The sequence below is a fragment of the Phragmites australis genome, chromosome 20 (assembly GCF_958298935.1).
Source record: "Phragmites australis chromosome 20, lpPhrAust1.1, whole genome shotgun sequence".
Lineage (NCBI taxonomy): Eukaryota > Viridiplantae > Streptophyta > Magnoliopsida > Poales > Poaceae > Phragmites > Phragmites australis.
In genome coordinates, this window is record NC_084940.1 from 22,544,399 (window position 1) to 22,688,577 (window position 144,179).

Below are 144,179 nucleotides of genomic sequence, written 5' to 3' on the forward strand. Positions count from 1 at the left end.
TAGAATTTTAATTAAAATTCTACATAGGCTTTTTTGAGTGAATCTAATTCAAATAAGTTACACATGAATTATGAAACACGTACAAAAATTTTTAAAATTTTTGAAGCAACATAAGATTACTGTTTTGAAGCAACAAAAATTCTAGAATTTTTTAGATGGTGAGTACTGTTCATAGCGGACAAAACTCGGTCCTCTATGGGGTGAGGTGCGACCGATTTTAAGTATCAGCTGGTTCAAGATATTGAAAGAATATACTTGAAGTCTGTATAACCTAGTCCTGAACGAATTCTGAATAATCCCATACAGACTCACGGTGTACATCTAATCAAACACAACATTATATCACGCACCCTCCGTTCTTTCTTAAAAAATCTACTAGTATTACTTTTTATATGACAAAACCTTAACAGATTCATGTATATAAATAAATACGCCGAAGTTCCTAAAGTTTTCGAGAAATTCGTCGGGGAGAAACGCAGTCCCAAGGACACGTTTCTTAGTCTGCCATCATCATATGCTCACACTTAGGATTTGAGTCTAGCTAAGTTGACTAAAAATATAGATATTCATCTAGACCATTTATATTTAAGTCTTTTTTAATATAAATTTAAATCTTTATTTCTTCTTATTTATAATTTTTTTAAGTCGATCATGTTTTTAAATCGGATACTGACACTCACGACTACATAAAGCAGCATCAACAAGACAGGACGTTGACGCTTTGACCTCCAAAGCCAAACAAACATTTTCTTTGTCTTGCACAACCAAATCTTTGATTTGGTGGTTAGTGAATGTGATCGTATCCCTTAGCTATTAGGGATTAGCTCTTTATGTGTTTTATCAAGATAGATTTTTTTTAATACTAAATGATGTATTTGTCAATAACAAGATGTATATAATAATTTTTATTAATTTTTAAATTTTGAATGTCGATTTTCGGCAGGTGTAATATAAGTACATATGTTGTTGTGAGTGAGTGGAGTTTTTTTTTTAAGCATTTGCTTTGTCTTGAGTTTCTTTCCCCGTCTACCTCATCATCAACACCACCAAACTACTGGAGTACTACTACTATAATAATAATAATAATTAACAGCCGTCAGCAGATCACTTGCTCTCACGCTGATCACTTTGGGAAAGAAAAAGAGGTCAGGGAACGTTTGTTCGGTGGCCGCTGTTAATGGCGGCGCCGCTGCTCCCCTCCCTGCTGCTCTCGCTGCACATCGCGGTGCTACTGCTGCTGCTGCTGCTGATCCCCTGCTCCTGCCAGGTACCTATCTCTTTCCCTCTGATTTGGCCCGCTTTTGATCCGATTCTTGCTATGGCTTCAGTTCTTGAGTGCATCAATCTGTAGCTCGACCAAGTTGTTGTAGGGTTCGATCTGATCTTTATAGCCCCAATTCTTGCTTAAATTAGTTGGTCTGGGTATCTTGCTCTTACTAAATTCACGGGTCTTGCGACCAGAATTCATTTCACTGCTGGGTGTCAGCGAATGATTGATTCGGATGGTTCTTGTTTGCAGGTCGGGGATTCGTGTTCCTCCGCCCGCGACTGCGGTACGGGCCTGTACTGCGGGAACTGCGCGGCCACCGGCAGGACCCGGCCCTCCTGCATCAGGGACCTCGCCATCCAGCCCACCTCCATTGTACTTCTTTTCATTCCCCTCTTGCTTTTCCTTCTCTGTGGCTTCTCTTGTTCTTGATCCAAGGGGGTTTTCGCTCTTTCAGGTGAAGGGGCTGCCCTTTAATAGATACTCATGGCTCGTGACCCACAATTCCTTCTCCATTCTCGGCCAGCCATCTCGCACCGGCGTCGAGAGGGTGACGTTCTACAACCAGGAGGACTCTGTCACCAACCAATTGAGGGTAGGCTATATGTAATCATGTTGGGGAGTTTTAAGGATGGTGGATGGGGGGGTTTATAAGTATGTGGGTATTTGCAGAATGGAGTGAGGGGATTGATGCTTGATATGTACGACTTCAATGATGATGTATGGCTTTGCCACTCCTTGCAAGGGCAATGCTACAACTTCACTGCTTTCGTAAGTTCTTTTCTTTGCAGATACCAGTCAAATGTCGTTTCATAATTTGGTAGGCCGTCTCACATGCAATGTAGTTACATTACTCTGTAACTCTACGTTCCGATTTTGGATGAAAGCATCTTCCTGAAGAACTCAGCTGGTGTGAATAAATGTATGTAGTGATAGTGAATATGTTCCTTCCTAAAAAAATTTCACAACTTTGCGAGATGTTACACAAGGCTCCACAAGTAAAATGTTCAACTTAACTATGATGTTAGGAACCAGCACTTGACACACTTAAAGAGGTGGAAGCTTTTCTCTCTGAGAATCCCACGGAGATTGTGACAATATTCATCGAGGATTATGTTCATTCACCAATGGGATTGAGCAAGGTCTTTACTGCTGCTGACTTGATGAAGTATTGGTACCCTATCTCGGAAATGCCAACTAATGGCAAGGACTGGCCAAGCGTCACAGATATGGTTGCAAAGAACCGCAGGTTGCTAGTTTTCACTTCTGATGCTTCAAAGGAAGCTAGCGAAGGAATAGCTTACCAATGGAGCTACTTGCTGGAGAATGAATGTAAGTATGACTTCTTGTGCTTTAGTAGCATTTATACCAAATGGCTTTCTGATATTGGTAGTAAATAGTGATAACTATGTCATATAGTGATGTGCGAAGCTAAACCACCTTATTAGATACAATGTGTACTGCTGCATCTTCCTGGTTCAGAGGTGTGATAAGGCAATAACATACTTTATTTATAAAGAACCTTGTTTAATATGGTTATTTCCACATAACAACCTGTTTGATGGGCTACGAGCTTCTTGTATAATGATTGTTTTACTCCAGAGATGAGTATGAGCTGGACATATTCCAATTTAGAACCAAAAGTAGTGGGCGCTGAGTAATTTATTGTTTACTTCTGATATCGATGTTGATAAATAACCACTATTTACTTTAGCAATGCTAGCAAAAAATGCTTGCTTTAATAATTTTTGATTTCTTTCGACCAATGTTACCGAGATATGCGTGTCCGAAACTTTTTTGTGGTGTCGAAACGTATCCGCGCGTCGACTTGTGCCTGACGCGGTGCGACATGCATCTGACGCGTTGTGGCCATGTCCAAGGCCAAGGCTACTCACAGCCCATACCAACGGCGGTAGGGGAGAGGAGGAGGAGGAGGAGGCGGCAGTGGCGACGAGGGGGCAGGGGGGGGGGGGGGGAAGAAGCCACCGAGCACGTCGTCGCGCACGTTGCCCACCCCCTTTCACCAGCCACCCGCACTATCACCGTGCTAGATCCGAGCTAACGCTGCTGCCGTCGTCCAGATCCGAGCCACCACCGCCCATTTTTGCCACCGCCTTCCCCTCCCCCACTTCGTTAGGTAGCCGCCGTCGCCTCCTAATGTGAGCATGAGTGAGACCGTGAGGTAGGGAGAGAGACAGGTGAGAGGAGAGCGGGCCAAGGGAGAGAAGGTAAAGGAAGGGGAGTTGGGTCGAGCAAGTTGGCCCACCTGGCCGACAGGCCACTGTCTCTGTTGGCCCGAGAGAGAGAGAGAGAGAGAGAGAGAGAGAGAGAGAGAGAGAGAGAGAGAGAGTTGGGCCGAGCTTCACTTTGGAATTTTCTTTTTCTCGTACAATCTTACATATTTTTTTATTATTTTAAGAAGGAAATACATTTATATTAGACGAATCCCCGAATCCTACTTTCTAGAGCTTACCAAACCGGACATCCAAAGCTGAGTCCCGGTAACACTGCTCTCAACATGACCATTTTATAGTTTTGGTTCATACATGTGGTCTAGGTATCCTAGTTTATGTTATGAATAGCACTTGTATTCATTATGGGGGTTCTAGGCCAATATATATGCATGTAACGGTTTAAATTAATTTTGAGATTTATTCGCTACTTGCTAGGACTTGAGTTGATGATGTGTATGATATGGAATCTACACATATCGATGTAGCCATTGCCCATTGATGCCTGATCACCATAGGTTTGCCTAAACCTAATGTGTTACTCATAAGATTGAACATGAATCAAGTATTATGGTCTTGTGCACAATTATTGTACAGATGGTAGGCAAAATGTAAAGACATCTGAAGTTCACACAGGGCTGTATTTGTTACATTAATTCACAAATTTGACATTTGAGTATTCTTTCTTAAGATTTTGCTTCTTGTAAAGAATGTAAGCTATGGTAACTGCTGCAGTATAGAAGGGACAAACCTGATATATGTGGTCCAATTGCATAAAACAAATGTATTCTACATTTAAAACATGCAAGAACTCTTTGTTTGGTTTCAAGAGTAAATTTTTTACCAAACAATGCCATTTTTGTTGTCAACACCACTAAGACATAGTGCAATATCCTCAGTCAATATTGTATTACTGATATATGTCCTCATTTTGCTAGTAGGAGCTAGCATTGGATCTACGATAACTGTACAAATGCATTCTTTATAAAGTTGTATGCAGTGTGTTGTTTCATGCTGAGTATCGATGTACCACAAATAGTTATGGTTATTGTTTCCTTTTCCTTGACTAGTGAGTTTAAATGAACATATGCAATTTCTTGCCAATGTTAGTATTGTAGTTTTTCGGAACTTCAACTTTACTACTAAGTACAACTAAGTACATATAGAGACAATGAGTGGATCTCCGAAAGTGCAAATGACATATTTCCTCTCTCCTGTTGTTATGGTGACTACATACTTAGGGATGAAAATGGTAGCGGTAAAATTCGGAATTCCGGAGATCGTTTTTGAAGTTTTCCGACCGGAGAAGCCGGAAATGATATTTCGAAACAACAGAAATGAAAACGATAAAACTATGCGGAAACGATAGCGAAAACGATTTAGGCCACTTCCGAGTGTTTTTGAGTTTTCCCGATTTTGACTGGCAATTTCCAGCAGTAATTATCGGATTTTTTGGCCTCCAACGGGGCTGGAGAGAGACCTCCAGTGGGGCGGCATGCAGCGGGGCCGCCAGTAAGGCGGCGGCTTCACAAGCGGTCAGCTAGCAGTAAGGTATGGCTCACATCTCAACGACCTTGGCATGCCCGCCGATTGGAGGACCTTGATCTGCTCAACACGAGAGCCGACGAGCGTCTCGTCGCCGACGAGCACATCACCTAAAAGAAAAAAAACAAGGGGGAGGGACTCAAGCTAGAACACCCCATCGATGCTCACCTCAGCGGGGATCCGTTTTGGCGAAACGACGCGTCATCTTGCTTGGTGCCAGCGAACCTTCTGACAAACACAAACGGCGATGGCTCGGCGAACACAACCGACTCAGGGCGACGGCGACGGAGCTCATGAGGGCTGGCAGCGGAGGGCCAAGAGCGCAAGGTGACGGCGACGGAGCAGCGAATGGCGAACTCGAATGGCGGACGGCGATCTTGCTTGACGACGCAATTTGGGGAGAGATAGCAGCGGCTACGGAGGGGATTTGGCCGATTCAGTTGGTGATTCGCCTTAGAGATAAGGATAAAGCTCCGTTTGATTTGGATTCGGATGGAGAGGAGATAGGGAGGTGGCGTTCAGCTCAGGAGATCGGGGTGTTTGTGTCCCGAACTCTGGCGGCTGAGAGAAGAAGGGATCCACCCCCCTTTGGGCTGGCTCAGCGCTCGGGCTAGAGGAGAGGTGGCTACGTGCGTGGACCAGCTTGGCCAGCCCGACCCAAGTGGAGGGAGCGCAGGAGAGAAGGGAGTTGGCTCAGCTCGGGCTGGTCTGGGAGGAAGAAGGGGCATAGGCTGGCTGTTGAGAGGAAAGGCGAGAGAGAAAATAAAAGAGGCTTGGCTGATCTTTTTCTTTCCTTATATGTATTATGCAAATTCGTGACAAAATGCTGTCGTACACTATTGCTGTGTTTGATAATGATAGACATAGACTGAGCAGAGGAAGCTTGCTAGCGTGCGTGTTTGATAGTTTGAGGCTGCGCTGTGTTCTATATATGTATGTGTTCTTTCAGGTTTGAATTATCAATTCCCGATCGATACCGGTATGTTTCCGTCCTGATAACACCATTCCCGGTTTTCTCGTATTATCGATGTCGTATTCGTTTCCGACATTATCGTTATCGACTTCGTTTCCGAGCGAAAATGTGAAACTGAAAGTGGTTTGGGCTCTTTCCGATCGTTTTTGAACCGTTTTCATCCCTATACATACTTGTACGGTAATAAGTTTGATTTAAATAAATTATTGGTTATACTGACTATAGGGGAAAGTGATTTTACTAATTTCAAGAATACAACTTTTGGATAAAGTCCCCAACATTTATTTCAGAACATGGTATGAAGTCAACAATTTGCAGTTCATTGGTATTTATGCACCTTTTTAAAGTGTGACACAACCAATTACAGTGAACAAGTTAGAAGACAGAACCTTGTATTAGTCTTCATATACAAATAAGATTGCTTGCCATTTGAATCTTCTGAATAGCCATATATTGGGATGAAACTAACTAATTTGAATGACCACGGTAAAACTATAAAATACCTTTGTGATTGGAGTTCTTGTTATTTCCTTAGTTTCAGTAAAGTAAGTGCACAAAGTACCAATTGTGATTTGGTTTTCTTTTACCCTCTTGTTCAGTCAACATTTGTCAAAGTTTGAACTGATAACCATGTTACACAAACAGGTGAAAATGTCTTTGTACAATCTTAATTGCACAAACTATGTCTGATGAAATTTGGTTGAAAACAGCTGCAAATTTGTTTTGACATCAGGAATATGATAGTGCCTGTATGTACTGCCAACATGAGTATCAAGGTTAGAAGGTGTATTCCAAACTAAAGGCTAGATTATTCTCAGATCAATTAGGCAATTAGAACCAAAATTAATTAATTAGCCTCAGAATACAGTTATGTCAAACTTCTTTTGATTTCTCTAGTGAACAGACTGCAATATAATGTGTGAGACTGAAGACACATATTCCATTGCATGAAGTGCCCAGATACATTTGATTTAGATTAGGAAATTATAAGCATACCTGTTACGTTCTGGTGGATTGAGGAGCAATTCAGGTAGAGAGGTAGAGGAAGGTTGGGGAAGAACCGAAGAACAGAGTTGGGGAGGATCAGGGAGGTAGATTCAGAGGTTCAGAGTTCAGGTTTCACAGATGCGGCCCTCTTCACGTAGACACGCCGACCTACTTAACCTCTCATGGTCCAGCCTGTATCCAGTGAGTACATGGCCCACTGGCTCGGTGGGTACAAGGAATTGGGCTTCTTGGCCTGCTTGCTAGTCCGGGTCAGTTCTGGAGCCTGCTTGCCTTCTTTAATTCTTGGTCCCCTTTTCCCTCCTTGAGCAGTGGAGGTTGATGCCGATGCCGCTGGCTTCGTGACTATGTTTCATAACAGCTGTTTTAACCGTTTTAGCCAGGGGCATGAATGGTCTTGAATCCATACCAGTTAATTCTCCTAGGAAGGAAGCAGTCCTCCCTTGAGAGGATCCGCACATCCCCAGCATACCAGTACTGAGCGATCACCAACACCAGTATATTAGTCGGTAATTTTTCTGTTAGATTAGTATATCAGGATATACAATATCGTCACCGGTACCTTAAGTTAAAAAATAGCTGCAGAGTAACTTTTGCATCAGCCTGGTAGTCACTTGTACATTTGCTGTTCGAACTATGAAGTAGTAATTATACCGGTAGCTATTATACAACTATCATGTATCCAAAATTGACTTGTCTTTGCTAATTTTCCACCAAGAACAAACATAAACATAAGAGCTTATCTTTTATCCAAAGTCATCTTTCATTTCTCATGATCATGGCAGCTGGAGATCCAGGGATTGTGCCCGGCTCTTGTCCAAATAGAAAGGAATCGCAGCCACTGAACTCAGGATCTGCATCTCTATTTCTGCAAAATTATTTCCCCACGATTCCTGTAGAGAATGAAGCATGTAAAGAGAATTCTGTTGGGCTGCCACAGATGGTCCAAGCTTGTTATGCCGTGGCTGGAAATAGAATCCCCAACTTCATAGCTGTGAATTTCTACATGGTAATATTTCAATCCCTCAAATACAGACAAGATATGTCTATTGCATTGAATTTCATCCCCTGAAATGCAAACAAGATATGTCTGTTTTATTGAATAGAACTTTTCTTACTACAATGTGTGCAGCGAAGCGATGGTGGTGGTGTTTTTGATGTTCAAGACAGAATCAATGGCCTCACATTATGTGGTTGCAACACCATTGCTGCTTGCCAGGTAATTAATTGTAAAGCCAAAAATTGATGTTTAATTGAATAGTTTCAACATTGGAACACGTTATGCCATTCCACTTAGCAAGTTACACTTGGTTTCCATGATCGTTAGTTTTCTTGGAAGGCTGTAGAATATTGTCTTTTGGACCATACTGCTTTTATCATCTTTGTTTTCATACCGGTGTTTGCTGAAGTCTCACTAAGAAATGTCTGCAGGCTGGGGCACCAATGAGTGCATGCAAGAACATGGGGGCACCTAATCGGACTTCTTCCTCCTCCACCTCCTCTGTAAATGGAAACGTCTATTCAGGAACTATAGAATTCAAGACACATCCCTCTGTTGCCAGCAGTACTTCCATCCGGAGTAGTTTTGTTGTTTTGCTAAGTCTGTTGTTGACTTTAAAGCTGTTTTGATCTTTCAGGCTTCAGTTTTCACTTCTCCATGGTTTTTCTTTTCTATAGAAGAAATTTAATATTGGCATTTGTTGTAAGCTTGTTTCTCTGTTCGGATGACGGTTAGTAACTTACTAGCTTTCTGATATAGATTTCAAAGTGTGAGTAGATGACAGTTGTCTCAATGTTGATAAACAATGAGTATGCAATATATGGTAGCAGTTTCACTTTGTTCTGCCCGAAGTAGTGCAAATCAAACGATGAGTTATGTTCCTGCTGGTCGGTGTCAAATTCGAATATGTGTTATCAAATTCCAATATGTGTCATCAAATTCAAATATGTGTTATATTGCAAAGTTGCATAAGGTAAAGTTTGAAATACTCGAGTCTCTCTGCTTCTGCTTGCAGTCAGGCTCGAATGCATGCCTTTTAACAGGCACCGCAGTGCCGCACTTTTATCCAGTGTGGATTTTCTTGTGCCGGAGGTGATGGCATATACAATTTCGGGGTGTGACGCATGGAATCATAGATATGATGCCATGTATTGTGAGTGTCTGTCCTGTGACAGAAAATGTAAGTACGGTGGAACATGTTTCACACTCTTTTGTGCCTCATGCGCTTGCCCTTTTCAGAATATATCAATTTGATGTCGATGTTGTTCATACCATGATACTAACTCAAGTCCCCAAGCAGCACCCGAGTCCCAACCTCCAGAGCCCGGAGATCGTGTCCTTCTTTCCCTTACCAATTTCCATGTTTGAATGAACTTTTATTGCAAGTGAACTCCACCAATTGGATATTATCTAGGGTTCTAGGCGATCCAAGCCAAGTCCAGCACCTCCAGAACCAGAGATTGACGCAGAATGGCCAGGTTTGGTAGCTTGCCAAGGGCTTCTCTGGTGGCACTAAGCTCCAATAGCCCAATACCCTTGTGCTCCTTAGCGTCAGGGGAGAAGCCAGTGTCACAGAGAGCGGGATGCATGGTTTTCTACTGTTCATGCTCTCCAAAAATTTAGGTTTAACCACTATTTTCTACTGGAATATATCTATAAAATTCAACAAAATTATTATGCTAGAGAAGTGCATTTCAAGGCAAATCTACATGTATGATTTTCATATTTTCAATCTATATATTTGAAATCTAGTGATAGTTAAAGTTTCAAATGATTGACTGAAAGCATTTGTGACCGGAGAGAGTTAAGTGATAAGCATAAATGGATTACTCAATAAACAAATTCTGCCTATGCACCTACTGAAATGGACTTGACAAGTAACGAGGACCTGGATATGATTGTCTTAGCAAAATATCACATGATGTATTGTGACACTAGAACATCAGTAAAGAGACACCAATTATTTTTGGGATTTTTTTTGTTTTACTTAGACTTTTTTATATTTTAGTTACACCGTTGCTTTTTATACAATTATGTATGCCACAAGATCTATGTACTTACGGCTTACTAGATTCAGCCTATAAACTTAAAGGAATAGGCTCTAAGACATGTGAGTGGCTTAGCAAGATATCACTTGATTGCTATTACAATTTGCTTTTGCAACAGCTGGAAAGAGACACCAAGTGTTTTTTCAATCACCATTACCTTGAAATAAAATTTATCATATAACTAATGTCATGACTAAGTCATAAGACGTCTGTAACATTTTGAATATATTTGCTCTTCTTATAATTTGATATAACAAGATAGTATATGGAGAAGATGCAACATACCTTTCTTTTTACAAAAACGGGAATTGTTGTCTCATTTGTGCCTCCTTGGACCAATTTTTATCTTCTTCCTCCAACCCGAACCTTTAGTTTTTTTCCATATTGAATCATAGAGCTCCCTTCTTCACCATATGTCTCAACAGACGCTATAGTTGGCATCATACCTCATCCCATCATTATTTTGTCTCAAATTAGTGGAGAAAACGAGCTCTAATTTTCCTTGTATACAATATCAGTTAGCTGATGATAAGCAGCCACCGAAATAGTGACGATTTTTTTCCTTACTAGTTAACAATACTATTCAAGTTTTGAAATCTTCAATTGAATTCCGAAGTACTTGATATCGTGTCCATATGAGATTTGGAAAACTTTAACCCTTGCTGTACCTTTTGAGTTTCTCTTACACTAAAAAAGCAGTTGCTCCTCTATCAAGGTCAGTAGGTTTTGAGCGAATCTTCAAAGTAAAGTAGCATTTCGAGTAATAAAAATGAAATTCAAGAGCACCGTATAATGCTAAACTTTCTTTTGAGAAGTGTTAGAGCAATAAATCCTGCAAGGAAAGAACCGCACATTTATGCTACCATGGAGCACATAAAGTGTTTGGAGGTAGGAAGAGAATCTTGTTGCATCACCACTATGAAAATGTAAAAAGATCTCACCAAAACATTAGACTAAATGAGGTAATCTCATCTACAGCCCTTGGAATCCTCAAAGAATAAATGTTGTTTCATTTACATCAAAAGTTGCCTTCGCCGACATATTCTTTCATCTAAGTAGAGAGTCATAATGTAATACCCTAGGTATTTTCAAAATAAACAAAAAGGTGTTGACCACGAGAATGCAAAAAATTGATTTTTAAATTTATTGCTGGGATGAACGATCAGAGACCACGGATACGTAATCTTGTAAAGATAATTCTGTTTTACTATTTAAACAGAATCATAACAATTCCAATAATTTTGAACCATCGGATATCAACTAATATTTTTTATTCGGATTCAATGAGATAAATCCAAGGCTCTATAGAAGACGTCGCCCCTGTCCAGAACCTGTTCGCACGTCACTTTCTTCTCATTCTGTACGGTCGTCGCATTGCACTGCTGCTAAAGATGTTTAAGTAGATCGTGTTTACTGGGTCGATCTGAGGCACAGCACTGTAGACACGATCTAGCCATGGCATGGCACGGTCTGACCGAGTTGAGCCGGTATGGGCACGGCCCGGCACGATCCGGCGCAGCACGTATATGCCTAGTTATTTTCTATTATATATATATATTTAATTGTGTAGCTATTTTTTATCTATTTTTTATATTTTTATCTATTTTCTATATATTATTTTCTATATATTTTTTAATATATATATATATATATTCATTTTATATATATATTTTTTATCTATTTTGGCCCGCCAGGCTGAAATTATACCTAAGTCGGCCCGGCACGGTACGGGCACCGACGGACCGTGCCGTGAGCCGAGAGGAGACACACGAGCCAACACGGCACGACCCATTACAGTAGATAAACTATTTGAACCGTACCGTAGCCGGGTCATACCGAGTCAGGCCCGTACCAGGCCGACCTGAATGGCCCATTTAACCATGTTTAGCTGCTGCCATCCACAGTGTCGCCGCCCGTCCCTGCCGTCGTCGGCCCGCTCGCCCCCGCGCCGCTCGCTGCTGTCGCCGTCGGCCGCCGCGTGCCTCACCTAGCCACGCCACGCCCGTCGTTCGGCTGCCTGGCCGTGCTGCTGACCGCAGCCATCCGCCCGGTCGCCGTTGTCCCTGCGCGCTCTCTCAGCCCAGCGGAGGCGACGCGATTCGCAACCCCTCCTCTGGCGCGCGGGCGCTGCCGCCGTTCTCTCGCTCTCCAGAACTCTGCCAAGAGAGAAGCCCTTCTGAAGGAGCCATATTATGATGTGTGCATTGAAATGACCAGAATGTCGTTAGAATTCAAGAGTATTCCTCTCCATGGTCTTCTTGCTTCAAACGAAGCCAGCAGCAAAGCGTGCCAGTCTTCCAGTTGGTGACGACAGATGAGAGCGTATGTATAACAGGATATGCTTTGTCCATTTGTTGGAGATGCAAGCTAGCCATGCATCAATGAATATTCGAAGCGTGTTTGCTTATTTTCATATCCTCAATGGTAATCAGCTGCAGGGAGCTCATTCTTCATTGCTGCAGGGAAGTATGTGCCCAACATGGGTACGGGAGAGAGGGGATTGACATGCTTAAACAGATGAGAAACAATGAAAGATTTACAAGATTGCAACTCAAAATGCCTGGTTGCTCTTCTCGGCTCTGTGGTTTTGCATCTCTTCAGGCTGTTTCGTCAGCAAGGTCAGAATTCCTGGCAGGAGTACATACTTGCTTACTTTCTTTTGATCAGGAATGAGTTCTCAAGGGAGTCGAAGAAACAATCAGTTTTGATTGAACCAGATGTTCACTACTGTGATATTTCAGAATTGGATGTGGATTTTTCATTTGCTACAGATTTTGACAGTTAAGAGCTGGAACTTCAGAAGCAGAAACCTGCTCTGAAGATTTAGTCGGGAGGTGAATCAAGTGGCAACAGATCAAATGATTGCTTCGCAATATCTTGGTATGCTTCTACTTCTCTGGTCTTTAAGCCAAAGAGCAGTTCTACTACCACCAAAGAAAAAAAAATCGAAGACCTAGATTTTGTTGGGTACATAAAATCTGGTGGCATGCTGTTAGGAAGAACCAGTGGCGGATGGACCATTATGGTGATGTATGGCACCTGGATGGACCATTATGTCAAGGTATGGCAGTGTCATACCTCGATTTCGGTCCAGCCCATAAGCCCACCTCATATGGATATGGCCTTGAGCAGTCAATACTGATTCAGTGAGGATTCGGCAAGGCAAGGCCACAATGCAAGCATCTTGTATGGATTCAGCAAGGCTGCCAAGGCGAGTATGGATTCCGTGACGATTCGTCTTCTTGACTGCCTTTGATCTTGCACACGGTGAGCGAATGGCTGCGCTCAGCGTGACTGGCCTCGGCAGCCTCGATGGCGACTTGACGTCGGCATTTGGCAATAGTCCCACTCTAGCGCTCACCGTCCTCCTGCAGACAGCACTGCGGCTAGCCCGCAACCCTGCACTGGCATGGCAGCACACAGCCGCCCACGAGCAGCAGCTGCTCGTTCGATGCCGGCTGCCCGCGAGCCCACCATACCTCAAATTTAATCCTCCCTCCGCCACTGGGAAGAACCATTTTTGTTCTAATAACAATGACCCTTGGAACTGCAATGGCTGCTCGGCAAGGCACCCTAGCCATGTCTGCTCATCAAATATGTCTGCAAATATGGTTGGTAGTATCATTACTTTCGGATGCATTAGCTGTTTCTGCCCAGGCGTTGATTGCAAGTTCATTTGCTAGACTTGACTATGAAAAAGTGAAGGAGGTCACGTACTATGTATTAAAGAAGATCACAAAAATCTAGATCCGAGGTGAGAAAGGAAGTGGGAATTTGTGGACATTTTAAACTTTGGAGGACAGCCTGCGGGATGGGAACTAAAGGAAGAGTGGTTGCTTAACGGTTGGCTCTGTTTGGTATGTGGTGCGTCTGATACTCAAGAGTACCTCCAAATTTCATTAAGCTTGCAAAGGGTGCCTACACACCTGGTCGAATGACAGCATCAGACTGCATGTTTGGGAAAATTGGATAAGGCACTGAGTTGTTTCGGAGGGATTTTCCTTGTGGACATTAGAAACCTTATCTCCTATGTGCTATAACACTTCAGCCCTACTATGATGACCCCATAAATGGTGAGGTGATAGGACCTCCGCTCGTGCTTAAACGAGCTCTCATCATTGTCTTCGGTAAAAAAGCAAGTAATGTAGGAGGTGTAGCTTATATTTATGTCTTACTTCTGCATAGATTGAAGTATTTGTCTTTTTCTATTTTATTCAAATTATGAACGATATTGTATTTGATGAATTAAATCTATGCTATTCTAATAATTGCGATTACATTATTGGCATCATGGATTGATAGTGGTGTTGTTCATCATGAGGATCTATAAAAAAAAACAATATACATACATATGCCGTCAACGGTATCGTGCCGTGACTCGTACCGACATATGGAGTTGCGTGAGAGGTCAGTATCATCCAACACAAAACTCTTAAATAAAGTTACATCATGGTATTCATATATTTATATAATATTTGAAGAATACATAATTTTAGAGAATTTGATGCCATGATATATGAGTGATTGTGTTGAGAGATATTATATCGTGTGAAAGAATACCATTTAAATTCTTATGTCTGGATCTATCATTGTAAGTAAATTGTTGTTTCTAAATTATTCTTTTAACTAAGCGAGATATGTTTATACTCATAGCCATTACTTACTGAGTTTATCTCACCCGTTACATCATTTACAGATACGTTTAGGTCATTTGTACGAGAATACTGGCTGGGGACTAGAAGTTTGCACATACTACAATGTTAATAATCCAGTTCACGTTGCAAGGAAACTCAGTTAGTAATATTACATTTTTACTTATTATAAGTTTTGTTTGAAAGAAGAAATTGTCATTGTTTGAGGTGAAAGGAGTTGTTTTGCGAGATAAGAGTCGTGAAGAGCTTTAGTTGTTGATTATATCATGTTTAGATGTTTATTTTTATCATACTTGTGTTGATATGATAGTTATACCTCAAATTTTAAATTTTAAAAGAGGTGTAGAAATTTTGAATTTTGGCTAAAACAAGTTTTAGTGGCAGAGTAGGTGGTATAATTGGTATCAAAGCTTAAAATTTAGGTGAACCGCATCTGGTCATACTCAGTGCTCAAAACTTTATTATACCAGTCTCTGAATCGTTGTTGTTAAACACAAGTTTTACAATATGTGATATCATAGTCATACAACAAAGTAAATAGGAAAATAAATCCACAAAGCTAATAATATATAAAGCGCTCCGCAAAGATTGAGTAATAAAATTCACATCACCAGAGGGCACAACATGATTAACATGGGGATATGTCATTCCACAGGTAACTCGGATGTGAACGTGACCAACACTTAATTCGTGAGTCTACCCATTGTCGTTCCTAAAGTCTAGATCTTTCTCTGAAATCATAAGCAAAAGTGAGTACAAACATACTCAGCAAGCTCCAATTTTTGCCCTATATCAAGGGATATAAATACATACATATAATGTTGACAAGGGTATGGCTATAAGTTCAATTTTTGTGAAAATACCAAGTTTACACATACAAGAATTTATTTTATAAGGCGGGTTTTGTGGAAAAATCATATAATCATTATCAAATGAAGGAGGGGTTCAGCTATGGTGGAAGGTTACTAGGGTTTAAGTTTTAATGTTGTCGGACACTCTGTCTATAGTAACCCACGGCTTACTGTCGAACTTATTTTCAAAAATAGGCACACCTTGCCCACTCACACTATAATGAAATGCACACAACCCATACTAGTTTTTATGATCAAACTATAGTTCGTCTGTAATCATGGACACGGCTATTCAAATGGTTTGATCTTTATAGAGTGTTACACTTTACCTACAAGCTGAGTTTGGCAACATACCACCGTCGTGGTAGTGCGACTTAACAAAGCCATTACCCACCTCAATATCCTCCCACTAGATGCATACGGGAGCTAACCAGGGATTCTTAACCTATACTAGGCCTCCAATCTCGATGGTACGAGGGTGGGATAGCTCCGTGCCCACAAGCGTTCAAGCTCCAAGCTCGATGATCGCGTCTCACCAGGGCTTGGCCTCATGATAGGGCATACATATGCGTGCGTGTTCAATAGGATGTGTGTGTTCGCACACTGAGCATCTAGGACTCTCCAATGTATTTTTAGCGTGTGGTTAAGACACGCAAGCATGTGCGTACGTGGGGCGTGATTTTAGTGTGTGAGTTGTGTGTGTCTGGTTGTACTCTAGATAAAAGAAGATGTAACTTTAGTGATGAAATGTAGTGGTGAAACATTATTTTGCCACTGTTTAACAAGTTAATTGTCACTAAATAATTATTTTCTCACTATTATGTAGTTTATTAGTGACTAAATTTTATATCACCACAAGATATACCATTAGTGATGAAATATAGTGATAAAATTTTGTGTTGCCATTGATTCCCACGTTAATTGTGACCAAACTGTTTTTCCTCGCTATTATGTAGTTTATGGGTGATAAAAATCTATATCGCCACATGATATTCATTAGCGACGAAGAGTAGTGAGGAATTTTGTTTTGACACTGATTCCCATTTTAACTGTGATGAAACTATTTTTCCTCACTATTATATAGTTTATTAGTGACAAAAAAACTGTATTGCTGCAAGATTCATTAGTGACCAAATATTGATTTGTTACTGTTTACCAAGATAATTGTGACTAAATAATTTTTCTCACTATTATGCTATTTATTAGTGACAAATTAATATTTTACCACATGATATCATATGACTGATGATAAAGTAGTGGCAAATTATTATTTCACCACATAATTTTGCCGCACCTTATTTGATTAATGGTATAAAAAAATTCTCACATTCGGCCTCTCTGCTAACAACTGATTTGATAAATAGTGTTGAAACATTTTATTTTGTCACAAGTGATATCTTTAATCAAATATACAAAATTTCCCCAAATCCATAGCTGCAGCCACAATCGAACTGGCCGAGATAGGAGCTTTGTTTGCTCTTTAGATGGTATAGAGCTCCCATTTAGATGATATTTGCAATCTAGGTGGATCCGAACAAGCTAAGATATAACGCACAAAAAACCATCTAAACCGCCATGTCACTGAACCCTACACCTAGTAAAGAGAGTGCACGGCTTCGTGGACAGCAACGACGAAAAAATGGAGTGAACACACTGTGAGTGGTGGGGGAGACAATCGGACAATGCAAGGAAATGCCCTGTATTTTTACAGGTCGGTAACGCGTATAACCATTTCTGCAACTATATATGTAATTACTGCACACAAGCTCCATATATATATATATGTATGTATATATATATATATACATATATATATATACATACATATATATATATATATACATATACATATACATATACATATATATATACATATACATATACATATATATACATATACATATACATATATACATATACATATACATATACATATATATATACATATACATATATATATATATACATATACTAGCAAAGTGTCCGTAAGTTATAATGGTTCCTAAATTTAACCCATGACATTGATTTACTTCTCACACGAAGAGATTAACCCATATGCTAAAGATAATATATTTTTATAGAGTAAAAGTGCTCTACAATGCTAAAAATATAACATTACAACAGTATCTTACTCTTGATTTGTAGTCCAAAACAAAAACAATGAAAATAACTTCTACAATAACATTCAAGAGACATCTAGATACATGAACACCACATCTTTGTATATAATATTTCTTAGTGAATGTCCGACAAGAGTTGAACCACTTATCATTACCCCATGTAGCAAGTATTATCATTGGTCATTGCAGTAGCTCATGATAGCGTGATGTAGAGTTGTCCCTACGAAAGACTCAGATCCGAGAGAAGGAAGTGGACTACAATGTAGCCCTCCATAATGATGTTTTTGTGTATACATATGATGGAAATATGGCCAAAGCCGTCCAGCGTCACAGAAGATATGAAGGATTCCGAAAAACCATTAACCCTAACAGGTAAATTACTACATGAAACAAATTAAGGATACATGAAATTAATAACGGGTCGTAATACGATCTATCACTTATGATAATAGTGACGGGTTATAGTTGTGACCCGTTAACCGTCACTAATAACTCTAGTCATAAGTGATGGTTAACGGGTCAAATTATGACTCGTCATTTATTATCAGTCATAAGTGATGGGTCATCCTAGTCAGTCATAAGTGACGGGTCAAGTCATAATCCGTCACTAATTACCAACTCATCAGTGATGGATCATCATAGAGAATTATTAGTGACGGATCAAGTTGTGACCCGTTACTAATGACCAGTTTGATAAAACAGAGCAGATGAAGGAATTTTAATTAATCAATTATTAAATGTATTAGTCAATCAATTTCTTATACGACTTACTTAATTTTTGCTTATATAGTAAATATGTAATAGCAAGATGCTATATTTTTTTTTCTATTTTTCTTTTATTTTTCTCTTATTTTTTCTCAACTCAGCAGCACTAGAATAGGAATCATTGTATATTTCTGCTCAAGTTTGATATAAGGGGTGGTAATTATAGATACAAACGCGCGTTCCAAAAACTGTGTAAAAACTTTAGGGGGTGAGAACACAATCTTCCTGACGCCGAACCTGACGAAGTTGGGGAGAAACAAATATAACTTTTTTACCAAGGTCGAGCAACGTAAAGTCAAAAAATATTAAAATCAAAATCCGTATGCAAAAGTTATACCTATTTTACTAAAGGCGCTCCGCATCACCTATGACTTAGGTAACAGATCACGGTTATGACCCGTCACCTATGACCTTCGGCAACAAAGATTAAAAAGATAAAATATTCGCTTCCTATCACAACAACATGATAGCTAAGGTGGTAAGTGGGTACGCGCGTGAGGGACGTTGCGGTTCAGTCGCGGGTTTGATTCCCACAGAACGCAAAGACTAAAAACGTTTTAAAAAATAGCGTGACTTGTGGGGCATATGTGATGTGCTCTGTGTTGGATGGCTCGGATGAAAAATATATTAACTTTTTCGTGTAAAAAACACGAAAAGATCATAAATGATGGGTCACTATTATAACGTCACTTATGTTCGGTCATAAGTGATGGGTCACTGTTACAACCCGTCACTTATGATTTTCATAAGTGACGGGTTAATTTGTAACTCATCATCAATGATGACTTATCAGTGACGCGTTTAGAGTGACGGGTGTGGAACCTGCCATTAATGATGGTTACCATCCGTCACTCGTGACCTTTTTCACGTAGTTAATTTCAGGGAATGTTGTTTGAGTATTTAGATCTCAATTCAAAGTGCTGAATTATTTTATTTCTATAGGAAGAAGCTTTGGAGCTCATTGACAAGTTTGATGAAGGTACAATAAATTGGAATGAATTTGAAAGTGATGTGAAGATGCATCACAAAAACAGACTTGGAGGTCCATATCAGAGGTTATCTGGTAGAAGTCCAAGGCAAGAGGAGTACTTTTATGCAAATCCTCTTCCGGAGAGCTTGTGCATAAGGAACACACATAATTAAGTGACATGAACTTATTCTAAAGAGGAATGGATAAGTTCAATCATCAAACACACCGAGAGCTTAACTGCTTGTAACATGGACACAGATAGAATGTCCTCCGACTCACCGATACTACACCAAACAATGCAACTCCTGGTAAACTGACATCAAAACCCCATATTGTTTTCCTAGACACAGGTAGAATTTATGTAGTTATGATTCTTACACAAGGGTATAGGAGGGGCGCTCACTTAGTGTCTGAGATGTGCATTTTCAAAGAATTATTTATTCAAGTCTAAAAATAGAAGAGGCAAAAAAAATTCGAAGAGGATATATGTATGTACCACAGAGGATAGAATTAGCTAAAAGTTTATGTTTGTACTTATAGAATTAGATAAAAGTTTATGTTTGTACTTACTCCATAGTCCAAATGTACATTCTTACCTTTTTATGATAAATTATATCAATTTTCTTACGCACGAATTTGTGCAAATAATGTGTATGCACAATAATCGTGAGCTATAGATCAAGATGAATTACATCCTTTTGTAGCCTAGTTATTACATATAGCTGCTACTGAAATAAGTGGATGTTGTTATCATTTTTTCGTGTCATAAAATATTTTGTAGCTTAGTTCAGTCCATTAAATTTCTGTTTATGTGCTTTCCCCCATTCCATATTAGAGTCTTAATGAATATAATCACTAAACACCATTCATCTTTCCAGTGTACTTTTTCAGCACAAGGCCCCTATTAAGGTTTAGAAACCATGAGCAAAATTAAAATGTAAAGTGTTGTGTTTTACAGTCAAGGTGCAACTACTTAACTTTTGTCGAGAAGTAGAGGCATTTCAATAGCAGTCAAACTTTCAATGCATTTCATGACATGCATACTGCCCCTAAAGTTCAAAATTGAAATGATTACAGAACAGATGATAAGATCATACCTGAGCAATTGGTTTATACAAGTGACATCTGTTAGCTCTTGACTGGTGGTAAAAAACATTCCCGTGTTCAGTTCTGTTAGACCATTCATGAAGTATGCTTGTATTGTATATGTTGTTCATTTCATTACAAATGATTTACCATCGCACCAAATAGAAAGCACATAGACTTGTTCCTTCAAGTTCTGGACGGTACTCTCAGTGGGAAACCCTCGCACGGCACCAATTGTCCACTATGATATGATTCCAGCAGCAGCAGCGTACCTTAGTTGCCTCTCCAATGTGTCCTGGTCCTCATACATTTTAGGTTATCTTCAGCAGAGATGCTTTATAAATTCATTCCCTATAATATTATTATAGTATCATCTAATACTATTACAGCATTCTTTATTTTTATATATTCAGCAGTTACCATATTTTCTACTTTTTATTACTCTTCTCTTCCTTTCAAACTCACAGTCATATATCATAAACAGTATTATCACATCCTACAATACCCGCAAATTTGCCGTGCCCCAGCGCTACAGTGATGCCCACCACTTCACTGTTGCACCGAAAATGGCTTCTGCTGGAGTCATTTGCAGGCACTCAGCGTCGGCATTGGCTCCTGTAGCGCTGGATGTGGCTTCAGCTGGAGCTATGAGTGCATCCTCTGTCCCAACAGCATTCCCAGAACCTGATCGGTCAGTTGTGTATGGAGTTATAAGTGCATCCTCTGTCCCAACCACACAGCCATGAAACATGGAATTTTTTTAATATTATTATATTATATGTAAATTTAAAAATAATATGAAAATTATGAAAATTGTAAAAATAATACCTATTCGCGTCTTGGTCTCGTGAGAAAGGGATTTTCGAGTCTCAGGGATGTGAAAAATTAATTTTCGCACGCTAGAAAAACGAAAACACCTGTGAAATTTCCACATGTACACATTAAGCAAGATTTCGTGACATAGTGGTATGATAAAGGGATTGTCACAGCCTGAGGGCTCGAAAAAGTGTTGTCGCGGGCTAAGTGCTCGAAAACTACTAACATGTTAGTAGTCGTGGTCTGGGGCAGCGATAATCGAACATGCGGTAAGTTTTCGCATCTTGGGGGCACGAAAACTGTTGGCCCTATCCTGACCGCGTGGCCCCTCCTCCCCTCGGTGCCACATTTGCAAGTTCGGCCAAGCCGCTCGGTTTAGGAGAGCGAGAGAAAAAAGCAAGGAATAAAAAGGAGAGGGGAAGAATAAAGGAGAGGAAAAAGGAGGAGGAAGGAGGAGGGGAGGAAGAGGAGGAGGGAAAGGAAGGAGGAGAAGGAAGATGAGGAGGACAAGAAGAAATAAGGTAAAAAACATTATATATTTTTTTAGTATTGTTTTTTGTCACAATTAGATATTTGATAGTTGTAGATATTGGTACAAATAATTAATGAGTATGGAATAAATTATAAACTTAATAATTTTTTCATAGATGTGGAATTTAATTTAAAGTATATGGTAGTTGTAGATGTAGAAATAATTAATATTAGGTTATAATTATTAGACGGATGTAATATTTATTATAGGATAAATGAGGAAATAAAATATAGATTTTGTAATGTTATCAAATGTGTACAATTGTAGATATCCAGATAAATAATAAAAAATAGGTTGTAATTGTTATACGTATGCAATATTTACTTTAGGATGTACAAGTCAGAAAATTAATTATAGATTTAATAATGGTATCATAGATGTGTTATTTAATTTGATGTATTTGTTGTATGTTATACATATTAGACAGATGTAACATATAATTTTATTTGAGACATTTGTTCTAAGTTTAATTAGGTTTTATACAGTTTTTCAATATACCGTAATGTAATTTTATAATATTTGTACGGATATAATCCTAGACGATATAATTTTTTATTTAGGCTGAGAATAATTTTATTTCATGGAAAATTATGTCATGTCACGTATATGTCTTAGAGTAAAGTAAATATTTTGTAGGTAATTTTTTCTTTGTAATATTATTTTAGATTTATGAAATTTTAGGAATCTGTTGTTATAGATCTATTGTCAAGATCGGTTTAAAGTATTGAACTCAGGAATCAATCCCAACATATAGTGACTTCATTGATGATAATCATTACAGTATCCATAGGTTAATCGAATAAACTATCTTACACAAATGACCTTTAAGGTCGAAGAACCAATTAAACTGTAGTGGAATCTAAATGAACTATAACTACTCTAATCCTTTATGACTCTTTCACAGGCTTGATCGACGTAGAAAGCATCTTAGAATGATCCATCTTTAGCGTACTCATCAATACCTTCTCTAACTAAGTGTTTGGTGATAGCAAGGGTGAGTACATGTTGTACTCAACAAGTTGTGAAGGAAATAGTATCTATATGAAGGCTTTGACAAGAATATGGCTAAATGGTTCTTTTGCATAAAACTGCATTTAAGTAAAAACATTTGAAAGCAATGTTAATTAAATAACAACTATAAATAACCAACCACCTTAAGATTTCAACCATCTTGATTTAACCAACTATCCACATCAACCAAAGTTCTATCCACCATGGTTGAACACCTCAATCATAGTTCCCACCACTATGATTGACAACACCTCAATTATGGTTCTCAACACCACAATTGACCAAACCAACCAAAACATCAAGTTCTAAATCATGGTAGGTGTTCTATGCTACTCGTGACCATGAGAACTGACCGATTAACCAGTTTTATACTCTGCAGAGGTCACACACTTTACCCACAAGATGTTTCTTCCCAATTGTAGAGCATCCGTTGACCGATGAAAAAAAATCTTACACACTTTCAAGGTGTTCGCTAGGAATCCACTGCAAAGCCTTTACAATGCCCCCCTCAACATGTGTCTACCCGCTAAGGTTTCATTATCGTGATAGTACACCCTCCACAACAGAAGCCCCCTCTTGCACCTTTCGGATCCCAGGACATCTCATCCATTATGTGTTCTTCTGCCTGGTCTACACTATACTAAGAGTAAAGCAAATTAATTAGCTAGATCCATCCCATACCAGGCTTATGGTTGCACTATAAATACAGAAAATCACCCCACGAACTTGTCCTTACATTAGAGCAAGACTACTACATTCCCAACCGCACATCTCATACCGGTCTCCTCATACCACATGCTCAAATTCCTATGCTATGTTGCTGCAAAATTATTCCATCATATTTTATCATTGTTGCATATGACCATTATCAAGTTTGTAGAGTCATTATCATGATCACCATCCCAAAGCAAGGCTAAGCATCATCTACCCTACCATAACCCAAAACCATAACTAAGGCGAAAAGGATGATAAGGGAAAAGTAGGGTAAAGCCTAACTCTTGAGATTCCCGACAAAATTATTAGCATTCATATTTGTAAAACAAAACATTTTAAAAATTGGGATAAATATGATCGAGAACACAACTTGCTTTCATTGAACTCAGTTGGGTCTTCAAAATGTAGTCCTTCTAGCTCCTCCGGAACGTTGGCGTCTACTCACAACATACACGGAAAAAGGAAACACATAAACACCAAGATCCAAAAAGAATCAAATATCACACAACATACAAGATCACACTTTTCTGGACAAACCGACGAAAGAACAGGTCAAAACGGAGTTGCTGTTAATAAGTTATTATTTTCTAAAGATCAAAACATGACTAAAAAGATTAAATACAGATGAAATTATGTTACTAGGAATTTTCTAGAATTTTTCATAAGTTATTTATGATTTTCTAGGACTTTTCTAGATTTATGTAGCATTTATTTGAATTTTAAAACTATATAAGACTATGAAATCAAATTAAATAAAATTATAAAACATTATTAAACATTATTAGAAATTAATTCCCAATTATTATTATTATTAGAATTATTTTTGCACTAAAAATCTATTTATTGTGCAATATATCCTAATTATGATGTCAGCAAAACAATAAACAAATAAAAGAAAAGAAACGCTGATTGGGCTTGCTGGCCCAGCAACTATCGCTGACATGGCGTGACACGTCAGATACATGCGCTGACGTGGCTGCCACGTCAGCATGCTGACTTGTTTAAAATCGAAGGGGTACATTGGATCTAATCTCAATCGTTCAATCTAGATCAGACGGCTGAGAGGACTCGGTTCTCTTCCACTTGAGCTACATGGTGGCAGAGATGACAGCCATGGTGGCGCACCACCAACGATGGCCGAAAAAGTGCTACGGCGATCTAACCTCAACGACGAGCGGCGGAACAGGAACACATGCTTGCGGAAAACTCACATAGACTCTCGTTGAAGCTCGGGGAGGTCTCTAACTAGGTCAGCAATGGTACACGGCGACGGTTCTCCTCGGCCGGCATCGCGGACGAAGCTTCAGTGTCCAACGATGGTCGAGCTTATCTTTGGAAGCTTCCTTGCGCTCCCACAATGCTAATGAGCCCTTCAGCAGTGGCAATCGGACTACGATGACCAGATTGAGGGTAGTAGTGTTCTTCACCGCCGCAGCGACGGCAAAGCTATGTGGCGGCTCTAGAGTTCTAAATCGGCGGCTGATTTTTGGATGCTATAGGGGATGGGTCTCGGTTACTTTATATACCCAAAAGAGATAGATATCGTGGGCTGCTCAGACTCAATTTGAATGGTGATAGCGATGACTTGGACTCAATTTGAAATCAATCCCGTTGGAAATAAGGCAATTTTTGGCCGTGATTCTTGCATATCAGTTGCTAGCGAGCTTCTAGAAGACATCCTCCTCCGTATGCGTGTTGGACTTGTCCCTTTCCCTATGGCCGGCTGGGACTTCCGCAGTGGCATCGTCCATCGACGAGAGAGAGAGAGAGAGAGAGAGAGAGAGAGAGAGAGAGAGAGAGAGAGAGAGAGAGAGAGAGAGAGAGAGCGGGGGGGGGGGGAGGGAGGGGGGAGGGAGGGACCGGCTAGGCTAGGCCAGAGAGAAAGAGAGATGGGCTTCGGCCTGTTCTATTCTAAAAGCTTTTTCTTTTTCCTTTTCTATTTCTCTCATGTATACACACACACACAACATATATACTATATATACTTATATTAGCTCACACAATCAACCAACAAATCAAACAATAAAATATATACAAATATATATAGATACTCTTTTATAACAAAATAGCCCCCAATGTATATACAATACATATAACACACATAGTCACATATATGTGTATATGCATAAAGGCACACATACACACTTAGGGTTTTTATTTAGTTTTTGCAAAACTCTTTTATTTTCTTTGAAAAAGTTTGTAATTTTCATGATTTTAGGAATTTTGGTTGTTACACCTATGCAAGTATAATTAGAGATGTAAAAGAAATTATTTACATTTTAATTTACGAGGAATTATATTAGGGTATATAATTCAAACCGGTGTATTGGACGGACAAGTAGTTGAAATAGTTGGAGTGGTGTAGGTGTCATGGGGCTGAGTTTAATATACTGGTGCAGGCTTTTCCAAGAGGAGTGTGTGACAGTAGTAGTGCAGTGACACCTGCATAAGAGGAGGATAGGTGGGGGCATGCAATGTTGAGGGAGGAAGTTGAGCAACGGCATGCGGCTGAGACAAAGGTTGTTGTGCATAGAGAGGCGGCAGAGGTTGAGGGTCAGGCTGATGCAAGGGAGGAAATTAAAGAAATTGTTGCTGATCTTGAGAAGAATCGTAATGTGGTAACCACACGAGGAGGAATATTTATTGCAATTTGCAAATGTGGAGGATGATGATGACAATGACGATGATGATGATGATGATGAGTCCTCTAAAACTGCCATCCCAGATCAATAGAACTTGCATGAGAAAGCGAAGATGCAAGTTATAGAAAACCATGATTCCCCTAGAGAGTATGGATCAAATATGGTTCATCCAAATCAAGTCTTCCCCAATCGGTCTGTGTCACCTCCTGTCGGTGAATCAGGAATCAGGGGTCCCCGAATCCCGAGGCCAGGCCAGCAATCCGCCACGTGGCACCATCCCTCGGGGTCACTTCCGTGAGGTAAAAAAGACTAAGTCCCGGGAGAGGGCGCTCGGGGCCACAGTCAGTGGTCCCCGAGTACCCGGGTTCCCCGATGATCTGCGAAGACTAAAGTGACCGAGGAGAAAGTGCTCGGGGAGGTGAATAGTGACCCCCGAGCACCCCGAGGACTCAACGAAGGAAGTTCCGGGAGAGAGTGCTCGGGGCTGCGAGCAGCGGCCCCCGAGCACTCGGTTCCCCGAGGATCCGTACAGTCAAGTCCGGGAGAGAGTGCTCGGGCTATGAACAGTGGCCCCCAAGCACTCGGTTCCCCGAGGACCAAGAAAGGGTGTTCTCGGGAGAGAGTGCTCGGGGAGGTGAACAGTGACCCCCGAGCACTCGGTTCCCTGACGACCCAGGAAGTCCCCTAACAGTGGCCCCCACAGGGGTCCAGCAATGAGATGTCAGCCAGTGAAAGGCCCGAGGCGTTCCGTCTGCCATGCTACCGTGGCAGGCGAACAAGACGGGGCGGGCACACTGGGCCGCTCTGCGGCTGCTCGGTGGGCCCTCTCCACGACACCCGTTGCCAGCGCCATCATGACGACTAAAGACCGGGCGCGGGGCGCATTTTCAACCCCCGTCACTTCGCGCAGAGGCCATGATGACGCCCTTTCCATTTATGGCACCTTGGAACTCGTGCCGTCCCATTCGGGGCACGCTACCGCCGGTGGGTATTTAAAGCGACCGGCAGCACGGACAAAGACAGCTCTAGAGGTCTTGAGGTCTGAAGTCGGAGAAGGAGAGTTAATTCAAGGGCAACGCTCGAACTCTGAGGCAAGCGCACTCAAAGCCAACAGACACACACAGATCGAAGAACACCTTCGTACGAGCATAGGAACCGAAGAACAAGGAGCCCCAGGCTCTAGGATAGATAGACATCCTTGTAACTAGCACATTCCTGAGAGACATTCTCAGGGCATTTATAGCATCCACACAGGAGTAGGGTGTTACGCGCAGTGCAGCCCGAACCTGTCTAAAAATCCCCCAGCGCATTTACTCTTTTCTGCGTTAGATCATTCCTCGCCACCTGCCATTGCATTCATATCCATTTATTTCTCCAGCAAACATATTCAGAATCATCCCCCCAGCTGAATCTCTAAAAAGGGGTCCCTCAGGATCCCTGCAATAGGAGCTAACCCTCCGACAGCTGGCGCGCTAGGTAGGGGGTTGCATCCCTGAATTTGTTTGTTTGTTTTCTCCTGCAGAAAAAATGGCTGGTGGCCATCGTCTCCGGCGCTCTGGCTCCAGCTCCAGTGAGGAAATGGAGGCCCTCGCTCAGGAGGCCCCAGTCGTTGCTGCTTCCCAGCAGCAGCCACGATCTGCACGCACGGCGTTCCCCTCTCAGGGGGACCATGGCGCCGGGCCCAGCAGGGCCGCCGTCGTCGCCGGTGCACCATCCAACCCCCAGCAGGTGGCCGAAACTCTTGCCGCCAGATCCACGTCTGGACGGCGCCGGGTGCCGCTGCGGCGTAGGCTCGCGTTCGGCGAGGCTAGTCCTGGGAGTGCGCTGCTCGCGGCGCAGGCTCTCCTCAGGCACCCGCCAGTCCAAGCTGCGGGGGCAACCCCGGAAGGCCGCTGGCTCCAGGAGGTGGCCGCCTTAGTCGGCACGGCTCACCGCTAGGTGCTGGCCGAAAGTTCCCGCGCTACCTCCCACCACGGCGCAGCTAAGACCGGCCCATCATCGAGTGGCGGTCGCACTGGCCAGGAGGGCCTCCAGGCAGAGCGTCGCCCCCTTGGCCACTACCGGAGCTCAGGACCTCTGCTTACACCTCAACAAGTGGAGGGGCGTCGAAGACGCGCGCGTCACCCTCGAGCACCAGCGGGAGACCCGGCATGAGGCTGAAGCCGAGGACCAGGCCTCCTCCTTGCCGGCCCATGATCACCGGGGCTCCCAGGCTCGCCGGCGTTCACCACCTAAGGGCACCGCCCGCGCCGTAGGGTACGGCACAGGCTGCCGTGCCTTCACCAGCGAGCTCCGCCGGGTCAAATGGCCCATCAAGTTCCAGCCAGAACTGCCGGAGAAGTACGACGGGTCCATCGACCTCGTCGAGTTCCTCCAGATATACACCACTGCTGTCCAAGCAGCCAGCGGCAGTGAAAAGGTGATGGCCAACTATTTTCATGTCGCCTTGAGGGGCTCTGCCCGCTCTTGGCTTATGAACTTACCCCCAGGATCCATCGGCTCCTGGGATGATCTTTGCCACCAGTTTGTAGCTAACTTTCAGGGCACATTTACGCGCCCCGGCGTGGAGTGCGACCTTCACGCCGTCAAACGGCAGGAGGGGGAGACGTTGCAGCGCTTTATACAGCGCTTCAGCCAGGTCCGCAACACCATCCCGCGGATAACCCCCCACGCTATCATTGTCGCGTTCCGGCAGGGTGTCCGCGACGGGCGGATGCTCTAGAAGCTGGGCACGCACGAGGTCGAAACCACCACGGAGCTTTTCGCGCTGGCCGACAAGTGCGCCAAGGCGGCGAAAGCTCGGGCATGGCATGTTCCGCGCCCCGAGCATCCCGCCGCCGGTCAGCCATGTCCTTCCCGCTTCGACAGGCGGGAAAAGAGGAAGAGAAGGAGGTGCGAGGTTGTCCCCATCGAGCCAGCCCACGGGCCCGCCCGTGGGCCGGCCCAGGAACCCGACCGCCGGTAAGCACGCCGGGCGGCCGCCGACAGACGGCCTACGCCCGTGAGGGCTCCGGCCCGAGCCCCTCCTAGGGCTCCGGCTCCCACAAGGGCTCCCACTCCGGCAAGGGACCCCGCTCCCGCGGGGCCAGAGCCGGGGAAGTGGTGGCAGATCCACCAGACCAGGTGGCATGACCTCACGGAGTGCCGCACGGTCAAAGGTCTCATCGAGCAGCTCCAGAGGGACCGCGAGGAGCCCCGCAGGGGCGGCAACGACAGAGCCGCCCCCGACAACCAAGAGCTCGACTTCCAGGAGCCCGATCACACCGTCGCCTTCATCGACGGAGGCGCGTACACGCCCCCCTCCCGCCGTAGTGTCAAGACCATGCGGCGCGAGGTGTGCTCGGTGACCCCGAGTGAAGAGGCCGTAAGGCCCCTGAAGTGGTCGGATGCCCCGATCACGTTCAGCTTAGCCGACCACCCCGCCAGTACTGCAGGCGTGGGCCGACTACCCCTAGTAGTGTCCCCCACCATCTGCAATGTGAAGGTCAGCAGAGTGCTGATCGATGGGGGCACAGGCCTTAACCTCCTCTCCAGGGAGGCTTTCGAGAAGCTGCAGGTGCCCTCCAGGCGCCTAAAGCCGTCGCTCCCCTTTTACGGGGTGACACCCGGGCACTCCTTGCCCCTCAGGCAGGTCGAGCTGCCCATGACATTCGGGAGCTGGGACAACTTCCGCATAGAGAATGTCATCTTTGACGTCGTGGAGCTCCCCCTCCCCTACAACGCCATCCTCGGGCTTTCGGCACTCGCTCAGTTCATGGTGGCCATGCACTACGCGTATCTCACAGTTAAGATGCCGGGCCCGGCGGGCCCCATCTCCGTGTCCGTCGAGACCAGCAGCGCCGTCTCCTGCGCCGAGCAGTTATACTCGGCATTGGTCTCAGCTCAGGCTGAGGTCGAAGATCATCCAGGGGGCCCGGGACCCTCTTCATCCGAACCCCGACTCACTGCCGACGCCTCCGTTCCTACGAAGGAGGTCGTGGTGGGCGAAGACGCCTCCCAGGTCGTCCGAATCGACGGTGACCTGGGCGGCAAATAGGAAAGCACGCTCATCACCTTCCTCCGGGCTAACGTCGATGTGTTTGCATGGCAGCCGTCCGATATGCCCGGGATCCCTAGGGAGGTGATCGAGCACCACCTGGACGCATGCCCGGTGAAGCAGAAAGTCCAGCGGTAGGCGCCCGAGCGCCAGGAATTCATCCGGGAGCAAGTCAGTAAGCTCCTTGACGCCGGATTCATCCGAGAAGTCCTCCACCCCGAGTGGCTGGCGAATCCAGTCATCGTCCCGAAGGCCAACAGCAAGCTCCGCATGTGCGTGAACTACACCGATCTAAACAAGGCTTGCCCAAAAGATCCTTTTCATTTACCCCGCATAGATCATATTGTAGATGCAACCGTGGGATGTGATGTTTTATGTTTCTTAGATGCAAACTTTGGTTATCACCAAATTCGCATGGCCATAGAGGATGAAGAAAAAACTTCTTTTACTACTCCGGTGGGGAGTTATTGCTTTGTATCGATGCCTTTTGGTTTGCGCAACACTGGGTCTTCTTTCCAGCGCGCTGTCCGCATCACCCTTGACTCGCAGGTTGGCCGCAACGTCGAGGCCTACATCGATGATCTCGTGGTCAAGTCCCGAGACCGCGCCACGCTGCTCGAAGATCTTGCCGAGACTTTCAACAGTTTCCGCACTACCCGCTTGAAGCTCAACCCTGAGAAATGTGTCTTCAGGGTACCTGCAGGCAAGCTCCTCGGTTTCTTGGTCTACAGCCGAGGGATCGAGGCCAACCCAGAGAAGATCCGGGCCATCGAGCAGATGCAACCCCCAGCTCGGCTCAAGGAAGTGCAGCGTCTCGCCGGCTGCATGGCGGCCCTCGGGCCCTTCAACTCCAAACTTGGGGAGCGAGGACTCCCCCTCTTCAAGCTTCTGAAGAAGACCGGTCACTTCGACTGGACGTCGGAGGCTGAGCAAGCTTTCCGCGATCTGAAGAAGTATCTCACCTCGCCGCCCGTACTGGTGGCCCCCTCCGAGGGCGAGCCACTACTGCTCTACGTATTGGCCACTCCTCAGGTCGTGAGCATGGTACTGGTGGTGGAGCGCGATGAGTGCTCGGGGCAAGATGCTGGGTCCCAGCTCCCGGCCGCCCCCGAGCTCTCCCCAGTCCTCTCAGCTCCCCCCGAGCAGGGGGTCGAGCCCGAGCACTTGGCTCCTCCCGACCAGGGAGTCGAGCCCGAGCACTCGGCTCCTCCCGACCAAGGAGTCGAGCCCAAGCACCCGACCAGCCCCGACCATGTCACCGAGCTTGGGGGCTGTAACAAGCCCTTGGGTGAAGCCGCAGTCCGGGCCTGCCGCGTACAGCGACCGGTGTACTTCGTCAGTGAAGTCCTCCGGAATGCCAAGACAAGATACCCCCAAGCCCAGAAGCTACTCTACGCCGTGCTCGTTACTTCCCGGAAGTTGTACCACTACTACCAGGCGCACAAGGTCTCGGTGGTTACCACGTACCAACTGGGGCCCATCCTCTGGAACCGAGAAGGCACCTGGCGCATCGTCAAGTGGGCGGTGGAGCTGGCAGAGTTCGACCTACACTTTGTCAGCCGCTAGGAGATCAAAAGCCAGGCGCTCTTTGACTTCGTGGCAGATTGGACGCCCGTCCCCAAGGTAGACCAAGAAGAGATTTCCGCATATCCCGGGCATGATGCGCGCGGGGGTCGGAGTGGTTCTCACCTCCCCAACGGGTGAAGAACTCCGGTACATCGTGCAACTGCAGTTCCGAGCAACCAACAACATGGCGGAATATGAGGGCCTCATCGCAGGCCTCCGGGCTACGGTGGGCCTCGGGATTCGTCGCCTCCTGATCAAGGGAGACTCCCAACTTGTGGTCAACCAGGTATCGAAAGAATACCAGTGCACGGATCCTCAAATGGCGGCGTACGTGGAGGAAGTCAGGAAGCTGGAGAGGCACTTCGACGGCCTGGAGTTGCGATACATCTCTCGCCTGGCCTCCTCCCGTGCGCGCGTCCCTGCCGGAGTCTTTGAAGAAAGACTCGCACGGCCTTCCGTCCTGCCTGCCAAACAGGACGAAGGGGAAACCTTGAGCCCAGTTCAGGGGACCCCGGCGGCGTTCTCAGTGGGAAGCCCTGACAGGGTGCCGCCGCCCGGTGAGTGCGCTGCGCTTGCCAGCTGTTCTCAAGATGCCTCGTGGATGGACGAGATCCGAGGGTACTTGAAAGAAAAGTTCCTCCCCGGGGATGATGCCTCTGCTGAAAGAATTGCTCTGCAGTCCAAACGTTATGCCATAGTAGATGGGGATCTCTACCGGCGCGGCGCAGGCGGCGTCCTCCTGAAATGCATCACCCGAGCAGAAGGCGGCGAGCTTCTCGCTGAGGTCCACGAGGGCGAGTGCGGTGGCCATGCATCGTTCCGCACGTTGGTCGGGAAGGCCTTCTGGCAAGGTTTTTACTAGCCTATAGCTCTCCAGGATGCTTTCGAGCTGGTTCGGCGCTGCAGGACGTGCCAGTTCCACGCAAAGCAAATTCACCAGCCTGCTCAGGCTCTCCAAACCATCCCCCTGTCATGGCCCTTCACGGTCTGGGGGCTGGATATTCTAGGTCCATTCCCCCGAGCAATCGAGGGCTATGAGTACCTCTATGTCGCCATCAATAAGTTTACCAAGTGGCCGGAGGTGGTTCCAGTCGTCAAGGTGACCAAAAACATGGTGCTCCAGTTCATCCGCGGTATCACCAGTCGCTTCGATGTCCCGAACCGGATCATCACCGATAATGGCACTCAGTTCACCAGTGCCCTGTTCGGGGACTACTGCGAGGACCTCGGCATCAAGCTCTGCTTCGCCTCTGTCGCTCATCCTTGGAGCAATGGGCAGGTCGAGCGTGTCAATGCGGAGATACTGAAGGGCTCAAAACCCGGACCTACAACGTGCTCGCAAAGCACGGGAAAGAGTGGATCGATGAGCTGCCTACCGTGCTATGGGCCAATCAGACCACGCCAAGTCGCGCTACCGGGGAGACTCCTTTCTTCCTTGTGTACAGCACTGAGGCGGTCCTCCCCTCCGAGCTCACTCTTGGCTCCCCTCGGGTGCATGCCTACTCTAAAGGTGAACAGGAACAGCGAAGGCGCGATGACGTCGACTACTTGGAAGAGCGTCGGCAGCGTGCCGCCGTTCGAGCAGCCCGCTACCAGCAAAGCCCGCGGCGCTATCATCAGCGTCACATCCGGTCCTGGTCTCTCGAGGTGGGGGATCTAGTTCTCCAATGCATCCAATCGCGCGAAGGAAGGAATAAACTGTCCCCTATGTTGGAAGGCCCCTTTATCGTGATCGGTGTCCCGCGAGAAGGCTCCTTTCGGCTGGCTGCAGAGGACGGGCAGCCGCTTCCCAACGTGTGGAACATCGAGCATCTGCGCAAATTCTTCCCGTAGATGACATGTATGCGTGCTCAGGTCAACCAGGCCGGGGGCTTCCCCCCCGCCCAAGTTGACCGGGGGCTACCACTAACCGAGTAAGTCACCCAGACTTGTAAAAATTGTCAATTGTCAATTGTCAATACAATATATATGTTATCAATGTCCAGTTCTTATGTTAAATTTTATTTTTTCTGGAAACCATATGTTTAATCTGTCTAGTGATATGCTCGATTGTGCGAGAAAAAACTTGCTCTCTCTTTTTCCCCGTTGATAAAAGAATCCCGATCGGTATGCGCGTGGGCAGTTGCCGCTAACTTATGTCTGTCATGGTAGGCTATGGTGTTCGGTGTCGTGGCAGTCCCCCGGGCATCACCGAGTCCCTGGGGTTCTCGGGTAATCCTATCGCTCGAGCAAAGAGTAGTCCGGAGCCTAAGCCCCAGGGGCGGGCTATCGGTGCTCGGTCTGGTCTGTCATACCCGGGCGCCATCAAACCATAGGACCTTTGGGTTATGCCTATGCCTGTATAGTCCACCAGTCCGGGCATTCGAGAGGTCTCGAGTCGAAAATGAGAGCAGTCTATAATGAGTACCGCACTAACAGAGCGCACCGAGTAAGGAATTTTTCTATTTTCTCAAATCACAGGTCAACAATCAAAAGCAAAAGCAGCTCGACCTCGAGGGCCTTAGTGCCCAGGTCGTTGCTCAGTCCTAGGGGTCCTCGGTTGGTCCTACTGCTCAGGCATGAGTGGCCGGGATCACCTGGTCTCGGGCTCCCCTTCACGCTCCACAGTGCTCGGGCACTGCAACCGAAGGAACCAAGTTCCCGGGCACCCCGAACTCGGAGCGCATGCCTCTCCTGGATCGGTCGGCCGAAAAGCTAACAGCTGTCCGGTGAGTGGTTAAATTCATACGAACTTACATTCATTAATATATTGTTCCCGAGTTATCCTCGGGGCCCTCGTATTCTAATCTGTTTGGCGAGATGGTCTCCTTGCGCACAAAACCCTGCCCACGTGTCCGTTTTTCCCGGAACGACAGGATGGACAGTAGAAAGGTGTACCGTACGAACGGCGATGTCTGACCGAAGTCCTTCATGGTGGTCATGGTGTTCGGTCCGCTTAAAAGGCCCCGGGCACTACCGAGCCTCTAGGGTTCTCGGGTAATCTCACCGCTTGAGCAAAGAGCAGTCGGGAGCCTAGACCCTGGGGGCGGGCTGTCGGTGCTCGGTCCAGTCCGTCCTAGCCCGGGCACCACCAAACCGTGGGGACTCTTGGTCACATTTCCGCCCGCACGTGTATCCAGTCTACCTGTTTGAGTGGTCGCAAAATGGGATAGTGTTCACTGGTCGTGGCGTGCTCCGTGCTGGATCGACCTATCTTCCGAGCAAGGAAGTTCGTGCCTTTGTCTCTTGACTTAGCCGCTGCGGACTCGCGACGGCTCGGGGGCTGAACGCGCAAAGAAGGCCTCACTGCTCGGGCGTTGAGTGGTTGGGGCGACTTCGTTCTCAGGGAGGGAAAGGTCGGGATCGGTCTGACTGAGTACTCCTTGGGACATCAAGTGAAAAGAACAGAGACTTCATCAAGCACTTGAAAGAACACTGGAGTTGCGACCCCAAAGAAAGGCTTCCATTATATTCATAAGAAAGGACAGCTATTCTGAGGGATCACACCCATATTTACATCAAGTCAAAGAAAAAGAAAATTACAAAAGCCTAATCTATGTCTGAGTCATCGGGCTCAGAAGGTAGCGGGGACTCCTCGTCGCTGCTGCCCGGGTCCGGCGGCGGCGGCGGCTCCCACATGAAGCAAGCTGCCACCTCGGCGGTGATGCCCCGGACAGCTTCCCGGGCGGCCTCCTCCTCGGCCTCGACCACCCCTTCTCGAGCTGGCTCCAGGGAGAAGTTCGGGTCCCGGCTTCGGTAGCAGGCCAGGATGTGCTCGACCACCGCTTAGGTCAGGCCACGCCCTTCCCGGGCAGCTAGCTCCTGCATGGCCTGGGGAAGTACCTTGAGTCGCTGGCTAATCTCCTCAAAGCTGAGGGCGATGTGGTCGATGGTAGCTCGCTCCATCCCCTTCTCGCCCACGTGGACTCGCCCGAGCCCGGCCACCCTCACGGACCTCCGTGCCTGCTCAAAGATGTCTCGGATCATCAGCTTCACATTGGTCCGTTCGGCACTGGAGGAGCTCATCCTTCAAGATCTGCAGTCGCTCCTCCAAGCTCAGTCCCTCGGCTGTACTGGTCAGGACGGCGGCAGGCGCCGAGGCTTCTGCCTGCTTCTGCTTCACCTGCTCGGCGAGGGCAGAGAGGGACTGCTCCCGAGCAGTTAGCTCTAACTCCCACATGGCGGCCCACTCTTCCCGAGCAGATAAGGCCGCTGACACCTCGGCAGCCTCCGCCTCCCGGCGAGTCAGTAGCTCCTCCCGGGCGTCCAGAGCCGTCGCCGTGATACCGACGTCGGTCTCGAGAATCGCGATGTCCTCCTCCCGACGCAGGAGCTCGGCGCGGCTCTGTTCAACCTCGTCCTTCTGGCGGGCTAAGTTCGCCTGGGAGGCCTCCACCGCCCTCTCACGAGACAGGATCGCGTCCTCCCGAGCCCGCACCAACCTCTCCCTGGTGAGTACCTCGGCGGCCCACCGCCGTGATGTCTCGCCCAGACGGGTGGCTTCTTCTTGCTCGGCGACGGCCTCCGTGCGTATTTCCTCCAGGGCCTCCCGCTCCGCCTCTATCGTGCGCTGCTCATTCTCGTGAATGGCGCACGCCGCGGCGACGCGGGCCTCCAAAAGGCGGTTGATCTCCACCAGCCGCTCCCTCTCCTCAACAAGGGCGGTGCGGTTCGCCTCAAGTTGGGTCGTTGATGAGTAATGTTGGCCTGATCTTCCGATAGGTAGCGATAAGTCGGTGGGTGGAGAACTCGACGTTGATGATCCAAAGGCTTCGACCCGAACAGATCGTCTCCCTTGCAATCACTACACCACAGCTCCGATGGTTATCAACCATGTCGCGCGGTTGACCTCGCCAAGAAAGCTCAATCCCTGCAAGCGTACCGAGAACACAAGCAAGAACGTAGAAGATGCATCTGAAATATTGCGAATTGAATTCAAGCACTCGAAGTTGGGGTTCCACAAACACTTGCGGTGTCACACCCGGTTTAAATACCAAAACCAGATGTAAACTATATGTATGCCAGGATCAGTTATTCATACATATAGCGACTTCATTAGTGTAACAGACACAGTGTTTCTTATTACAACGCTAGAATATTACAAAATGACCACCCACGGGTCTAAAGAAAAGAACACCACAGCGGAAAAAGGGAACGGCACAGCCCCAAACCAACAGGCAGCCGACCGAGAGGTTCCACAAGCCTAGAACTCGGCGCCATCCTCGGGGAAGTCATCCTCAGGAAAATCTTCAAATGCGTCACCTTCTGAAACAGCAAGCGTGAGTATTTCCAATACTCAACAAGTGGGGGAAAACAAATGAATCTACTATGGTGGCTTGAGACAAGGTTTTCCTAATCTAGGGTTTCATTTGCATAAAAGCTGGTTTTTAGCCCTGAACTACGGAAACAAATTTTTATTTTAACCGAGAAAAGATGTACCAAAGGTTTTCTTTAACCTCTGGGAATTCACCCCAATTCCCAGACCAAGAAAAACACCCACCCCGACTAATCATGCGAGGGTCCAGGCTGCTCATAACCGTGAGCACGGCTGAATATTCAGTTTGACACTCTGCAGAGTTTGTGCACTTTACCCACGAGTCGTGATCTTCTCTGTTGCCGGCACCTGATGGTACCTTACACACTTCCGGGGTGTGCGCCAAGAGATCACTACGAGGCTTTTCCAGAGAGTCTCCCAGAATGCACTTGCCCACTGAGGTTTCACCGCCGTACATAAGTGGAGTAACCCTCCACCCCAGAGGCCCCCTCTTGTGCCGGGTAGAATCGGGAAGTAACCCTTCCTTATCTACACATCCGATTGGCTCATACAACCCTGGGAGAACATCTAGTTACTAGGCCAAGCCGTACCATATTGGTCTCGTGGTTGCCTTGTTTGCCATGGGTGTTCGCTCCACGAACCGGTCCTTAAAATGGTCTGGGCAAGACCTCCAATAACCCCATAAGGGTATACTACCCAACAACCAAACAACCAACCATGTTGGGAAAAGTACCCCTTTCTTGCCCAGAACCCCAATTATCTCCGTTGTTAACTCCCTTAACAACATTAATTTTCCATGATATTCTTCCTATATCAATTTTTAGTTCATAACTCAAGATTTATCATCTTACACGCTACATGTTCATCTAAAGCATGGCTAAGCAAAAACATGATGATCTTGTATGGATAAAGCATCTATATCCAACACTAGTATTTGCTGTTCTACCCATTTTTGTAAAGCATCATGCATATTTTGAGAAAGACTACTTGATGTAAAAGCTGGGTTTGCAACATGGTCAAGACACTTGCCTTCGTCGAAGTGTTGCACAGGTCCTTCAAAATCTTCTTCTTGAAAATTGCCAAACTCCTGGACTGAATCGTCTACACGAGCACACAATCTAACATGAGAACAGTACACCAAACATTCCTAAATCTAGAGAAAAACCCTATAAACAGATTCTACACATCGCTACGAGAATATGAGCGCAAAGATCGCCTAAATCGGAGCTACGAGCAAAAAGTTATGAGCTTTTGAAGTTCCAGGGGCTATTCTGCAAATTATTTGAATTTCAGAGAATTACCGAATTATTTTTATACTGAAAATCCTATTTATTGCACCTGCTGATGTCATAATTAAAAAGAATTGCTACTGGAAAACATGTGAACCGGGTCCACGGGCCGTGGACCGGAGGGAAGGCCCTTGGTCCACCAGACCGTGATGGACCAGAGGGGCTGACAGCCCAGCACGGCGGCGGGCACGGCGGGAGCCGCCGGACTTGGCCGAGAATCAGGCTCCGGTGGCCGGTATGCTCCGGTGAGCGGCGGAAAACGATGAGGGTGAGCCGGCGAACTTACCCCGAGCAAAAGGAAGACCGGAGAGCTGTCGGGGTGACCGGCCGACGACAAGGACGATGGTGGCGGTCGGTGCTGCGGTAGAAGGGGAGTTCCGGCGCCCGAACAACGACGGCGACCCGAAGAATCGGCTCGGGATGGTCCTGCAGGTCCAAAGGAGCGGTTAGCTCAGCCAGAGAGGGCGCGCACGCGATGGGCGACGACGGTGGCGCACCTCACCGGAGCCGAAGAAGAGAAGGGGGCGGCGACGGCGTTCCGAGCGGAAAAATGAGGCGCGAGCGGGTGGGCGGCGTGCGGGACCTCGCCGAGATGGTAGAGGGCGGCTTAAATAGGGGAAAACGTGAGCGGGGTGGCCGGAATTTGAAGGGGGAGGGGCGGCGGCCATGGCCTTAATGGCCGGCGGTTTCTTGCAATCACCGCGCAATAGAGAGGGAGAACGAAAGGGAAACAGCCGAGGAACGCTTGGTGGAGCTTAAGGGTTTGAATTCGGCGGTTACAGGGAGAGGAGAGGGCGCCGAGAGAGAGAATTGGCCGGCGGCCATTGAAGCACGAGCGTGGCCAGAGGAAGGAGAAGAGGAGCCGTCGGCTTGGCTCGGCGCAGCCGACTTCGGCTCGGGGCTCAGCGGGCCCACACGGCAGCGAGAGCGGGCGCTGGCTCAGGACTTCGGTGGGCCGGCTCGGGGAAAGGGGAGGTCGGTGGCCCACGCGGGAGGGAAGGAGAAGGGGGAGGGGGGTTTGGGCCGAGGGAGAAGGAGGATTCAGCCCGAGAGCGCTTTCTGATTTTCCAAAACTTTTTCCAATTGAATTTCAACAAATTTTCCAATGGGGTTTTAAAGCGGCGAAACCTAGCGAAATTTTGCAAACTTTTTCAACCCAATAAAACCTTATTGCATCTACAACGGCATGAATGCAATCAAACAATTATCCTAGGCCATGTTAATTTTAGAAATTAATTTCCTATTGAGCTAAGTTGCAACACCTGAGTTAATTCTAAGAAAGTTTTAAATTATTGCAAAAATTTGAATTTTTGGGTGTTACATGCGGCGGCCTAGTCGGTCCGGAACAAGAGCGAAAATCTCACAACTGTGTGTAGATCAATATCTAAGCAAAACCCAACCCTAATTAGGGTGGCGGCTACTGTATATAAAAGGCTAGGGTCGGCCAAGGACCCCTGGACGTGTCCCTAATGGACTCCAACACGTTACACGGCCCAACGGCCCAAAAGATGGTGGCGCAGCACCCTGACAGATTCTGGATGTCTAATTGTTTCAGCGATTCCCGTTGACTCACAAAGAATTTGGATATGGGACCAGTTCCGTTGGAAAGCTTATCTCCTTAGCTTTCCAACCATGTGTAGAACGTTGAAAACGGAGTCCGTATGCGTCCTGGGTGACAATTTTAGTGCAGGCTGGTCCTGGACTCCGAAACGGACTCGAACTTGATTGGACCTCCACCTTGGCTTGGGCGCCCTTGCTGTTCTTCTCCCGTGTTCCTAAGTAACAATACATCATAATTATTCAGTAGCATCCCATCCTCATCAAAATATAAAGGAACACTAAGGAACGAGCTCACCTCATGATTTAGTTGACGTGCACGAGCTCGTGTCAATGGACCTATTGTTGGAGGAATACTCGGTGTGTGTGTGTGTATCCGAAAGAGTGATGTCCTCATCATCCTCCCCCTCTTGAATTGGAGTCGTCCTCGACGCAATATCATCTTCTTCTCCCAAGTAAGGCTTTAAATCTTGGTGGTGGAGTGAACTGATCTGTTGTAAGCGAACTCAATATGAGGTAGACACTCTTCCCACATCCTCAAATTTTTCTTCAAAATAGCCCGCAACATGGTGGATAATGTGCGGTTCATAACCTTCGTTTGTCTGTCGGTTTGAGGGTGACATATCGTCGAAAATAGCAACTTTGTCCCAAGTTTATTCCAAAGTGTCCTCCAAAAGTGGCTCAAAAATTTTGCATCACGATCAGAAACAATGGTGTTAGGCACTCCATGCAAGCGAATGATTTCCCTGAAAAACAAATCAGCTATGTTTGTAGCATCATCACTCTTGTGACAAGGTATAAAATGTGCCATTTTTGAAAAACGATCCACAACGACAAATATACTATCCCTCCCCCTCTTGACCCTAGGCAATCCTAAAACAAAATCCATAAAAATATCCTCCCAAGGCACACTAGGAACAGGAAGAGGCATATAAAGTCCATGTGGGTTCAAGCGAGACTTAGCTTTATTGCAAGTAGTGCAGCGTGCCACGTAGCGCTCGACGTCGCACCTCATCTTAGGCCAAAAGAAGTGAGTAGCCAGTACATCCTCGGTCTTCTTCACTCCAAAATGTCCTATCAAACCACCTCCATGCGCTTCCTGCAAGAACAATAGGCGAATAGAGCTAGCTGGGATGCATAGCCTGTTAGCACGGTATAGTAATCCATCATTCAGCACATATTTATTCCAAGTTCTTCCTTCTTTACAATGTTCAAAAGTATCTTTAAAGTCCAAATCAGTAGTATATAATCCTTTAATTGTTTCTAAACCAAAAATCTTATGATCGAGTTGGGACAACATGGTATAACGTCTAGATAACGCATCTGCAATGACATTGTCTTTACCTTTCTTGTGTTTAATGATATAAGGAAAAGACTCTATAAATTCAACCCATTTAGCATGACGTTTGTTCAGTTTGGCTTGGCTTCTAATATGTTTCAAAGCTTCATGATCAGAATGAATAATAAACTCCTTGGGCCGCAGCACGAAGAAGTGACGGAAGAGCGACACCGACGGCGGCACCCCCACGAACATCTCATAGAGGTGGGCGAAGACCGCCAAAGCGACGATGGAGTTCGGGCTGAGGTACGCCAGCTGGATCCCGAACGTGTCGAGGATCTGGAGGAAGAAGGTCGAGAACGGCGGCACCAGCCTGGCCGGCACGAAGGAGGTGAAGAGAACAATGCGCTCCGGCCGGTCCGTCACCGGCGGGAAGCTCGCCGGCCTCACTACCGAGGCCTCCTGCTGGCCTTCGGGCACCATCAACTTCCGCACTTTATCCACCGCCTCCTCGTTCACGAGTCGGGACTCCGGCAGAACGCTGTCGGGTGTCTTGTCGCGATGGCTTCCTCCCGCTCTCGGCATCTTGTCAGGTTGGGGGATGAGTTGGAATGACGGGGGAAAAGTGGTGCTCTGATCGCCAGAGGGAGCGTGAGGGCTCAGGAGCGCAAGGAAGAAGAAGGCTTGATCGCAAAGATGGCGTAAAGAGGGGGGGCGGTTCGCTCCCCTCCTCCTTTTATACTCTAGGGAAATTCAGACATCGCCTGCTGCGGCGCGCTCGGTGAGTTGATTTCCTCAACCAGCGCAACCGCCAGGCGAATCTCCCTCGGGCCACGCGGTTGTTAGCGGTTGCCAGGTGCACTTTCCTCGATCTGCGCGGTTGCCACGCTCGCCGCCCGCCTCGTTATCATGTGCCTCAGGAGTCGACTGGACGCGCGTCCGCTCGGCTCCCCGTTGGGCCGTACTAGAAGCCCGGGCCGGAAATGCCAACGCCTAAGAGCGCGTCGTGTGGCGTCAGTGCTGGGTTCAGCCTCGATGATGACGAAGGGCCCATCCGCAGTCTCTGGGCCATCGCTTGCCAATGGGCCTGGGGGCTGCTATCGGTGAATCAGGAACCAGGGGTCCCCGAATCCCGAGGCCAGGCCAGCAATCCGCCACGTGGCGCCATCCCGCGGGGTCACTTCCGCAAGGTAAAAAAGACTAAGACCCTCCCATTCGGGGCACGCTACCGCCGGTGGGTATTTAAAGCGACCGGCAGCATGGACAAAGACAGCTCTGGAGGTCTTGAGGTCTGAAGTCAGAGAAGGAGAGTTAATTCAAGGGCAACGCTCGAACTCTCAGGCAAGCGCACTCAAAGCCAACAGACACACACAGATCGAAGAACACCTTCGTACGAGCATAGGAACTGAAGAACAAGGAGCCCCAGGCTCTAGGATAGACAGACATCCTTGTAACTAGCACATTCCTGAGAGACATTCTCAGCATTTATAGCATCCACACAGGAGTAGGGTGTTACGCGCAGTGCGGCCCGAACCTGTCTAAAAATCCCCCAGCGCATTTACTCTTTCTGCGTTAGATCATTCCTCGCCACCTGCCATTGCATTCATATCTATTTATTTCTCCAGCAAACATATTCAGAATCATCCCCCCAGCCGAATCTCTAAAAAAGGGTCCCTCAGGATCCCTGCGACAGGAGCTAACCCTCCGACACCTCCCAAATCCAAAATCACATAATTAAGCATAATCATGCTTCTTAAGCATTATGTTTAATTTTGTGTGATTTTTTTGTGTAACTATAAAGCAATTCGTTTAAAGTCATTCGGATGAGAGAAACTAATCCAAGAGAGAAAAGAATAGAAATCGCATTGGAAATACCTCCTTTCTCTAGCAAATGGGGCCCATATGTGGGCCAACCACCCCACACCTCTCTCCAAGTGGGCAGCTCACTCACTCTGACCCTCCCTCACTCCCTACGCCTCCCACCCGTGCAGTAGCTGCTACTGCCCCTTTTCTCCCTCTCAAGCTCTCTCCATTCCTCCCTCAAATCCGCCCACAAGAACTTAGATTCAAGGTGTGTATTTGGTACCATCACGATCCTTAGCTCATAAGCTTCCTATCCCTCCAATTCGTTTGCACTTTCCTGAAAGATTCGAGCCGGATTTGATATCTTTTGGTGTTCTTGGTTGAAGCATAAGGAACACTGGAGTTCTTCGATTTCCCTCTGTTTCCTCCTTCACCCGGTGGTCTCCAACCTTGGCAAAGCATCTTGGGTGAGTCTCCTAGGCTCCCATGACATGGATGCATGAATTGGTTGGTTGAAATCCAAAAATTTGGGGTTAGGGTTGAAGTTCATGAGTTCTTGATGTTTTGGTAGCAATAGCTAAGTTTTGGTCGATTTCGGCTTATGTGTGTGGTCCTATGCGGTAGAGGAGGTCAAGATGATGCTCTAGGTCCAAATCCCCACCCCAAAAGCTACCGGAATCACTGGTATGGTTGCTGACGAGCTCACCAAGTTCCCCCGGTCGCATACAGCGGTCTGACAGCGTTTCTTGGCTGTCTGACCGCCGTTCCAGGAGTCCGACCGCCCCTCGGGCCGGTCTAACCGCTAGAACCCAAACCTCTCTGTTCGCCGGTGGTCTAACCGTGATTTCTGGCGGCTTGACCGTGACCCCCGGCGGTTTGACTGCCCCTGTTGGCTGTCTGACCATGGTCAACTCAGCAGAACCGTTTTCAGCACAGTTTAGTGTTGGCTGAAACTTGTAAAATTCATAATAAATTTTCTACAACTCCAAAAGTCATGAAACCAATTTTTTTGGTTTCAAAATAACCTACTCTGCCTATTAAAAATGTCCCCAACCATAAAACATTTAATTAAATTTCTGAGATTTATTAATTAGGTTAAAGCTTCATTAATTCACCGTTAATTCATCGCAAGTTCAAAATGGGTGAAACCAATTTTGCTAGTCTTCCTATGACTTGTTCTAACTAGGAAAAATGTTTTCATGATTTATATGGCATATTTTATGGAAATTCATCATATGCATATTGTAGCATGCCTTATTGCATTTCACTCAAGCTCATCATTGCATGCGCTTTTCTTTAGTGAACAAGGAGCCGGAGTGTGATATGACTGTGGTTGAAGACGAATCTAATCTTCTAGATTTCTACGAGTGTTACTTGGGTAATTATAGGCAGCCACTTGAGCAGCAAGGCAAGCAACTAAGCATATTGCACCCTTTTATTCAATTGAATAAAGTCTAAAATTGATAAGCTATGCCTTATGTATGTTTGCATGATTAGTAAGTCAGTGTCGAGTTGGTGGGGTAGAACCTATGTTAAATTGCATATTCATATCCTTGTAACTTTGGTAGCTTGGTTGATGTCTAAGAGTATTTCGATATGCTTAGCAATGCATAGGTCAACGGGAGAAGTCGAACGACGGTGCATCCGTTGTTCGCGAGAATAGGGCTCACTTATGGATACAAATGCTTAATGATGTTGAGATGGTTGGATGAGTGGTGAGTATGAGATGAGATGTGGGTAGTGTTAGGGGTGTTTTCTGCTCCGGAGGGAAGTCCTGGGCGAAGTCTGAGAGAGGAACCCGAACACTGTAGACCGCTTGCGTCGTTTAAGCACCAATCATCGGTGTAGTTGGCTTTAGTACTTACCTTACTCACCACATGCCGATCTAATGGTAAGGCGAGCCGAATACCTCTGTAGCTGTGATCATTTGGACATGAACATCGATGGTGTGAGTGGGCGGGCTTGTAAGAGGTGCTAGTTTGCTCCAGGAGTAGTTCTACTTGAAAGTGCATCTAGCCCCTATGTGTGGTTTTGGTAATTAATGACAATACATATGGACTAACAATGTTGTTGAGATTGTTAGTAGGTTGTTCAATAGGTGATGCATGGAGAAGAGACATGCATGAACTCTAGGTGAATGGGAAGATTGAAAATATGCATATAGATAAATGAGCTCTTGGTGATGCTCATAAAAAGAAGAAGAAGCTTGAGTGATGACAATGCCTATGGACTAACAATCATATTGAGAATTGCTATTAGGTTATTCCATAGGATATGCATAAATGATGAAGCATGGATTCGTTGAGAAATGCCATGAGTTCAAAGAATTGCATCAAAAGTAAATGAGCTTTTAGTGATGCTCATGAGAAGAAGAATAAGCTCAATAAGATTAGCAACAAGCTTGAATGCTAAGTTACTTGTGGAGATCAAGTAACTAAAGGTATGACTTGTCAATAGAGTTTTATGGACTAACCCGTGTGCTATGTGTTTAAGAATGAGTGGGGTTAGGTTCTATATGAAGATTGACAATATGCATGAAGGCTAATAAGTTACTTGTGGAGATCAAGTAACTTAAGGTATAAATGTTGTCATTTAAGTTTTATGGACTAACCCATGTACTTTGTGCTTGAGAGTGAGTTGGGGTTAGGATCCATAAAAAGGCATAAGTTGAATTGAAATCATATATGCCAAGAGTGAAGAACAAGAATGGACTCCATATATGAAAAAGTGAATTCCTAGAAGATGTCGAATACAAAGTGGTTTTCTATGGCAAGACGGTGAAGGGCAAGCAAGACTCGGCTGCGATGGACCATCCGTGGTGAAGGGCAAGCAAATGGCTTGGCGCCGAAGGACCAAGGCGGTGGTGAAGAGCGAGTGAAGGCTTTGCGCCGATGGACCGTGCGAGGCTATGGGAAGCTATGGATGATTCACATTAATCATATGAAGAATCAAGAAGAGATGGAGTGAAGAATATATGGAAGTTGGCAACCCTCAAGGTTTGAAAGAAAAAGAAGTGGTACTTGAAAGTTTTTCAAAAGCTCAAAGTGGTTCAAACGAGTTTTATCTTTGAATTTGAGTATAGGTATGCCGCACTATTAAGAGGGATGCAATGTGAGCTAATTGTCGTGTCTCAGTGCTCAAGAGTTCCCAACCAAACCCAAAGTGAGAGTTTGTTGTTAAGAGTCCGGAGCGGAAAGTGCGGAAGTGTCTAAAATGGGTTTTGGAGTGTTCCTAATTTGATCCTATGTGTTTTAGGTCATGAATTCAGTTGGGATGTGTAGCCCTCTGAATAAGCTTTCCATAGAGTCCAAAATCGTCGAAATCGGACTCCGGAATCAAAAGTTATCGCCGTTTTTCGGAGGTCAGCTGTGCTGTGGCCGGAGACTCCGGTGTAGGCCGGATTCTCCGGTACCTGGAAAGGCCGGAGACTCCGGTGTAGTCCGGATACTCCGGTGAAGTCCGGATACTCCGGTACCTGGAGTGGCCGGAGACTCCGGGAAGTCTCCGGGGGTGTTTTCTGGGTTAAGTGTCGACCGGAGACTCCGGTGTAGGCCGGATACTCCGGTAAAAGTCCAGAAAAGAGCGTAACGGCTAGTTCTGACACATTCTGTGACCGTTCTGACGCCGTATTTGGATTTAGGGCCGGATACTCCGGTGTTCACCGGATACTCCGGCCAGTTCTGTCAAAAACAGTAACGGCTAGTTGTTTGGAGTGGGCTATTTATACCCCACTCACCCCATCCTTTGGGGCTGCTGCAAAGGGCACGAAAAGAACACATTTTTAGAGCCAAAAGAACCTCTCCCACTCCATTCTAGTGTGTGATTTGAGAAGAAAAGTGAGTTGGGTTGAGAGATTGGAAGATTGAGTGCAAGTGACACAAAATCCGATCTTGAGCACTTGAGTTCTCGGCAAGAAGTTTGATTGTGTTTGTTACTCTTGGAGGTGAAGCCTCCTAGCCGGCTAGGTGTTGCCCGGTGAGCTCCCGCGCGTGTGGTGAGCCGTGGGAAAGTTTGTGAAGGTTGATCTCGCCTCCGAAAGGGAAGAGATAAAGCTAGTGGATCGAGGAAAGCGGTTGAAAGAGACCCGGCTCGTTGGAGCTTCCTCAACGGAGACGTAGGATTCACGGTGGTGAATCCGAACTTCGGGAAACAAATCTTTGTGTCTCCTCTATTGTTTCCTTACTTTTATGTTCTTGCTCAAATCTTTGTGCATATTGCTCGATCTACTTGTTTGTGTGTATTTGAGTGTAGGTTCTTCGTGAATCTACTTGGGATCATCTCCGGGAACACACGACATCACTTGGTTTGAGCTAGAACTCTCCACTCATTAATTTTATTCAGTTTCGGGCTCTGTTCTGTACAGAAACCGGAGAATCCGGACTTTACCGGAGTTTCCGGACCTGTACACACCGGAGTATCCGGACTACACCGGAGACTCCGGGGTGAACAGTAATTCCAGGCATATGAACAGTATTTTCAGCCTTTTTCAATTTATGTTTTATTGCATATCTCTTGCTAGAATTGAGTAATTTTTGTCACCTTAGGATTGTAATTTCCACACTTATTTAGGGTGATTGTGCACTAGTTGAGCCTAGCATATTTAGGTTTTTCTCTTGTGAAAAACTCGTTAGTTTATATTCCGCTGCAAGTTTAGGCCAACGGTAGAAAGGGTTGAATTTTTGTAAAAACGCCTATTCACCCCCCCTCTAGGCGACATCATTGTCCTTTCAATTGGTATCAGAGCCAAGTCTCTCTTTTCGGGCTTTACCGCCTAGAGAGTAAAGATGTCGACTAGTGGATTAGTGCACTTAGAGCCACTCCTTTTAGATGGTTCTAATTATTGTGATTGGAGTACTCGCATGCTTAATATTTTTAGGGCCATGGGTCCTCAAATAGAGCGAGTTGTAGATGTGAGCATTTCTCCTCCTAATGATAAACTCATATCACCCGAAGAGGAAGAGAAATGCATACATCTCAATGCTCAAGCTACTAATGTCTTATTTGATGATTTGAGCATAGATGTTATTGAATCAATCTTACCGCTTGAAGACGCTCATCTCATTTGGACTACTCTTAAAGAAAGATATGACAAGCCCAAATGTGATGAAGAAGAACTTCTTTCAAAGACGTCATTTGTGGAATGCTCTACTTCATCATCACACCATGAAGAGCACCAAATGACTTTCTCGTTTGTCCAAGAGGATGTCACTCCGTCATCCACTTCACCAACATTTAACAACAAGCAAGGTAATGAAATGGTGAGTGTTGTAAGTGAGTGTTCAATCCCTCCTTTAGACTTTAACAACACTTGTAATGAATTTTTCATATCTAGTAATGTTGTTAAGCCTTGTATATCATCTAGTGCTAAAATATCTATTCATCATGATGATATGGTTCCTTGTTCTCATAACGATGCATCTATTTCCATTAGTACTTGTGAGACTAACATTTTGAAGGAAATAGAAGTCTATAAAAGACAAAGCCTAGGTGGAGAAGCCACAACAAAAATCAACAAGAAAGCTTCATCTAGGAGAAGATCAAAGACAAGTCAAGCTTGCTATATTTGTCACCGACACGGACATTATAGCATGGATTGTCCTCAACTTGGAAGTGAAGCATCCACTTCTCCAAGGTGCTCATCCCCTCACATCGATTCTTCATTGTGCCTTATGGCAAAAGGTAAAAAGAAATCGGTAAGTGAGATTAATAATGCTAAAGCTAGTGCTAGTGCTAGTGATAGTGATGAGCTCGGGTTTGATCTTTTGAGCAAAAAGAATATGTCTAAAATGATCAAGCTCTTGCGTATAATACAAGATCATGAGGAAAGCCTAGAGAGGCAAGAGGAATTTCTCATTGAGAAAATTGAGGAATTTAACGCTTTAAATATGAAATATGAAGAACTTGAAGAATCTCATAGTTCTTTATCTAATCTTTATGGGGATCTTAAAGTTAAGCATATTTCTTTGATTGATAAATTAGATGCTATGCCTCTAGTGGATTTAGAAAAATCATGTCCTAATTGCAATTCTTTATCTATGGACAAATCCACTATTTCTCCCGTTGATGATGCTTGTGCTACTAACTCTAATTCTTATGTAGCATCTTTGAAGAAAGAAAATATTGAGTTAAGGGCTCAAGTTGAAAAGCTTACTAGCAAGCATGCGGCCTTGCAAGAAAATCATGATGAGCTTGTGTGCTCTCATGAAAATCTTGTGGACTCACATGCCATGCTAGAAATAGCTCATGAGTTAATCATCACAACGGTAAAATCCTATAAACCTCATGTGGACATTAGCACACATTCTTTGTCTAATGTAGATTTAACATGTGCTAATTCTAGCAATTCATTTAATGTCAATTCTATATCCAATGATGAATTGCCTAGTAATCTTTGTTGCTCTAAAGCTAATATTTTCCCTAGTGTTGCTTGTAATATTGATAGCAAAGGGAAAAGTGAGAAGCACAAAGATCATGGACTTGAAGCAAAATCCAATAAGAAGATAGCTCATATCAAGTGCTTCAAGTGCTCAAGCATGGGATACTATGCCTCTATGTGTTCCAACAAGGTTGATGACAAGACCACACTTCCAAAGAAGAAAACAAGAAGAAGCAAGAGGAAGTGTTATGGATGCAATGAGAAGGGACATGAAATTGCATCATGCCTCTACATGAAGAATGAAGGTCTTATGTCATCAAGGAAGAGGCTCACCGGCAAGCAAGCAAGCAAGAAGCAAGATGAGAAGGCATCTTGCAAGGACAAGCACCGCATTTGCTACACTTGCCGGGCTAAGGGACATATTGGTAAAAATTATCCTATTGGTAACATTCCTAAGCCTAACTCTTCAATTGATAATAATTTATCGCTTAGGAAGGTTAAAAATGGAACTTGTGCTACTAAGGTGATTAGTTCATCATTTGCTAGCACAAAGGCCATTTGGATGCCTAAGTCTCTCGTGACTAACCTTAAAGGACCCAACATGGTTTGGGTACCACAAAGTGCTTAATTTGCTAAATAGGTACTTGGAGATGTATTGAAGACTTGGCTTACTTGAGAAGAACTATATTGAATATCTCATCTCAAGACTCTTTCAAATTGGGCTTTCTCATGATATTTGGAAAGAAGTGCCAAGAGTGTGAATTATTGCTTTATTTCTATCTTCAATGACATCTCGGTAACAAGTATCTAACTTGAGCCATCTAGCCACTAATCTTAGCATAGGTGCAAATGTTCACAATTTTTCATGGTCGTTAGCACTTGAATGTGGCTAGGTAAATTTTGAGCAAAAATTTATACTTTGTGTAATATGATGCTTTTAACGGCTCTTTAGTAGAGCAAGATCTTGTTAATATTGTAGGTAATGGATACTTTGTGATGGCTATGGAAGATGAACTTAATTTACATGATCTCATGGTTGTAAGTTCATTCTTAGCACAAGTATTTCCATTGTAAATTCCGTTTGTGCCTTAACTCAAAATATAGGGTAAACTCCTCTAGTTTCTTGAATGAACTAAGTTCATATTACAAGTAATTCAAGTACTTGGATGCACATATATATGGGGAGCTCATCCTATGTTTTGTGCTTTGAGACTAATATTTCTTCAAGTAAAATTTGTGTTTAGTCTCTTGGTAAAATAGAGGGTATTGGAGACTTGGCTAATTATTTGAAGATTTATCTAATTAATTAAAGAGTCAAGTTTTATGGAATTATATTTGTTATTACCCAATGTCACTCTATGAAGGTAATTCTCTATCACAATGTCTTAAATTCATATTCTTGTTCATTGTGTTAGATTTATTGTTCTACACTTTTTATGGATGTTTCTAGCTCTTTGCATGTGTAGGTTATGTATCTATGCTTGTTTAGAGCTTATGCTTATGCTAGCATGTGTAGACTTTAGTGCAATCTTGCCATGCTTACTTGTTTCATATTTATACATGTCTTGATTGCTTGCTAGTGTGCTATGAATTTGTTTCTAGTGCATCTAGCTTTTCTTGCCAACTAGTATATGTAAGTCATGTAACTAGTATGTGTAGGATGCATTCCACTTTCATGTGTTGATAGTGGTTTTGGAGCCTTATTTGATCTTATTCGTCTTATTGAATTCTATTTGGCTATCTTTTGTTGATATTAATGGATTATCACATTATGGGGGAGTATTATGCTTTATGCATCTTAAATACCCATAATTTGTGAACATCTGAGCAATACCATTTAGAATTGATATTATTGTTTATCTAGCATCTATATGGTATGTCAAGCTCACATAAAGCTCATTTTTGCAAGAATCCATTAATTGATCCGCTTTTGGTTTAAATTGAAACTTGAGATTCGTGGTATTTATCTAGTGATCTTTTCAATCTCAAGATTTTAATTTGAATCATTTCTCATTCGGATCGAATCAACAATTGTTTTCATTGTCCGGAGTCTCCGGTGTTCACCGGATACTCCGGTAGTTGGTGTTTTTAGTCCGGAGTCTCCGAGGTAGACTCCGGCAGAGAGTCTCGGTTAAGCATTTATTTTTGTTGAAAAAGACCGGAGTCTCCGGCGTTCCCCGGATACTCCGGTAGGAGAAAATATTTTTACCGGAGTCTCCGAGAGAGACTCCGCCAGAGAGTCTCGGTTAATATTTATTCTTTTGATAAAAAGGACCGGAGTCTCCGGTGTTCACCGGATACTCCGGTATCTGGAGAACTCGGAGAGTCCGGCAAAGATTCCGAGTCTTTTCTGTGTGGCGACTGAGTGCCACCCGGAGTCTCCGGTGTTCACCGGATACTCCGGATCAGTTCAACAGAACTGTATCAACTATTGTTTTTATTTGTGTTTTCTTGTAATAGTTGACTTTGTGAGGAATGTGTTTGAAGCTTGTGTTTAATTTCTAAAATCCTTCCTTCATGTTTCTTGAAAGAAAGTTGATCCATGCCTTGTTGTAATTACCGACTTGTGATATCTCCATATACCATTGTCTTCTAAAATTGGTAATAATACAAGTGGTAATCCTTGTTGATCATCTTTGTTTCAATTCTTGCTTTCAAGTGACTTCCTTCTATGTGAAAGATTTCATTTAACCCCTATGTTAGGAATATTGGTTTCTTCAAGTAAACTTTCCTTTTTGGAGTCTTTGGAAGCTTGCTATCTCAATGCTTATATCATTTTCTATATACTTGCTTGAGATAAGTTTTTGAGCATGAATGCAATTCTATTCTTTATATGCTCAAATCTTGCCTAGTTCATTTGTTGAACCTTATGAATGATAATTTGTTGATCTTTTTATCTTAGATGTAATTTGGACAACCTTTTGATATTTGTCTTTCATTTGGTATTTTCAAGTCTAATATGCTATTTTTGTCCAAATTATATCTTCATTGGATCTTGAAAGTGACGAGCATGCTTGTTTGACTTAAATGTTAATATCTATAGCATGTTTGATTTCTTTGATCCTACATTTAGAGTAAGCCTCTCTCAAATGCTTTTATTGTCTAAAATGTGCATAAAGCTTTCATTTGACTTCAATTGGTATATATCTTCATGTGGTATATATTTTCAATTGGTTTCTATCTATTGGTATGAATTTAAATTGTTATCACTTCTATGTCATATCAATATGCACAAGTTTATGGGAGAGTTTGCTCTATATGGTGTTTTTGCTAACCTCTTCGGACCCAATGAGTTTGGGGATCAAATTGTACTTGAATGAGTTTTTAGGTACAATGAAGATGCATTGGATGCTTGGATTAATCATAATGAAGGTCATTTCAAGTAGAAGCTCATTTCAATTGAAATTTATGAAGATGATTTTGTCCTTTCAATTGGATTTTTCATGAAGAAGGTCTTTATCTTTCAATTGGTATCTACAAAAAGGACAATCTCCTTCAATTTCAATTGGAATCAAGAGAAGGATCATATCAAAGTGAGCAATTCAATGTCATTTCACGTAATTTGTTCTTGATTCATGCATTTAATTTCAAAGATTCAATCTTGTGTAGATTGCATCATATCATGAAAATGTCTTGCAAAAATGTGTTTTTCTTGCAAGTGCTTAAAATCTCTTTATTGCAAATATGAGCAATTTGAAGTAGCATATTTTTGTGGGAACTCTATAATCATGTTTATGATTCATCCAATACCAAATATGCAAAAGATTTCATATCAAATGCTTGAGTTGCTTCTATATGCAATATTGATGAAAATTGCAAAATCTTTGGCTTGAAGTTTATAGTCCACTTTAAATTGCTCTTTTGGACATATATGTTTATGAGATGTTGATACTTTGTGATAAACGAGAAATTCGTTATATTGTCAACAATTTTGCTATGTTCAACTTAGAGCATAATCCATTGCACTTGTGCTTTGGATATTTATTTCGGACTCGTGCTTGTTTTGCCTTCAATTGAATTAGTTTCAATTGGAATTGGTATCTCTTTCAATTATTTCAATTGGTATGCTTTGAATTTTCAATTGATATCTCTTATAGGTATTCAATTGATATATTTTGGAATTTTAATTGGCATCTTTTTCAATTGGTATCTCTTGTAGGTATCTAATTGATATCTTTGAAGTTTTAATTGATATTTCCTTTTGAAATCTCTTTTGGCATCTCCTTGAACCCATTTGACCTATTGTATAGCTTGTTCTCCTCACATACTCGTAATTGGATAAGTGTATTTGGTTTAACTCAAATTATGAGAAATACACATATTTTGAGGAGTTTACACTATACATGGTCTTGCACTAGCTTTCGATGATTCCTTTTGTGGGATAGAGCTAATGTGCTTCGAATGATTTTTAGGAAAATTTCTCTTTTAGCAAGTCTTCCTTAATTCTTACCAATTTGATGTCAATTGGGGGAGAATTCATTTCGATGATTCCATTTTGGCATTGATGTCAATTGGGGGAGAATTTGGACTAGATGTTATATTTTGTAAGAGGGCTTTGCATATGGAGAATAATTTGCTTATATGGGGAAGATGTCAATTAGGGGAGAATTTGAATGATTGCCTTTGAGAAATGAGGTGAAAGTTTTACTTTGCATGAGCATATTCATCTTCATACATACTTTGCTATGCTTGCTTGATATGTATAAAGTAAACTCCGTCCAAATTTTGAGATAGACAATATATGCAAATGAAATTCAAAATTCATTCACACATGCATAGATTGTGGGGGAGTTTATTATATACATATGTTGGTTTTTACTAACATCAAAACCTTTGTGGTATCTGATGCTAGTAAAACTAGTTTTGGCAATCTCAAATATCTTTGTGATATTTGGTATTTCCAAAACTTGTTCTTTGTATACATTCATCTTCGGACTATATGTATACTTAGAACTTTAAATTTTGTCAAATATAATCATCTAGTGAGATTGTCATCAATTACCAAAATGGGGGAGATTGAAAGTGCATCTAGCCCCTATGTGTGGTTTTGGTAATTAATGACAATACATATGGACTAACAATGTTGTTGAGATTGTTAGTAGGTTGTTCAATAGGTGATGCATGGAGAAGAGACATGCATGAACTCTAGGTGAATGGGAAGATTGAAAATATGCATATAGATAAATGAGCTCTTGGTGATGCTCATAAAAAGAAGAAGAAGCTTGAGTGATGACAATGCCTATGGACTAACAATCATATTGAGAATTGCTATTAGGTTATTCCATAGGATATGCATAAATGATGAAGCATGGATTCGTTGAGAAATGCCATGAGTTCAAAGAATTGCATCAAAAGTAAATGAGCTTTTAGTGATGCTCATGAGAAGAAGAATAAGCTCAATAAGATTAGCAACAAGCTTGAATGCTAAGTTACTTGTGGAGATCAAGTAACTAAAGGTATGACTTGTCAATAGAGTTTTATGGACTAACCCGTGTGCTATGTGTTTAAGAATGAGTGGGGTTAGGTTCTATATGAAGATTGACAATATGCATGAAGGCTAATAAGTTACTTGTGGAGATCAAGTAACTTAAGGTATAAATGTTGTCATTTAAGTTTTATGGACTAACCCATGTACTTTGTGCTTGAGAGTGAGTTGGGGTTAGGATCCATAAAAAGGCATAAGTTGAATTGAAATCATATATGCCAAGAGTGAAGAACAAGAATGGACTCCATATATGAAAAAGTGAATTCCTAGAAGATGTCGAATACAAAGTGGTTTTCTATGGCAAGACGGTGAAGGGCAAGCAAGACTCGGCTGCGATGGACCATCCGTGGTGAAGGGCAAGCAAATGGCTTGGCGCCGAAGGACCAAGGCGGTGGTGAAGAGCGAGTGAAGGCTTTGCGCCGATGGACCGTGCGAGGCTATGGGAAGCTATGGATGATTCACATTAATCATATGAAGAATCAAGAAGAGATGGAGTGAAGAATATATGGAAGTTGGCAACCCTCAAGGTTTGAAAGAAAAAGAAGTGGTACTTGAAAGTTTTTCAAAAGCTCAAAGTGGTTCAAACGAGTTTTATCTTTGAATTTGAGTATAGGTATGCCGCACTATTAAGAGGGATGCAATGTGAGCTAATTGTCGTGTCTCAGTGCTCAAGAGTTCCCAACCAAACCCAAAGTGAGAGTTTGTTGTTAAGAGTCCGGAGCGGAAAGTGCGGAAGTGTCTAAAATGGGTTTTGGAGTGTTCCTAATTTGATCCTATGTGTTTTAGGTCATGAATTCAGTTGGGATGTGTAGCCCTCTGAATAAGCTTTCCATAGAGTCCAAAATCGTCGAAATCGGACTCCGGAATCAAAAGTTATCGCCGTTTTTCGGAGGTCAGCTGTGCTGTGGCCGGAGACTCCGGTGTAGGCCGGATTCTCCGGTACCTGGAAAGGCCGGAGACTCCGGTGTAGTCCGGATACTCCGGTGAAGTCCGGATACTCCGGTACCTGGAGTGGCCGGAGACTCCGGGAAGTCTCCGGGGGTGTTTTCTGGGTTAAGTGTCGACCGGAGACTCCGGTGTAGGCCGGATACTCCGGTAAAAGTCCAGAAAAGAGCGTAACGGCTAGTTCTGACACATTCTGTGACCGTTCTGACGCCGTATTTGGATTTAGGGCCGGATACTCCGGTGTTCACCGGATACTCCGGCCAGTTCTGTCAAAAACAGTAACGGCTAGTTGTTTGGAGTGGGCTATTTATACCCCACTCACCCCATCCTTTGGGGCTGCTGCAAAGGGCACGAAAAGAACACATTTTTAGAGCCAAAAGAACCTCTCCCACTCCATTCTAGTGTGTGATTTGAGAAGAAAAGTGAGTTGGGTTGAGAGATTGGAAGATTGAGTGCAAGTGACACAAAATCCGATCTTGAGCACTTGAGTTCTCGGCAAGAAGTTTGATTGTGTTTGTTACTCTTGGAGGTGAAGCCTCCTAGCCGGCTAGGTGTTGCCCGGTGAGCTCCCGCGCGTGTGGTGAGCCGTGGGAAAGTTTGTGAAGGTTGATCTCGCCTCCGAAAGGGAAGAGATAAAGCTAGTGGATCGAGGAAAGCGGTTGAAAGAGACCCGGCTCGTTGGAGCTTCCTCAACGGAGACGTAGGATTCACGGTGGTGAATCCGAACTTCGGGAAACAAATCTTTGTGTCTCCTCTATTGTTTCCTTACTTTTATGTTCTTGCTCAAATCTTTGTGCATATTGCTCGATCTACTTGTTTGTGTGTATTTGAGTGTAGGTTCTTCGTGAATCTACTTGGGATCATCTCCGGGAACACACGACATCACTTGGTTTGAGCTAGAACTCTCCACTCATTAATTTTATTCAGTTTCGGGCTCTGTTCTGTACAGAAACCGGAGAATCCGGACTTTACCGGAGTTTCCGGACCTGTACACACCGGAGTATCCGGACTACACCGGAGACTCCGGGGTGAACAGTAATTCCAGGCATATGAACAGTATTTTCAGCCTTTTTCAATTTATGTTTTATTGCATATCTCTTGCTAGAATTGAGTAATTTTTGTCACCTTAGGATTGTAATTTCCACACTTATTTAGGGTGATTGTGCACTAGTTGAGCCTAGCATATTTAGGTTTTTCTCTTGTGAAAAACTCGTTAGTTTATATTCCGCTGCAAGTTTAGGCCAACGGTAGAAAGGGTTGAATTTTTGTAAAAACGCCTATTCACCCCCCCTCTAGGCGACATCATTGTCCTTTCACTACTACCTCCGCGCTGAATGGTTAGGGCTTATTGGGAAAGGTTGACATGAGTACCCCCTTGTATGGATCTGTGTGGTCATGCAAGCCGTATAGTCCTCAAGTCATGTGGGTCCAAGAGTATCCCCTGCAGAGTGTAAAAACATTTCGAAATGCCGCGCTCTCGGTCATAAGTATGCTTATGTCCATCTACATCGGTCGTAGAGTTTTCGCTTGTGGTTGATGGTTGGATATGTGGGAGATGGTTGAGTTGGTCTTTGTTACTCATATACTCTTATGGTTCCAATTACTTTTTGTTCAGTTGGTTATGTCATGGTAGAATTATGTTTTGTTGGTTAAGTTAGTTGCTCGCACCTATATGTCTAGGTTGCTTACCGCTTATGTTTAATTTAACCATGTGGCTTTTCCTTGCTAATGGCTCAATGCATAATCTTTAGAGTCGAGCTATGTATATGTGCTCTTTATGGTTTTAAATCTTGCGAGTACCTTCATACTCATGCCTGCATTTTCAGGTGATGCTGGTGAGGAAGAGCTAGTGTTTGGTTACTTCGTGCCTGCCGATCAGGGTGGTGGACAAGAGTAGTTCATCCTACTCTCGGTGGTCGTGCTTTTGGGGTGGAGCCTAAGGGCATGTGGCTCCACTCTCTTTTGTTGTATAGGTTTATGTTTCTGCTGCATAGATGTTGTCTTTTGTTGTAAATTGGTGTAAATGGTTACATGACTAAAGACTTATAATATAATATTAATTACTCACTCTTTCTTAAGCTTTGTTGTGATGTATATGTTGGAAAGGTATGTGTTTCGATCTTGGGCACAAAACACGTGTCGGGACTAGCGGGATGATATTCTGGTTAATCATCGAGGTTGTGATTATGAATAATGATCCTCCTGATGATTAATTAGATGTCACACACTGGTTTTCAAATTTCTCAAATTTCTAAAAATTTCTAAGATTTGATTATAGGCTGAATAATTAAAATAGGAAAAATCCTATTTTCTAAATTCAAATTCAAATTTGAATTAAGGTTATTAATTGTTTGTATGCATTAATGCTGATTAATAGGCATTTAGGTTTTATTGGATTTTATTGGATTCTATTTGAGCTCCTTTGGATTTATTTGAATTTGTTTGTGTTAAAATGATTTCCAAAATGAATTCATAAGCTCAAAATATTTTGTTTTGTTTTCAAAATGTTTTCAGAGCTTGTTTAATTTCCTAGAATTTTTAGGCTTTACTTGGTATTTTATTGGATTTTATTTGCTTTCTTTCTTCTATAGAAATTTTTCAAAACAAAAATAAATAAATAAATAAATAAACCTATTCCTAAATCTAACCCAGCCCACTCCCTCCCCTCTCCCTCCGGCCCACCTTTTCTCCTGGCCCAGCCCGCGTTCCCTCCTCCCATGGGTGCGGCCCGTTCTTTCCCTAGCCCAGCCGGCCTACTCTCCCTCTCTCCACCTTCTCCCCCGCCTGGGCCCTGCTCTAGCCCAGCGAACCCGTCGACCCGAGCCAGCCGCACCCGCCTCGGCCCAGCATGCGCATACCTCGGCCCAGAGCCGTGCTGCCCACACTGAAGACGCCGCGCGCCGAAGCAGCCTTCACCCCATGTCACCGCCACGTTGGCCCGCGCCGCGCCGTCATCTTCCACCCGGACTCCATCGCCGAGTCCGACACCGTTGCGTCGCCACCCTCTTTCTTGGCGTGCGTGCCACAAACTCTGCGGTCCCGTCGCCTATATAAAGTTCCCCGTGACCTCCCCAATCTCATCTTGTCCCAAACCCACCGAATCCTGAGCGAACTCGCCGAGTTCGAGCTCCCCACCGCCATTAGCGCTGCGGCTTGGCTGCCCTCACCGCCGCGCCGTTCCCATGTCACTTTGCCTCCATCTAGCCACCTCCGAGCTTCACAGCCACCCGTCGGAGCTCAAGCCGCCATCACCCTCGCCGTTTGGTCACCGAAGCCGCCGCCCATCGAGCTCCTGAGTTTCTCCGTCGTCTCTTTCGTCGCCGAAGCCCTTCCCGAGTCGCCCTATCTCCGGTAAGCCCCAAAACCGAGTTCTAGTGAGCTTGTAGTCGTGTTCCGCCACTCGTCGTTGTAAACCATGACCGGCGATGAGTTTTTTCCATCTGCTTCTGCGATATCGCCGCCGTGCCTGAGTTTCCGCCGCCGTGAACTCCCTCTCCGACCATCCCTTTGATCTCAGCCGTCGGATCCATCATCATCGGCCCAGATTAGATCTATTCTTACCTCTTCAGCCAACCAACTAGAAGCTGCCACGTGTCGCTTCTTAAACCAGTCAGCAGCCACGCCACGTCACCTAGCCACCTCAGCTGCCACCTAGCCCTCTCTGCTGATGTGTCATCCTTGTCACCGTGCCACGTCAGCCAAAGCAACCCAGTCAATATTTCAAGCTTTTCTAGTACAAAAATAATTCCAAATAATTCCTTTGGTTGGTAATTTTGTAGAAAGACCCCTAGACTTTTCTGTAATAACAAAAGAGCCCTACTTTTTACAGATCAGTCCCTAGACTTTTTCATAATTACAATTAGGTCCCTTGTTTTTAAAAAAGGTCTCTGAACTTTCTGTTTTATTCAAAATAAGCCCTTTTCTTTTTTAGATTAAACCCTAGAATTGTTTTAGCCATATCTTCTTCGTTTTAGCTCCGATTTGAGTGATTCTTGCGCTCAAATTTTTCTAAAAATATGATCTATCTATCCATGCTAGTTTTAAGTATTAATTCTCATATCTTTACAGTAGTTTTTCCTTAGTAACATCTAGATCTCTACAACCATATCTTTTTCCCAGAAGAACTACAATCAATCTTTTCTATATTCCCATGTGAAACTTTGACCCTAGTTCCCATCCCTTAAACTTTCCTCGATAGTGGTCCAGTTAATTCTATTCTCCTTGTTCAGCCTAATCCATCTCTCGAAAGCTGTTCTCTTTTCATCTTAACTCCGATTTAGACGATTCTTGTGTCTAAATGTTTCTAAAATCATCCCTATCTAACCATAGTGTTTCTAAATTGTTTTAATGATATTTGGTATGTTGTTCTTAGTGTTTTCCTTTGTGTTATTTGTCGGCAGTTCTCGTGATTAGTCGACAACGCTTCAGATCAGTTTGAGGGACTTCAAGACCAAGATTTCGACAACACTGAGCAGCATTGGGAAAAAGGCAAGTGTCCTTGATCATATTGAACATATGTTTTTAAATGTTTTGGTTTTAATAAACTGCATGCAATATTTGTCAATATGATGGGTAGTCACCTATGTTAGGGTTTTCCCTAGATTTTCCCTTATCATCCCTTGGAACCTAGATGGTTTATGGTTATGTGTCCTTTGTGGGTAGATTGCTTACCCATGCTTTTGGGATGTTAAGAAGTATCATGATCTTGACTGATGAAAATATACAACATTGATGGTTAATTGATGTTTTTGATGGTTGTCATGGTTATGATGTTGGTTTAATATTTGCTCAAGTAACCTAAGTAAGGACCGGTTCGTGGAGTGACAACCCAAGAAGTAACGTACCAACCACGAGACTGATATGAGTAAGGCGTGACATAGTGATTAGAGTCTATCTAGTGTGTGTTGGGTCAGCACAAAAGAGAGCTTCTGGGTAGGAGCTTAGCTTGCGTAAAGCCTAGCGGTAAAACCTAGTGGGCAGATACATACTGGATTAGTCTCTGGTTAGTGGCAAATGTCATGCAGTGATTCTTGGTGGCACACCACTGGCGTGTGTTAAGTGTTTCGCAAACACGGCAACATGGAATTCACTGACTCATGGGGAAAGCTAGACAACCTCTGCAGAGTGTAAAACTGTTATAAGAGCCGTGCTCACGGATATGAGAGACTTGGATCCTCATATGATTAGTGGTTGTGGTTATGAGTTTGGTTGTGGTTATGGTTCTGGTACAGGGAGTACTAGATGGTTGTGGTTATAGTTCTGGTACAGGGAGTACTAGATGGTTGAGGTTTTGGTTATAGTACAGAGAGTACTAGACGGTTATGGTATGTAAGGTAGGGAGCCTTGTATGCTACATGTTGGACTGTATGGGTTACATTCACTCAATAATTGCTTAATACTTTTGAGTCCAAATATGTTTTTATTACTCGCATTTACGCAAAAATACCATAAGTTAGCTTATTCTTGATATAAGCATGCATATCATTATTTTTCCCACACTTGCTGAGCGCGTCATGTGCTCACTTGCTATTTTCCCTATACCATACGACATGTATGCTGCTGCTCAGTGAGTGAAGATGTTGAAGACTATCAAGACGAGGTTGTGACGTTCTAGATGCGTGTCTCCCGGTCAGTTGCCTGCGGTGTTGTTGGGCACCAGTGCTTCTGTTCCGCTACAGATATCTTCATATAAGACAATATATGTCAATTGTTGTAAGAGTTTAACGTTTATTTAATAAAAGTATTGCTTTTGTTACTTCACATGTGACGTCCTTATGTGTGTTGAATATCCTGGGTACACATAAGCCGCATCTGGATTTATCCGTTAAAATTGGGTGTGTCATTAGAATATAATTTGGACGGTTCCTCACAGTCTGAAAACATGGTGGGCAGTGACATCACATAGGGATGTATGGGTTTTTGTGTCGACCCCAAAAAAGTATAGTGTGAAGTATAGAACTCCTGGATGTATACAAGTCGAAGCACTCGACCCGTTGGGTAACCTCAATTGTAAGCTGAAAAATGTAGGCCGTAAGCACCATAACCTCACTACTGCACTAGTTGCAAATGAATTGTTCATTGACATTATTTAGAAGCGGGACATGGAATGCTCGTTCATCCAACGAGCAATATTACAACAATTCAAATATGAGATTACTTATCAAATGGCTTGGTGTGCGAAGCAAAAAGCCTTGGAGAAGCATTGGGGTACTTATGAGGCTTCTTATTGTAACATTCCTTGTGTCCCTGAAATTCTAAAGGAAAGGAACACTGGCACATACACCGCTTTCAAGGAGACTGAAATTGATGAAAACCAGCCTAGGATTTTCCAACGTGCTTTCTTTTCTTTGGGTCAGTGTATTTAGTCATTCTAGCATTGTCATCCTTTGTTTTGTGTGGATAGCACATTCTTGACTGGAAAGTACAAAGGCCAGATTCTCACTGCAATTGATGTTGATGTGAATAACCAGATACTTCCTTTAGCATTTGCGTTTGTGGAGCGTGAGAGCAGGTTGAGCTGGCTCTGGTTTTTTAGGCATCTTAAGGTTGGGATTATCCATGATCGGCCTAATGTTTGCATTATACACGACTGGCATGCTGAGATCTTATCTGCTATAAAGACACCGTAAGAAGATTCAAGTGAGTCATTCCCATGGCCTGACCTGCAGAACCAATGGTGTATGCGTCACATGGGAGCAAATTTCTACAAGCAATTCAAGAACAAGGCACTGATGGACATGTTTAAGAGGTTGTGTAGTCAGGACCAAAGTCACAAGTTTAATGCTTTATGAAAGGAATTGGATAAGTGCACAAGGATGCACGTTCAGGAGAGGAATAAGAATCCGTCTACTGATGATGACACTGTACCGAAGGCGCTACCGACTCTAGGAGCAGGCATTGACCCTCAAAATGCAAGAAGAAGATCGGCAAGAAACATCAAATATTTCTCACATTGGACTGAGGCAGAGCCAGAGGAGAAGTGGTCCTTGCTCTACGACAACGGAGGTGCTAGGTACATGTTGTTCGTAAGTTGTTTTGATGTGTAGCATGAACTAGTATGGCATCATGACTTCTAACATAACAAAGGTTTACAGTTGGGTTATTAGAGGGCCATGTGGACTCCCTCTTGTTGCAATCGTTGAGGGCATGTTGTACGGTATTATCGGGTACTACCAAAAGAAACATACTGCTATTTTTATTCATTGTACAACAATACATACACCGTATGCCATCCGAATAATGGCACACTTGCAAAACAAAATGAGAAAGCAGTGGAATACATGGTTCATACCATGGGCATCAATGAGCACCATTTCGAGATAACCCTGAGATCAAAAGGAGGGGTGGGAAGCGATACTAGAATTATTACTCATGAGGTGAACCTAGGACAAGTTTTTAATGGATGGTGCAAATGAACTTGCAACAAACCGAAGCTTTTCCATATCTTTTGTTCTCACGTGCTGGCTGCATTGTCACAAGTGGGTGTAAGAACCTCACTATATGTGTCACAATTTTACTTGAAGGAAAATGTGGTGCAGACATAGACTGAGGAGTTTTGTGGATTCAGGGCATATGGTGACTTCACAGTTTATGATAGAGATATGTCGATATGTCTGTCTCCTATGATGATGCTTAGACATTCGCATGGGAAAGGTGGTCGGCCACAGACTAGGTATATTCTCAACGACATGGATGAAGCTGAGGTTGACGGGCCTATGAGGAGGTGTTCTGAGTGTGATAAGTTTTATCACAAGGCAAAGGATTGCCCACAGTCTAACTATGGTGATGCTAGAGCAAGGCCATCTACCAGTGCTCGACATGGGAGAGGTGTCCGTGGAGGAAAAGCAATGCATGGGCCCGAGGCGGACCACAAGGCATATGCTATATAAGAATTAAGTGTATTGTTAATGCTCATGATGTGAGAACTAAGTTTTATTATTTTTGTATTACTTATGTTCCTGATGTAAGAACTATGCAATAATTTGTGCATAATAGTTATGTTCAATATTTATAGTTTTTAATGTGTTTTCCACATTGTACATTATTTGTGTAACATCCTCAGTATAACGTCTGTGTGTTATTTGCAGCGATGGAGCCGCTGTACGAGCTTCTGGACCGTTCTTTGGACCTGTGTCACTACGGCTTCTTACATGCCATGCGTGGCACTACATCTGTTCTTGTGTTGACAATGCATGCGCCTCTAAGGGGTTGGCGACTTCACCCACAGTGGTTCAGCAGGTGGTACAAATAGTTCAATTTCCCTGCAATAATATTTTATTATGTATCTTAATTACTCAACTCATGTATTACAGGTTGGACCACGCAGGACTTCTTCCTCTTACACAGATGGTGCATACCACAGATGAGGCCGCAGGTTCATATCAGGCGGTAGAGGGTGGTGATGACGATGGCCACGAGGAGCAATCATCACGGTTCCCGTTTGACCATTCCCTGGTTTCAGCTTTGGTGGACCGATGGAGGCTGGAGACACATGTTCCACACGCCATTTGGGGAGATGACAATCACGCTACAGGACGTCTCCATGCTCATTGGGTTATCGATTTTTAGTGAAGCGATAGCCCTCTCGATCATTCCATTTGGTTGACAGCAGGACTTGTTCGAGAGGTTCCAGGGAGTTCTACTTGAGCCATTGGATGGGGACGTGTAACATCCTGAGTTTTAGCATGTAAATTAATTATAAATTTCACTCTAAATTAAAAACTTTTATGTTTAATTAAGCTAACTAAACTCAAGGAAATATGTATATGTATATGAATGTATATATATACCAATATGTATACATTCATATATATTAGATGGACTAAGTATTCCAAAAGTTCACTAAATTTATTTCCAAAATAGTCTCTGCGTTAGATTGATTCATGTGTTGGGTTTGAAGTTTTTTTATAGTTCTTTGTGTGGAGATTTGAAATTGAATGTCCCTTGATTCAAATCATCTTAGGAAGCTCAAGATTCAAGTTCAAATCATAATTCAAATATGTTTAGTTGAATTGATCTCAATCCAAAGTCAAATATGAATAGAAATCACACATTTGAATTTAATCCCAACACCAAATTTTCTTTCCTCTTCTCCTATTCAACTTAGGCTCAATCTCTCTCTCCCTCTCTGTTTTGGCCCAAGTGCGGCCGGTCCGGCCTTCTTTCCTCTCTCGCCCGCGTGTACTCGGCCCAACTCCCCCGTGCGCACTCCCGGCCCAGCTCGCCTGTGCCACGACGACCTGCTCCCACGTGCGCTCCAGCGCCGCACGTCGCGTTGCCGTCCACGTGTCAGTGATCCGGCGAGCGCTCGCGCCTTTCCTCCCTCTCCTCCAGTGCGACCAACATCGCGCCTCACTATCTCTAGCCACCGCGATGGCCGATGATCCACTTGCCACTCTCACCCATCCCGTTGCGTGCACCCACTCCCTTCCCCCTTTCTCAGCTCTCTCTTTCTCTCTCCCGCAACCTAAATCCCCTGGCACCTGTGACTTTCGCGACCGCGCACGCGCATGGACGGCGCAGGCCACCCATACCGTGGGGAAAATGGTGGGCGCCATCCACCACCTCACCGCAACACTGCCCGCCGACGTCCACCCGACGTCACGTGCCCACCCTCTCTCGGCTCACTTCTCTCCCCTCTTCCGTCTATAAATAGCGCACCCAACCCCTTCAACTCCCCCTTTTCCCCTTTCGTCGCCGATGTGCTCGTTCTCTCTGTCGTAGCTTCACCGCCACCGAGCCACCATCAACATGCTACCGAGGAGCTCTAGGAGTCCAACATCGTCCCTGTGCCACTGCTTTTTTGCTGGAGGCCCGACGGGAGCCGCTTGTGCAAGAAGACCAAGCTGCTCCACCGCTTCGTCATCGTCGCTCCATCGACCACCTTCCAGTTCCTACTGTCTCAACGTTGGTGAGCCTTCCATTCCCCCTTAAGGCTGTGTAGATAGCAAGTACGCATCCCTGTAGCTCCTTCTCGTGCATAGTCGCGTGTAGCCGTAGCATTTTGCCTCCGCCGCCATGAAACCATCTACCACCAGTGTGCTTTTACTCTGTATTGTGGCTAGCCATCGTGCCATGATTCCTAGAGGCACTAGGCCTCTTTTCCTTGCAGGTTGGCACCTCCCAATGCAAGGGAGGTGCTGCCCAAATTTTCCTAAGCCACTATCCCCTCTTCGGCTACCCTATGGTGTTCATCTCATTGTCGGCCGCGTAGACAAGCTCCTCGCCGCATCCGCGGTATCGTGTAGAAGACTGGCATCGACTTTCTGTCGTAAAACCCCATCAGAATCCCAACTCTGGTGAGCTTCCTAGTGCGCACTACCGTGGATTACTCGCCATTGGCCATTTTTCCCCTCCCCTCGGCATGGCCAAGTGGGACAGGGCTCAACCCAGCGTGTCGATGGCCAGGGAAGTTGGCCCAACCACCAAAGGCCGCGCCCCAGTGGGCCGACCCAGCTTTGCAGCCCTCTAAGCCAGTACTGTGTAGCCCAACACTATGCAACCCAAAGCTTGGCCCGACCCGTCCCATCCAGGCCCAAATCGACGCATCTAAGCCCAATTCGGCCCAATCCAACACTGTTGATGTGGCCCCCTCCAAGTTACTGTTCATGTGGCCTAGACTACTATTCATATGGGTCCCACCCATGGGCCCCACTCATGAATAGTGTATTTTCATAATTTTCCGATATAATTTTAGATTAAATCTTTGGGGAGCGATAACTTCTCCGTTCTGGCTCCGATTTTGGTGATTCCTTCGCCAAAATTCATAAAAATTCGTGATCTACTCATCTATCACAGTGTGATAGCCATTAGGGCTCATTTAGTTTTCTATTTGATGTTAAATTTTGTTCTTCTCTAGCATAGCTCATTACTGATTGTAGTCGCAATTACAGAACAGTTTGAATTCTGCGAGTGCTGGGCAGGAAGCATCAAGAGTGAGGAAGATCATGACTACAACCAAGATTTTGAAGAAAACCTCGAAGAAGGCATGTCCTATTTTCTTGATCATATTGAACCTATGTTTTCAAATCATCTACATGGTCTACTTAAACTGGACTTATATCGCATGTGCTATGTATTGCGCTTTTACAAATTACTTGTAGTAGTTAATCTTATTAAACATTTTCCATGCCATAAATGTTATCATCCAAAATACATATCACCCTAGGATTACCTATTGTTATCTATATTAATAACAGATGACATCTTGATATCTAGTATGCTTAGGATTAAATACGTCTCCTCGGAGACGTTGCATTTAAAATACCTCTCCTTGGAGATAAAATTTACTATTATCAATGATAATTCATATACCATGAATCCTTCATGGTTGTGAATTCCGTGTTGGTTGTGAAATCCTTGATGTCGTGTGGGATGGGGAGGGTGATGTGTAAAAGTGGGTGAAAACTGTTTTGGCAGAGGCAAGTGGTGTAGTACTCTGGATGAGGATGTTGTCGGGGGCTTGAGTCAACTCTGTGGTGTTCATTGCCAGAAGATTTCTGCCCTGACCGCTTAAGGACTGAGTCATTGCGTTGTCTAGCCAAGCCACCCTGTGCAACCATGCATCCTGAATGGGCAGGACTTGACCTCTCCTTCACCAGACTGAGTTGGGCATCATACTAGGAGGTTGGGAGCAATGAGTAGTTAAGTGACCATATGTCTCTCTATTTGGAGGTTGTTAGTACCGGCCTAGGCTTAAAAAGGGAATTAGGCTTTATTACATGGACTCTGGCGCTTGGGGATAAATCTCGTAGAAAAGCCCGACAAAAAAGTGTTTGGAGGGTCTCGGTATGATTTGCTCCTCTGCTTGCAACAGTTGGAGGTTGAGCATATCGCATGGGTAAAGCTGTACAACCTCTGCAGAGTATAAACCTATTCGAATAGCCGTGTCTATGGTCATGGACATGCGAAAGCAGCAATCGCGTTGACTAGACTCTGGATGCGTATGTCTTAATGAGTGAGTGTGGACTAGATGTCCGTATGATGAGGTTCCTGGCTCAATCCACCAGAAGTTGTGTGGTACTAGAGGTACACCAGATGTGATGAAAGGGACTACGGAGTGTGGTGTAGCCCCTCCCAGGACCCAAAAAATCCCAGATATAGCTTGTTACCTGGTTTTGAACTATTTAAACTATTTTTAATTCAGCCCTAGATGATACAATTGGATACCTGTATAAACTGCTTTATGCTTAAAACTAATCCATAAAGCCCTATCCTTTAATTACTCCCTTTATGCATGTATCAACACCTTTAGGTAGACTAGGGTTTGCTGAGTACCTTCCATACTCATTCTTGCTATCATTTAGATGAGAAAGCCTATGGTGATTTCACCAGAGGTGAAGGCGAGGATGAAGAATAGTCTTAGAAGTCGCATCCGCACCCTAAGCTGCTTGTGGCTTGGGCTTTTGCTTTTCGTTGTGTTTTGTTCGCCTCCCAGCTAGGATTGTAATATACATTATGGGTTGTAACCTTTTGTACTCTGAACCTTAGTAATTATGTACGAAGTTTGACTACGATACTACTACTGTTATACTGTGCATATCAGGCACTTGATCCAGGGACTGATACAGGAGGTACAGGAGAACCCGGGTTCGGGGTCTTACAGGATGTGTTACAAATTACAACGAATCAAAAGCACTAGCTGAAGAAGTAGTGGCTGGATAAGTTCAGGGTTAGTAATAATTTTTAGTTGCTTCTTTGATTTCATATTGCAAAAGGTTTGTCTATTTATTATCGGTACTAACAATCAATGGTATTATGTAGGTGGAGGAAATGGCTAAGGACCCCACAGACTATTAGGTTGCTCGACACCTGGAGGCTTACCTACTATGGTTGTTCGGTTGGGTGATGTTCACATCCACCCATGGCAACATAGTGGATGCACGTTGGATAGCCGATGACCAGGATATTGTTGACACAAACGTTGACGACATTCATTAGGTATCCTGGGATTCAACAATTCTTGGTGCCATGTACTGTGACTTGTGCGAGGAATGCGTGAAGACACACTCAGGGTCTCTTCTAATGGGTGTGCCTCTACTACTTCAATTGTGGTCATTCGAGCAATTTCAGGTTGAATGACCCCTTGTGTTGCCTGTTGGAATAAGAGTTCATCTTGTCCCAGCAAGTACGACAAGAGTTTCTTCTAAGGAGGAGACTCAAGCTTGGAGACGAAGTTTGAGAGTAAGGAAGACCATAAATGTGTTGATAGTAAAAGTATGGACTGGGCTAGGTGAGTATCACAGGAAGACTTGTGATTGTGCTCCTCCGTGCTATGCTGAGCGTGCTCCTTCTGACCTCCTCCCTTCCAGGTGACCACGACCCCCTATTTATACGGTAGTACGTAGCTTAGTGTACAAGTTATCACAATGTACAAACATCTAGAACCTGGCTAAATTACTAGGCCTTTATCCTGGATAACTACCTTTTACCCTACATAGAAAATAAATATCTACCGTGGTAACTATTTTGGTGCCTGCCCCCTGAGGGGTGAGCCGGTTGCCAATTATGGCCCGGCGCCGCTCTGCTGGGGGTGTCAGGACGACTTGCATCGTGTTGGGGTGTCAGGATAAGCACCACTTGCACCAGCATTAATCGCTCGTCACCTTGCATTAGGTCGGCTGCAGAGGGGGGTGTCCTTTCTTCCCTGATATTATCTCCGAAAGTCAGTCGCACCTTTTGATGAGTAATGTTGGCCTGATCTTCCGATATGTAACGACAATTCGGTGGGTGGAGAACTCAACGTTGATGATCCAAAGGCTTCGACCCGAACAGATCGTCTCCCTTGCAATCACTACACCACAGCTCCGATGGTTATCAACCGTGTCGCGCGGTTGACCTCGCCAAGAAGGCTCAATCCCTGCAAGACCGAGAACACAAGCAAGAACGTAGAAGATGCAATCTGAAATATTGCAAATAGAATTCAAGCACTCGAAGTTGGGGTTCCACAAACACTTGCGGCGGCCTAGTCGGTTCGGAACAAGAGCGAAAATCTCATAATCTGTGTGTAGATCAATATCTAAGCAAAACCCAACCTAATTAGGGCAGCGGCTACAGTATATAAAAGACTAGGGTTGGCCAAGGACCCCTGGACGCGTCCCTAATGGACTCCAACACGTTACACGGCCCAAAAGATGGTGGCGCAGCACCCTGACAGATTTTGGATGTTCACTTATTTTGACGATTCCTGTTGACTCAGAAAAAATTTGGACATGAGACCAGTCCCGTTGGAAATCTTATCTCCTTAGCTTTCCAACCATGTGTAGAACGTCGAAAACGGAGTCCGTATGCGTCCTGGGCGATGATTTTAGTGCAGGCTGGTCCTGGACTCCGAAATGGACTCGAACTTGATTGGACCTCCACCTTGGCTTGGGCGCCGTTGCTGTTCTTCTCCCGTGTTTCTAAGTAACAATACATCACAATTATTCAGTAGCATCCCATCCTTATCAAAATATAAAAGAACACTAAGGAACGAGCTCACCTCATGATTTAGTTGACGTGCATGAGCTCGTGTCAATGGACCTATTGTTGGAGGAATACTCGGTGTGTGTGTGTATCCGAAAGAGTGATGTCCTCATCACCTTTAGGCTTTGGAAGGCTGCATGGGCACCAGAGGGGCAGCCCGAAGGGGTCCGCAGCCTCCGAGGATAAGGCCCCTGTTAAGTTAAGAGGCCGAAGGCTCTAGGGGTACTTGCGGTAGCTTCGAGTCTTTGGAAGGCCACGTACATCCCAAAGAGATGGCTTGAAGGGGTTCACAGTCTCTGGGGATAGGGCCTCCTACTGAGTTCAAAGGCCGAAGGCTCTGGGAGGACCTTTGATAGCGATCGTCAACCATTATCCACAGGCTGGTCTATTTTTCCCCAACAATACCCCCTCATTCTCTAGCCTCGACGTTTGGAGGGGCGGCCCGAAGGGGTCCGTAGCCTCTGGGGATAAGGCCCCTCGGAGGCTGAAGGCTTTAGGGGTACTTGCTGTATCTTCGAGTCTTCAAAAGGCCACATACGTGCCGGAGAGGTGGCCTGAAGGGGTTCGTAGCCTTTGGGGATAGTGACTCCTGCTGAGTCCGGAGGCCGAAGGCTCTATAGGGACCTTTGATAGCGATCATCAACCATTATCCTCAGGCTGGTCTATTTTCCCTCAACACTGCCTATGCACTACACCTCAGACATGTACGATGATGACGACATCGACAAGACAACGATGGGATCACTTTGGACAAGCTGATGGGTATGTCCTTCAAACTAACTACAAATTTGGTATCTGTAACAGTCATTCCCTAACTTAGAGGAACTATAATTTTGCAGCCACAGTGGGCGGTAGTATAGGTTCGTTCCACATACAAGGCTTTCACAGAGCAATTCGACCACCTGCAGCCTGAGATGGTCGTTTGGGAGCTGTACACCTCTGACTTGGTGCTCCAACGATCCACTGGTCGTGGGATCTCTGCCCTGTGCTACTGGGACTCAGCATTTTGGATGACAAGGAAGAAGCTGGTGTTCAACATATTCATTGAGGACTATGTCATCCACCGAGTTATGTGCCAGTTTGGATGGCGATAGGAGGTCCCTATTCTGTTGGGAGACCGTGTTCCTACTATAGTACACCCATAAGTTATAATGTCACCTACCTCATCGTATTTTATATGTTGCATTTGTCTAATTGAAACTACATTTTAGGTTATCGACGAAGGGGGCACATAAGAGTTGACCTGACCTGACCAACAGGCTATAGCCCTAGTAGCTCTTGAGGACGTGGTTGAGTATGGTGCGCCTTATGATGACTATAGTTACCAGTAGTACCTCGAGTGGTACACTTCGCGGACTCGCGCATGTCTCCTTTGTGTCGAGGACCTGCAACCTCGACCCTCTACTACCACTGATGCCCTTTACCTAGGACACGCAGGAGTGGTGCTGCACTTTGCGGTACTTGAAATGTGCAAATTCTCATCGTTTTTTATATTCACATAACTACTGGTGGTAATGATTTCTCATCTACGGCAATCCGACGTCAGGAGAGAGATTCACAAGGAGGCGACGAGTTCAGCTACTAGATTGCACGAGCATAGCACATGTGGTATGGCGATCGATGATATCATTGAAGTGTTCTCCCATTTGGCTGCTAAGGGATGACGTATCGTGGAGTGCACATCGTGTCGACAGCCCGACGCTGTTGTACATGACCCGTATGCCGCATGTTCCATGCAAAGGTTCCCACGACCTTCGGCGACCAGTTGTACACTAGTCTGCAGCCTCCGCGCCATGACCAGGCAGGACGCTCTGGATGGACCAGTCACCAGCTCTACGCTAGTACTTAGCCTCCACACCCTAACCAGGCAAGTGGCTCTGAGTGGATCAGCCATGGCTACGAAAGTCCTCAGCTTGTGTGACCTGACTAGGCAGGAGGCTCTGGTTTTTCCACCTCTATGATTATACCTACATCTAGTATTTGCCTACTCTTTATTCCATAATATTTGATTTATTATGCATTATGTGGCATTACTCACATGTTTTTGCATGATATAATGCAGGTATGATCCGCATGGAGACGACTGCACAGGTTTTTAGGGGTTCACCGCATTCCAGCAAGAACCTGTTCTTTGACTACGGAGGGGCCTCTGAAGTGATGGGCCCCTCTTAGTTATACAATGCACCTCCACTCACTAAGGCCACACAGCAGGAGGCGGAAGGCACCTATGGTCTCCACTAGTTGCCTAGACATGAGCGTCACACGCCCAATTGGTACACACCTTCCGCGTACGAGCATCCTCAAGAGGTGGACGAGGTAGACGTTCCAGCGTTAACACGTAGGCGAAAGCGTCCTAGAGGTAGGGCCCAGGGTATAGGTGGGGGTAGGGGTCAAGAGTAGTCTGTGTTGCTTTTATGCTTAATAAAAGTAATTTGTTTAACTTTCCATTTCATTAGTTCATATTGTTCATGCACGATGTACAATGGACCCTTCCATGTATGAGGAAGCACTCGCGCGTGACCCTATCCCTTCCGCTTTCAACATCCACGACCCTATCACTCGGAATATGCGTACAAGTGACACAAGGTGCCTCTTTCTCTCTGTCGGTAGGATTCCCTAACACCCACCCTGCCATCACAATAACTCTTCCCCATACAAAGATATTGGCAGCACTCCCTCCTTGTATCATTCATCTCTGAAATAGACCACGAGCATGTACTCTATATAAGGGTTACCCAAGGACGAATACGCTCTAATGCATACTAACCAACTACTACATCTCCAACACAATCTCATCCATGGCTTCCGAGTCCGAGTTCGGCAAGGGTAAGGGCATTACGGGCCATTACGAGCTATGGTATGACATCCTTGATAGATTCAAGTGTGAGGACGAAGAAGACCCAGAGCAGAATAAGTGGGAGTTGGAGCTGGAGATAGAAGTGCATGATGCACGCATGCCACGGTGCGACTATGGTATAATAGAAAGCCAGAATTCCTCTTGACACGGTTGTTTGGTACCGCTATGGAGTAAGTGTACATGACATCCTACCGTGCTACAAAATTCATCTAATTTAGTTGTTTTCCTCCAACAGTACGAATGGTACGCGAATGAAGAAGAGTACGTGAACATCAACTGAGGCTACGAGGAGGCTAAGGCAATATGGTGCACTGATATTGAAAGACCAAAGATGAGGCTATAGATACTCAATAAAGAGTGGTGGGATAAGTACCTCACTATGTGTGGTAGCATGGAGGTTCCTCCAAAATGCGTGTATGGCCTACCGGCTGTGTCGGGGCTTATGGCACGAGTACTGACACAAGGGTATGTGTGCAGTAAGCCCTACCCCCATGGATGCAACTTCCAAGGGATCCTCTAGGAGTATCTGGATGAGAAGCCTCCATTCTTTCCACCGACCCAGTAGATGATTCCTTGCCCCCAGTAATCTATCTTCCCATAAGGCATTCTTCATTTAGCGATAAGGTACTACATACCATTGTAACATGTCATAGACTGTGTAGGAATAGGGTATGAGTCAGTGCATGTTGCCTTATGTATCGTAGCCATAAGCAGGCAACGAATGCTTATGATGAGCCCTATATGTTATGTACTTTACTTTTCATCAATGAAATGGTCGGGATTTACCATTTCACCAATATGCTTTTTCCAAGCACAATGCTCTCATAGGATTCTCTGCCTTCCATGCAGATGCAACAATAACTCTTTGCTGAACTATTACAAAACGAGATAACCACACAGAGCAACAGCTTTCACAGGGAATCTTTGTCAATCATCAATGACATAACTTTTCTAGCTTTCACATGGAATCTCTACTCATTTGTCCTTGCGCACAGTTTTTCTGTACTCCAGCTTTGAGCCATGTTCATGCACCAGCCCCCAGTGACCATAAATAACCCACCATAAACCATGAATAGACCACTTCTTCCTTAGCTTTCTCAACTGCAATATTTTTCTCAGCTCTGGCAAGCCCACCCAAGAAGCATTGGGGGACTTCCATCCCCCAAGGGGTTGAACTACTAATGTGCTTCTGTGGCGGCCCTTGTAGGTTTTGTAAGTTCCAGGATATCTCCTATACCTATGGCAGATGCTTCTTCATATATGCCAACTACTAGTACGACCCGCCACGATAGAACTGTATGAACACCCACCAGTATAGAGACATAGATCACTCTGGTGCCACTTTCCATACAATTTTTTGCACTTTACTACTAATCTTCCCTCTTATTTTATTTGTCTAGTCTCCTCCACTTATCTGTGACTTCATAAAATGGTTGGACATGGAGCAAAATGAGCACTAGAAGCATTGGGTTGAAATGAACATGCAGTGGAGGAGGCACGCTTACGAACATTGGGAGTACGAGGAATAGCAGGAGGAACTACGCCTCAAGCGGCAATAGGAGGAGCGCATAAGGAAGGCATTGCAGGATCGAGCTGCGGCTGAAGCCCCATCGTGCCAAGGCGGCAGGCTCTGATGCCCAGAGAAAAGGCAAATATCCTAGGTGCGCTCAATAGAGCATATATTGTAACTCAAGCTATTTGTATTCCCTAAGGTATGTTAGGTTTAGCATTGGTACGCTATTACGTTAGTATTTAGGCGTACCATACAAGCCAACATTTGTTTTCATCATCTCTATATGATTAGAGTCTATTCACGGTACGACAAAAACCGTTATGTCCCATGTAATCTCTCCTACTTAAAGTACCTAATGCCTCCTTTCGTCCCGCGTCTCCTATCCTTCTGCGCTCCTTCTCCCCTCCCCCTTGCCCGTCCTCTCTCTCTCTCTCTCACGATCTCACAACCGCCCTCATGCACTGCTAGCTAGCCCTCTCAACCCTCTTCGCAGCAACCGTCGCCACCCACCATCGAGTCCATCCTCTGCCTCACCTCCCACAACCCCTCCGTCATGGCGCCCCTCCTCCCAGCCCTCCCGCCTCTCTTTCTTCTCGGTTGAGCACACCACGCATGACACAGAGCAACCGAGCGCGCACAGTGCCACCTAATCCGTTGTGCCCGAGCCCAAATCCTCCCCGGACGCGCTAAGAGAAGCACGGGGAGGGTCACCGAGTTCTTCCCTGGGCCGATTTCGGTGTTTCCCCACCGGATCGAGCTCCTGCGCTACGTTTTACCCAACTCCGGTGAGCTCTATCCTCTCCTCACCGTTGAGCTGCCGCCTCTGAGCTCCCCCTCACGACTTAGACCCATGGTGAGCCTTGCCTTTCCTTCCCGAAGCTTTTTCGCACTCTACCTTAGTTCCAGCCCGTTGACAGCGCAACCATCCACGTGTGCTGACTATCGTTGATCCTCTGTGCATGCCGCCGGCCATTTTCTGGCCATGCCCATCAGTCGAGACATGCCCAGATGGATTCGCCAACGCATGCTAGACCTGCATGTGCTTTCAGTCGGTGGAATAGTGCGACCATTTGCCAGCAGCGAGTTGCGTCATCGCACGCTCCTACAGACACCAGTGAGGCCAGCCTTCGCCTCTAGTCTTGTTAACTTGTGTCAACAAGCCGGGCGCCGGTTCCACTAATCCATGAGTATGGCTAGCTCAAAGCTCGGTGTAAAAAGGCCTCGGCATTTATTTAATTGGTTAACTCAGAAATGGTAAAAGTCGAATTATTGTTCAATGGTTAATTCGGTTGTGGTTTAGAAAATTCACAGTATATTGAATAGTGATCCAAAAATCATGAAACCAGTTTTGTTTACATCGTATGATCATGCTCTACATGTCAAAAATTGTAGGCATCATGATTTATGCACTAAGATTCACTCAATTAGTGAAATATGTTTAATCTTTATTCATACATAGTTAATTAGTGGTAAATATAAAATTAGTGAAACCAATTTTGTTATCCCTTTTATGATATGCTCTGTTCATTAAAAATACTCACCCTCATGTTGTATCTAATTAACTTTTTGTTTAAGGTTAATTCTTGTGTTAAGATTAATTAATCCAGGAGATTAGTAACACGTTTATTAATAATCCAATTTAAGGAATTTTTTATGCTATGAACCCATGGCATAATGCATTGCACCTCCTTTAATTGCCATCCATTGTGAAACATCTCTCATAGCATATCATCCATATTTATTGCGATGCATTATTTTCTTGTTAGACAATGCTGGTAACATGGGAATCAGGGGTCCCCGAGTTCCGAGGCCAGGACAGCAGAGTGCCATGTGGCGCCCTCCCTCGGGGGTTATCTCCCTGAGGTCCGAGAAGACCAAGTCCCGGGAGAGGGTGCTCGGGGCCATGCATAGTGATCCCCGAGCACCCGAGTTCCTCGATGACAAGAGAAGTCAAGTTCCGGGAGAGAGTGCTCGGGGCCGTGAACAGTGGTCCCCGAGCATTCGAGTTCCCCGAGGACCAAAAGAGGGCATATCCGGGAGAGAGTGCTCGAGGCTGTGAACAGTAGTCCCCGAGCATTCACAGTTCCCCGAGGGCCTGAGAAGTCTTTCGCCGGTGGTCCCCACAAAGGCTCAGCGGTGAGGTGTCAATTGGTGAGAGGCCCGATGCTGCATTTAAGAGGGCGCGTGGCTTGTCACTTCCAACCACTCCTCCCACGCTTGCTGTCAGTCATTGCCATGGTCTGGCAGGGAGGCGTGGGGGAATTTAATGTGCGGGTCCCATCGCACGTCATCCGGCGCACCTCAGGATAACGTCGCAGTGCTCAAGGCGCAACTCCTGTCGCCCTGCTGTGTCAGACTTACTCTGACCGGGCGGGCATGCGGGGCTGCTTGGTGGCTACTTGGCGGGCCCTCCCCGCTGCCCCCGCTGAAAAGTGGAATGATGACGACGAAGACCAGACGAGGGCGCGTTTTCAACCCTCCCCGTCACCTCACGCAGCAGCCCATGATGGTTGCTTTCTATTTATGGCGCCTTGGAACTTGTGCCAATCCTTTCTGGGCATGCCACCCGCCCCGCCGAGTATAAAAGGGGGGCGGGCTCCCTGGAGAAGAGGACGAGTCTCGGAGAAGACAGAGACTTAGACTTGGATCAACCGAAGATCGGACAGAGCACATCCGACGAGCTCTGGACGATGACGGAAGAAGCACGAAGCTCTAGACTTAGACAAACATTCTTGTGACACAGCAGATCCTTAGAGAGACATTCTCAGAGCATTTATAGCATACACACAGGAGTAGGGTATTACGCTCAGTGCGGCCCGAACCTGTCTAAAAATCCCCTGAGCATTTACTTCCTCCTGCATCCGATCATCCACTCCACCTGCATCTCATTTACTCCCATTTATTTCACGTACGAGGCGGATTCAGAATTATCCCCCGGCCGAATCTCAAAGGGGTCCCTCCGGATCCCCGCTTGAGGAGTTCACCCTCCGACAAATGCTATTTCAGAGAGTCGCGTGCTTAAACTCAAAGATGAACCCGAGGAATTCGTGAGTGAAGAACAGGAAGTACCAGGAAAACATCTATGCATGCTCTACCATATTTTTATACACCTATTGATGGTTACATTTCGCTAAATACTGCTATTGTCATATATGAATTTCTAGTGAGTCGATGTCGGGAATAATCGGGTAGAGCCTTTTTGGATGCATGTAACCCTACCTTGATACATCGAGGATTTCTATCATTGTAACCTTGGTACAAATATCAATGTCTAACTTAGTGATGTTGCTTAGTAATGCATAGGTCATTGGTAGCAGTCAAGCGGTGGATCATCCATCGTTCGCAAGCTATAGGACTTTCCGTGGACATTTGATGCGTTGATGTCAGTACTTTGCAATGATGAGGGGAAGGTAGCGGTTGCGATGATGTGGCTGCCGCCCTAGGTCCAGCACTTCAACACCGCCACCTGCTCTCCCTGACTCCCCGCCCAGCTCAGCAACAAGCCAGCAATGGCAGATCCTCTGCTCCTTTGCTTCTCGGCTCATTCGACGATGATAGCAGGTTTAGAGAAGTCAACAATATTATTATGTGTAAATTTTTGACTCCCATTACAACGCACGGGCATTCAACTAGTGTTTATCAGCTACGTCCCATTGCTAGACAAGTGATTCTACGATTTTTTTCCATCTTTCCATTCTGTATAAGAAATAATTTGAATCGCAAAATAAAAAAGTGACATACTATTTTTGTGCTAAATATCTTTTTAGCGATAGAAATAAAATTTTTGCTGAATAGTTTTTGGATGCATACAATAAAATTTAAATAATTTTTTTATTTTCCGTACAACAAATAATTTAATTTGTAGAATGCAAAAGAAAAATTTTTTTTTGTGCTAAAAATATTTTCTACCATACAAATCATATTTTCACGTGGTCAGAAATCGAAAAGAATGTTTTCGCGTGCTCAGGATGTGAACTTTTTTTCATACGATCAGGACACAAAATCTCTATTTTCAAGCTTTGAGTACGCGAAAATATATTTTCGCATGATTGGAACTCGAAAAAAAATTTCAAGCCCTTCGGATGCGAGACTGGGACACGAATAGGTATTATTTTTATAATTTTTGTTATTTGCGTATTATTTTTGAAGTTTGTGTATAAAATAATAATATTTAAAAAAATATGAAACTTGGGCTTGTAGTAGTGGATCCGAAGTGTCCCATAGGTCACAAGAAAGATCTTTATCCCATCATGCCAGATAGGAGCGATGTCTTCATGCGGCCAGTTTCTTGTGAAATGAAAACCTTCCAAATAATACTGAGGTGGGCTGTTTCTCTTGTATTCATAGTACTCATGATCAAGGAGGAATTCCAGCTCATCCCTTGACACCTCTATGATGTCAGCCTCTTTCCATGCCCTGTTTATCACCTCCTTCGTCTCATCCCTTGAAGTCCACAATGACAACGGCAAATTGAGATCAAGGAATACTTTACTTCCAAATTTCATGGACAGCTCAATGGCTCTGAAGAGTGTGTCGTGCATTGAGGGAGTTAGTTGGACTTCTGAATTGAAATGGAACATTCCGGCCTGTGTAATTACCATAGATTAGATTGGAAAAAAGAAAACATGGTTTACAATGCAGTAGCATGTCCACATCGAAAATTCATCTTGTAAGCAACAACATTAAAGTGTGTCCTTTTTAATTTTTTACTTTTTTTTTTCCAGCATGCGAACTTGAACAAAGCGCGTCTGCACTACTGTCTTTTTTATCTTCAAAGTTGTTCATTTCAACTGTATCCCGTAGGAAACCATTGTATTGTTCAGATGCATACTCGAAACAGTTCGGAAGATGTTCTCTATCATGACCATGAAAGCTGTCGTGATAAAAAATAATAAAGTTGTACAGAAAAAAAACTTAAAGACAAATCTATTGTGCAGAATCTTCATTTCTTAAAAAAGCTTCAATTAATGCAGTATAAAATTTGATTTTCATGGACTGGTATAAAGATTTTATATATATAATGCAGCAATATACTGAAACATATCGATTCATCATCCATTGCTACCTTAGATTATGTAACGCAGAAGAGGGATTCAGGTGTCCAATCATCTGTTACTGCACTATCTCTCCTAGACGTAAGTCATGTTCTGTCTATGAGATTCCTTTGTTCATTGTCCGTCCATCCGATCGGTCACCCGTGCCCTTCGTCCGTACGCCCTCTCAGACGTATGAGCGCCCCCTCCTCCCGATCTCCCTCGTCGGCCAAGCTTCGCCGCCACGGCGCCGCCCAAAGCCCCCTGCCATCCCCGCCATCTACTTCCGCACCTCTCTCCCTCTCCCTCACCCCCTACCGAGCTCGCTGCAAGCTCAGCAGGCCACAACCATAGCAGCTCACCACCACCATACCTCCACCCATCCCTACCCTACTCTCTCATAAAACGAGCTCCTCATGTCACCAGCATCCTCCTAGTGTCCTCGCTGTCACCAATGGTCATCGAGAAGCCTATTCTGGCGAGTCCTCCACTGCGGACTGAAAACAGAGCAATGGCGCCGCCAATGACCTTCGGCCGTCAACACCGTCTCCCCTGCCGAATGAGCCTCCATGACGCAATGGCGAACGATGGTCGGAATCCGAGCTCGAGAAGACAAATCCGCGGCGCGACGGCCTGGATTCACACATGTTCATCCATGCACCGCCCGTCGACTTCGGCTCGTAGCTGGAGATCTCTTGCTACCATCGCGCACCAGTCCGCTCGTCGATCCTCCTACTCTGGTCGCCGCTCACCAGAGCCTGCCTGCCGTGCTCCGCCTTCCAGCCGACCACCGGCCCACTCGAACCACCCGACGTCGCCAGCCTCCTCTATTCGAACATAGCGCCACCCCGCCAGTCTGCTGATCATTCTATGACTTACCACCTCCGAGCTCTAGCACTGCTTTCGAGCTTTGTCACCTCCACCTTTGCGTGCCGGAGCCTGATCGACAGCCATCGCCGGTTGCCTCTGCGAAGATCTAATCCAGGCCACACGATCTACCTCATGGATGTGACCGCAGAAGATCTGAAGCAACCTCAGCAGATCCGGGCTACTTATGTGAGATATTTTTTCAGAGACGCTTTTATGGATTTCTCAGAATTGTCAGCTAGTGATAGTTGATTTTAGAGGACTCAACAATGTTATCATGTTCAAATTTTTGACTTTTATTGTAACACACTCCTTGTATAGTTGTAGGAGAGTTGTACGTGTGTTATGTCACTTTTATTTAATAAATTTTTAACACCCATAGCAACGCATGGATAGATAATGTAGTTTAATCAAAAGGCATATCTCTAACAAGTGAGTGGAGAGCTTACCATCAAGGTTGAACCTTTTTAGAATAACTGATCTTCCACGGTAACAACCCCCACACACACTACACAAAGGTAAATAGCAATCGTGTTATGGTGCCAGTCTGCTAAAGCGCATTAATTTTGTTTTTAACCAGGAGTTGAGTTGATAAAATTGCTATGCAACAATGCACAATGGTGGCTATCCACATATAGACATAGTTTGCCGTGAAATGACCACGTGAGTATAAAGTTTGCATTGGAATCTAATATTTTACCAAAAGAAGACTGACTCATTTTTTTCAACACATCTAAACTGATCTTGATTTTGCGGAGTGAGTCCTCGGCAGAACTTTCACCATCTCTGCCACAAGCTTCGTGTTGCCCTTGCCAGCGCAGACCCCTTTGTTCCATACCAATGGTTGTGATTACGATTGCACCTTCGCCTCCTCTGCTGTTGGACCTGTGCGTGCGCGTGGGGGCAAGGAGAGGAAGAGATGAGGTGAGCGGCGAGGGAGATGAATGGATAACGCAACGAATGGAGTGAGACGAAGGCTAGGAATAGTTTTGCAGGGTTTTTTTCGGTGATTGGAAAAGGAGACATACGTTGTTTTATCTAATGTTTTCAGTTTTTTAGTTTTTTATTAGGTAGTGGGGATAAAAGAAGGGATGACATATGATCGATTCTTAATTTTATAATAGAGATAATAATAATAATATATTCGAAGATATTAAGATTCACGTCCCAAGAATTGACGTAGAGCATTTGTTTGGAGTCAGTCCCGGTTTTTGTAACGTCCGTCACTCTCGCGAAACTCCTTTTTCCTCCGGAGTCGCCAGCGCCAGCCACGTCACCGATCCAGACCCGGCTCGCTCGGACACGTTGGCGTCCCGATCTCCTCCGTCCAGCCCTGCCCGCGGCCGATCTGACGGCCCTGGACGACGAGGGTTTTGCCCGGGGAGGTACAAATAGCTGTCCTCCCCGGCGCGCCGCCTCCGCGCTCTTTCTCTCTCCTCGCGACGCCGCCGTTGGGAGCCCAGCCCGGTGCCCCCAACTCCTATCAGACCCTAAAACCAAAAAAATACCCAAAAATCCCAAAAAACCCGAAAAAATTCTGGAGATGGCGGCGCAGGCGGCGGGCTCCGCGTCGGAGGGCGGCTCCCCGGCCGCGGCTGCGGCAGCTGCGGCGGCGGCTGCGTTCCCGGCGACCTCGCTGTACGTGGGGGACCTCCACGAGAGCGTGCAGGACGCGCAGCTCTTCGACGTCTTCAGCCAGGTCGGCAGCGTCGTGTCCGTGCGCGTCTGCAGGGACATCACCTCCCGCAAGTCGCTCGGATACGCCTACGTCAACTACAACAACCCGGCTGACGGTGAGCGAACGGCCGAACTACCTCCTCTCCCTTGTTGTCGATCTGTCGTTTGGGGTTTGGGACAGCTGCGGTCGCAATCGACCTCGCTCTGGGGTTTGGAGCAGCGGTCGGATTTTGGCCGGTTGTGGTTTAGATGGGGCTTCCCCCGCTCCCCCCCCCCCTCGCCGATCGCTGGCTCGGATTGGTTTGATGCGGTCTTGCCGTGCGGTTAGGATTTCGCTTTAGAAATTAATACGTTGTTTTGATGACCGAGTTTCCATGTTTTGGTGGTGAGATTGAGCCGTTGTTTTGTTGGTGCGCAATGTTGTTACTTAGTACTGTGTATTTTGAATGCTTGCCTCGAAATGAGGAAGTTGAGTGCGATGTGTTGTGTTGCCTTAACTTGTGAATCGTGATAGATGGTTTTGGTTGTTTGCCTATGTTTCAAGGAACGAACATGAATCTGGAAGTAGTCGCGGCTGCCCTTTTGTCATCATTAAATTCATGCCTTCTACGGAACTATTCTCATAGCATTGGAAATGCAACTGATTGCATGCCGATTCTTGTTCAATTTCAGATTTTTTAATGTTCTGGATCCAAAAAATGCATCTTTAAATGCACTGGTTACATCTTTAAATCCGGCGTGAAATGCTTGTGCTTTTGGACTGCTACCCTCTCTTTGTTTCCTTAAAATATGTTATGGAATGTTTAAGGGTTGTGGTTTCGTACTTTATCCCTGTGGTTAGTGCTCTCCTCATTAAGAGTAAAGATATGAGGGTTAGTATTTGCTGTTTCACTTTGAACACCTTTAAGACCATACACATTTTCAGGTTTTTTTCTTTCCGTATAGCATTTTATTTGGCAACTGCGCTCCCTTTTTAAGGGCTATATATGATTTGATGTTGTTTGCAGCTGCACGGGCACTGGAACTGCTTAACTTCACTCCCATCAATGGGAAGCCTATCAGGATAATGTATTCTAACCGTGATCCCAGCTCGCGCAAAAGTGGTGCAGGAAATATATTCATTAAGGTCTGTTCCCATTTTCTATATGCTACTGTTGACCTGTTGGTTATGATGCCTGACATCCTCCCATCTATTTTGCAGAATCTTGATAAGTCAATAGACAACAAAGCTTTATATGACACATTCTGTGTGTTTGGAAACATCCTCTCGTGTAAAATTGCAACAGATCCTTCTGGAGAATCAAGGGGCTACGGCTTTGTTCAGTTTGAGAGGGATGAGGCCGCTCAGGCTGCCATTGATAAACTCAATGGGATGCTTATAAATGACAAAAAAGTGTATGTTGGGCCATTTGTTCGTAAGCAGGACAGGGATAATGTTTCAAGCAATATCAAATTCAGTAATGTTTATGTAAAGAATCTGTCTGAGACTGTAACTGATGATGAGTTGAAGGAGATGTTTGGAAAATACGGAACCATAACTAGTGCTGTTGTTATGCGGGATGGTGATGGAAAATCCAGATGTTTTGGATTTGTCAATTTTGAGAATTCGGATGATGCTGCTGTGGCTGTTCAAGAGTTGAATGGCAAGGTATTCGATGATAAGGAACTGTATGTTGGAAGAGCACAGAAGAAGTCGGAAAGGGAGTCGGAGTTGAAAGAAAAATTCGAGAAGAACCTTCAAGAGGTAGCTGATAAGTACCAGAACACCAACCTGTATCTGAAAAACTTGGAGGACAGTGTTGACGATGATAAGTTGCGTGAGCTCTTTGCTGAATATGGTACTATTACTTCCTGCAAGGTTTGTATAAATATCCACCAATTGGTCCATGAATGATATGCTTCCCTGTTTGGGGTACTGACTGGGACTGTGTTGTAGGTTATGCGGGATTCGAATGGTGTCAGCAGAGGCTCTGGATTTGTTGCTTTCAAATCTGCTGAAGATGCTACCCGAGCTGTAAGCTTGATTTATATTCATGTAATTTAGAATGCTGATTCGGCTACTAATTATAGCTACTTGTGTTGATTTCTTCCTTGTAGCTCATGGAAATGAATGGCAAGATGATTGGCAGCAAACCACTTTATGTTGCACTTGCACAACGCAAGGAAGACAGAAAGGCAAAGCTACAGGTAAACATATCTCTGGGTAAAATATCTTGCAGCCTGGTCATGCTATTGTAAAACTTGTGAGCAATAGTATGCTCCATATACAATGCAGAATGTCTTGATGTCTGGAGAATATTTTCTCACCTAAGTTGGTGTACAAATCTGATGTGAATCAAATTTTCTTTAGCTTCCATCAGTACGGACATGCTATCTGATTGCACCTATGAATATTACTGCAGATATGCTATCTGGTTGATCCTGTTGTGTATGGCCTTACATTCTTGTTTGTGATTCAAACATGTACTTGTGTTGTTTTTCTGGGATGTCCATTTGCATATTTAATATGAAAATCTAAATAACAATAGATATTGAGGCAAATTGACTCTTTTTTATGCGAGATGGAAAATAACAACATATTTATGTCAATTTTATGTGAGATGGAAAAAAAAACAATCATATGTAACTGCTGTGTGGCATCAGTTCACATATCATCCTTGCATTGAATGTTGTTTTTAAGTGTTGATGTGAAAATCATTCCTATTTTTGTCTATTGGTGAATGTCTTGACTCACATGACTTTTTATGCTGTTTAATCTAGTGTTCAGTTTATGTGTGATCTCTGTGTGATATGATGTATTGTAATGACTTTGTTGCTGTTTGAAACCTGTCACCAATTGACTGCTTCATTGCAGGCACAGTTTTCACAGATGCGTCCTGTTGCAATAGCTCCTTCAGTTGGTCCTCGCATGCCTATGTTCCCTCCTGGTGTTCCTGGAGTTGGTCAGCAGCTGTTTTATGGTCAGCCACCTCCAGCCTTTATCAACCCTCAGGTACAGGTTCATGTTTGTGATGAATGTAGTGCTTGGTATCTTAAAGAATATTTATTTACTTTCATATCTTGAAAAGTTGTGTATCATGCACTCGTCTCTCTTTTCTGCACTTTTGACCATGCTCTGTGCCACTCTTAGTTGCTGCATTACTATAAGCTTGCTTTTGGACTGATTCAGCTTAGAAGCCATGCTGTTTGTTTTACCACACTTTCAATCTTAACCCTAGTGTTCAACTGCCTGCTCTAGCTGGAACAATTTTGGTGACGGACGCTTATTTGATATAGGGAACAAAGTTATCACGTATTTTGGTTCTAGGATTGGGTTGGTCCCATGAACTACCATCTACCCTAGAAATTCATGGGATGACCTTGTGATGGACAAAGCCACCTGGAATACCTTGTGATGGACAAAGACACCTGGAATGAGGCTGTTCCCCTAAGCAGATAGGCACTTGGGAGCTAATGTTAGTACTAGGATGTTTTGCTTTGGCTGTGCACTCACAAGTTTGAAGTCGGTGCAGAGCTATACTGTTTTAATTTTTGTTTTCATCTAGGTGCTTCTGTTCAAATTACAAAGAACCTTCCGTAGTTGTTGGTTTATGTGGTATTTATACAAACTTTTTAGGATTAACTGCACCTAAATCTTGACGAGTTGGACTAATGTCTGTATTGTGCAGTTGCTTTCTAGTTTCTACTTTTATTGTTGGTTTCTTTTCCTTGGATGTGAGCAGCTGTTGTCAAACTACCCTGTACACTTGGTTTCTTGAGGCCACTTGTCTCACTGCTCATCTCCTGTAACTATATTAATATTATTTGCTGTTGTCTTATGATGTTTTGAGGTCATTCATGTTTATCCAGGAAAAGACAAAACAATTGAAAGAAATGAACTGATTAATGTGTATTGCATGATGCACTTGCGGGTTGGGATTCTCATTCTCAACATTTCAGCATATTAGGGGCCCGTTTGGCAGAGCTCCAAATTCAGCTTCTGAGCTGAATCTGGAGGAGCTCTGCCAAACGGCAGAATTTGGCTTTAGCTCCCTGAGTGAATCACTTCTCCTGATTTACTGAAATAAACTAGAAGCTGAGGAGCTGAAAAAAGTAACTTCTCCTGAGGAGCTGACCACGCTGATTCTCCTGATTCATAGAGTTTATCCTAGAGAATCATTAAGAATCACTTTCAGCCACAGAATCACTTCCTCAGAGAATCAATTTCTTTAGAGAATTTGAATCAGGAGAAGCTCTGCCAAACGGGCCCTAGATCTTGTTTACAACAAAATACATGGTCAATGAATACATCTGTAACTTTGTATGGTTGATAAGAAAATATGTAGCGTGAAGAAAGAATCTGTATTACTATCTTTTTTTTACTTGTCGTCTTGGACATCGACAGTCTCTGATACACGTTTTGGACCATTACTTTTCCTAACCATTTGTTATGAAAATTTATTGATAATACAATCATTTAATAATATTTTCATGACATATCTACTAGTACCATCTTATGTGACAAACCTTAATACTTATTAGTGGTTAAAAGTTTATAAAGTTTGACTGCGCAAGTTCTTAAATGACATCGATGTTTGGACAAAGTGTATAGTTCCATTAGACCTCCTTGCTGACATTGCTGCATGCTTTCTGATCTGAACCCCCTTAATACTTTTGTTAGGCTGGATTTGGCTTCCAGCAACCTCTCATGCCTGGGATGAGGCCTGGTGGTCCAATGCCAAACTTTATCATGCCTATGGTTCAGCAGGGACAGCAACCGCAGCGTCCAGCTGGTAGGCGTGCTGGCGCTGGCGGAATGCAGCAACCCATGCCAATGGGTGGTCAGCAACAGGTACGCTGGAGTTAGTTCAAATCATTATTCAGGTTTTATCCTTCTCTGAGGTATTTTTTGAGGAAGTATAGGCTGAAATTTTCTGTATGCTGCAGATGTTTCCTAGAGGTGGTCGTGGCTACCGCTATCCCACTGGACGTGGAATGCCTGATCCTGGCATGCATGGTGTTGGCAGTGTGATGCCATCTCCATATGAGATGGGTGGGATGCCTCTTAGAGATGCTGGTCTGTCACAGCCTATTCCAATTGGTGCACTAGCCACTGCTCTTGCTAATGCACCCCCTGATCAGCAGAGACTGGTATGGGAGCTTTTTGTTGCTTGGTTCTGCGCATTGTTTATGAAGGATATTCTTTGCCTGGATCGTGACTTGGTATTGTGTTGCAGATGCTTGGTGAGAACCTATATCCTCTTGTTGATCAGCTGGAGCATGAGCAGGCTGCCAAAGTGACTGGCATGCTTCTGGAGATGGACCAGACCGAGGTCCTGCACCTGCTGGAGTCACCAGAAGCTCTCAAGGCCAAGGTTGCTGAAGCCATGGAGGTTCTCCGCTCCGCTCAGCATCTCCAGCAGACCAACGCCTCCCCTGAGCAGCAGCTGGCAAATCTCTCGCTGAACGACGGTGTCATTTCCAGCTGAGTGACCTTGTTGTTCCCGACTTGAGATGGCAGGATGGTGGCAACTTTTGCACCTTAACTATCTTATCCTATCTAGAGCGCAAATGACTTGGTTTATTGGAGTTTTAGCTATATAATTAGCAGAACTAGGGGTTTTAGGATTTTCGTGGATTGGTTGTTTTGTATGGATTGGTTGTTGTCATCCTTTTGTTGCCAGAGCTATTTTGTTGGTTGGTTGGATAATGTGCTCTCGATGTTTGCTTCGCCAGGTCACTCTGATCTGCTTGCTGGTAGTAATATTGTCGAGACGATGCTGGTTATTCCCTGATCGATTGTGGCAAAATATTGGAAGTGCCCTTTTTGTTAGATACGCTTGAACTCAACATACCAATATAGTTATACAGGAAGATATGCTAAGCCCGTGTACCGTCCTGTTGCCACACAAGACCGAAATTGCCCAGCCATGAGCCCCTAGCTGAGTTGGACCTCCATTTGGTTTGAGCCATGTCTCTCCAGGGACAAGCTGGTCCAAACTGTTCCTTCTGAGAATGTACAAAGCCTTACTGCTGAGTTGAACTGATCGATTAAAAGGTTCTCCTTAGTCTTAAATCATAGGGCATTCTCTTTACTCGATGCAAAAAAGGTACGATAAACCATAGAAACATGGATCTACTAAGTATCTTCAGCTCATTCTCTCCCAACTATGATACAATTTTAATTTAGACCTTTTGAGTCTTACCTAGCCAAACAAATATTTGGGTAGGCAGCGGCAGTGGTGGCCCAGAAAGAGGGTGGAGGGGGGTTGCTTATGTTTTTTAGGTTTTAGCACAAATATACGAGAGAGATCGGGCGGTGTGGAATTCACAAGAATTGTAAGGAAAAGAATGGTGGGATCATGCAGAGGTCGTGCAGTGAGATTTGTTTAGATCGTGCAGTGAGATTTATTTAGATCGTGCAGTCGTAAGGAAAAGAACAAACATGACCGTTGATCATTTATGGAGATTCTAACTTATCAGGTCCTTATATTTAACCTAGCATAACTCTACACATATTTAGGTAAGTGGCGGCGGTGACGACGCGATAAAAAAGGGAGAGAGATGTTGAGATAATTATGATAAGATTTGCAAGGATATGCGAAATATCCGACGGTGTAAAATGCACATGATATTTTTTAACGTAGGGATCGGAGGGGTAGCACAGGATCATACTGTACTGTAGCTGCCCAGCACCATTACCCACATCACCTTAGCACTCGTCTCCTCTCGTGTCGTCTCACAGGAGAGAGAGAGGAGAGAGAGATGGTGCGGCCGAGGCCGAAGAGAGGGGAGCGGCGGATCGACGCCGCGATCGACCACCTCGCCGAGTACGGATTCCCTAAAACCCTCATCCGCAGGACCATCAACAACTTCCTGCAGGTAGCTGTTGCTCTCTCAGCGATCTTCCTTCTCGTCTTGCCTCCTTGTTTGTGATCCTTGGGAAGTCCTCCATGATTGCCGTGCACCTTTCTTGTCTTTTACTCGGGCTTGCTCTGCCCCTCGCAAGATGAAAAATGCCACCTTTTGCTCCCAAGATTGTGGCGCGCTTCCTGGATTCTTGTTATTTCGTTTCAGATGGACGCGATTGGAATGTCTGTGCAGATGGAGTAGCAGAGTTAGCGCCTTTCCGTGCTTCAAGAATCCACGGGGCTGCCAAGATTGTACTACTCTGGTTCACTTGTAATTTGGTGGGGTTTATCGTTGCGCCGCAGGATCGTCTAGTGGAGTGGTGTATATCGCAGATGCACTTGAAATTTATACACGCGTGCTACATGATGTGCCTAGCAAAGAAACCATCTTGATTTGGTCGTAGCCCTGTAAGGAGCCCTTGAAATGTATGCATGCGTACTCGGCGATGTAGCAATTTTTCTTTCACTTCGTTTGGGGCGAGGAATGTAGCAAAGTTGACATATTTTTCATGATTCGAGAACTGATTGTGGTGAGAGGCTGCTTGATTGAGGAATTCGTTTTCTTGTTGAAAAATCTTTGATTGAGGAATGATGAATTCTAACCATTTCTGTGGACAATGCTTCAATTCAGCTGTACGGGAGGGATGGTTGGGTGTTCCTGGAGGAGGGATCATACCGTGTTGTACTTGAAAAGCTCCTGGAAGAGCAGGCACAACAGCAGCAGAAGGATCAGGTGAACGCCCTTCACCTTCCTTATTTCAGTCTGTCACTTTGTTGCCCCCATTCCTGTTTTTCCATGCCTCCCTATCCGGTGACTTAATGTTTGCCTGAATTTTACATCGAGTGTAATTGCGCATTCCCTCTTATGCTGGAGCATGTAACGTTGCAGCATTGATTCACAAATGCATGCTGTATTTGAATGCCATAGAATGCCTTGGACAATTGAGTTGGGCAACTTTTTTCCAACAGCATTTCCCGTGATCTTGCAATGTCACCCTCTGGCCTAGGATCCAGTGCATATAGCATGGTCACCTAAACAGCACAATTTGTTTTAGCAACAGCCTACTATTCTAAACTGGTATACTTAAGGACAGACATCCATGTCAAGTTCTCAGCATTGCGTGGGTATTTGCAAACCTACTTACAGTCACCAGCAAAACTACTACTGGAAAATACACCAGTATTAAAATTTAGGCACAAACTAGCACACCAAGAAATCGTCACGAAAAGAAAATTAAGTACATGCTTGGGATTTATGTTGCCATCCAGTCAGATTTTTACGTGGACTGCCTTTATGCAGCAACAAGAAGTGGCTGCGGATGAGGCGCCACCGGAAAATGATATGCAAATTTCACGAGTGCATAGTGAGGCACCGACTAAATCTCAGTCGGCCCTTGAACAGCATGCTTCTCCCAACAGTTCACGTCCCCTCGAACCTGTACTGCCACTGCCTCCAGTTACAAAAGCTGCTGCTGCTGCAAGGCCTCCCTGCCGTGGATGGATTAGTGAAGAGTCCGAGAGTGAATCAGAGGATGGAGAAGTATTTCCTGATATACCAAGTCCTGCGGAAAGCTTGCCTTCTAAGAGGAAGCGACCTAGTAGATGGGATGTGCGCCCTAACTGGTAATAACTCTGATCTCACTCATGTTTGTTTAATTTGGTATTGTTGACATAATTGCTGTGACTAGTGCGTAACTTTTTATTTTCTTTCCCAAAACAAGTTTTCAGCCGGAAGTAGTATATGAGCTTGGCATGACAGATCCATTTATTTGAACACAACGTAGGCTTAAATATTATCTTTCTGCAAGAACAGTGGAGTTTTGGAGTTTCATTTGAACCAAAACATTAATTAAAGGAAAGTTGCTTAGTAGTATATGACCTAGCTGCTTTCACATCAATGTGTCCAAGTTTGTAAATCTCATGTATGATCACACATGCTAAGAGTATCACAGGTTGAAGCTACAAAAACAACTTCCAAAATCTGAAGGCGGCAACATTTCAATAACCTCCAGATAGCAGCAACTGGACTGGAACTAGTATCTTTTGGAACAAGGATGCCCATTTACCGGGCAAAAGCTTTGATTATATCTGATCCCCAGATATATTAGTAGGAGTTACCACGCAATAGTAACCAAAAGATTTTGCAGAACTCATATAATATTGGTGAGGGACATATTTGCCGTACTAATATGTCAACATGGTTTCTGTACTTCTGTTAAACCATATTAGGGCCACATCCTATCCTATCTATATCAGTATTGTATTTTAATCCTTGAACCTGGTTTTCTTGCTCTAACCGCTAATCGATCATTGTCTTCTGAACCTCACAGAGATGCTGATATCCACCTTTAGGGATGGATGGAGAATTCACCTGCGCCTTTATCTTGTATGTAATCTTACTAGAATTATCTTGCAGAGAGCAAACAGTATGAGATGTAGCCGCCGTTTGGTTGCAGAATGACAACAGAATGTATAAACTGCTGCTTGACAGTGCTCGTGCACTCAAGACTGATGTACTAAGTACTAATATGGATCTATGATTAAGGGATCCATTGCACCTCTTGCTCGTTCGGAGCAAAATTGGAGGCTCTAGAGATGGTTCCACTCAAATTGCGCAAATTGCTACCTTATTAAGGCTGTCCAGTGCTGTCAAACAGCATCAAGGCATATCAATCATTAGTAGGAATTTGCTTGTTGTGATTGTTATCTTAAATAATAGTAATAATCGTAGAGATTAAATTTGATAAGTTGGCCTCGTGCACACCATGGAGTTGGTGACATTACATTCTTCGTCGTAAATTAGTCTAGAATAAGCAAAGGTTTGATCCCATGAACGGCGTGTTTTGCCTGGATTTGCGCATATGTCATGATTTCATATGCAACCACGTGTACGGGGGAGTTGGAGGCTTCAACCATGCATGTTACCTAGAAAGGCGGGGCCACTTGTCAGCTGCCAAAATTTGGTTTATCGTATTGGGTATCCAGCCCGGGTCGTTGGGATTGGGGTTAATGTTTTCTTTATTCTATTTCCTGAAACTAAAGTTCCGTTTGGATTCGAGGAATTCCAAAGGAAAAGTACAGGAATCAGGAATCCTCCATTTTGAGCACTGTTCATGGCGTTTGGGACGGAGGATTGAGCAAATCCTTTCCTTCGGAAAGTTTTCACCACCTGTACTTTTTAGAGGAAACATAACATCCAATTCGAGCTAAAGGAAAATTTTCCGTGGTTGGAGAGAAGCAAGCTGTTTCCTAAGCAAATCAAAGCTCGATGGGTTCAACAATGTTTCTCTCTCTCTAGCTTACAGTGAAAAGCCTAGGTCTTAATTAAGTCTAATATTGTTTGAGAGGACTTAATTAGTCTAAGTTTCGTGTACTCTTTCTTTTTCTGCGTTCCAAACACCTAATCCTCTAGAATTCTTGTATTTTTCCATTCCTCAGTTTTGTGGCCACATTCCTTTTCTATTTTTGTGTTTTTCACCTTTTCTCTATTTTGCATTCATTCATTCTAACGGGGCCTAAATGTAAGTGTTGACAAACCTAGAAAATCCAAAATGAGCTTGGGAAAAAGGAAAATGAAAAACTACTTCAAAATATTCAGAAAAATTCAATGATTGCAAATCTATACTCTTATAAATGTACGAGTTATGATAAAATTGGATGATCTCCACAGTATATGATCAAGCAGTCTATTGTCAAATATTATCTCCCATCTCCTGTTCTCACCTTCCTTCCTCGCATCTTACTGTAATTTGGAAACCTCACGTCCGCTTCTTAGGGCGTGTACAATGAGGTGACGTCAGCTATCAAAAAAAGAGTCAACTAGGATTTTATCTGACATGGAGAAAATAGAAACAAGATAGAGAAAGATGTTATCTATTAATTAACAGACAGTCTAAAGCGCCAGACAACCACTCTTATAGATAGTATTTCCTCCATTATATAGATGTCGTCTGTTATTTGTGATCTCAACTTTTCACGTGTCATTTAACAATTGAGTGTCATTTAGATTATTTGCAGTTAACTCACACAATAGCTTCTCTATTATATTGTGTATATATGACATGGAATGGTATTATAGACATCAACCATTTGTACCACTGCACATGCCCTTAGGCTAATTTGGAAACCTCACAGTTGTCCATCTCCGTGATGGCTGCCGTCACCCGCCTGGTGCCTCGCCTTGATGATGCACCTCACCGCCTCGCTGCTCGCCTCAGGTGGCCGGCGCATCAGATCCCGTTCGACCCTGTCATCGCGCTCACACACACCCTCCAGGAATCAAGGAATATTCGCGTGTGGGTTGGACAAAATCGCGTGCGAGCTAGATGCCAACGAGTTACCGGGGTTCATGGCCGTGGTCTCCGACGCGCGACCCACCAACAGGATGCCGCTGCAGCGGCACATGCTCCGGATTTTCATGCTCATGGATGGCGAGCACCCACGGGATGCCATTGAGCTGCTTGTGCCCAGGGTCGTGGCTGCTGCGCTGTGGTGGGTGCAGGACCCGGATTCCTTCGTGCGCATCATGCTTGATGACACCACGCGTGCTCCACGATCAAGACCAATGCACGTAGCTCACTGCGATGGCGGCTGTCAAGGCCTCAGCCCTCACCGACGACCTCGCCTCCTACCTCTGGCCCCTCCTACCACACCTCCTCAAGCTCCTCCGCATCTGAAAGGATCGAATAGCCCAAGAGGGGGGGGGGTGAATTGGGATATTAATTAAAACTTCTACCGCTTTAGCAAATAAAACTAAAAGGAAATGTGACTAAGGGATTTAACTAGAACTAGATAGCTAATCAAGCAAGAATTAACTAAGAAAGATAATCACTAAGAAGAACTTGCAATAATAACAAAACTCAAAATAAGATGCAAGAAAGTAAGGAGTTGGAGAAGACAACACCGATTTTTTTTCCGAGGTTTCGAGAAGTTGGCACTTCCCCCTAGTCCTCGTTGGAGCATCCACCAAGGATGTCGCTCCCCCTTGAGTCACCAAGGCTCAAGTGCTCTCTCTTGATTACCCCTTCTCCATCTCCGGATTGGCGGGTATCAAACCAAGTACATCCTCCTTCTCCCGGGGCTCCCACAATTCCTCCAAGAGCTCACCGAGAAATCCTTCGATCACCAAGACCGTCTAGGTGTTGCCAACCACCAAGAGTAACAAGCCTCAAGATTCGCTTGACAAAGACAAAGCCTAGACAACAACTAGATGCACACTTGCTACTCTTCAAGCACTCAAAGAAGTCCTTAATCCTCAACTAAGAACTTGGAATGGACACAAGTGCTCTCTCTCTTGCTTTTAAATGACACACCAAGTGTATGAGCTGCTACAGAGTCGCAAGAGCCACTATTGAAACCATCTGAGTGGGTATTTATAGCCTAGAGATAAAAATTAGCCGTTGGCTAACCACTCCCATTTTTCTGTAATCACCGGATAAACCGCTGGCTATATCCTTAAGATCACCGGATAATCCGGTGGGTTCAAACCCAGAGTCAGCTGTCACTAGCCGTTGCACGGCAACATTTGTCCGGTGACAAACTCCGGTGAACAACAGTCATCATCGGATAATCCGGTGAGTACAACTTACCCGACCCTTTAGATTTCAGAACCTTCTGCAAGAAATACTCCGGTGATATTTTTTGCTCTCACCGGATAATCCGGTGAGTTCAATTTGTCTGAGTTTCTTCGCAACATTTCTCCGGTGTTCTGCCAGCTAAGTCACCGGATAGTCCGGTGACTGTAATTTTCCACTGTGGCCCCAAGCAATGCTCTCTGCAAGAAATAGTCCGGTGTTCATATTATGGGGCATCGGATAATCCGGTGACTACAAAGTTGTTTTTCTCCCAAAATTTTCTCTGCTGGAAAAGCTCCGGTGGTCACCGGACTTCCATCACCGGACATTCCGGTGTGACACTTCTGAAATTTTTCATATAATTCGGATGCCTCAATTAGTGTTTATCCGGTGAGTATTAGACATCCATCAGAGGATAATCCGGTGAATAAATTTTTTGTGAGCTCGTCCAATTCAAATCTCTTTGAGCTCTAATTCCTTGACAGCTTCACCATGGACTTGTATGCTCTACCTAGTGCTAGAATTTAACAAGTGTGCATCATCTATGTCTAGACTCACTAAGTCAAGCTACTACTTTTAGCCCCCCTTTATAGTATGGTCAAAAGACTAAAAGAAAAGAAGACCTATACTACTCTAAGTATCCTCCATCTCCTTTGTGACACTTAGAACTAGAAGATCCTTAGTCTTAAAGCATATGTCCTTTGATTGTTCATATAAGCACTTTAGGGACCAAGATTACCCAAATGTCATTGTATACTGAATTTTTGATTCCCTTCAAAACAAATTGTTAGTCACAGTAATATGGTTATCATTAATCACCGAAACACTTACCACTTACCTAAGGGCCTAGATGCTACAATTTCCCCCTTTTTGGTGATTGATGACAACACAAATAACAATAGAGATATGAATTTGAAGAGCAACCTATCATACTAGAGATAAGAATGTATAAAGCAATAAAAGCGAGATAAAGCCTAGCGCTACAAAACTATCATGCTAGAATAAGTAAGAATTATGCGAGCATGAAAATAAACACAATGTGATGACAGGCGAAACACATCCATATACAGAGCCAAATAGCCTGTCATAACATTAAAATCAATCCATAAGATCCAACATTTCAAAACTAGCTACCCAAAAATCTAACCTCCCCTTGAATCAAAATCTCACTAGACCCACCAGCTACTCTCTCTACCAACTCCCCCTATTACTACTCTCTCTACCAACTCCCCCTATTACTAGACTCTCCCCCTTTGGCATCTAAGCACCAAAAAGAGAAAAACTAGGACATGACTAAGCATCCGGAGCTGGAGAAGATGGAGGACCCGATGCTGTCGAAGAAGGTGCCACGACGAACTGAGAATCGTCGGCCTCGGAGTCGGAGCTGGACGGACTGTGACCTGCAGCTGCTGTCGCCTCAACGATCTGATCCTGCACTGACTGAAGAGTAGCATCTGGAGCGTCAAGTGTTGGCTCAGCGACTGAAGAAGGCACAACTGACAGCTGAGGGACATGGGGAGACATGACAGGCTGCTGATGCTCGGGGACTGTCGGCTGTGGAGTGTCCTCGAAGCTCAGAGGACCAGTGGGTACAGGAGAAGTCAACGATGGTAACACTGGCCTCTGAGACATCCCAGCAGGCAGAGAGTACACTCCGGAGGCCAAGAGAGCTGACAGAGGGAAATCGGACCCTGGAGTACGCAAGAGTGCACTGACACTGCCTGGGAGAGGACTCGGGGCAGGAGCTGGAGCAGGTGCTGGAGCTGGCAACTGAAGGCCCTGTGCCTGGAAAAGAACGGAGAACAATCTGGCGTTGTTCTCACGGTCTGCCTGAAGTGCTGCAAACATGGCCTGCTGCTGCTGCTGTAGTGACTGCATCAGTGCAAACTGCTGCTCCTCTCGGCAGCGAGCATCCTCTGCCTGAGCTGCCTGCTGCTGCTGCATCTGCCGAAGGATAAGAGTGATCTCCGAAGGCACTGCAGCAGAGGGCTCGGTGGTAGCTGTCTCAGTATCTGAGGAAGGAACTGAAGTCTGAGGCGCACCCTGAGTAGAACCACCGGCCTCAGCATCGTGACGTCTCGGGAGTGGTGGAATGAACTCGATGTCCTCCGAGTCACTGTCGTCGTCATCCAAGTCTATGAAGGCATGAGGTAGCTCTGCCTCGGCCTCTGCAAGGGCCTGGTCCTCAGCTGCAACTCTGTTTCGCTCCTCTGCTGGGATTTGCCGCTGAGCCTGCGCCATAGCACGCTGTCCGCGACGTCTGTCCGTCGGAGCGCTAGGAATATAGTCCGGGAATCGCTTCGGGGATCGCTGGTAGACGTCAAGATGCTCTGGATAATGAATCGAGCGAGCCAACAAATATGAGATGAAATGCGCGAATGGCTGCTGTCTGCCCAGACCCTCTGCTATGTTATCCTCAATCTCACACAAGATGAGATCTAAAATGTCGAACTGCTGATGAGTGAGGATAGATAAGAGCAACCACTGCTGGATACTGGTGATAGCCTCTGCGTTCCTGATACTAGGCAACAGGCTGCGTCTAAGTGCAAAGTGAACTGCCCTCGCCTCCGGAGTCAGCATCTCTGGCAGTCTCAGTGAATCTGGAGGAAAGGGCGACCTGAACAACAGACGGATCTCGTCATCCGTCGGGAAAACACCACCGGTCAGAGGACGACGAGGAGGATGAGCGTTCGGATGAACGACCTCATGCAAGAATCTGGTACTCTCCTGAAGCCTCAGAGCCTCAGAGCCTCGAGCATATCTGCCCGGTACAATTTGTAGACCTCTCCCTGGAACATGAACTGAATGAACGACCTGTCGTGAGCGATCCATACTGTCGCATAGAATACTCTGACCCAATCCCCAACATATCTGTCTACCTGAGTGAGGAGAGCGGTAAGACCTGGGAATGCATCAAAGTGTTGTCTCACATCTGCTCCCCCTGCAGCTGACTGCAAGTACTCCCATCTCAGCGTCCTGTGCTGGCTCAACTGAACGCTTTTCCTGCTAAATGAGCGATAGAAGCTCTCCTGTACCACTGTCCAAAACCGGGGATCAATCCCCTCCTCTCTGACCTCAGGGAACCACTCCTCGACTGGTACGAATCTCAGCCTCTTGATCCTCGGACCCTTGCAGGACGTGAGATCAAGCAAGCGGACCTCTCCCTGAGCTGGAGGCTGCTGCTCGGACTGCTGCTGCTGTTCAGACTGCTCGGACTGCTCGGACTGCTGCTGTTGTGTCTCTACTGCCTCTAGCTCCTGGCGAACCCTCTTCCGGCCCCCTGACCGGCTGGAAGGCGTCGAACCTGACCTCCCGGAAGCACGAGTGCGGGTGGAACGACGTGTAGGAGGGGTGGTGTCATCTCTGATCACAAAACCCTCCTGCCTGTTGTAGGCATCAACAGCAGCAAGCGCTCTGTCCCATTCCTTCTGAGTCTTTGACTTCTTCTGCTTCGGCTTTTCAATTGCCTTGCCCTTGCCCTTGTCACTGCGATTACGACCCATCTGACAGATGCAACGTGAAATAGAGATGAGTGATCACATTGGGTTTAAGATTTCGAATGAAATTAACCCTAAACCGAACCCTAAGCATGGATGGATATGAATTGTGACAATCATGCTATGGATTTAGGCAAGAGACAATAGATATTGATCAATTGCATACAGTAGGACTTGAACTTGAGCAAATGAATCAAAATAGGCATGAGTTTGAAGCAAATATGAATGAATTTGCTCGAATTTGAGTGAAATGAGCGATATATGGCACAAACAGATGAACATGCCCTAGTAGGTGATAGAAAAAGGTGAAGATGAAGCTAAGTTCATGATTTGATCGCATTGAGAGTCAAAATTTGAACGAGATTCATCTAATTTGACATGAATTTGAGGCAATTTTGCATAAGATTCAACTGATTTAACAAGGAAGACGCACAATTAATGAACATGCTCTCAATTCATGTCGATTGAAACTGAATGATCACAAATTTGAGAGAAAATTGACTCAAATTTATATGAATTTGAATGAAATTTGCATGGATTGTCACGAATTTGGCCAAATTATGCGCAATTTTGACTATCATGTACTCAATTCATGTCTAAGAGATGGAATAGCAACAAATTGGATCAAATTTGCTTTGATTTGTGAAGAAATTTCATGAATTTTGGCACAAAATTGTATAAGTGTGATCTAGGGCTTCATCAATTTGAGTAGACCGGCCACATTGTGCTCACCACGATGAAGGAGAGAGAGAGGAGGTGCCGGTGATCAGATCACGATGCCTGGAGACGAAAGCCGGTGGCGCAGGAGGGGCGGCGGCGGTGAGTGGGGCACGTCGGAGGCGGCTCTGCGCGCGGGAGCTCGGGGCAACGACGGGCGACGAGCCAGCGACGGCGACCTGGTGGCGCCGGTGGACGGAGTGACCCCGGCGGCGGCGCTAGGGAGCTGAGAGGCGGTGAGTCGGTGAGGTGGCGCGAGGATGTACGAGCGGCGGCGAAAAATGAAAGAGCCGGCCGACCGGGAAGACATATATGACAGGTGGGTCCCGCAGTTTTTGAAAGCACCGGATAATCCGGTGGAGGCAACAGAGAGCACCGGATAGACCACCGGACTAATTCTTGCAGAACCAACTTTCAGAGACCGAAAACTTCTTCTGTTCACCGGATGTTCCGCTGAGAACAAGATAACATCACCGGACGTATGTTAAAATTTTGAAGTTCTCAGAACTAATGAGCACCGGAATGTCCGCTGATAACTAAACTGATCACCGGACTATTGCCATGGTTGATCTGACAGAGATCACAGGATATTCCGCTGGTAAATTTAAGGGAGCGCCGGACTATCCGGTGATAAGAAAAAAATAGGCTGAACTATTTTCTCTTACTGAGTCCAAATTTCAAATAACCACTCAACATAAACACATATTTGGATCAATTTGAGTGACATCTTTACCCTCTCAAACACTCCTTTGCAAATATTTGCCAAAAGGCTTTACTATATATATATAATAATAATAATAATAATTATTTTTTTTTAAAAAAAATAGGCAAATAAGATTCAAAGAGTAAGAGATGGAACTCAAATGGATATGTTTGAGCCATATTTCCTACGAACTTAAAGATTAAGACCTTAAATTCGATAGGATATGACTCAATAGGCATTAAGCACTTATATCAATTTAAACACACTTATAGAGTTGTATGCTCACATCAAGAGTGAACAACCATCTCAAAGAGTAATATTCTCCTTTGTGATCTCTATACCGCCAATGCAAGGTTAATTCATGAAAGTAAACATGAGTGCATATTAAATTAATCTATCTTGTCATATTACTTCCCTTCTCAAGCTTCTTCATGGTGAACCCAACAACCTGCCTTGAGAAGAACTAGTGACCCACCATCTCAAGCAAAACCCATGTTCACCATTATCTTGAGAAGGTTAGACAAGTTCCTATTATGAATGCATCTATATGACATTAGAAGCATCGATCACATTTAGTTCATTTCGTAATCTACTAAAAGTGGCTTCATCTAGAGGTTTAGTGAAGATATCCGCCAATTGATCTTCCGATCGAACACTACTAAGGGATATATCATTGTTTGCCACATGGTCTCTTAGAAAGTGATGACGGATATCAATGTGCTTTGTGCGGGAGTGTTGAACGGGATTGTTAGCAATTTTTACGGCACTCTCATTATCACAAAGGAGTGGAACCTTCTCTAGATGAACACCAAAGTCTAACAAGGTTTGCTTCATATAGAGGATTTGAGCACAACATGCTCCGGCGGCAATGTATTCTGCTTCAGCTGTGGACAAGGCTACTGAGTTTTGCTTCTTAGAACTCCAAGAGATTAGGGATCGCCCTAGTAAGTGACACCCACCCGAAGTACTTTTGCGATCCACACGGCATCCGGCAAAGTCCGAATCTGAGTATCCAAGGAGTACAAAACTAGCACCTTTTGGGTACCACAAGCCTATGCTAGGTGTATGCTTTAGGTATCTAAGGATTCTTTTTACCGCACCAAGATGAGATTCCTTAGGATTAGCTTGAAAACGAGCGCACATGCATACACTAAACATTATGTCGGGCCTAGATGCGGTAAGGTAAAGGAGTGACCCAATCATAGAACGATAGAGTTTTTGGTCAATCGATTTACCCGTTTCATCCAAGTCGAGATGTCCATTTGTAGGCATGGGGGTCTTGATTGGCTTGCACTCTTCCATCTTAAACTTCTTGAGGATATCTCTCGTGTACTTCTCTTGATGGATGAATGTCCCTTCCTTCAATTGCTTAATTTGGAATCCAAGAAAGTAATTTAGCTCCCCAATCATTGACATCTCAAACTCCTTAGACATCATGTCACCAAATTTCTTGCAAAATTCTTTGTTAGTTGAACCAAATATTATATCATCAACATAAATTTGACACAAGAAGAGCTCATTGTCGATGATTTTTGTGAACAATGTGGTATCCACCCTCCCGATCTTGAATCCTTGGTTGATGAGGAAGTCACGTAGACATTCATACCAAGCTCGTGGGGCTTGTTTGAGTCCATAAAGCGCCTTGACCAACCTATAAACATGATTAGGATATCTAGGATCTTCGAAACCGGGAGGTTGCTCAACATATACGAGTTCATTAATAAGGCCATTTAAGAATGCACTTTTCACATCCATTTGATAAAGTTTAATGTTATGATGTGAAGCGAATGCAAGAAGGATACGGATGGCTTCAAGCCTTGCCACGGGAGCAAATGTTTCCCCAAAATCCAAACCTTCGACTTGTGCAAAACCTTGTGCGACAAGTCTTGCCTTATTGCGTACCACCACACCATGTTCATCTTGCTTGTTACGGAAGACCCACTTGGTTCCAATCACATTCTTATCTTGAGGCCTCTCTTCGAGTATCCATACCTCATTGCGGGTGAAGTTGTTAAGTTCTTCTTGCATTGCCAATACCCAATCCAGATCCTTGAGAGCCTCATCTATATGTGTGGGTTCTGAACAAGAGACAAACGAGTAATGTTCACAAAACGAAGCACACTGACGAGAACGAGTTTGTACTCCCCTAGATGGACTCCCAATGATCAAGTCAATCGGGTGGTCTTTGGAAATATGTGTATGCTTCACTTGTGGTTGTTGAGGTGTATTTTGTGGTGGTCCAACATCTTGAGCTTGCGCTTGAGCTTCCTCTTGAGAGATATGGACGTCATGTGATGGAAGTGGTTGATCATCTTTGTCTTCATCTTTATCAACTTGGGGTGCCATTGAGGTGTGCGGTATTGAAGTAGAGGGTACATCTCCATCATCCTCCTTAGGCTTGATATCCCCAATTGCCATATTCTTCATTGCATCTCTCAAGGGTTCATCACCTACATTATCACAAGAAATAACTTCTCCTTGGGAGCCATTAGATTCATCAAACTCCACATCACAAGTTTCTTCAACAAGGCCGGTGGCGTTGTTGAATACTCGATATGCTTTGGAGTTTGATGCATAGCCAACAAGAAAACCAATATCACAACGTTTTTCAAACTTGCCTAGGCGTTCCTTTTTCTTGTAGATAAAACACTTACATCCGAACACCCGGAAGTAGGAGACATTGGGTTTTCTCCCAATGAGAAGCTCATATGGCGTCTTTTTCAATAGTCGATGGAGGTAGACTCGGTTAGAAGCATGGCACGCCGTATTGATTGCTTCCACCCAAAACTTCTCTGGGGTACCATACTCATCTAACATTGCTCTTGCAAGTGTAATCAAGGTCTTGTTCTTCCTTTCCACTACGCCATTTTGCTGAGGTGTGTAGGTTGATGAAAACTCATGTTTTATGCCTCTTTCTTCACAAAAGTCTTCAATTTGAGTGTTCTTGAACTCTGTCCCATTGTCACTCCGGATCTTCACAAGTGTGGACTCAAACTCATTTTGAGCCCTCTTTGCGAACTTCTTGAAGATTTCAACGGTCTTTCCTTTGTCATCTAAAAATAAAGTCCAAGTATATCTTGTATAATCATCAACAATGACAAGATAATATAAATTACCACCAAGACTTTTGTAGGTAGTCGGTCCGAAGAGGTCCATGTGTAGAAGTTCCAAGGATCTTGACGTGGACATCATAGATTTGTATGGATGAGGACTTGCAACTTGTTTTCCGGCTTGACACGCACTACATAACTTGTCCTTCTCGAAAACCACATCCTTCACACCAACCACCTTCCCATTTTTGAATACCTTCTTGAGTTGGCTCATCCCAATGTGTGCAAGCCGACGATGCCAAAGTCAATCCATAGATGTCTTGGTGAAAAGGCATGTAGTCAAGCTAGCTTCATTAGAGGAAAAATCCACAAGGTAGATATGCCCATGTCTAAACCCCTTGAATATTAGGTCATTATGCTTCTTACTCGTTATGATAACATCAACATCACTAAACAAGCATGTGAAACCCAAATCACATAGTTGAGCTACGGAGAGTAGATTGAAGCTAAGTGATTCTACTAAAAGAACATCGGAAATAGAGAGATCTTTTGAGATAGCCACCTTACCCAAACCTACCACATTTGCCTTAGAGTTATCACCAAAAGTGACTTTATCATGATTATCCACTTCATCTTCTAGAGAGGTGAACATCGTTACATTGCCGGTCATATGTTGTGTACATCCGCTATCAAGCACCCAATGTTTTCCACCGGCTTTGTAGTTCACCTACACACATGTGATCAAGCCTTTTGTTTAGGTACCCAACCAAGTTTGGTACCTTTCATGTGAGATACAAGAGATTTAGGCACCCAAAGTTGCCTAGGAAGTTTGCCCTTAGCTTGAGTTCCAATGAATTTTGCCATAATTTTACCATTTTTAAGCTTATGCAATAGAAAATGATGATCATTAAATGTGGACTTGTATTTGGAAGGCAAAATAGGGAGAGGTTTGGTAGGAATTGGACACTCCCTTGTGTGGTGTCCGGTGACTTGACAATGTTGGCAATATGAACCAACTTCCTTGATGAAACAATTCTTGATCTCCGGTGTCTTTATGATCCTTTTTACCGGGTTGGGGAAGCATCCAAGTCATTTCTTGTTGTAGTACAAAGCATTCTTCATGATGATTTCCTTGTGCTTGTACTCCCCCTTAGTCAACCGGGCCACACAAGATTTGAGACTTGCAATTTCACTTTCAAGCTCTTGCTCCCTTGCATGGTTAGTCTTAGATGATGATGTAATATCACATGATATATCATGAAGATCATCACAAGAAGTAGATGCATTGACCTTAACTACATCATTATCAACCAAATCATTCAAGCTATGATCAATGGCATCATAGGCATGCTCAAGTTCTTGATGTTTGTATATTAGGCCATCATGCTCAAGTTTTAGCTTATAGTTACTTGCTTTGAGAGACTTGTTGGATTCAACTACTTCATCATATTTTCCAAGCAAATTATTGTGTTTAGTGAGCAACTCATCATGTTTAGAACTAAGCATGGAGTTAGCATTTTCAAGCAACTTGATTTTAGCCTTTTGCCTCTTGATTATAGTAGCATAGTCATTCATTAGCTTAGATAGATCATTAGGAGAAAGATCATTATCATCACTACTATCATCTTCCTCAGTTGTTACCTTTTGCCATGAGGCACATAGGTGGTGGAGGTAGAGGTGGATCATCATTGACGATTGCAAGACCCGCGAAGTTGTTGTCATCATTATCACTTGAGTCATCACTTGAGCTCTCACCGGAGACCCATTCACCAACAATGTAGGCTTTACGTCCTCCACCTCTCTTGTTAAAGAGCTTCTTCTTCTTCTTATCTTGATCCTTCTTCTTGTACTTGTCCTCATCCTCACTTGCATCAAGCCTCTTGGACTTGTTCTTCTTCTTCTTATCTCTTTGAGCTCTAATTCCTTGACAGCTTCACCATGGACTTGTATGCTCTACCTAGTGCTAGAATTTAACAAGTGTGCATCATCTATGTCTAGACTCACTAAGTCAAGCTACTACTTTTAGCCCCCCTTTATAGTACGGTCAAAAGACTAAAAGAAAAGAAGACCTATACTACTCTAAGTATCCTCCATCTCCTTTGTGACACTTAGAACTAGAAGATCCTTAGTCTTAAAGCATATGTCCTTTGATTGTCCATATAAGCACTTTAGGGACCAAGATTACCCAAATGTCATTGTATACTGAATTTTTGATTCCCTTCAAAACAAATTGTTAGTCACAGTAATATGGTTGTCATTAATCACCGAAACACTTACCACTTACCTAGGGGCCTAGATGCTACAGCATCACTATATTCAAGCCAAGCCCGCACTCATCTCCCTCATTGGCGTAGCCTCGGTCACCTCCCGCAGCTGAGCCACCCCCACTCCATCGTGGTGCCATGCCTCCGTGACACGCTCACCGGCGATGATTAGGCCACGAGGAAGGCTGACGCCGAGGTGCTCGCCTTGTTGGCCAATGAGCATGGGGAATCCCCCTGCATTGCCATCTTCAAAGCCAAGATAAGGACATCCCAAGGCTCGTCTCTGACTGTGAGCATTCGTTGCAGCGACATTCCAACACCCGTCTCCGACTGTGAGTGTCCATTGCAGCACCATTTGGAAAACTTGGTGAGGTTGTACCACCACATCGTTCGACGGAGCTAGCCGTCGTGTTGACAAAGGACGAGAAGCTCCTCAAGGAGGCGAAGAAGCTATCATGGGACGAACGACTGTGGCATGAGAACCGGAAGGTGCGAAACGATGCCAACATTGACCTTGCCGCCCTCTACGACTCCATCACCGACCCCAAGGATGCCTGCCTCAGCGAGTTCGGTCAGATATGCTCCTTGCCCCCCCCCCCCCAATCCGGCCCATTGCGCGCTTGAATCTGCGCTGTGCTCGATTCTTGCAGTTCCATTTAGAGATTTCTGAGGACTTTTTTTTTTAGTTCTAGATCTGATGGGTAGCATTTTTTTCTTTTTTGTGGTGGTGGTTATGGTCATTTTAAGAAGATGCTTGCGGACTAAAATGTGCTAGTGTAGGAGAAAGCATTGGACGCCCTGCTCGCGTGCCAGCAAGTAGTTGATGTTGACATATTCAGGTGTGTGTCCCTTCAGATGCTATGCCATTGCACGTTGTGCTTCTGATTGTTTTTCATTTGAAATGATTTGATCCATCTTTTCATCAATCGCAGCGACGCATGCAGCTGAGACCCTGCAAACAGACAACTCTAAACAGGAATAATTGCAGTGTTAAATATCTGACAATGCTAATTTTGACCCTTTTCAACATTGCATTACATATCCGGCGCCGCCCTCACCCGCCACATGCACACCGCTGCGTGCAGTGTCCCTGGATCACAGTGACTGCCGTTGTTTAGGTGTGCCACAAGTGCCGTAAGCTCCAAACAACTATTTTTTTAATAGGAAGTACCACCGGGATGCCATGGATGCTGACTTCGAGTGCATGTGCGAGACAACATGCTAGAAGTACCTCCTCCGCCGCCGGCCTGCCATGGATGCCGACCACGCCCGCATGGGTGAGACGATGAGCTAGAAGGATCCCTCCGTTGCCGGCCTACCACATACGCCTTGCAATTTGCACAATAAGGTATGTGATTAGACATTCAAATTCCTTTTGTGATTTTGTTCAAACAAGGTTTCTTGATTAAATAGCAGTGTAATGCGAACTAAAACTTGGTTACAAACTGGGTTACTTTGAGCCTTAATTTAGTGTTACCAAACTTCATATATAATGCCACTCAACATTCAATATTTCTAGTTCATTAGAATAAGTTGAGATTTTTGGATCAATTTGCTAATGATGTTGTTGTGATGTTCAGTTCAACAAATAGCATGCTTGTTAGTTCTATTATAGTTTTAACTTAAGCAGAGCAATCAAGCACTGCCAGCCTGGAAGCTTGTGAGTTGTTGACTTTAACTTTAACATGTGTCTTGTCATTGGATATTAGCAGTAGCACGTCCCTATACCCAAAGATATGATCTTGGATCCATCATTGCAGGTACCTCATGTCTCCTAGGTTCCCACATGTTCCACAGCTGCCCTCAACACCGTGCCTTCTTTCTTTGCCATCACGGCTCACCAGCAAGGCCACCAACCACCGTCTTGATTAATGGATGGGAAGAACTCCCATTGTACCACCCCTCAATTGTGTTTCGACACCTCTCTTCACTAATTCTTACATCCTCTTCTTCTTCCTCTTGCACTTCTTTGTGGAATGAAAGGGGGTATCGAATGATGTGGTTTGATGTTTTTGTGTACTTGTGTTTCAGATGGAATGACTAAAGGATAAGGGTACCTCATCTCAGGATTTTGCTTACAATTACATACTGGTGTAATTGTAAGTGCTCTAAAAGGCATTCACAATTATTTCTTTATTAGATTTGTGACTAGTATGAGAGGGAGCTGAGCCGAGTTGGTTCCTTAGGCTCCCTCTCAAGCCGGAGAACTAGGTTCGATCCCCAGCGTTGGCACCGGGAGGCCCCTTTGTAGCCTCCTCAGCTGAAAAAAAGAAAAAAAAGAAAAAAAAGATTTGTGACTGGTAATTGATGCTTCTGTATTATTGCAAAATGCTAGGTTTCCTTTATTTATGATGATGTGCATCTACTTCCAAATGTTCTTTTCCATAGCTATATTGCACTCGATTGTGTAAAGACTCAATTATGCTTAGGAATTTTACTTAATCTGCTAGGTTTTTTTATCGAAATATGCATTAAGGCAATATCTTATTCTACAGTTCACAAATTTATTTGAATTTTGTTATAAATTGATGTACAACCAATGAAAATAAAAAGTTGAAGACTACACTTTGATATAAACATGGTCACTAAAACATAGTCATATTTGAACCTAGATTTTAAAATCAAAATGCATGCCCAAGTTGAAAGTTTTGCCTAGTTAATGAGTGTTGATAGACTGAACATAAGAAACATTCTCAAAAGAAAGAACTTCACAATCAATTGTAACTAAAATGTGTGCTATGCAATGCTAATACAAAAGAAACAAGAGATCACATGATTTTGCATTGTAGTTTCAGCAAGAGATGTTGGGCAAAAATTAGCATATACTACTAGCAATGTCATTCTGGCAAAGCAGAATTTCCAGGGTCCTTTGTTCATAGAAGTTTTCATAATCTCGGCCTGGTGCATTTGGAAATTGTGAAATGAGAAGATCTTTGAAAATAGCCAGTGATCTCAACATCATTGGCTTGGCAACTTCAAAGAAATTGTAGCTCTTCACATGTATAGAGTAAATTCTGCAACAAGAGTTGCAGTCTTCTCCTAGCTTGACACCTTATCATAAAGTTTTTTCTTTAGTTTTGCTTTAGTTTTCCATTTCTCCTCTCTCATATAGTCAGGTTTGTTTTCTTAAACCCTACACATGTTTTTTGTATTTTATTTAATATAAAAGCTTGTTGGGGGGCGGGGGTGATTTTCCCCTCTTATTGTAAAATTTTTCATATTCGACATGCCTGATGAGATGTTACTTTCAGAAAGCTTCAACATGCTATACATGTGTGAAATGCCTGCATATTGTCAACTTTCAGATTTCATAGTGAGATTATGGAAGTGTTGATGTGTGATTTTGCTATACTTTGAAAATACCATTTGCTAAGCTCCCTTACATTATGCTAAATGCAAGCATGAGCTAAACCCTAAGTTACACAATTGTCCTTTATGTTTGAAATTGTGAAAGCATTTGTAGGCTACAGGTATTTATGCCTATGTTAGATTATCATACAAATTTTCACCTTGTACTATAAGAATTTCATTCTGTTGATCTTGAAGGGTCATTTTAGCTTTGTACTACAAGGTTTTGTTTTGTTTTAACAACCTGTGCTGCCAAACTGTATGTTAGTGATACAACATGTAGATCCTAACTAATTGTTTATTATTATTTTATTAGTCTGATGAGCACTGAGGAGGGAGGAGAAGGGATAGAGCATTGAGCCAGGATCTGCTAGCCCTGGTGAGCTAGCAGCAATGGAAAGGTCTAGGATCGGGTGAATGGTGAACCTTCTCCGTAGAACTATTCAGTTTCTTTGAGTTTGCATTGAAACATGTTTTTTGTCAGCTATTTTTACTCTGTGAACACAAGTTTTGGCTAGATATATAGAAGCCCTATCACTTCCCAAAATTTGATTGAATGCTGATTGAAATGTGCTATGTTATTTTCAAAATTATAATGCTTGTTGGCACAACAATGTTGTATTCCTCTAAAGTGTATTTGCTATCTACATGCAGATCATCACATGGAAAAAAGGATAGGCTTGTAAGTCGTAGTTTCACAGACCAGCTTGGGTTAGATGTTCAACCCTTGTCCTTCATGCCATGTTTTTATGTTAGTTTGGTAGTCCTTGATGCTCAGTTTTCAGACATATTAATTCATGTAATTTTGTATAAAACCGCTTATTTCACACTTGGATGAATATGGCGTTTAGCTCATAGACTAATAATGTAGTGATTTCATGAACGTTTTGTTTGTCTTAAGATGATCCCCATGAGAAGCATGACAAACAAATGAGGTTTTCATTGTGATTTTACTGACCAAGAAAGAATGGCCGAAGTATCATTCTTTTACTTGTTTTTATTATTTTTTCCTTGTGATTGAATAGGTATATGGGGTCAATAACAAAACTAGCTAACATGCAAGATGTTATCAGCTCCATCAAACCAACCAGTATTTCACATGATCCCTAGACCTTTCTTGCAATTGTTTTTTATTTTGCTATTTTATCAACTGCAAATTAAGTGTATAATTGACATGAGAGACTGTCTTCATGTCCTGGTTTTATCAGTACAATTGTGATGGTTGAAAGTAGAAGAAGCCAAAAGCCTCTGATACATGTGAAGACAAAAATGCAGTGAAGAAATTTGATTTAGTTTGCTGAAATTTCATATATATTTTGTTAGGATGCAAGATACAGTACACAATATTGTGTTATAATCCAAGGTTCTTACATGTGCATGGTTTCATAGGACTCAAGATAAGCTCTTTGTGATTGTTTGATCATCTACATTTCCATTTCTATTGCCTTTTCAATTGACTTTATCATTTAAAGATCCATTTACTTTGTTCATTCTGCAAAGACCAATATGGTTTCTCATGGGATTCCTGACACTCACACAATTTTTATACAATTGAAAAGTTGTTTGGGTTGCGATCTTCACTTCTGTTCAAGGTTCAAGAATTTAGTGGATTAGTAGGTGAACTTTTGGTTTCGGTGAATTTGTAATCCAATTGCATACAAATTACTGCACAGTACCACACTGGTATAATTTGGTGGAACAAACATCCAACACAGGAAGCATTGTGATTGGGGATGGTAGGAAGAATGTTGAGGATATTCCTTAGATCTGGGGATCCAAGGTGAGGCTAATAATCGATACTTTTTTCATCTGACATAAAAGACTGTATAATTATTGTCCATCCGAATTTTAGCACAGTGATTGATATTTCATTATTTTCTTGATATAGAACTAGCTTGAATTTGGGAAATGCTTTCCTTTTTGTGGTTGTGGATTATAATATTACTATGTTTTTGCTGATCGTAGTGCATGATTGGTGTGAGACCATAATTTGGCCATGCTTTACTAAAATTTGAACAATACAAGGCTTGCTCTTCTGCAAATTACTCACTGTTGGTTAGTAAGTGTGCAGTGTGTGACTTTTGTGTCACAAAAATTTGTACCAAGTCTCAATTTTTTGCTTGTTTATCTGCATAAAATGATGAAGAGTCTTCGATTTTGCAAGAAAATTGTGAAGGGGTGACTAAAGTAAGGGCACTACAACATCTATGAAACCGTATGGGAGACTTTGCCCCCAAAGATATTGGTATATATTTTACCTCTATGGTAAATTAGGGGGCATGGAGCAGATAAAATGGTTGAGGTTGTTAGAGATATATTTGTTATATTTTGTGCCTGTGTAATATCCCATGCTATAATGGTTTTTTTTGCATATTGCTCTCTCTCTCTCTCTCACACACACACACACACTCACTGGCATATGGCTTTCATGGAATACAATATTTCTTAAAACATCGGTTCAATCAATTAGATTATCCACGTAGATGTAACAACATGTACTTCTGCAGGTTCGCGATGAGGTTTTTTGTTATTAACTTCATTTGTGCGTGGAACAGTCAACAACTACAACCATCGATTTGCACTATGAGTGTTCTCAACAGTATTGTGGTTTGCATTAAGAAATTGGCCACTTGGTTGTGCACTTTTTTGGTGACAATTACAATGATATATAATGCACTTACATGATGTGTGCGAAATGAATATAAAGACAACATCCCTAAATTTGTACGGGGATGTGATAAATGCATCAGACAGTACATGGTCAGAATGAGAGATTAGTTCCACTATTATTTTTGCTCATGACTTTTGTACCATTTATTTTTCTTGTTTACATTTTTAAAATCATCTAAGTATATGTTAACTTATCCAGAAATACATAATCATATCGGTTATTTCACTTTAGTTATGTACAATTGTAATAGGTGAGCGTAAACTTTTATACTGTAGTTTACTTAAATAATATAATAAGTGACCATAAACTTCTACACTATAGTTTAATTAAAATTTCAACTCATGTTACAATGTTACTGATTTTATATGCATACTCTTGTCATAACATTAACACGTGCACGCTTACTAGTTTAGGAAAAAAGAACTCAACGAAAAAATTATCCTGTACAAGATCATATTTCATAATGTGATCAATAAGTAGTTTGGAGATTCAAAAGTCAAAAGATAGGGAAAGGTTCAAAAGTTCAAATACATCCAAGAAAACCCGAATTATCTAAGGTTTTATTCTTAGCAGAAGTTGATGTTAGGATGGTGTTATAGGCTGCAGCCTCACACCAGCTCATCAAAATGCTAAAATTAGAGGACAAGATCTAAAGGTATATATGAAATCGCCATAACATGAAAATAAATAAGCTCAGAAAAATTACACAAATTTCAAACTGAGCCACTTCAGATGGTGACGAGGGAAGGGTGAGACCCGTAGCTCATCTCCGTGCTCCGCTCCAACAGCACGTTTGGCCCACAGATCGCGCTCTGCGACCATCAACGCTGTGGAGGCTATGACGTGCCCTGTCACCACGCTCATGCTTGATGTGTTTGCCGCACCCATGGTTGACATGGCATGCGACCTGGTTGACATCATCATCAAATTGCCGTCTGGAGGCTCGCACTCATATGAGCAGCTCGCCACCATGACGAACGGGTTCTCTTTGGACAACATCATCGAGCAAGGTGGCTTCGAGTGCATGTATAGGGGAGGGCTGGATGACACTGAGGTAGCGATCAAGAAGCTCAAGACGGAGAGCTGATAAGGCGACCGTGAGTTCCAGGTGGAGATCAAGATCATCAACCGCGTGCACCACCGGAACCTTGTCTCACTGGTTGGGTACTGCATCTACTCCAACGAGAAGGCCGGGTGCATCCTCATGTGCAGAAACTTCAAGGACACCACGTCTCTCATCTACGCCATCCACACCGCCTTCGGCCAGTATCTACTACATCAAAGATGGTGTGACTTGGGGGTAAGCCACTTTTCAAGCATGGAGGAATGTCACGAACCGCCCCTGTTGGGCTGGCGCCTATCTGGCATTGGCGTCTGGCTGGCATCCCCTCCCCTGCACAGGACTAGCTGGGCCCAACAAGGAGTACAACAGGGGCAACACCGTAGGAGAACGAGACTCGAACATGTGAGGATGGGGAATGTTCTAAGAGGGGGTGAATTAGAATATTTAGAATCTATTTGGCTCCAAAAAAACTACATATGATAAATCTATATCAATTTTTATCTAAATGTGCTATAGGTTTATCTAGTGTGTCTACTTTATCGCTCAAAAGAGCTTGCAACCTATCTAGAAAGGTAAATTGCAAGTATGTAAATGCCAAAATGTAAATAAGGTAGAGAGAGCAAACTAAGCATAAGTATTTTTAACCCATGGTATCGATGGCATGAATGCCACCCCTAGTCTACGTTGGAGCCACCAAGGATATGCTTCCGGTCGCTAAGGCTCTTCCGGTCACGGCTCTTGAGCCACCAAGTTACAAAGATAAGGCCTCAATACGGATGAGCCACCAAGCCACAAAGCCAAGGTCTCACCACTAGCCTCTCTCCTAGTCACTTGTCGTCGTCTTCACTTCGGAGCTTGAGCCACCAAGACAATGGTTTCTGCATCCCCGTACAAGCATCTTGCTACCACTCCGCACCAAATCGGATGGTCAACACGTTTGAACAACTCTAGCTCAAGGTGCAGGCGACTCACCAAGACTCTAAGGTACCAGTGTACCACCCAGTACAAGCTAGGATCACTCCTTGATCCACTCTCTAGGCTGCAATCACCTAGTGACACTCTTTTTAGGCCTATAAGCACTAATCACTCACTAATATTATGCTTAATTGCCTTAGATAATAATTTTAAGAACTTTGGTGGATTGGATGTCTTCTCAAGTATCTCTATGTTTCTCTGGACTCCAACACCTTCAAATAACCGACTGGAGGGGTATTTACAGCCTCAAACCCGCCAACTAGGCGTTTTCCCAACGGCTCAGAAAAGATGTTAACACTGGATGATCCCATGACAACAGTAGTGCTAACACCTCATCCGATGAATACAACATCAGAAACAAGCCGTTGGAACTTCACTCAAAGCCTCTATGAACACCGGACTATCTAGCATAACCTTCAAACTATCATCGGACTATCCGATGAGTTATCTTGAGCTAACCGAGCCACTTCATTCTTCTCTGCACAAAATACTCCGGTGTGATCCTCCAGTGATCACCAGATCATCCGATGAGTTGATCTTCGTGCTTCATTACTTGAATCCTTCTTTTCAGGAAATGCTCCAGTACAATACTCCGGTGAGTACAACTAGTACACCGGATCATCCGGTGAGTTCATCTTCCTTTGCCTTCTTCTAGAAATGCTCCGCTGTGTATTGCTTCCTTGAGCATTGGATCATCCAGTGAGGCTGTCGGTGTATTTAGAACCAGGGGTCCCTAAGTCCCGAGGCCAAACCGGCCGCCCACCACATATCACCACCCTGCAAGGTAAAAGCAGAGACTCGGGAGAGGGTACTCGGGGCTGCGCGTGGCAGCCCCCGAGGACTCGGTGCCCCGAAGGTCCCTCTAAAGTGCTCGGGAGAGGGTGCTCGGGGCTGCACGTGGCAGCCCGCGAGGACTCGGTGCCCCGAAGGTCTCACTCAAGTACTCGGGAGAGGGTGCTCGGGGCTGCACGTGGCAGCCCGCGAGGACTCGGTGCCCCGAAGGTCTCACTCAAGTACTCGGGAGAGGGTGCTCGGGGCTGCGCGTGGCAGCCCCCGAGGACTCGGTGCCCCGAAGGTCCCTCTCAAGTACTCGGGAGAGGGTGCTCGGGGCTGCACGTGGCAGCCCGCGAGGACTCGGTGCCCCGAAGGTCTCACTCAAGTACTCGGGAGAGGGTGCTCGGGGCTGCGCGTGGCAGCCCCCGAGGACTCGGTGCCCCGAAGGTCCCTCTCAAGTACTCGGGAGAGGGTGCTCGGGGCTGCACGTGGCAGCCCGCGAGGACTCGGTGCCCCGAAGGTCTCACTGAAGTACTCGGGAGAGGGTGCTCGGGGCTGCACGTGGCAGCCCCCGAGGACTCGGTGCCCCGAAGGTCCCCCCAAGATGCTCGAGAAATAGTGCTCGGGGCTGCACGTGGCAGCCCCCGGGGACTCGGTCCCCAGAAGGTTCGCGCAAGATCGTTCAAAGACTCAAAGGGCCCCGTCGCCAGAGTATCATCCAGTCAAGGGCCCGATGCCGCATTTAATAGGCGCGCGTGGCCTGGCATTCTGACATCCTGACATTCTCGGCTGCCCACGCCCCAGTGTCAGACCCGGCCATGCCCTGGCTGGGGGGCGTGGGTTCATTAAATGCACGGGTCCCGTCCCGTTTCCACTTGCGCACCTCGGGATAACGTTACCAGAATCGAAGCACTCGGCCTGCCACCCTGCCCTGGCAGGAGAACAAGACAGAGTGGACGCACCGGGCACCTCTGAGGCTGTCCGGTGGGTTTTTTTTTTTTATGGCACCCCGAAGCTTCCGCAGCGGCTAGTGGTCGAATGCGCGCCGCCTTCCTCCACCGCCCCTGTCACTTCGCCAAAGTGAAATGATTAGACCTTTCTCCGTGGCACCTGGGCACTCGCGTCCCCTCTTTCCCATTCAGGATATGTCGAGGTCGGCGCATCTATAAAAGAAAAAGAAGGGGGGCACCAAGAAGGGGACGGAGAGACGAACAACGAAAAAGAGGAGGACAAGAGAAAAACAAGAGGTCAGTCAAAGAACAAGAAATCACCACCCCCGATCACAAGACAATCAAGAAACCAGCCAGCTAGAACATAAGAGCCTCCTGCTCTTTGTAAACAGCTCTCCCTCGAGAACCAGATATACCCTTGAAGGATCTCCTTCAAGGATAGATATAACACTCATACAGGAGTAGGGTGTTACGCCTCCGCGCGGCCCGAACCTGTCCAAAAACCCGGTGTCCCCGCAAGCCATCGCATTTTATTTCCTTTTCCGCTCATTTCCCGTGCAAGCTTTTCTAGGATCATCCCCCCGGCCGAATCTCTAAAAAGGGGTCTCTCGGGATCCCTGCGACAGGAGTTCACTCTCCGACAGAGGCTATCCTCACCCTCTATCAGAAATGTTCCGGAGTGTTCATCGATTCATCACTAGACTTTTTGGTGCATGTAACTTCCTTGAATTCACTGACAGAAATACTCTTATGTGCACTTAGACCTAACACCGGACTATCTGGTGAGCCTAACATACTCTGGACATAATGCTTCGATGAGTGCAAACTCCTTTGCACCAGACCATCCGGTGAGGCAAATCTTCCTAGGACTTTTCCAAGTCAATCAAACTTTGTCTCGGCTTCGGTGGCTTCTTCATGTATTGCATTCATGAGACTTACTAAAGCATATACTTAACACACATGTTAGTCCCAATGACTATGTTGTCATTAATAACAAAAATCACAAACATGGCCTAATAGGGTCATTTTCGCTACAATCTCCCATTTTTGGTGATTGATGACAACACAATCAAAATAAATGACAAATAATAAATGATACCAATTGTAAAGAGCATAAAATCTTATCACATTGCTTGGATGCATGTTCTTACCACTTATTCCTCCTTTTGTTGTGGCTTCTCTTACTCCATTGCCACTATTCTCCCGTTGATCGATCTATACAAGAACTTCTTCATTGCATGCTTTTGATACCAAATATAGACGAGTCCCCCCTTTGTCAACCTTGACATCTTGCTTGTTCTCCATTAGACATGCCTCTTGCTATGAACGTCAAACTTCTCCCCCTTTGTCAACAATCTCAAAAAGGGCTACAAACACATGTTGAACCTGAGGAAGAGCATTAGAGAACATGAGAGAGAGACTCATAAATCATGATTCAATAAAATGATACCAATTGAAGGGATACCACTTGTAGAGATAATATTTCAAGAATATGGTACCAATTGAAATGAAAGCACACAAATCACAATTCATGAAACTCACATAATATGACTTAAACTCTATCGGTGTAAGGTATATGGAGGTCCCCTGCTAGGACATACGTCAACGACCAGTTTTTGCGGGACTAGTTCTTTTTCTCTAAACAGGGTCCATCGTGCGACCAGTCGGCATCGCACAACCACACTCCCGACTCCCGTTGGATTTCCCGTGACCAGTCTGTACTGGTCGCGGGGCAGGTACTTGTTTAAACCAAACCAATCTCATTTAATGCTAATGTCCATGTAGTTTTCCTTTCCCAGGCGCACCCCACCGGCCGAGGCGATTGGGGCGGACGCAGGGTTTCCGTGTTCCCTATCGCGGCATTAATTGTTATAGGATAGGTTCACGGACGTCACTAAGGGTGTGGCAGGCACGAGTGGGCAACCGGTGATGGGACGGAGCAGGCCAGGCGACCCAGACTGATAAGTACAAAGGGAGCTGACGGATGGGACATGCCTCGCAGCGCTCTGGAGCTGGCACGTCGTATGTGTGCTTCGTAATGATAGCCTATTGTTGACCATCTAGATAGGATGGGTCAGTTGGATGGGCCCACTTGTAAGGATCTTTCCCCCTTGGGCTATAAAGGGAGGAGAGGAGAGGGCTCCGGAAAGGGGCTAGAACATCATCTGTAACCAACTGAGACCAAAGAAAAGAATACACATGATGTAGGGCTATTACCCTAAGAGGGGCCTAAACCTAGATAATCCTCGGTGTTCTTGAGTTGCACATACACAAACAAATTCAGTAGGCACTTCTCAAACAAAGATCACACATCCGTCGTCCGATACACCCCGGAATCATTGTCAGGGATTTCCCCCCCGACAAACTCCCTATATATGTGTGCATACATATGATAAGAGAGAGACATATGCATAACTAGACAATATGTCAAGATGGAAGTTTAAGCCATATTATACATAGAGATAGCTTAAATGAATAAATGAATTGACAATGATATCAATTGAAGCCTTTAAGCAGTGCATACCTCTGGGAATTTGTTGATCACTCTATGAGACTATAAAAGATATCACTTGAAATATATGTTAGTCTCAAAATCATAACTTATAAGATATACTCCCCCTAAATATGTTCATACAAGTGTTAAATACTTGTGAGATATATGCACTTGTTATTGATAACAATAGGGAGGGCACCCTATAGATTGGTTCATGGCATAAAAAGAATATCAATTGTAAAACTAATGCCATGACAAGAACCTACCACTAATAAGTCATGTAGATTGCTTATATGTTAGATAAAAACACAAGCAACCTACCATAAGAAAAACCTACACTAAGTATTGGAATAAATTGAAATAAGCAGATGTAATCCTTAACAGGGTAAGTGAATTCATCAATTTAGATGATTTGGTATCTAGTACCTTTGCCTTGTTTATCTTTGGATGAGAATTTGGGTATATGATGATTATGATCTTCATTAATGCGCCCAATTTTTTCCACTTGGCTTCTTTTCTTGAACCTTTACTTCATCTTGTGAGCCAAGTCTCTAAATCACCATGACCGTCTCAGGCTTCAAGTCTTTTTTCAACCCAAACCGTTTGGGGCCCCTTCATTTTGGTGATGACTTCCTTGGGCCTCCAAATAGGTTGGTTCTACTCCTGGTCCTTTCTCCTAACTATATGTGCAACAACCTTGTCATTTTCCTTCTTCTTGAGCTTGTAGTGGTTGATTTTAGTCTTGTTCTTGTAATTAGACTTGGTGTAGATGTTGGAGGTCTTGTTGGAGAGGTTCATGATCTGATTCTTCGCTTTGATCTTCTTCTTGACTTGCTTGCATTAGAAGGACTTGTGGCCTTCTTGATAGCACTTGAAGCATGTCACGGTGGATTCCTCTATAAGCTTCTTCATCATAGTAGCATGTTTATCAAGAGGAGGTTGGACATAGTTCTTGACATTTAATCTTGCCAAGTCCTTCTTGAGCTTCTCCACTTCTTGCTTGAGCTCATCATTCTTTTATACAATGAGTTTATTAGATAGTTCTATAACAACATTCTCAATATATATCTCATTGCAAAATGGTGAGCTAGATAAATCATTCAAATCATCACAATAAGTGAAAGCATATACCTTAGGATTAAAAATTAAAGAGCGAGGTAGATTACTTCAAAGGGACCTTAGTTTAAGATTCAATGCACTCAAAATTAGCCTTAATATCTTCATACTCCTTGTTTAGCAAATTAAATTTTCTCAATAATTATTCATAATTAGAAACAAAGGTAGCATGAATGTCATTGAGGGTATTGAATTTCCTAATTTTTTTAGTTTGTTTCTTAAGAGCCCTTTGTTGCTCATTGATCAAATGAAGGAGTTCTTCTTGAGAGGGGGAATCATCATCGGATTCATCATCACTTATATCGCTATCCATACCTTTGGCTATAAGACACTTGTAAGATAGCTTGTGAGATGACTTGTGTGATGATGACTTTGAGAAAGAGCTTTTCTTAGAAGGTAGGATGGTGAGATTTTCATCACTTGAGCTTGACTCTTCATCGTCGCTCACCCATCTTCCTATACTTGTGAATTCTTTGGCTCTTCCCCTTATCTCCCTCTTGTTCTTGGTCTTCTTTTTCCTCTTGATATGATCAATTAGTTGACCAAGTCTACAATTGAGATTGGATGATCAATCTTGGCATTGATCCTCTTGATGTTCTTTTCCACTTGTGACATGAGCTTGGCAATCTTGGGATCAATTTCTTCATCACTTGATGTACTTTGATCATCCTCTTCATAGCTCTCTTCATCTTGATCACCATCATCTTTGCTCGAGCTTGACTCTTTCTCTTGTCTCCTCATCCTTGCCTTCATATGTTGATATTGAGCTTGTTTGAATGTGAGAGCAAAGTTCTTGGTGTCGAATGACGAAGTGGCTTCCACCCCTATGTTCATGGTTATCTCATGGGTGGTGATCTTATTAAGCACTTGACTTGGAGTTATCTTCTTGATATCATTGTTGTAGATAATGGAGACTATTAACTTGTACTTTGGAAGAAAATCTTGAATTATTCTTCTCACCACTTGATCATCATCAATTGGTGTCAACCTAGCCTATTGATCTCATTGATATAAATATTAAATGTGAGTATATATCATTAGCATTTTCATGGGGTAGTTGTTTGATTCCATTGAGCTTACTTACTAGATATAATATTTTTCATTGCGCACATCCTTTGTGTCTTCTTGTATTTTAATGAGATTATTCAAAATATCATGTGCATTAATAAGAGAATAAACACAATTAAATGCATTAACATTTAAAGATGATAAAAGAATACTCTTTGTCAATACATCTAATTGTCACTCTTTGTTTGTGAGGCGTTGCCTCATCCCTTCCTTGGTGACTCTCTAAACATCTAGACCTTTAGCTTGCAAATAACAAGTTATTAGAACTTTTCATCAAGGGAAATTAGTGCCGTTGAAATGTGGAGTGCTATGGGTAATTATCCTAACCTAGAACGTCACAATTCACTAGGCGGTGAAGCCTAACCGATCACAATCAGACTAAGGCTCAAATGTCACTTGACTTGGTGAAACCTTGTGGAAATGTGAGGCTCTAACACCAATTATAGACCTAAATATGAGCCTAGCTCTGATACCAATTGTGAGGATCGGTGACGTCCTAAGAGGGGGGGGGGGTGAATTAGAACATTTAGAATCTATTCGGCTCCAAAAAACTACACAAGATAAACTTATATCAATTTCTATCTAAATGTGCTCTAGAGTTATCTAGTGTGTCTACTCTACCGTGTAAAAGAGCTTGCAACCTATCTAGGACGGTAAATTGCATGTATGTAAATGCGGAAACATAAATAAGGTAGAGAGAACAAACTTGACACAAGAATTTTTATCTCGTGGTATTGATGACATGAATGCCACCCTTAGTCCATGTTGGAGCTCTACTAAGGATATACTCCTGCTCGCTAAGACTCTTCCGATCGTGGCTCTTGAGCCACCAAGTCACAAAAATAAGGCCTCAACCCGAATGAGCCACCAAGACACAAAGGCAAGGTCTCACCACAAGCCTCTCTTTCGGTCACTTGTCTCTATCTTCACTTCAGAGCTTGAGCCACCATGACAAGGGTCTCCACGTACACGTACAAGTATCTTGTTGCCGCTCCACACCAAGTTAGAGGGTCAACAAGTTTGAGCGACTCTAGCTCAAGGTGCTAGCGACTCACCAAGACTCCAAGGCACCGGTGTACCACCTGGTATAAGCTAGGACCACTCCTTGATCCACTCTCTAGGCAATAATCACCTAGCGACACACTTTCTAGGCCTATAAGTATTAATCACTCAATAATCTTGTGCTTAATTACTTTAGATGATCACTTTAAGCACTTTGGTGGTTTGGATGTCTTCTCAAGTGTCTCTGTGTTTCTTTAAACTCCAGCATCTTCAAATGATCGAATGGAGGGGTATTTATAGCCTCAAACCTGCCAACTAGCCATTTTCCCAAAGGCTCAGAAAAGCTGTTAACACCAGATGATCTGGTGACAATGGTAATACTAACATTGGATCATTCCATGAGTATAACCTCAGAAACTAGCCATTAGAACTCCATTCAAAGCCTCTGTGTACATTGGACTTTTTGACGTAACCTTCAAACTATCTTCAGACTATCCGATGAGTTATCTTGAGCCAACCAAGCCACTTCATTCTTCTCTGCACAAAATACTCCGGTGTGATCCTTCGGTAATCACTGGATCATCAAGTGAGTTGATCTTCGTGCTTCAACACTTAAATCCTTCTCTGTAGGAAATGCTCCGGTGCAATACTCCGGTAAGTACAACTAGTACACCAAATCATCCGGTGAGTTCATCTTCATTTGCCTTCTTCTGGAAATGCTCTAGTATGTACTACTTCCTTGAAAACAGGATCATCTGGTGAGGCTATCCTCACTCTCTGTCAGAAATGCTTCGATGTGTTCACTAGTTCATCATCAGACTTTTCGGTGCGTGTAACTTCCTTGAACTCTACTGATGGAAATACTTTGGTGTGCACTCAGGCCTAACACCGGACTATCCAATGAGGCTAACGACCTCTAGACATAATGCTCTGGTGAGTACAAACTCCTCTGCACCAGACCATTCGGTGAGGCAAATCTTCCTAGAACTTTTTTAATTCAATCAAACTTTATCCCTGCTTCGGTGGTTTTTTTATGTATTGCATCCATAAGACCTAAAATATATATTTGACACGCATGTTAGTCACAATGACTATATTATCATTAATTATTAAAATTACAATCATAACCTAATAGAGCTCTCTTCGCTACAGAACATAACTGGCCTTCTCTCTTCCTATCCCCTTGTGCTACTTCTTCTTCCTCTAGACCCCCTCTCTAGCTCCTATTTCCCAGCAAGGTCCGTGACAGAAGCATAGTAATATAACTTTTAATTAGACAATTTTGCTAAATTTAGGCATGGCAAAGGACATCAAATAGAAAAGAAAGTAGTGAGTGAAATAATTTGTAAAGCTACAAAGTTACAAAAATAAGTAACAGTTAAAGCTACGTATGTAGTACCAAAGAAGTTAGCAACGTCATCCAGTAAAGAACATACATAGGAGCAATTCAAACACTAAGTTATAATTTTGTGAGTCCAATTTCCCGAGATATTCCTACTGTTCCTTTTATATTGGATGCTTTGTACAATCAATTTTGTCAAATTTGATTATGATTGCGTTTGATAGAGTGAACTTGATCTGATGTATCAGTAGATTCAATCTTAAAGATCTTCGTTAAATCATACTCCCTTAGCTCATAAGTGTAAGATATTTTGAAAATTGCCATGGTCTAACTTTTATCGTTACATTTTATATGAACATGATGTTAACAAATTATTGAATTATTATATTATGATATTTATCATAACAAATCTAATGATATCTTTTCCACATTACAAAATGCAAATATAGTTCTCTTATACTAGTGATCAAATAAGAGAGTTTTGACTGCACAATGCAACTTTTTTGCAGTCTGAGACGCAACTTTGACCACAGCTCTTAAAAACATTGAGTTAGTGGTGGTTGGTTCCATACCGAAGGATTCTTGGATTGACTTGTGCATGCATTTGTGTGTGTGCACGAAGGATTCTCGATGAACAATTATGTGCATGTGGTTTCTTTGTGGCTCAATGGGTTGAGTTAGAACTTTAATAATTGTAATTGGTAATCCGTTGCAATGCACGGGCACCGGGTAGTATACTATTAAAGTTACACTTTCATTGAAGTGATGTTAAAGAAAATTCAAGTAACACAAACTTATATATATAACTAGTCTCGATTTGTTGTATTAGTGATCAGAGTTTAGTTTTATGGCATGAATTCTAGAACATGAAAAGAAAAAAAAAGACGCTTAAAACCTTGAACAGTACCATGTAAAAAAGGGAAAATTGCAAACCCCCTTGCTACTAGGGTTTAAAAAGCTACCCGCATCCCAATTCTTTACGATCTAACGCCTGCAAGTTTTATGAGTTTTCGTATTCCCTTGGTGGTATTGACCATCCGACATGGCTCTCGACCATTGCTTAGGTACCCTTGATCCGATGTGGACCGAACCAGTGTCGGAATCCTCTTCTCTTCTTATTCGTGTCACTTGTAGCATTGTCATTTTATATGTTTTCAGACTCTTCCTCTTGAATTGAGATTACATCGATCCATGTCAGATTGAAGGGTACCGACGACATGTTGGAGCACCCAGCCACGCCGGAGGCTAGACGAGAGCCATATCATATTGTCAACTCTGCTATTGGAGAATATGAAAACCCTTAGAACCGTAAGAAAGTGAGATGTGGATTTTTGAAAACCTTATAAGTCGCAAGTTCTCTTTTTTCTTTTTGCAATTTTCGCAAGAGGCAAAAGCAAAAGTATCTGCAGCATGTTACACCACAGTTCACGGAAGCCATGAACGAATACCTACAAGGACCCTTCAATACTGATGAAGTTCAAGCAGCGCTGCAGTGCATAGGAGATCTGAAAGCTCCTGGACCCGACGGAATGATGGCCATTTTCTAACGTTTTTGGGATGTAGTGGGAGAAAAACTGCAATAAGAGGTGCTTGCAGTTCTTAATGGTGGCGATTTCCCGGTTGGTTGGAATGAAAAAATATGGAGGTCTGATCCAAAAAGTCAAGACCTATTAGCTTGTACAATGTCTTATACAAGATAGTGTCAAAAACTATGGCAAATCAATTGAAGGTTTTTCTCAATAAGATTACACTACTACACAAAAAGTCATCACCGTCGGTTCAAAATTGACATCACTGGCGGTTTTTGAATCGGTAGTGAAAAAGTCATCACTGTCGGTTTAAAATTGACATCACTACCGGTTTTTGAACTGGTAGTGAATTAGCGATAATGATAATCTAACTATCACCGTCAGTTCATAACATGAATCGATAGTAGTAACCCAACTATCATTACTGGTTCATGCCTTGAACCGGTAGTAATAATCATTTCATATGTGTAAAAATACTCTACAACGAACTCTTCAACATGAAAATTTATCTTAAGTTTGATCTCACTTAAGATAGAAATCCACATACTGAAATGTTCGAGATAGAATATTTTATACATAAATCTATAAATAGGAACGAATGTTGCAAATCTGTTGTACCAGGAGCTCTTTGACTTGGAACATTAGAAGAGCTCCTGATATAGCAGTCATGCGCCATACAGGAGTAACTCTAACCGAGTGACAATACTATCCGAGTGGCAATAGTAACTCTAAACGAATAGTAAAAGCACAAATTTTAACACTTAAACTTAGCTTGAAGCGAATGTGTTTTTTTATCATTTGTTTAGATCTACCTATCGCCACAATCATCTTCACACAACATTCACATGAGCAGTGGAGACAGAGAGAGGAGACATGGGAAGGTGTGTGGCTGTGCGTTGGCTTGGGAGACAACGGGCTTGGCCAATGTGAGGTGGCCACGGCTCGGCAGACAGGCGTAGTGAATACAGTGAGAGGAGATGAGGAGACTGCAGGGAGAGGAGATGAGGAGACAGGGAAGGCGCACGATCGCACGTTGGCTTGGGAGATGGCAGGCTTGGTGATTGTGAGGTGGCTACGACTCAGAGCTTGGTGGACGGTGGGCTAGGAAATCGTGAGGTGGCTACATCTTAGAGGATGGCGAGAGGAGATGAGGAGACTGCAGGGAGAGAAGATGAGGAGACACGTTGAAGCTAGGCACAAGGGGTAGAGGCGACTGCAGTGGAGACGGTGACCACTGCTCCACTTCGATCGCCACTACCCCCCAGGAGCGATTTCGGGAGAGCGAAATGATATGGGGCGGCTGACGGAGATGGGTTCTATTTATATAAGAATTATCACTGCTAGTTTGATTAATGAACCAGCATTGATAAATATTATCACTATCGATTTGGAATATGAACTGATTGAGATAAATATTATCACTCCAGGTTATTAAAGGGATGCATTTTTATGCACGTCTCGTTAAGAACTGACAGTGATAATTTGACTATCACTGCTAGTTCATCTTCATCAATTATTGCTTTGTTAGTTTGAATTAATGAACTATCAGTGATAAATATTATCACTGTAGGTTTGGAATACGAACCAGTTGAGCTAAATATTACCACAACTAGTTATTAAAGACACATCTTTTTATGTACGTCTCTTTAAGAACCGACAATGATAATTTAACTATCACTACCTGTTCATGTTGTATCATTGCCAGTTCGTAACAAGAACCGATAGTGATAACTACTATCACTGTTGGTTCTTGTTGGCTTGGTTTTTTATGTGCGCCTAGAGCTTACGAATTGGCAATGAAGGGGGGTAGGGATGACCCTTTCTATAGTAGTGTTATCTCTCAAAATCAGAGTACATTTGTACCCGGTCAATTAATCACAAACAATGTGATGTATTACCCTATGAAATGTCACACTAATGTAGAACAAAAAGTTGGGGGAGGATGGGTATATGGCTCTCAAGCTAGATATGAGTAAGGTGTATGATCAGGCGGAATTGATTTGTTTTGGAAGCAATGCTTTTGCGGTGGGGACTGAATGTTTAATGTGTGTAAATTCTGATGAAATAATGTGTTCATATAGTTGATAGTTAAACTAATGCCTAATTAGCCACTAATCAATAACCTAATTAACTAAGCACCAGAATTAGACAGTCGACAAACTTGAGTTTAGAGAAGCCATTAGAGGTTTTGACTCTTTCAGAAATTTCTAGATCCCATATTTTATTAAAACTCAATGACTCCATCTCATCCTTTGGAAGAGCATATCTTCTTTCTCACTGTAATTTTCTTAAGGGTTCATTAACAATCACATGAGCCTAAGCTATGTGAAACTCTTCATTAGGTGTTGTGCTACTAACCCCAGAATCTTCTTCTTGAGGCTGAACATCTGGAGGTGCAGCAACAGGAAGTGCATTAATATTAGCCTCTCGGTATAGGAACATAAATCTGATTCTTCTCAACTGAGATTTTCTTTCCTCAGAGCTCCCACTAATTTTAGCATTTTCTAAGAACTTAGCATGTCTCATTTCTATAAACTTAGTGATATGGTTTAGATAATAGAAGCAATACCCCTTAGATCTTTAAGTGTACCTAATAAAATGGCAGCTAACTCTTTAAGGATTAATCCCAAACAATGATTCTAGGGTGTACCGATTGATGGGCGCATGAATGATGCTTATGGTGTGATGAACTCAAGAACACTAGGGGTTATCTAGGTTCAGGCCTCCCAAAGGATAACAGCTCTATGTCCTATGTATTTTGTTATGAGTGTTTGTAAATAGGTTACAGATGAGTTCCTCCTCTAAATCTAGACCCATTCCTCCCCCCTTTATATACAAGAGAAGGAGAACATACAAGTGAGCCCCTTTCAGTAGACCAATACCTAGCTAGATATTCTTTTCTCAGGTCATAACCACACAGAGCGTGTGCATTGCACCTTACGGCGGTGGTAGTGCGGAGCCCATCCCATCCTCTTGGATGTCTCCACTATAACTTTACCTCGGTAGCCCTACCTGTCCCCTCACCGTGAGCTGCAAGCTTATCTGCCAAGTTGTTCCATCTAAGCCTTCCGTGAGCCCGACTATGAACTCATCCACTTGCTTGGTTGTTCTGTAGACCCTGTCCCATCTATCGCGCGGTGCCAAGTCAGTTTGCAAAACCCCACCCCATAGCATTTAATGCTACGGGACGGGGCACTGACCATCTGCGCCAGCCACGACTTTGTTCGCTGAAGGAGGTGCCTCAAGAAGGAAAACACTTGAGTAGAAATTAATAAATAAAATTAGACAGGTTAGGTATGGACGTCCCGTGACTAGCAAGAGTTGATTGTAGGATAACAATATATCGTAAGGAGGCAGGTCGCGCAAGCCTCACGCTGATCGAGCGAGCCTTGACCTGGTCGCGTGATGGGCCAGGGTTCAGAAAATAACCCTCGCCAGTCGCCATATCCCTCATGGGACCCATCAGCTAGGATGCTCACTTACTCAATACTCCGACAGTAGCCCCCAAGTTCCCTCGCTGATGTGGTGGTCTGAGCGGTTTGTCGCGTGGTCGCGGGTGGACCTGATCGTACCACATGGTCCCCAGGTGAACATGAGTTCACCCCAGGAGTGGCCATCGACGCAATCCACTTTTGTGGTGGGCCCGTAAAACTGCATCCCGAGGGGAGGTTTTAAACTTCCAAAGAGAGAAACATCATGGGAGAGAGAGAGAGACATTGATTTCCGCTGGACCTGAGGGAATTTTAGTTCCCCAAGCGTGGCCTTTTGAAGCACGAGACGATTGGGCTCCACACGATGGTTGGGATATCACGCCAACCCTATAAATTGGAAAGCTAATGCTTGCCCACGAATCCTTTCGCCATCTCCCATAGCCCCCAAGCCCTTGCGCTTAGAGCCCATCGTATCCATCTCAACCCGTGCTCCTACCGCAATTCCTATAGCACCACGCACCAAAAAAGAGTCTGACTTCCCCAAGTCCAAGTGCACCACTACAAAACTGAAGCTGATGTATGAGAGTCGCTTGCTCCCGTGCCGCCTGTCTTCTAGGTACTGCCCTGGGGGACGTCCCTTCTCCCCACCAGGGGGAGATCGTAATGTTCGCCTCATTCTTCCTGACCGGCCTTGTTCCTTCCTTCTTCGAATTCTTCACCACCGTTATCTCATTCTATGGCATCTGCCACCTCCACCTCAACCCAAATTCCATCATCATGCTGAGCGTCTACGCTCATTTGTGCAAGAATTTCATCGGGGTCTAGCCATGCCTCGACATTTTTAGGTACTTCTACATGGCCAAGTTATAGACCAGGCCAGCTATCGAAAGTTGCTCCTTTCATCTCCGCGATGGTTTCATGGGCTCCTACATTGAGATGGACCTCAAGTCATCATGGTCGTGCTGGAGGGAGGAATGGTTCTATCTCTCGACCGAAGATTCCTTGGACAACCTTTGCATGCCAGACGCGTCAGTGTGCCTCAACGAGAACTGGGGGAACTCCCCTACGTTGACTCCAGAATTGTTGACGCTCGCCGCTCGGGTCAAACAGCTTGCAAACGTTGGGCTATCAGGATTAGATGTCATCCACAACTTCATTAAGCACCGATTGTGCCCCTTGCAAAGGAGAGCACATCTGGCCTATCAGTACATCGGGAGTGATGATGCCACCCAGGAGAGCCCCATAGGTAACATCGCAGTCGTCCTTGTGGCGCTCGTTGCTAGTCGTGCGGTGTCTTAATAAAACCCCTCATCCAGATCTCCCTGATGATGTCATTGACTTACGGATCAAATTACTAATGGCAGTGGCCATGAGGAAAGGTGGCCCTCTACACGATGCTCCTCCATTATGCGATCTCCTTCTGTCAGAGAGGACTCAGATCAGAATGGTATCCTTGACATTTTCTTAGGATTTCTATCTCTAAATCTTTGCCTGGGTCAGGGTTTCACAGTTTGTGTCGCCATAGAATCTTCCTAAGGTTGATGTATTGAGTCTGATAATTGATGAGGTTACAGAAGTTGCCTGGGAGATTGATCTTGCTGCTCGCATGCCCTCTCCACTGCCCAGCTTCCTTCTTGGCCGGCCACCACTTTGTTCGCAATGTTAGCCCAGTTGGCCATGGACGTGACCAGACTGTACAGACCAGGGTAGCGACCGCGAGCTTTGTCGGTCAGCCCCGGGCCAGCTAGCATCATCCCGACCAGACTCATCTGACTAGGCATGCCCTGACAGAACCACCCCAACCAGACTCCTTCCGACCAGGTACGCCCTGATAAGAATCGCCCCAACAAGACTCGCTCCGACGAGGCACACTTTGACTAGGTGCGCCCCGACCAGACTCGGAGCGGTCAGGATGCCATTGGCCAAGTGTCCACAGGCACTTTCTGGATATTAACCTTATCCCGACAGTCTCTGAGGGTTTTGGCAGATCCATGAAGACCATAGAGGAGATCCATGACCTCGCCGATTCGTATCTTCCTGCAATCCACTCCCTTCTTTTGTTTGTTCGGTTTGAACCACCGCCCTATGTTTTTGGGTCCCATGTGTACTAAATAGACTGTTCAGAAACAACCCCCGGGAGCTATACGGGTGGTCGCTTTGTAATGAAAGGACCAGCCTTCATGTAAATTTCTCCTATGTTCAAGTGGCGAGTAGGTTCGGGGTGCTCACTGTCGAGGGTAATCCCTGGGTATGTTTGACAGTGGGTGCATGATCTTTGTTCGAAATGTGTCTTCTAAATCTAGTTGTGTATGTGCAACTCAAGAATACCGGGGTTTATCCAGGTTTAGGCCCCCCTCAGGGTAATAGTCCTACATCCTATGTATTCTTTTTCTTGTGGTCTAAGCCGATTACAAATGATGTTCTTGCCAAGCCTTCTTCTCGGCTTCTTTTTCCTTTAGGCCTCTCTTTTCTCTCATCCCCCCCTTGAGAGCTTGGTACTCCTCCCTTTATATATATCAAAGGGAGAGAGGACTTACACATGTGTCAAGACATAGACCCAGGCCTAGCTAGAGCTTTCTACGTAGGCCCATCATTACTAAAAGAGGACGTATCCTATTTGCTCTACGGCACCACAGAGCATGTCCCATCACTCCACCACCTGCGTCATCCTGGTCACCCGAACTGTCTTGTCCCGTCCCCATGCGCCACTTGCGCACCTGCAAAAGAACTCCTGCCATGCCTATCAAGCTGTCCTGTAGTGTTTAATGCTACGGGACGGGTCACGGCCGCTCTACGCCAATCACGCTGTGGATGACTGGAAAGGGGACCTGGGGAAGGGAACTACTCAAGTGAAAAAGCATTTATTGTGATTAGATTGCTTAGACACATACCTACCCCACGACCAGAGGAGACTGGTCGCGGGGTTTGCTCCTGCGATTGGGGAATGGTTGCGGAGCTCGGTCGAAGAGCCTGGTTGTGTGGTCACTGGCTGGTCGCAGGGTTGCCGACTGGTTGTGCGGGAGGACCACGGTTCCTGAAAAAACATGGCATGCGGTACCTGCTAATATCTTACCAGTGTGGGTCCGCCTGCGAGGGGACCCCACTATTCTTTACACCGATAGTAGCCCCCAAGCTCCTTCGCGGATGCGGTGGACGGAACAGCCTGTCAAATGACCATGGCTGGACTTAGTCGAACCACTTGGGCCATAGGTGAACATGAGTTCACTCGGGGGGTGATCAGCGATACGGTCCATTTTCGTGGTCACCCCAGAAAACCGCATCCTGAGGGGAGGTTAACTGTCCATAGAAAAAGGATAGTGGGAGAGAGAAACCTTAATGGGCGCTGGATTTTGAGGGAATTTTGGTTCCCCAGATGGATCCTCATGAGTCAGGGCGGTAGAACCAAGCCAATTCTATAAATGGGAGGACGAAAAGCCCCAGAAATCTCTCCGCCACCCGAGCTCTTGCGCTAGAGACCCTCGCCTCCACTCCTACTAGAGCCTTTCAAACAACCACCACTGCATCCTCATGGCACCGTGCACTGGAAAGGAGGCCGACTTCTCCAAGTCCAAGTGCACCAGTGTGAAGCTGAAGCAGATGTACGAGAATCATTTGGTTCCGCGCCATTTGTCCTCCGAGTACCGCCTTGGGGGAGATGTTCCTGCTCCCCGCAAGGGGGAGATCATAATCTTTGCTTCATTTTTCTTGGCCGGTCTCGTCCGTTCTTTCTCCGAGTTCTTCTTCACCGTCATCTCCTTCTTTGACATCTGCCATCTTCATCTAAACCCCAACTCCATCATCATGCTGAGCATCTTCGCTCACATGTGCGAGAACTTCATAGGGGTTGAGCCATGTCTCGATCTCTTCAGATTTTTCTATGTGGCCCAGCTGCAGCCATGACCGGTCACAAGGAGCTATGGTTTCCATCTCTGAGATGGAGTCGCCATCTCCTACTTGGAGATGAATCTCAAATCATCGTGGTTGCGCTAGGGGGAGGAGTGGTTCTACCTCATGACCAACGAATCCCTCGACAACCTTCTTGTGCCCGAAGCGACGGCACGACTTGCAGAGAGTTGGGCGAGCTCTCCCACGCCGATCGCTATCGGAGGATTAACTCCTGTCGCAGGGATCCTGAGGGACCCCTTTTTAGAGATTCCGCCAGGGGGATGATCCTGAATATGTTCGTCGGAGAAATAAATGGGTATGAACGTGATGGCCGGTGGGGTGGAATGATCTAATGCGGAACGGAGTAAATGTGCCATTGTTTAGATTGGTTCGGGCCGCACAGAGGTGTAATACCCTACTCCTGTATGGATACTATAAATGCCTTGAGGAAGTCCCTCAAGGATGTTGCTAGTTACAAAAATAGTTTTCTATCTTGGAGCCTGGGGCTCCTTGTTCTTCGGTCTGTGTGTAGCTGCGGCTTTGGGTGCTCTTGATCTTCTCTTCTCTGCTTGTGAGCAATTGTTTTTTTTCTCTTTAAACTTCAACACCCTCCCTTTTGTCCGTGCTGCCGACGGCTTTAAATACCCGCCGGCAGTAGCGTGCCCCGAACGGGAGGGGGGCACGAGTTCCGAGACACCATAAATGGAAAGGGCGTCATCATTACCTCTGGGCGAAGTGACCGGGGGTGGAAAATGCGTCCCACGCCCGGTCGTCCGTCACCATAAATGCACTAGCAACGGGCGCCGTGGAGAGGGCCCACCGGGAAGCCGCAGAGCGGCCCGGCGTGCTCGCCTGTCTTGTTCCCCTGCCACAGCAGCGCGGCAGACGGAACGCCTCAGCCCTTACGACGTTATCCCGAGACGGGCCGGATGGCACGGGATGGGACCCGTGCATTCAATGACCCCACGCCCTTCTGCCAGATTGTGGCAGGAACTGACACCGAGCGTGGCGGGAGCAGTTGGAGGTGACAGGCCACACACGCTCTTCAAATGCGGCCTTGGGCCTTTGACTGGCTGACACCTCATTAGTGGGTCCCTCGGGGGTCACTGTTAGGGGGCTCTCTGGGTCGTCGGGGAACCGAGTGCTCGGGGGTCACTGTTCACCTCCTCGAGCACTCTCTCCCGAGAATGCCCTTTCTTGTCCTCGGGGAACCGAGTGCTCGGGGGTACTGTTCACCTCCCCGGACACTCTCTCCCGGGCACGCTTGTACGGATCCTCGGGGGACCGAGTGCTCGGGGGCTGCTGCACGCAGCCCCGAGCACTCTCTCCCGAAACTTCCTTCAGTGAGTCCTCAGGATACTTGGGTGCCCAGGGGGCCACCGCTTGCGGCCCCGGGCACACTTCTCCCTATACTTTTGCCTTCCTGGTCGTCGGGGGACTCGGGTGCTCGGGGGTCACCGTACACCTTCCCGAGCACTTTCTTCCCGGCACTTAGACTTCGTGGATCATCGCGGAATTGGGGTACTCGGGGACCACCGACTGTGGCCCCGAGCGCCCTCTCCCGGGACTTAATCTTTTTACCTTGCGGAGGAGACTCCGCGGGATGGCACCATGTGGTGGATTGCTGGCCTGGTCTCGGGATTCGGGGACCCCCGGTTCCTGATTCACCGACAATCGCCGAGCTACTATCCCACGCCGACCTGGTCAAAGGGCTAGCAAGAGCCGGTCTGTCGGGGTCGAATGTCATGCGTGACTTCATCAAGCGTCGGCTCTTCCCCTTATGGAGAAGGGCGCACTCGGCCTACCTATATACTGGGAGCGACGATGATACCCGGGAGAACTCTGCAGGTAATGTTACAACTGTCTCCTTGCCTCGGGAGGCTTGATTGAGTGGTGTTTTACCATTATTGTTTTCAGATCTTTCCGATGAGGTCATCGATCTACGGGCCAGATCACTGATGGCGGCAGCCACTAGAAAAGGAGGCCCTCCGTGCATCCCTCTATGTGATCTCCCTCCGGTGGATAGGGTGCGGGTTAGCCTGGTATGTTTGATATTTTACCCGAATTCCCTCTTCCAAGTTTTTTTTTCTTGGCTAGAGTTTTTATTTTTCATGCTATCTTCAGCTTCTTCCCGAGGTTGATGCCTTGAGGCCAATAATTGACGGGGTCTATAAGGCCCTTTGGGAGATCGATCGGGAAGCATTTTCCCTCACCCCGGACGTCCCTTGTCCTGGTTGCACTTCACACCCAACTAGGCCGGGGGGCGACCAACCTCCGCAGGGTCCGGTGGTAGTCGAGGGTGGTGGCCCCATGAGTGATGCTGGTCAGCAAGAGGCCGACTAGATGCCCCGCAACTGGTCTAGGACTAACCCGACGTCCTGTGGCCCAACCGGGACTGACCCGGTACCCCGCGGCCAGACCGGGACCGACCCGACGCCTCGCGACCAGATCCATCCTGGCCAAGCACGGTCTAACCTTGCTGCTGGGGACCTAGCGTTTGTATGGCATGGGAAGAGGGCGGCAAAAGGATCGCGGGATGCGAGGGCGTTGAAACATCCCTGCAAGACCCTGAGCACCGGCGGCCCACTCAAGGGGTTGTCCTCTCCGACCGGCCGATCTGGCGAGTTTGTGAGGGCCAAGCTGGTGCTCCGTCCTCCGTCGTAGAGTTAAGCTTTTCTGGGCAGTTATAAATACTTCAAACTGCTCTTTTCTTCTTGATTCCGTAACTTTACTGGTTTATCGTAGGCCCTTGGCGACCACCATGACCACCCCCTTGACGGTGCCCCGGCCTAATGCCTCGACACCCCTGCCAGCGTTGTCTTTGCCCCTCAGTGTGTCGACTGTGGCTCCAGGCCCCACAGGCTCGGTCGAGGAGTCTGTTTCAACTCCTGACTTGCTCTCGTGGGCTGTCCACAAGCTGGTCAAAGAGAAGGAGATGGCGACTAGCAGATATGCCGAGCTAGAGAAGCAGCTGACCGAGATGTAGAGGAGGTACGGCGAGCTCTCCCAAGAGAAAGCTGTGGTGGTTACCGAGCACTCCCAGCTCAAGGAGGAAGAGCGCACTACCCTCAACATCCTCTGGGAAGCCTTCGGAGCACTGGCAGATCCGCTGGGTTGCCTCGGGCTGGGGGTGATCGAGCCAAAGGATGGCCGCACTGCCCAAGCCTGGGCCTACGCCCTCCGGGTCCTTGCGGAGCACTTCTCTGAGCTCCCTGCCACCCTGGTGTTGAGGGGGGTGGAGGATGTTTCGCAGGAGGTGAGGGCAATCGTGGAGTATATCTTCCGATGCTACCACAGTCGTGACCCTAACTTCAACCTGGACTTGTTCTGGGAAGGGGCCGCGGTTGCCAGAGCAGAAGCTGAGGAGAGACTTCAGCAGGAGTGCTAGAGGCCAGTGGACTATGTGACATCCATCTTCCAGGTGGAGGCCACCGAGGAGTAAAAAACTCAATTGTAACCTTTGTTATGTAACATTTTTTGAATGGAGCCCCCATGCCTTTGTTTCTTGACAAGATTGTGTTGTTGTGGTCGTAGAGTTCCCGGAGTCTCCGAACATTCCACCCAAACCAACCTGTTGCCCATGCTGATTGGCCCCCCAGCCCTCATTGAATCCCCGACCATATCCGTCGACCACCCTTCCGACCGATAATCCTTGGAGGTGGTGGCCAGACGTGTGCGGGAGTCTATGGCCGAGCGGGCGAGTACTTCGAGCGAACTTCAAGGTGCGTTGCACCGACCACTCGCACCGTGTGATGGTCCTAGGTTACACCAGTAGGGTTCGACCGGCTGACACAGGTGTGGCTTACACTCTATTTTTTGACAAGCCTGCCGGGAGGAGTTGCTCGGGGCGAAGAGGGATCTGGAACAGGCGACCAGGGAAAGCGCCCAACAGAGGGAGGAGTTCTACGACTGCCTTCATCGTTGCCAGGAAGATTTCTATCCGGTGCGAAAGGAACTCGAGCTGCTGACCAAGGAGAGCGGTGAGTGGCATTCTACATACCTAGCCGATGGTTTCGGTTCACGTCACAGGGCTGGGGTGGCAGTCCTTGCGTGGTGAGTGATCCTCCGGATGGGGCTGCCATTGAAGAAACCCATTCCCCCAGAGCTTAAGGTATGTGAGCTCTCATTGGCACCAGAAGCATGGATGCCTCAGCTGCCTCCCCGAGCCTTCGGATCCTAATCCAATGTCCTGAGTTTGGAACATATTGGCTCCGTCTGGGTCGTACCCAATGAAGAACACCTTACAACAACTTGAATCCCGAACTAAAAAATGCACCCCCCCTACCTGGCGCGCCAAATGTCGAGGGTAATCCCTGACAGTGATTCCGGGTTATGATGGACAGTGGGTGTGTGATCTTTGTTCAGAATGCGTCTGCTGAATTTGGTTGTGTATGTGCAAATCAAGAACACCGGGGTTTATCTAGGTTTAGGTACCCCTTAGGGTAATAGCCCAACATCCTGTGTATTCTTTTTCTTGTGGCCTAAGCCAGTTACAGATGATGTTCTTGCCAAGCCTTCTTTTCGGCCTCTTTCGCCTCTAGGCCTCTCTTTTCTCTCATCCCCCTTTGAGAGCTTGGTACTCCTTCCTTTATATATCAGAGGAAGAGAGGACTTACACGTGAGTCAAGACATAGACTCGGGCCTAACTAGAGCTTTCTACATAGGCCCATCATTACTAAGAGCAGACGTATCCCATTTGCTCTACGGCGCCATAGAGCATGTCCCATCGCTCTACCGTCTGTGTGTCACGGCCCAGAGTTTCTAAACATGTAATTAAGTACTAATGAGCATCATTAGCATAATTTGTTTTTGTTTTGAGCAGTATAGACTTGCAATGTGGATTAAACCGAATTTGGTTAAACCAGGTTTAACTGATGCGTTGTAAAGCATCTCCCAAAACTTCTATGGAACATAGGGCTGGTGACAATTTTAGAAATTAGTAGATGCCAGGAGGAGAATATAAATGAATTTTCCCAAAAATTTGGGAAATATTTAGAAGGCATAAAAATTATCACAAGTTAGAAAAGATAGCATATTTGAACAATTTTTATTCAAAATTGGCTCAAGCATTCTGGGTCAAACAAGTTCAAATGGGTTCCTTATGAATTTTAGTTTCCAACAAAATTTGTTTTACCAATTTTGGGCAATGGGAAGGCTTCCTTTTGGCTTAAGATCAGAGGAGTGGGATATTGCACTGCTGGCACTGTTCACGGCCCCAACCGTCATCCCCTTCGCGCACACACAGCTCTGCTCCCCCTTCTCCCGCTCTCTCAGCAAGCAAGTGGCAGCAGCTATTCTTGACGTCGGTGGCCAAGCCGCAATTGCCGGCCAAAAGATCTCAGCCCAGGCGCCTTATCCTTTCCCCCCCTGCCCTCTCGCCTGTCTCTCTCCCTTTCTCTCCCTCTGCTCGCTCTCTCACGCGGGAGGCACACGAGCAGAGCAAGCTGCACAGCACCAGCCACCGGCAAGAATCACCACACCGCCGACGGTTTCCGTCGAGCCCGAGCCCAGTGGAGCCGCAGGGAGGAGTGCCCCAAGCTCCTCCGCCGTTTCCCCTCCTTCCCCGGCAGTTTTTCGCACGGATTGGAGCCGTCTGCGCTTTCTTCCCCAACGGCGGCAACCGAGCTCCGCCGTCTTCCATCGACCCACCGCGTCCTCGCTTCTCCGGCCCAACCCGCTGCTCGGTGAGTTTCCCCATGCTCCTGTACACCTTATGCGCGCGCCGTTTTGTCCCGTCGCCGGCGCGTGCGTCCGCGACGACTGGCTACCACCGTCGAGCTCCTCGGCGTTTGGCCACGCCATTTGGTCCACGCGCCCTTGTAGAAGCTATAGCCGCCCTCGTCCGGGTCTATTGCACCACGGTTTCGCCGCCGGCGACGCCAACCGTGCCGCCGCCGTGCTATTTTTGCCCCTCGCCGCTGCTCGCCGTGTTCCGGCCATCGCCGGCGTCGATGTGTGCCCCCACCGTAACCGTGTGCTCGCGCTAGTACTGTTTCCACCCTCGGCCGAGCCATTCAGGCTGCCGCTCGCCGCTGGCAGCCACCACAAGGGCCGCCGGCCATCCGCCTGTTGCGCGCGCGCAGCGGCCGGGGCTGGTTTTGACTTCGGTCAAGGGAGCTAGGCCCACGGTCGGTGGCTTGGGCTAGATCGGTGCCGGTAGAAAAAGGCGTGGGCCCATTTTAATATTAGAGGAAATCAGAAATTGAGAAATGAATATCTGTTGAGTTGATAAATCGGCTGAAATCTTGAAAAATACATAGGAAATTATGTAGAGCTCCAAAATTCATGAAACCAATTTTGTTGGCTTTATTATGACATGATCTATCCATTAAAAATACCAGTGGCCATGAAATGTGTTCTGTGAATTATTGAATTAATGAAATATGTCTAGGCTTTGATAATTCATAGTTAAAGTTTGGTATTTCCAAAATTGATGAATCCAATTTTGTTATTCTTGTTTTAATACCCCCTGTTCAGAAAAAATAATCACCCACATGTTAGATGTTGTTAAAATTCTATATAGGGTTAAGCTTAATTAATCCTAGAAGTGTTCAAACGTTTAACAGTAATCCCATTTAAGAAAAATCTTCGATGCTTTAGAACTCATGCCCTGATGATTTGCACTGTTATCGCATTCTATGGAGCATCCTTCATTTCATAACATTCATATTCGTTACATTGCACGCGTTATTCTTTTAGGGAACTTCGACCCGGCGAACGAGGCGAACGAGGCTGTCCCCGGAGGTTCCCGCAGTGGTGATCGTGACTCGGGTAGTGTCGGGCAGCAGTCAGGGTAGCAAGGCAAGCATCTATCATATTGCACTGTGTCAAATCAAAATCTAATATGTTATCTACGCTTATGTATATATTGCATGTGTCGGGTACCTAGTTGGGTAGAACCTATGCCGATGCATTCTCCCATTTCGGTCACGTGTCATGTGTTATTCCTTGGAGCCTAGTGGTGTCGTCGCGGTCTAATTTTAGTTCGCTATGCTTAGTGGTACTTAGGCTTTCCGATAGAAGTCGATGACGGCGTCCACCGTTGTCGCGAGCCTAGGGCTTATTACTTGTTCACACTTGTGGTTGTGTTGATGATGAGTCGGTTTGGTGAGTGGTGAGTTGAGACGAGGTGTGGGCAGTGTTAGGGGTGTCATCTGCTCACGAGGAGTCCTCAGGCAGTCCGGGGAGGGAACCCGGACACCATAGACCGCTTGCACCAGTTAAGCACCGACCGTTGGTGTAGTCGGCTTTAGCACTTACCTTACTCACCACATGCTGATATAATGGTAGGCGAGCTGGTTACCTTCGCAGACGTGGTCATTTGGGCCTTGTCATAGACGGTGTGAGTCCGGTTTGAGTCCGGGCTTTTAGCGGTATTGGTTTGCTCGTGGAGTAGTTCTAATACCACCGTGCCGAGCTATGGTTGATCCACATGGTTTGGCCTGGTTGGGAAAGGTTGTCACGGGTACCCCCTTGTGTGCATCTTAGCGGGTGGCATAAGCCGTATGGTCCCGGTGTCGTGTGGGTCCAGGAGTATCCCCCTGCAGGGTGTATAATCAGTTCGAACTGCCGCGCTCTCGGTCATGAGCATTGCTATCGCTTATCTCCACCGAGCGACCATGTTTTGGTCATAGAGTTTCGATGTGGGTTGTGGCATGGTTGGTTTGGTCGGTATGTGGTCGGTGGTTTGGGGTAATGGTTTACTCTTATACACTTGTTGTTTATATATCTGTTCTGATCAGTTGGTTGGCAGGGTTTGAGTTGGTGGTTGGTTAAGTCGTTTGCTTACATATAGAGTCTAGGTTGCTTACCGCTTAATGAACTTAAACATGTCTTAATCCTTGCTACAGCTTTAAATGCATGATCCTTGGAGTCGAGAATATATATACTCATACTGTGTAAGACTTGCTAGTACCTTCGTACTAAGGGTACTACCCTTAAGTTTCAGGTTCACAGGTTGGCGAGGAAGAGGCAGTGTTCGGCTACTTTGTGCCTGCCGATCAGGGTGGCGGGCAGGAGTAGCACCTTCTACTCCGAACTCCGGCGCTTTTGGTATGGAGCCTAAGGGCATACGGCTCCATACTCTTTTGTTGTATAGGTTTATCTTCCGCTGCGTAGTTGTTATTGCTCCTCTTTCGTTGTAAATTGTGGAAGCAGTTGCATGTTTAAGTATTGTAATACAGCTTAATTACTTGCTCTCTTTTAAACTGTGTTGTGATATTTGAGTTGGAAGGCATGTGTTCCGATCCTGGGCACAAAACACGTGCCGGGACTACCGGAATGGTATTCTGGTTAATCGTCGAGGTTGTGATTATGAATAATGATCCTCTTGATGATTAATTAGAATACTATTTGGACGGTTCCTCACACTGTGTCATCCCTTTTGCCCGTACTGTCCTATCCCATCCCTACGTGCCGCCTGCGCACTTGCAGAAGAACTCCCCATGCCTATCAGGCCATCCCATAGTGTTTAATGCTACGGGATGGGTCACGATTGGAAAGGGGACCTGGACGGGTCACGACCGGAAAGGGGACCTGGGAAAGGGAACTACTCAAGTGAAAAAGCATTTATTGTGATTAGATTGCTTAGACACATACCTGCCCCATGACGAGAGGAGACTGGTCGCGGGGTTTGCTCTTGCGACTGGAGACTGGCCGCAGAGCTCGGCTTGAGAGCCTGGTTGCATGGTCGCTGGCTACTCACGGGGTTGCTGACTGGTCGTGTGGGAGGACCACGGTTCCGGACAAAACGTGGCATACGGTACCTGCTGATATCTTACCGGCGTGGGGCCGCCCACGAGGGGACCCCACTATTCCTTACACCGACACTCACTAACAAGGTTCCTGGTGCTTAGGATGGCCCTTAGCACAACAAGCTCTTCGGGGGCGACCAGTGCTCGACCTGATCTAGGACTTGTGGCCTCGTGGTCATCATCCCTCGGACCCCCATACCTTCGACACTACGCGAACACCAACTTTGACTCCCACTCAACCGATATGATCGATTGGGTTGAGCTCTAGCCCCTGACCGTCTGGTCAGTTGGAAAACTGCCGACCAGGTGGTCAAGCCTACAAATCAGAAAAACTTACAATTTAGTGAGACCGTTCATACCTGTGTTATCCTGCAAAATAGAGTCTACATTTTGAATTTGAAAAAACTTACAAGCCATATTCCACGCTCGTCCGGAAGATCCTGCAAAATAGAAAAATAGGCTCGTCTTTGAGCAACCTTACAGAACTCATGTTCCACGAGTTTCTGTAATGTGTGGCCAGCCTCTATGGCTAAGTCGACTGTGTCAGGTCAAGAAATGCACACCAATTTATAGGACCCCTCCCCCATGGGGAAGAGTTTGTTATGACTTGCCCTATTCCTGCACTCGTTGGAGGTCGAGGTCGTCTACGACAAGTGTCCGCTCTTGCGCCCTGTGGTCACGGTAGTGCCTAAGGCCCTATTGGTATCAGGTTGCCTGAATTTTGAGCACGTTTGAGGGAATCTTCACTCGAGTTTGTATGGTCCTCTTGCCGTCGTTCTTGGTTGTTGCGCGAGGAGTTGGTCATTCGAGGTGACCATCATGCGTTCTATGACTTTAGAATTGAGTCTTGTTTGTTCATAATTATGCAGTTTGGATGGCCAAATCGCACTGCCACCACTCGTGTGAACTTAATCGGTGTTGTGGCGGCAAAATTTCCTGACAGGCTTGGCCTCGATCCACTTAGTGATTTGCCGACAGCCACGGATAGGAATTCAAAGCTGCCTGGGGCTTTTAGAGAACGGTCCCACGATAACAAGCCCCTAGATAGTGAAAGAACAAGAGAGTGCTATGGTTTTCTATGCTTGGGCCAATAGTTTGGTATTTCTGCCATGGTTCTGATATGATCGACACTGTTTCACCAGCTCGTAAGAATCCTGGAGGGTTGTGGGCCAGTAGAATCCTTACCGGAATGCTTTCCTAACCAGAGTGAGGTATGAAGAGTGGCTACCACATATGCCTCAAAGTATGTTGGGGAACACTGTGCTCCCCCTTCCTGAGATGTATTTCAGTAAAAAGCCGTTGCTCCTTTGGCGATAGAGGCATCTCTCTACCTAGGAGTATTTGTGGTCCTGCCATGTGACTCTTTTTGCTAATACATCATCATCATGGGCTACTTGATTCTGAAGGTAGTCTAAGATCTGATCCATCCAGGCCGTACCTGAATCGATCATGGTGACCATATGATGGCCATCCAAGGTCGACAACATCGAATGAGGCATTGCCTCCAAAGGTGTTACCTCTAGTACTATGTCTCTAAGCGGAGCATCCCATGTTGGCCTGAGACCATTGTGGGTGGTCGTGTGAATCTTTTTTCAAAGACTCTAATTGGGACAGGTGCTTAAGAAGAGGCTAAACGGGATAGCTCATCGGCTTGGAAGTTGTCCTTGTGAGGGACGTGCTTGACTTCAAAATTGATGAAGCATCGCTCTAGCTTTCTCACTTCGGAGAGGTATGTCATCATCGTCTGGTCCGAGCACAGTTAACTCTTCTCACTCAGTTTATGACCAGTAGTGAGTCCCTCATCGCTAGTGGGCGTTTTACCCCTCATGCGAATGCTGCTCGTATTCCAGATAAGAGACCCTGATACTCCACAACATTGTTTGGTGGCCTGAAAATTTAATTAAAATGTGTACATGAAGGTGTCGCTAGCTTGTGGGGTTGAGATCACTCTAGCCCCTAGTACATTCAACGTGAACGACCTATTGACATGTGTGGTCCTACGCTTGTTCGTCTCTGGTCACAGAAACCCTCACCGCACGATGACCAGTATTGCTCTCGCGATCTGTGGGGGTATCTACATAATAGGGCAATGACTCCTCGTCTGGTCGAGGGTTGGACAATACAGGAGGAGAAAAGGGTCACCTGTTTAGATCCTGAAATGCTACCTTGTTCTTGGTATCCGTGAAGTGGTCATTCTTTTTATTAGAAACTTGAAGAGCAAAAGAACCTTTTTCCTGTCCTTGAGATGACCCTGCCTAAAAGGCCACACACCCAATTAGTTTCAGGGTCTCCTCTTATCTATTTAGGGATATTGCCTAGTGTCGATCTGGTTCCCCTCTAGGCATGTGGCCTGGGAATCATCGCCGACACCTGGAACACAGGAGCCTCTGCTGCTCCCCGTTGCATGAACTCTCATGCAAACTTCCTGTTGAGCCTCGAAGCCTTCAGACTCCGATTTGGTGTCCCATACCTAGAGCACACCGGGCTCATCTGGGTCTATCCCATGATGAATACCTCACGGTGACCGAGGTCCTCGGAATGGGACTCAGCGGTTGCTGTGGATCTGGCCATGTGTAGCCTAATCTAATCTTCAACTCTTATCAAAAAGTGGAAACACACCCCCTACCTAGCGTGCCAACTGTCATGGGTTAATCCCTGACAATGATTCTAGGGTGTACCGATCGATGGGTGCGTGAACGATGCTTACGATGTGATGAAGTCAAGAACCCCAGGGGTTATGCAGGTTCAGGCCTCTCGAAGAATAATAGCCCTACATCATGTGTATCTTGTTATGAAATTTTTTGAACTGGTTACACATGAGTTCCTTCTCTAAATCTAGACCTGTTCCTCCGTTATATATAAGAGAATGAGAACTTACAAGTGGGCCCTTTTCAGTAGACCCATACCTAGCTAGATATTCTTTTCTCAGGCCATCACCACGTGGAGCATGCGCGCTGCACCTTATGCTGGTGGTACTGTGGGGTCCTTCCCATCCTCTTGTACGCCTCCACTTTTACTTTACCTTGGTAACCCTACATGTCCTCTCATCGTAAGCCAAAAGCTTATCTGCCAAGCCATTCTGATCCCAGCCTTCCATGAGCCCGTGTGAGGAACGGTGACATCCTAAGAGAGGGGAGGGGGTAAATTAGGACACTTAGAAACCTAAACAAAATTGGGTCCAAAATTTTATAAGATAAATCTATCTCATTTTCTATCTAAAAGTGCTCTAGGTTTATCTAGTGTGTCTACTCTACTGCTCAAGAGGATTGTAACCTACTCTAGCAAGGTATATTGCAAGTATATAAATGTGAAAACATAAATAAGGTAGAGAGATAAACTTGGCACAAGGGATTTTTATCCCGTGGTATAGATGGCATGAATGCCACCCTTAGTCCACATTGGAGCTCCACCAAGGATATACTCCCGGTCGCCAAGTCTCTTTCGGTCATAGCTCTTGAGCTACCAAGTCACCAAGACAAGGTCTCAAGCATGATGAGCCACTAAGGCATGGTCTCACCACTAGCCTCTCTTCTAGCCACTTGCTGCTGTGATCACTTCGAAGCTTGAGCCACCAAGGTAAGTGTTTCTGCGTCCCTGTACACGTGTCGTCTTGCCGCTGCTCCATGCCAATTCCCTCCAAGCTTGAGTCACCAAGTCCTAAGATGCCAACAAGCCACCAAGACTCTAAGGCACCAACGTACCTCTTGGTACAAGTTAGGATCACTCCTTGATCCCCTCTCAAAGTTGCAGCACCTAGCTACAACTCTCTCTAGGCCTATAAGCACTAATCACTCTCTAATCTTATGCTTAATCACTTTGGATGATCACTTTAAATATTTTGGTGGCTTGGATGTCTTCTCAAGTGTCTATGATATTTCCCGGACTCCAGCAGCATACTACACCTTCAAATGACTAAGTGGAGGAATATTTATAGCCTCAAACTCACCAACTAGCCATTTTTCCAATGACTCAGAAAATTTGTTAACACCAGATGATCTGGTGAGAACAGTAGTACTAACACGGGATCATTCGGTGAGTACAACCTCAGAAACTAGTTGTTAGAACTCCACTCAATACCTTTGTGAATATCGGACACTCCAATGTGCCTTCAAATTCATCATCGGACCTTCCGGTGAGTTATCTTGAGTCATCCAAGTCTTTGTAGCCTCTCTGTGTAAAATGCTCCGGTGCATTAATCTTTAGAGAACCGCACCTTCCAGTGGGTTGTTCTTTATTCTTCAACACTTGCAATCCTCTTTGCAAGAAATGCTCCGGTGCTATACTCCAGTGTGCAAAAACCAGGCATCAGACCATCCGGTGGGTTGATCTTCAGTCTTCTTTATTTATATTCTTCTCTACAGGAAATACTCCGGTTAGGTCCTCAGCTTCTCTCCCTTTAAGAAATACTCCGGTGAGTTCAACACACAGAGCACCGGGCCATCCGGTGAAATCATCAGCCTTCACTTTGCCTCTAGACAATATACTCCGGTGACTTTAACCCATGAACACCGGACCATCCAATGAGATCAATTCTCCTAGGACTTCTCCAATTCAATCAAACTTTGTCCCGGTTGCGGTGGCTTCTTGATGTATTGCATCCATGAGACGTATTAACATATATTCTTAACAAACATTTTAGTCCCAATGACTATGTTGTCATTAATCACCAAAATCACAATAATGGCCTAACTACAACCCACCTACAAACTCATCCACTTGCCTGGTTATTGTGCAGACCCTGTCCCATCTGTCATCCAGCGCCAAGTTGGTTCGTAAAACCCCACTCCATAGCATTTAATGCTAAGAGATGGGGCATTGCCCATATGCGTCGGTCGCGACTTTGTTCCCTTAAGGAG

At 44.9% G+C, this 144,179-nt stretch overlaps 4 protein-coding genes across 4 annotated transcripts; 3 read left to right on the forward strand and 1 right to left on the reverse strand.

The window, feature by feature from the left end:
• The first annotated feature begins 1,091 nt into the window (after positions 1–1,091).
• LOC133901705 (PI-PLC X domain-containing protein At5g67130-like) lies at positions 1,092–8,868 on the forward strand. Its single transcript, XM_062343161.1, has 8 exons — positions 1,092–1,267; positions 1,520–1,642; positions 1,725–1,862; positions 1,940–2,038; positions 2,296–2,599; positions 7,807–8,030; positions 8,154–8,240; positions 8,453–8,868. The coding sequence occupies exons 1-8, from the start codon at positions 1,178–1,180 to the stop codon at positions 8,648–8,650; spliced, it is 1,263 nt and encodes a 420-aa protein (XP_062199145.1). The 5' UTR covers positions 1,092–1,177; the 3' UTR covers positions 8,651–8,868.
• Positions 8,869–35,776: 26,908 nt separating this feature from the next.
• On the reverse strand, positions 35,777–79,192 carry LOC133901535 (uncharacterized). Its single transcript, XM_062342881.1, has 2 exons — positions 78,955–79,192; positions 35,777–36,516 (listed from the first exon to the last, which is right to left on the reverse strand). Exons 1-2 carry the CDS (start codon positions 79,190–79,192, stop codon positions 35,777–35,779), a joined length of 978 nt encoding a protein of 325 aa, XP_062198865.1.
• Positions 79,193–81,959: 2,767 nt separating this feature from the next.
• Positions 81,960–88,002, forward strand: LOC133901345 (polyadenylate-binding protein 8-like). The gene is made up of 9 exons (XM_062342682.1): positions 81,960–82,344; positions 83,236–83,354; positions 83,430–84,086; positions 84,165–84,242; positions 84,326–84,415; positions 85,083–85,220; positions 86,889–87,059; positions 87,155–87,358; positions 87,445–88,002. The coding sequence occupies exons 1-9, from the start codon at positions 82,095–82,097 to the stop codon at positions 87,694–87,696; spliced, it is 1,959 nt and encodes a 652-aa protein (XP_062198666.1). The 5' UTR covers positions 81,960–82,094; the 3' UTR covers positions 87,697–88,002.
• Positions 88,003–88,853: 851 nt separating this feature from the next.
• LOC133902089 (uncharacterized) lies at positions 88,854–91,717 on the forward strand. The gene is made up of 4 exons (XM_062343665.1): positions 88,854–89,089; positions 89,750–89,851; positions 90,419–90,741; positions 91,449–91,717. Coding segments are annotated over exons 1-4 (543 nt in total). The 5' UTR covers positions 88,854–88,972; the 3' UTR covers positions 91,450–91,717.
• Positions 91,718–144,179: the final 52,462 nt, after the last annotated feature.

Excerpts from the sequence above, each read along its gene's own strand:
- LOC133901535 (XM_062342881.1), bottom strand. The coding sequence starts at position 79,192 with ATGCACGACACACTCTTCAGAGCCATTGAGCTGTCCATGAAATTTGGA. Across the intron at positions 36,517-78,954 it reads ACCTCAGTATTATTTGGAAG|GCCAACATTACTCATCAACG; the intron begins GTTTTCATTTCA and ends TCGGAAGATCAG.
- LOC133901705 (XM_062343161.1), top strand. The coding sequence starts at position 1,178 with ATGGCGGCGCCGCTGCTCCCCTCCCTGCTGCTCTCGCTGCACATCGCG. Across the intron at positions 1,643-1,724 it reads CCATCCAGCCCACCTCCATT|GTGAAGGGGCTGCCCTTTAA; the intron begins GTACTTCTTTTC and ends TCGCTCTTTCAG. Across the intron at positions 8,241-8,452 it reads ACACCATTGCTGCTTGCCAG|GCTGGGGCACCAATGAGTGC; the intron begins GTAATTAATTGT and ends AAATGTCTGCAG.
- LOC133901345 (XM_062342682.1), top strand. The coding sequence starts at position 82,095 with ATGGCGGCGCAGGCGGCGGGCTCCGCGTCGGAGGGCGGCTCCCCGGCC. Across the intron at positions 85,221-86,888 it reads CAGCCTTTATCAACCCTCAG|GCTGGATTTGGCTTCCAGCA; the intron begins GTACAGGTTCAT and ends TACTTTTGTTAG. Across the intron at positions 87,060-87,154 it reads CAATGGGTGGTCAGCAACAG|ATGTTTCCTAGAGGTGGTCG; the intron begins GTACGCTGGAGT and ends TGTATGCTGCAG.
- LOC133902089 (XM_062343665.1), top strand. The coding sequence starts at position 88,973 with ATGGTGCGGCCGAGGCCGAAGAGAGGGGAGCGGCGGATCGACGCCGCG. Across the intron at positions 89,090-89,749 it reads CCATCAACAACTTCCTGCAG|CTGTACGGGAGGGATGGTTG; the intron begins GTAGCTGTTGCT and ends GCTTCAATTCAG. Across the intron at positions 89,852-90,418 it reads AACAGCAGCAGAAGGATCAG|CAACAAGAAGTGGCTGCGGA; the intron begins GTGAACGCCCTT and ends GCCTTTATGCAG.